We start from the raw sequence: 142,250 nt of genomic DNA on the forward strand, positions 1-142,250 counted from the left end.
GGACTGCTCACTGTAGACTGGGGCAACAGCTGTCCTGGAGGAATTGGAGAAAGTTCTATTCCTGTTGGTTCTTCCTCCCAACTGGCATACCCTGGCCTCTAAAGCGGAGGTGGGTTTTCCATCCCACCTTCTCATGTCTTCTCCATGATCACGGAGGTAGAACCACAGCTCACCCCGTGATCTGTACCGTCTCTCTTGTCTCTCTCGAGGAGGGTAACGCCTGGTTCTGACAGCTGAAATTCTAGAACGTTTGGGTGGTGGGAAATCTACTTTTTCTCTTAATTCTCGGACCTCTTCAGACAGCTTTTCCACAGCCGCAACACAGGTTCGTATAGAAGTGTTATCATCATATCGTCGGAGGTAGGTGACCAGATTACCTACAGATAGTGGTGCTTTATCGTCCCCGAAGTCCATTATTGCCAGTGAGGTGGAATATGCTGCTGGCGCACTCCGTATAATCTTCTGCCACATTGGTCGTGTGCACCGGACGTCATCTGGATCTTCGAGTCTTGGTCCGCTTCTTGAGTCAAGATAAATCAACTCTCGCACAGCCAGTTCTCTCAGATACTGAATAGCTTTTTCTATGTTGGTCCACTTGCTTACATTACATGGCACCTCGTCCTTGTAGGGGTACCTTTCCTTTATAGCTGCCAGGAGTTGTCTCCAGAGGCTGCGGACTTGTGTCTGCCTTCCAATTGCTTTATCAATGCCTCCATGCATGGCAAGGGCTCCCAGCTGCCTAGCTTCACTACCATCTAACTCTAGACTATTGGCTCCCATGTCCCAGCATCTGAGCAACCAAGAGACAATGGGCTCACCTTTAAGACGGCCATAATCTTTTCGAATATCTCACAGCTCGCTCATTTTTAGAGATCTGGTGGTTATCCTCTCATCTATGATGTCACTCCTCCTCCATTGAGATTTTCTCTGGGGCGAAACAGAACGCTCCTGCTTCATTTCTCGTGATGGCCCTGGTCGCTCTTCATCATCATCATCCTCTCCTCTGCGTTCTGACTTTCGCACACATTTCCTCAGTTGCTCTTCCTCCAATCGTTGTGATGACCCTGGTTGCTCTTCTTTGTCTGGTTGCTCTGATGGCCCTGGTTGCTCTTCCTCATTTAGTTGTTGTGATGGCCCTGATTCCTCTTCTTCATCTTCTAACTTCTGTATACATTTTCTTTTCCTTACGGGGGCAACTGATACCATTGTAGTCTGAGTAGCTATAGTGCTTGTCATGGGAGTTGAGATGGCAAGCACAATAACCCGAGAAATAAATTGATATATACCCCTAAATGGCCGATTGACTTTGAATATATAGATAATTAAACATATATTCAGGAGACCTTGCAGGACAATCAAACCGGTTAAATTATTCCAATGATGTTCAGCATTATCAAAATCAGCATAAGCTTTTGTGAATGAAAAGTCACCGGTATAATTGGCGATGATATCCGCCAGGTGACGCTCAAAATTAATAAACGAGCTCCACATCACCATCCCCCTCTGCACCACCAAATACAAAGACTGAGCCGGTCCCAGCACCGATGATCTTATCAGAGTTACACCGTACAGTATAGCAAAACCCTTAATTACCAATAACATACTTTTCATGCCGGTCCAACACCCAGAGCCAGAAAACCGCATAAACATTCCGCCTAACATCATATAGGTTAAATAAGGCAATAAATTATGAATGTCCGGTTACATGTATGCAAGGATAACAAACAGCATTCCAGCCAGCAACATTGTTATCTCAACCCCTTCGAGCCCCACGTTGGGCGCCAATTAAGACTGCCATGGGTTAGGTTGAAAACTTCCTCCCCGCCCCCCCACACACAGCCGGTCACTTCCCCTCCCCCACCCCCAGGAATGAGGGAGAGAATTAAGGGATAAACGGGAAACCCGTGGGTTGAGATAAGAATGATTTAATACAGATGATTTAATACAGTATAGATGCTCACCACCCCCTTGTATGCGAAGCCCGTCTCGTCCCGAAAACTGCAAATCCCGGACGAACGCGAGGCCCCGAAATAGAGAGGGGCAGAGAGAGAGAGAGAGAGAGAAAAGAAAGAAAAAAACAGCAGAGCAACAGCGCAGCAAGCGCAAAAGAGCCAAAGCGCAAAAGAGCCAAAGCGCAAAAGCCCTTCTTCCTGGCTGCCCCTCGCTTTTATACTGGGCATGACGCTGCATGATATGGAATACTAACTGGCCAGTTTGGCCCTCAGTCTTAAGTTCCACACAAATCACAAGGGGAATCGTGTCCCCCTTGTCCCAGCTATGCTCCCCCCTTATCCTGCCGTGCTTCTGCACTCCGGCACACTGAAAAGTCCTTGGCAGCTTGCTATCAGCGTTCTTCTCAGAGTGAGCCTCTGAGTCAAACCAAAATACGGAGCTCTTCTAGCTGTTAAAAAAAACCCTCTGTCCTAGCTAAAACTAGGACAGAGGGAAATGCCCCACTTCCAGGAGGAGGTGCCCCACCTTTAACCAGCCACAGGTCACATGGCTTCCGGCTTCCCAGCGTAACTCACAGCACCTGTTTTAACAAGCCACAGGTGCTTCTCATTTAGCCCATGGAGCAGCCAGAGAACTTCCCCACACTTCCCCCCTTTTTTGAAAAAAAAAACCACCTAATAGCCTTAGGGGTTTCTCCATTCTGACTCCGTGTTCAATCGTTCTTTGTCGAATACCTTTGAGACAGAATCATGGGGGAGTCTTTCTTATTTCTGATTGTACGTTGGCGGTGGATATATCCATTCCTCTGGTGGTGATGGATGCCTCCACCCCGGTCGTTCTGGCTGCTTTTCTTGATGATTTACTGCCAGATTGGTCTGTGGCTGCCACAATGCTCCCGCAAAGGGTTTGTCGGGACTGTGGGACATCTGCACATGCCTTCTCATTCTCTTTCTGTCATTTCCTGGTTTTGGCCAGCCGTTAATATAAACCTTTGATTTGCAGTGTTTGGCAAAATGCCCTATCTTTCCACATCTGTAACACCTCTTCTTCTTAATATGTGAGGTAGTCAGGGCAGTGGCCAGTGCAGTCATCTCATGTTCTACAGACCCGACTTTAGCGCACGCAATAACCATTTCTTCTAAAGAGGGGTCCCCCGGCAACGTTTCAATAATTCTCTGGCAATCAGGGTTGGCGTTATCCTTTGCCAGCTGTTTTGTTAACAGGGCCTGTAATCTGCTGTCCAGTACTTGTTTTTCTATCGCCCCTTGTAACCTATCCACAAACTAGGAAAGGTTCTCTGACCCCTTGTTTAATTGTAGAGTACTTTGCCTTAGGGTCCGCCATTTCCGCTGTGCGCATCAATGCCTGCATCCCTATTTGCTTAACTTGCTCAAGAATCTGGGGATGCCACTGCGCTTGAATTGCTGGGTTATTAAATACCTGACCCGTTCCCATTAATGCATCTGTACCTATGGCATAGCATGGGTCACCTTGGGGCAACTGCATGTTCTGCAGTGCCTGATGGTCAGCCAACTGCCTCCACATGTTCATAAAGACAGAGCGTTGCACTGGCTGGAACATAACTTGGGCTAAATGTTGAAAATCATATGGCACCAATATCTCTAAATTTAATAATCGTAGCAATTGTGCCACTGCTGGGGAACTTGGTCCCTAACGAGCCACCGCCTTCTGCATATCTTGTATTACTTTCCATGACCAGCCCAAATGTTGATTGGGCTGGTTAGAGCCCAGGAGGGCCAGTTCCACAGGGAATACACTCGGCCCTCCCCCCATTTCTGTTACAGATGGTTCTTTATTGACCGGTGTCCCCAGTGTTTCAGTTAAGTTCCAGTCCCTGGCCTCCATTGCCTTCATCCTAACCTCGTCCCAAAACCAAACTGGATTACACAGCTGAACCGTAGGTGGAGTAAATTTTTCTGCCGCTTTTAGCTGCGCTGTGGGGAGTACATACGCTCTCAGGGAGTCCGGCTCTATTAAATAAGCAGATTTCTGTAACGTTTTTCTCAGCTTAGATACCAGCAGCAACTTCCCAGCTGAACTATTATTCACTTTAGGGGTCTCTCCCATAACCTCTCTTACTGCAGAGGGGGTTATAGCCTGCTGCAATATTTGCATTACTACTGCCAGTTGCTGGGACACTCCTTGTAATATCGTCATAACCTGCTGTAACATTATGGGCTGCGCTGTTTGCACCTGTGCTGGTTAGCCAGACACTGCAGCATATGAAGTTGCCAGGAATGTTTGCTCGAGTGGCAGAGCCGTAGGCAAGATGGAGGAAGGGGGGGCTGTTGGGGCAAAGGGCAGGGGATGCTCCAACACTTCGCCCTTTGTGGTCTGCAGGGAGAGGCAGAGTCCCTGCACAGTCCCCATGACTTTCTCAATCTCTGAGCACAGCGAGGATACAACAGATACACTGTCCACGCTACCTGGGGTCAGTCCTCCTTCAGATAGCTCACTATCTCCTTCATAGCCTTCACCCACAGATAAATAGTCTGATAATTCATTTTCTTCTTCTTCTGCCACCCCTTTTTGTATTATATCATCTAGGGTCCCCCATGTACGCAGCAGGTCAGTCAGGTCTTTTTGTTCAAATACAGCCTCAAGGAGTAGCTTGTCCCCTAGCTTTTTCTAGAGCTCAAGGGTAAGGGTGGAACTAAGATCCGCAAGGCCTTCCTGCTCTGATACCCAATCCAGTAATTTATAAAGGTCCTCATCACTTATATTGACTCCCACAGCCATTATCACAGACTTAAGAGTAGCAAAGGTTTGATTCTCTTTTACAAGGTTTTGTCCCATTTCTTCAATCACGTTCCCAGCAGCTCACCTGTTCCAGGTGTCTAAGTCAAAGTCAATCTGGATCAATTCGCAGCTTCCACACCGCTCTCAAGCTACGCTGGGCTTTGTCTCTACCACACTTCACCCTGTGGTCCAGAAGTTCATGTCCCAACAAATCACATCAGGGTCACCAGATGTCACAAACTGAAGGTATCCTGTCACACGAGTTGCAATGAAGGGTCATTGCAATCACCATGTATCACACTCAGAAGGTCCTGAATATCTCAAGAGCACCTCAGATTGCTGCTCTGCAGGGGCTCACATCTCTCCAACATCCAGGAAGGAAACACTCCACTTCCAGGGTGAAGTGCCCCACCTTTAACCAGCCACAGGTCACGTGGCTTCCGACTTCCCAGGGTAACTCACAGCACCTGTTTTAACGAGCCACAGGTTCTTCTCATTTAGCCCACGCAGCAGCCAGAGAACTTCCCCACACTCTCCCCGCCCTTTAATATTTTAAAGGAGGACCCCGAGATGAATTCACCTCAGAAATTGACTCCTGAGGCATGACAAGCCCTGGAGGAGGTTCAACAGGCTGTTTCTGCTCATCAGGTTTATTGAGTGGATCCCTCCATTGATACCACTGTTTTCATTACCGCTCCAGATTTTCATCCTACAGGTATCATTGGCCAGTGGAATAAGCAGTGGCCCGACCCTTTGCATATTTTGGAATGGGTTTTTTTTGCCACATCAGCCAAAAAAGACAGCATCCACATTGTTTAAATTGATTGCTTGTCTGATAATCAAATGCCGCCAACGGTGTTTGCAATTAATGGCAGCGGATCCTGCAACAATTGTTCTTCCAGTACAGCAGGAACACTTTGAGTGGAGCCTTACTAACAGTGCTCCTTTGCAAAGTGCGCTGCAAAAACTTTTTGGGACAGATTGCTTATCATCTGCCCAGCCATAAATTACTGCAATTGGCAAAATCAACAAGCTTTACCTTGCGGTCAAAAAATAGTCGAGTGCCAGTGCAAGGACTCACTGTCTTCACCAATGGGTCTGGGAAAACCGGGAAAGCTATTGTTACCTGGAAGGAGGAATCTGAGTGGCAGGTGCTGGAAGGCCATGAGTCAGGCTCAGCCCATTTGGTTGCACTGAGGGCTGTTGCCATGACTTTTCAGCGGTTCTCTCAGGTACCTTTGAATTTGGTCACTGATTCTGCTTACGTAGCGGACATAACCCAACGCTTAGATTGTTCACTTTTGAAGGAAGTGAATAATGCGGGTCTGTTTTCACTATTGAAAGCTTTGTGGTGTGCAATTCAAGCTCGAGTTCACTCATGTTACATTTTGCATATTCGAAGTCACACCAACTTGCCAGGTTTCATAACAGAAGGTAATGCCAGGGCTGACATGCTAGCTAACCCTGCGTGGGTAGCGCCTCAGCCTGACAAAATTGCACAAACTAAGGCATCGCATAGTTTTTTCCATCAAAGTGTGCATACCCTGCAGAAACAGTTTCACTTAAGGCCAACTGAGGCTCAGGACATTGTCAGCGCTTGCGCTGACTGTCACGGACTTGCTGCACCTCTGCCATTGGGGGTAAACCCCAGAGGCCTAAAAGCCTTGCAGCTTTGGCAGATGGATGTAATGCATATTCCTGAATTTGGCAGGTTTGAGTATGTGCACGTGTCTATTGACACTTTCTCCTCAGCTATGTGGGCGTCTGCTCATACTGGGGAGAAAGGTCGCGATGTCATTGCCCATGGGAAACTCGCTTTCGCGATCTTGGGTGTGCCTTTTTCTGTGAAAACCGATAATGGCCCAGCCTACGTCTCATGTGGCAGTTTTTACACCTGTGGGGTGTGAATCATACTTTGGGTATTCCGCATTCTTCTACTGGCCAAGCCATTGTTGAACGCGGTCATGGCACTTTGAAGTGTGTTTTAGAGAAACAAAAAGGGGGAATGCATGGAGAAACCCCACAGAGTCGACTAGAAAAAGCATTATATACAATTAATCATCTTATAGTGCCACCAAATTCAAATAATGCTGTTATTTTGAATCATTTTCTTTTGTTGCAGTCTTCAGGCCAGACGCACCTGCCCGAGCGAAAGTCTGGGTACGGGACCTACTCACTAAGAAGTGGGAAGGCCCGTGTGAGCTTATTGCTTGGGGTCGTGGGTATGCTTGTGTTTCCACAGGTACTGGGGTACGATGGCTACCTGCAAGATGCGTTTGCCCTGACCTGTGCCAGCAGAAGCAGAACAGGCAACCTCCAAGGCAACCTTCAAATGATAACCAGAATGCAGATCATTCTACAAGCAGAGACTGAACTTTAAGTTTCTTATGTTATGGAGTCAGAATGTTACAGCCCTTAAGGTTATTCAGAATTGGTAACTGATGTAGAGCCCTTAAGGCTATTTAGAATTAATGACTGGACGTATAACTGGGTTTGCTAGATGTATCTCCCATGGCATTGCTGGAGAATCTCTCTGCCCACTTTAAATTAGTCTTAAACAAAAAGAGGGAATTGTGGATACTAAAAAGCTAGAAGCAGAGAAATTTTCCAGCTGCTGCAGCATCCTGTGAAAGTTCTTTTTCCCATGCAGGCTAGCTGAGAAACAGTTTGAGGTTTTTGTAAACTAAGACTTTATCTTGCACCTGTAGCTTGTTATGCAGTCTTGTTTATGGTACACTGGGAAAGTTCTTTTGAAATGGGTTTCATAGCATTGAGCCAATTGCTCTGGGAGGTGGATGGTCAAGCGACCGATAGCCTTGGCCCTTCTTGCGAACCACTTTATACAGATTTGTAATTAATTAAAGCGTGACATTTTCTCCTGGACTTGAATTCTATGTCGTTCTTCTCTCCGTCCTCGGTACAAACAGTGACACTCCTTCTACTCTATAAACAATGTATAAAACACAACATAAAGTGTGAAGTCAAATCTCATTGCTCAAGAACACTTCAGGAAAGCAGCCTGAAGCGGTTGTATCAAAATGTTTATGAAGCAGCATGCCCCTTCCTGCAGCTGCAGCACCATCAGGAGACTATGGAAACAGGGAGGGCTCTAACTGCATGTTTAAGGTTGAGTAGTGCTCATATAGTCATTACTGGAATTAATTTCTGGAAAGGATTAGCTTGACTGATCAGATGAATTCTTACTTTTCAAATATCGGACAGTTGTTTGGAGCATTTCAGCAAAATCGGGAGCACAATGAAATAAAGGAAATGTGGAAGGAGTTATGCATTTAAATTTCCAGTACTGTAGAAAAATGTGTAACGAAAGAGTGATATATGACTAAATTCTCTCAAGTGGAAAATGTCATGCTTCATGTGGGGAGAGGGAAAAATAAGTGTGGAAGCCAATAGAATTCTGAATTTTAATATAACTTGCCTTCCAAAGTATGTCATGTAATTTGTAATGTATTTAAAACTGATGTATTTCAATGCCTGGCCACTTACTATTAGTGTCAAGTAGAAAACAAGGACAGACATGCAGACTGCACTAAATGCCTGCATTTGGGTGTCTTTCAAGTCTACGTCTTAGGTCTCCGTTGGGATCTCATGTTTGCTGGCGATACCAGAAAAAAACGAACAGAACACAGGGTATAGTCAGGATCATAGATTCCGATTCACTCAGGCTTTGCTTTTATCTGAAAGGATTTACAATTTACCATGAGACAAGTCAACAAAAATTACTATTAAAAAAAAAAGATATAAAGAAGGAAAAAGGGAAGCAAGAGAGTGTGTGTTTGGGGTCAGGAATCCAATAGCCTGACAGAGGCGCAGCTGCTGCACCTCCAAGGCACCAGGCCCGCTACTGGAAGGAAGACTGAGGGCATGGGTGCACACACACACAGAGTATGGATGTGCTTGTGCACATGGCCAGCCACACAGGCCTTCGACACTCAGATTATCCAGTAGCTGGCCTCTGTAGCCCCTGGTGTCCCAGTTGCATCCAAACACACACATACGTGTGCATCTGTACAAACACTGACATACAGTATGCACATCACTGCAGTCCCTCCAGCTGCTGGCACCCCAGACACACAGCTGCTGTGAACCTTTGCCCCTTTTCCTGCAGCAGACGCTTGGCTCCACACACACATGCACAGAACAGCCCCCTCAGCCAGGAAGACGGTTAGAAATGGGAGTTTAATAGGGCAGGATAGACAGTGCTGATTGGGTGTGCAGGCCATGGTCAGACAAGCATACTGACCAGCCTCTTGACATGCTACTGGCCTTTCATCCCCTTTTCTCTCCATTTTCCCACACTTTCCTCTCTTATCCACCTTAATCCTTCCCTTTTCCCAGCGTTGGTCTGTTCTCTAAACATCCCGTGTGTCTTGTACAATCCCAAGACGCTCTTCCCAGCATCCCGTAAGGGGTCCCACATCCCTGCAGGCTGTAACCCCCATTCTGCAGGGTGATCCAGACAGCTGCTTCTGTAGACTGGTGGGTCGCATTTCTGAGCTGCAGAGCCGATGACTTGCTGTGACAGCCTGGGAAGGAGCAGGGGCACGGAACGCTTGGCACTGATCAGCTTATTGGGGTCCATCCTTGCTCTCCGCTCGTTTGTACCAGTGGAAAGGAGCCTTTCATCACACAACCGAAGAGGGTGACGACGCTTTTTGCCTGTACGGTCCTACAAGGCACAAAACACGACGGCCCTAAATCACACCAACGGGCACAGCTCGAACCCGTGCGCACGGTTGGGGCTTCCTCCGGCAAGACCCCAACTCGATCCAGCGTGTTGCTCCCCACGGCAGGGCCCTGCAGAGGCCCCGCCGCTCCGGGGCCCCGCAGCACCCGAGCTCCCGCAGGCCGGGAGGGCCCCAAAGGCAGCGGGACTGCGCCGCCCCAGGCCTGGAGCCCACAAAGCGGCCACGAAGCTCCACACAACCTCCACGCCCCGATGCCGGCCCTGCCGGCCCACCTCCCGGCACGGAAGCGCGGGGCTCTCGCGAGAGGCACGGCCCCGCTTCCCTCTTCCGGCGGCGTGCGGCCGAGCTCGGGCGGCCGCCATGGCGCTCTACAATTTCAAGAAGATCACGGTGGTGCCGTCCGCCAAGGTACGGGCGTCGCTCCTCGTTCCCCGTTCCCCGTCCCTCGGCGTGGGGCGGGCGCTTCCCGCCGCGTGTGAGGAGAGCGCCGCTCCTCTTCCCCTTCGCGCCGCCGGCGCGGCCTCCGCCTGCGCTCCCTCCTCTTCCTCCTCCTCCCGCGCGGCCCGTGGGTTCGCCCCGGGCTGGGGCTCTGGGCTCGGCGGCCGGTACCGTGCGGAGCGGGGCGAGGGGGGAGCGGTGGGTGCTGCCGGAGAGCGGCCCTGCGGCCTGAGGAGGGATCCTGGGGCCGTTTTCCTCCTCAGCCCCGCGGGGGTGCCGGGGTGGCCGCCACAGAAATCCCTCCTGTGTTCCAAACCCGGGTCGCGCTTCGCCTCATCGCCGCGCTCTCATTCAAAAGAAAGCGCTGTCCGAGCGCAGCGAAGGAGCTGTGGTGAAAAGCACGGAGCTCCGCGCGGGGTTTGGGCCCGCGGTGCTCACCGCTCCGCGCGGGGAGGCGGGCGGCAGGGGTCGGGAGGCCGGCCCTCGGTTAATCGAAACGAAAACCGGAGAGGGAACGTGCACACTGCGTGTTCTGACCCGGAGATGGGAACCTGCGGTTCAGGTACTTTATCCGAAAACGTACGTTGCAAACCAGATATGGTGTGGATGTGCTTAACTGGTCTGTACGCTTCTCCACTGGAAGAAAACTTACGGCTTTGTGAGAACTTGGCAATTTGTATAATTAATACTGTTTCCTTGGTTGCAGGACTTCATAGATTTGACATTGTCAAAGACTCAGCGGAAGACTCCAACTGTCATTCATAAACATTATCAAATCCATCGGATTCGACATTTTTACATGCGAAAAGTCAAGTACACTCAACAAAATTACCATGATAGGCTCACTCAGATCTTAACAGATTTCCCCAAATTAGATGTAAGTGTTTTGTCGTTTGATCATAAAGGAACTTTGCGTCCATGGCATCAGGAATACTTCCTCAACAGCATATTGGTTTTATGTGAGTTTATTTTGGCCTGAGCAACGTCTTGCTGATTCACTGTGTAGATGATTTTGACTGATTCCTGTTAGATTTTACTGGGAGTAATTTTAGGCAAACTTGTTCTGCAAAAACAGTATGTTCCTGCTAAGAAAGGAAGTCTAAATTGTGCCCGTGGATGGTAATTGAAAGATGGGTTTCACAGGGTTTTAGCTGATCAAATACATTTGCCAGAAGTTGCTGTCAAATGAAGAGGAAGAAAGTGTAGGTTTCTTTACGTATGTTGTGTCTGCTTATTTCTTCTTTGTGTATGTGTACATAAATTGTGCTTATGGTTAGTCTTCCTTAGAAAATATTTGCAGGAAGTAAGAAATGTCCAAATATATCACATTGCTTCCCATCTTCAGTTTTTCAGAACTTTCACAACATAAATGTTGATCTTGGCACCATAAAGGACAGTGTTGGAAACACATGGAGAAGACACACATAGTCTTCTCAACAACTGCAACTGGATTCACATGTCCAGTGGGGCTTTTTCGTAGGCAGTTTTCTGCTCATGCTTAAATTGTTGACTTGTAACCATATTTTTGCCTGATGTTTTCACATCCAGTGAGTATTACTGCAGAATTCCCAAAGATATCTCCTGTGTTTTGTTTATCATCACATGATGAAATTTCTGCAAATAAGTATGTAAGTGGATTGCATTTTAAAAAGATTTGAACTGAAGATGATACTTCCTTGGAAAGCTGGAGGATTTATTTGGGCATTGAAGAAATCCTTCTTATCCAGTCTTGCACAGAATTTCATGTAGTGCTTGGAAAAAGGGAAGAACTATTGTTACTGTGTTTCTGGTATAGTATGAATTTGCTGTTGGAAACTACTTCTGCAGGCTTCTATTTTTTTTTTTTCAAAAAGCCTCCAAAGTTGTAATGCAAAGTATTTTACAAAACAAAAGATCAAATGGAAACTCCATATGAATGAGTCCAAGATGTGTTTGCAGAAGAAATTCAAAGCGATTAAGATTTACGCGTTTACTGACCAAGCATGTTATTTTTCTTACATAAGTTAGCAATGAAAACTTTTCGGATTATGTTGTCATTTGTGTGAATTTGGGAGAAAAAAAAAAGAACTTACATAGTTATCAATAGTCATCTTGAAGAAGGAAAATGTTATGCTTAATTTATTTTATGATTTTGTTTTAGGATATTCATCCATTTTATGCAGATTTGATGAATGTTCTCTATGACAAAGATCATTACAAGCTGGCTTTGGGACAGATTAATATTGCCAAGAATCTGATTGACAAGTAAGGGATATTAATGTCTTCCATTTTTGTACCTGCCTGGTTGGTTGTTGGCTAAATTCTTACTGCTTGTCTCCACAGTGTTGCTAAAGACTATGTGCGGCTGATGAAATATGGTGATTCCCTCTACCGCTGCAAGCAGCTGAAACGTGCTGCTTTGGGGAGAATGTGCACAATCATCAAAAGACAGAAACAAAGCTTGGAATATTTGGAGCAAGGTTTGTGTTAGAAATAGGCTAAGATAAAGTGTATGAATTGGATGTAAAATTTCTTCTTACACTTAATAACGGAAGAATGCATTTAATACAGAATATAGACACACGAAACACAAAGAGTTTCAAAATCCCCAAATACTTAGAATTTATTTTTTAATTAAATAGTTTTCTCTTAGAAAAGTCTTTGAATTTTATGGTATTACTAACTGTTATAAAATGTTTTTCTTTGCTTAAAAGTCACAGCCATGTTATTTATCATTATTTTCACTAACATATACTTGAAAAATAGTGCTAAACATTTTCCAAACTTTATTGCTTACTTCAGGCTTCTTATTCCTTCACATTATGTTGCCTGATTTCATGGGATCATTCTAGCTAAAAGACAGTGGTCTTCATTTTTAAAATATCTATTAAGTTTCTTTTTTTGTCGTATGTAGATCCTTGTGGAGTTTACAAACTATTACGTATTTTCATAAATGATAATCATAATGTCAGAAAAGTTATTAATTTGTATATAAACAATTCAGCATACGAGTTTTTATTCCATTTCAGTAAAACTTAAATTTTATCGCAAATAGAAAAAAAAAAATATTGTTAACATTTCAGTGCGACAGCATTTGTCTCGTTTGCCAACCATTGATCCCAATACACGAACTCTTCTGTTGTGTGGCTACCCGAATGTTGGAAAATCTAGCTTCATTAATAAGGTATGCGAATATTTTTTTCAGATATAATACTGAGATGCTGTTTAATTAAAATAGGGTAACATTTAAACGGTTCGATATCATTATGGCACTGTCTGATGTGAGCGGTAGCAAATCCAAGTGTGGGTGGAGGTTGAAAGGGATTCCTGGAGGGATAAATGAAAAATCATGATAGATTTCACTCTTAAAAAATCATTATCTTTTCCAAAATAGCATATATCCCATTAATATATTTTCTGATAGATAAATGCTTTCAGAGAAGCCAGAATAACCATTTTTTAGTTTTTTTAGTAGCAAAGGAGGTGTGTTTTAATGCAACTTCAGGAAATTTTCAGTAAATGTGTATGATTAAATCTTGTTTTAAGGTTACGAGAGCAGATGTAGAGGTGCAGCCTTATGCATTTACCACAAAATCTCTCTTTGTGGGACATATGGATTATAGGTATCTACGTTGGCAGGTAAGGACTGTTATTCTTTTGCATTTTCTTTAAAGAATTAACTTGTTATAACCTGATTTGCCGTTTTGCAATGTGAATTGCATTTCTGTGCCTTGGTGAGACGCGCCATGTCTGAGAGCTGCTGTGCAAGGTACTGTGTGCCAAATGAGGGCAGCAGTCAAAATCTGTTCTAAAAATGTACATGTATGGGTGTGTTTTCAATTTGAGGGAAGAATGGAAATGGCATTACTGACTAAAGGCAGCTCACTTTTTATCACTGTCATATTCTGGGCCAGGGCTTTCCCTTCTTGTTCAATACTGGGAGTGTTGGTTATTCTGAAACCTTATTCTTCTCCCATTACTCCATTTTCACATTCTCAATTTGGCTGAGTTGACAGTCTTATTTATGACTGAAAGGAAAAAATATTGCTGTCTTAAAAAAGACAATATTGACCAGAAATCAAGCACATATCCTGAAATAGTGTATCAGTTCTCCTATAATAAGGCGACTTAATTATGTTAATTTTAGGTAGTAGACACCCCTGGTATTTTGGATCATCCTTTGGAGGATAGGAACACCATCGAGATGCAGGCTATAACTGCGCTTGCACATCTTCGTGCTGCTGTGCTTTACGTGATGGATGTGTCTGAGCAGTGTGGGCATAGCCTGGAGGAGCAAGTAGAGCTCTTCAGAAATATTAAGCCATTGTTTGCTAACAAGGTAGGTTTGGTTTACATTGTTAACGAACGCCATGTTTTTAATAACATGATAACTTGAATTAGGATTCTTTTTTTTCTTTTTATTAGCCACTTATAATTGTTGCAAACAAATGTGATGTGAAGAGGATTGCAGAACTTCCTGAAGAGAGTCAGGTTAGACTGCTTCTCTCACCTCTCTCTTCTGACGTTTATGAAAATATTATGCACAAGTGTCGTGGATGGGTATCATTTGTATCGGGCAACAACTTTTACATGATCATTTCTTTATCTAGCTATTTAAGTGTAATGGAAAGTAGCTTTCCCGGTCTCGACCCATATCTTTCTTAAGTACCATCTGATGTATACCCTTGCCTGAGTATCATAAATGCCAAACAAAGCAGGTCCTAAGCGGCTTCAGAAACCTCTGATGCTGTGAGAACTTTCAGTTACTGCTGTAGCTGGAAGTAAGACTGAATAGCCTTGTTCAGTAAACGTTTCAGTAAGAGTTAGAGACCGTGAGCAGTAGACTGAGAGGTGTTGCGGAACAGTTGCAGCAGAAGGTCCCACTGGGCAACATGTTGCGTGTATGCAGGGCTAATTCTTTTGTATCTACAAGTTCAAGGACACATAGAATTTGTGTTTCTCTCACTCTTTTTTGTCTTTTTTTTTTCTTATGAGTCATTTATAGGTGCCTTTTAGAAAGTAGTTATTTGCTTAAAAAAGAAGAAAGATTAAGTAGAACTGTAGTTGTAAAGTTCTTGTCATCTTTTTAGAAAAATGTTTTAATAAAATAGTAACAAGTTGCATGTATTGATTTTGGATGAAGATTTCTGTTCTTAATGTATTGGTATGTTAAGAAATGGGCAGAATGTCATTCTTTGGGTTTATGTTTCTATTTTAGAAAATATTTGAAAGTTTTGAAGCAGAAGGATTTTCTGTAATAGAGACAAGTACTCTAACAGAAGAAGGTGTAATCCAAGTTAAAACAGAGGTAGGTCTCTCTTCTCTCAATTTGATTCAAATGAACAGCTAACATGTTGCCTCATTTGTGTGAATTTAATCTTGGTTAAACTGTGCATTATAGTGATAAACTTTAAGTGTTTTATCCACTATGTATCCTGTTGAGCCTCAGTGCACTTGGGTGCAAATGGAAAATTATGTCTAATACAAGTCATAATTTATTCCCATGATACTTTTTACAGAAAATAATTCAATGCTTTCTTGAGACCTAGAGAGAGAAGAGATTAGACAGAAGATGAGATGTGAAGCTAGATATTTGGGATTGAAAGCCTACTGTGTCACTCGTGTGTCAGGAAGGCTTCATTCCTTACCTGTTGTTGCCATGTGCACTTTCAGGCCTGTGACAGACTGTTGGCCCATCGTGTTGATACTAAAATGAAAGGAAATAAAGTGAATGAAGTATTGAATAGATTACACCTGGCCATGCCAACCAAAAGAGATAACAAGGTAGGATACATATTTACACTTTTTAGTGTATTTCCCACTACTTGGTAAGTAGGATGAGATCTCTCTCGTCTTGACATGTGAACAGATTAATATGGTGAAAAATTTCTTATTTTTAATGTATAACTGCCTTTGCTGGTAGGAGAGTCAGCTTGGGATTTTGTATTCTCTAGAAATACCTTACTCTGCAATGATGATGTATAGCATTATTAAAAAATTGATTCAAACTTTTTTTCCCTTTTTTATTGGGGTGGATTGTTATATTAATTTCAGGAGCGGCTGCCTTTTATACCTGAGGGAGCAGTAGCACGTAGGAAACGCATGGAAGTAGATACACCCAGGAGGAAATTGGTAAGTGGCATCTCTTAAGTAGGAGATCAGCAGATGGATTTTAAATTTCCTATATTAGCCCATAGATTTAAAATCAGATGGTGTATAAAGGCATGTATGTCTTTCCAGGAGAGAGATCTTGAACTTGAAATGGGAGATGATTATGTTTTGGATCTTCAGAGTAAGTATTATATAAGAATCAGTATTATTATTAAGCAGTAAAGTTTGGCTATTTCAGTCTTAAGGGAGAATAACTAAACTTGACTCCTTTCAATTAAGTACTGATGCCACCATTTTAATTGCATACTGTCCTTTACTTCTATTTCAGAACTGGTAACCTTCAGAGACTGTTCCTTGTTTCGTAATGTCACTCAGGTGTTTCCCATTCTAGAGTCACAGACATACAATGACTGATCTGATGATCCAGTGTTTTTTCCCTTCCGTTTTATATTGTACTACCTCATTACTTCTCAATGCTCTCTTCGTTAAGAAAGTATCAATATGAGAGAGACTGCCTGTACTCTGTTTCAGCTGGACATCTGTTGCTTATTGGGGCTTGGCAGTGGATTATGTCATTATTGAACAATATTTGGTGGTAGGAAGGAGATCAGAAGTGTTTGTGAATGTGTCAGAGGTGCTACCAAATTCTTGCCACTTAGGGATGTGGCGCTTTTTTAAATTGTGATCCGAGTGTCATTTTCTGTCATTGAACATTGTTTGACGTAATTTTTGTCTCTTCATAAACTTTTGTTCTATTTTTAAGAATACTGGGACTTAATGAATTCATCTGAAAAATATGATAAGATACCAGAGATATGGGAAGGTCATAATATACTTGACTACATTGATCCGGATATAATGAGAGTGAGTTTTCCATTATTCTTTTTACGCTCTTCCTGCCTCTTTATCCCTTTATTTGTTTAGTGTAAATTAGTGTATTTGTAGATTAAAAACAGTATGTCATGAGAACAAGTTCTTTTACATTGTCTGCACTTGCCATGGGAAGAAGTACTGTTTTCTCAGTGATCAGGGACAGAATTTCAGAAGAATGGACAATTGCTTTACCTTGTCAGAATGATGATGATCTTATCTTTTCCATTCTAAAATATGAGGTTTGCAAGAGAAGTTATATTTCTTCAGTCTTTGACTACAGCCAGAAGGAATGTAGCTATCAAACTTTATGTGTTATTAATAATATGAAATTCACCCATCAGATTTATGTCTTCTAGAGTATGATGTTAAAGGAAATGGACTGAATTCTCAATTTATAACATTTTTATTTAATAGCAAGCACTGTTCATTTTTTGCTGGTTGTTAAGGAGAAGTAATGAGTGCAGACCGTGGAGCCTGTCGGCTATGCAGTTGGATTCATCCAAAGTGCTGGTGTTCCAGACTCATGCTAAACATAAAAAGAAAGTTTTTTTTTTTCAGAGTGTGTTTCCAGAAATGGCAGAACTAGCAGAATTTGTATAGTACATATGTATTCACACAGTGGGCAGCTCCGGGGCAGTCACACAAATGCAGCCAAACTATAACGTGAAGTGATGTGATCAAGTAAGTCCACAGTAATCTACACCACCCGCTGCTTTAATTGTGGCTGGAGAGGTCATTACCAAGTAACATAGTTCCTTCGTTGAAGGATATTGTCATGCCCGCAGGCCATGCAAAAATGTAATCTTGAGGACTATAAGTCAAGGATTTGATTGGCATCTTGATTTTCATTTCATCTCTTCAAAATCTAAGAAACTGGAAGAATTAGAGAAAGAGGAAGAGCTGAGAGAAGCCGCTGGAGAATATGACAGTGAACCAGAAAGCGAAGATGAAGAAATGATGGAAATCCGACAGTTGGCAAAACAGATCCGAGAAAAGAAGAAACTGAAAATCCTGCAGTCAAGGGAGAAAGATACTCGAGGTCCGAGGATGCCTAGAACAGCTAAAAAGGCAAGTATAGAACACATTCTGTAGTAAAATCTTGCTGATATATAATAGCTTTATGAAAACGTATTACAATATTGGGTAGTGGAACTGATCACTTTTTCTCATGTTTGGCCCTCTCCCATGCTGCTTGCGTCCTCCTGTGCTCCTAGGAGTTCTGGTCACTATGTAGTTGTGCAGGCCAAACCAAATGAGTGATACTAGCCCTCTCTATTTGTGTCACACAAGTGAGTCTTTTGTAAAATTCCATATATATTGCAGAAAAACTTTTGAAGAATACAATTCGGCTCGCTTAATTGGATTGCTGCATCGAATTTTTTAAAATTGCTATTGTTAATTTAAATGCAAAGAATTAGGAGAATTACATACTTCAAATAAAAATGATGTAAGATTTGTTATGGAGCCCTCCCTCTGCTGGAAAAGATTATATATATTTCTTTTTGGAAGCTAGGTATCACACTTTCTAATGTCGATATCTCTTGTGACCAGTCCAAGACGATTGCAGAATAACAGACTGATAACTAGACATTTAGAGAAAATGAATCTAGCTGATTTTGCACCCAGTATTTATTATCCTCGCCAAAGTGTGTGCCTTTTGGGAGAGAAGGAAACGTTTCTGACTGAAATACCTCTCTTTGTCACCTTCCCCCCAAAAGGCAAACTATTTGAAAGATCTTTAGAGAATGCTGGGACATTGCAATCCTGTGAAGGATTTATGGGTTAAGAGAATTAAGATGCAATAAATGAAATGTGAAGTTATGTCTGTTCATCATCTGCTTGTGGGGTGTGCCAAAGGAATAAATATGTAGTGAATATAACCGGCTTATGGTGGTGTATTAAGACAAAAAATAAGATAGAGCCTTACTTTTTGAAAGAAACATGTTTTCTTAACTGTCTTTTTCCAGGTCCAGCGGAAGGTGCTAGAGAAAGAGATGACTGATCTTGGACTTGACATGACTAATAAAGATGACGTAAGTTTTTCTGATTAAATGCAATGTTTATCTAAAAAAGATCAATTTCATTACCTGCTAAATTTCTTTGAGCACATTTGAAATGCATTTTACAGTTGGCACAAGAGAGAGGTGGGATCTATTAAGGAAAAAATAGGAAACCCAGATGAGGCAGTCAGTGCTGGAATTTTTGAATGACGTGATCAGAACGTGTTGGGTAGGCTGAAAAAATAATGTTTATCAAGACATATATATATATATGCACTGCTTTCTATTAGAACTCTTGGAATTTGTATAGGATTCAAGAATGGGGTTTGGCTAAACATAATTTTCAAGTCTGCTGTGTTGGATCAGATGCTATTATGTCAGAAATAGTGACAGATCAGGCTCTTTACAGTTCATTAATTCTGTGAGTTGTAATTGAAGTTTTTGAGGGCACTTGGCATCTTCAGATGTAAGGCAGCTGAGGTACTTGAAACGTAGATTTGCCTTGGGGAGGCATTTCATCTTATCAGAAATGAAAAAAAAAAAAAGCCATTTTGTACAGCAAGTCCAGCAGTATTATGGCTGTCTAGATCTTGAGACCTCAAATTCCTTAACTAAACAAGGAGTTAGGAAACAAGAAATGTCAGCACTACACATCTGAAGCAAACATTTATGCTTCTCGGAGCTGACATGCCGTGCTGATTTGGGAGTGATCTCAGTGAGGAGGAGTTTAATGCTTACACTGTAGGATGGTGAGTCTTCATGTCTGAAACTCTTCAGGGCTTTGTCCTGTAAAGGGGACAGTAATCGGGGCAGGTTGCTTCATTAATTTTTGCTGTTGCAAAATTGCTTCAGTATTGCTGTCTGTTAGTTGCTCTATGTCTTTTTATTCATTGCTTATGAATCTCTTCAGAAAAAAATCAGAAAACTAGAGTTAATAATTGTGAAAAGAATATGCTAGTATTCACCGGAATTTGAATATTACTGTAGGACAGAAAGGCAGTGACCTACAGTTGACAAAATCTTTATGTTCCTCTGGAATAACCAAAACAATGTATCACAGCAGTCCACTTCCTGTTTTGTCATACTAGTCTCATCAGAAATGGAGCATGTCTGAGCTGGTCGTTTCCGTTTTCAATAATTAAAGTGATGTTTTGAATTTAGGCACATTATGTGAGAAGGTCCCGTAGCGTTACAAGGAAACGTAAACGTGATGAGTCTGAAACCCCTAAATCTGCAGCACGCAGTCGCAGCTGCTCTCGCACACCACGGGATGTTTCTGGTCTTCGCGACGAAAAGGTTTGTTGAAGTTACTGACCTTTATGGCAGTTAAAACAGCGTGACTGTACTTAAACCAGCTTCTGGGAAACTTCATGCCAGGCTGGTTATTAGAGTTCATCTCTCTTCTGTTTGCAGCTTCATCTTCCAGTGCTTTGAAACTCCATTTCAAAAATGCCCAGTTCATTCTTAAAAATAAGTTGTAATAACACAGACTAAGAAATAACATCTTAAATTTTTGTTTCTAAATGCAAGTATGAAGGAAGAGTTCTAAAACTGTGGAATTCCACTTCTAGTAAGTTGGGAATTGCAGGAATAGTGTGATCATATTGTTAGTGTACTGGAAAAGAAGAGGTTGCTAAGGAAGACTAGCGTCACTTGCAGTGATACTGTTCTAGAGTTGCGGAGCGTGGCGTTGGGTGTTAGTTAACGTCCTCGTTAAAAGCATCTAGCTTAGTGGTTTTTTAAAAGGTAAAGCCAGTTACCTAAGCTATTGAGGAATTTACTCTGCATGTTTGTTTAATTAGATGGTGAAGAAGGTCAAGACTATGGCAAAGAAGGCTCAAAAGAAAATGAATCGCTTGGGCAGGAAAGGAGAGGCGGACAGACACATCTTTGACTTGAAGCCAAAGCATCTGCTGGCTGGAAAGAGAAAATCCGGTAAAACACAGAGAAGATAAGCAGTCTTCTGAATTAAAACTCATTAAAATAAGCTTTCTAAAACTAATTTCTAGTCCTGTTTTCCTTTTTAGTAATACAGAGTGTTTAAAAAGTATGTGGTTTCTGTTAATGGTTAAGATACTTGAAGCTCAGAGAGGGAAAGTGATACCTTGATCTTGCAGTTCTATGTAACACCATGAGAAATTTGTTGATACCAGTGGCAGAAACCATTCTAAATAGGCATAAAAAAAATCACTTTGTTCCATTTTCTTATTACTGACTTTGATGTTGTAGTAAAGCGTTTAAAGTTCTATGTAAAATTAGATTTAAAACAAGGTTAAATCTAGAACTGTGAAGTATTTTTTCATGAAGCTACCATCAGGACTGAAACCACGCAGCTTTGTAAGGTACTGCATCAGTAAGGGTGGGTTTTCTGAGTGCAAGTTAATTCTTTCATGTACAGTAAGTGATGAGTCTGTGTTGCAGGTAAAGACTGAGATAGGTGGGGAGGTTATGGGAGAGGGACAAACACCACGCAGAGCTGGTGTGCCTGCACCGAACCAGTTTTGCGTGAACGGGAGGAGCGTTTGCCACCTCTGAAAGCCAATGGTGACTGAAGCTGGAGGAGTAACTGCAGTTCTAGTTCTAACCTGCTATCTGTGATAACCTAAAACAGCACCAGCAGGGAGGGTTACCTCTTACAACTTTTAATGTTTCAGATATGTAGAAAATAATGAGCATCAGACTGAAATTTTGTCCTGAGTTCATGTCAGTTATGCTACTGTCATCCTTTGCTTAGGAAGCCATTTTCTCTTCAGAAGCTGATAGACAAAAATTTTGTACCTGTTCAAGGCAAAATATATTGTCAGATGTGAAATACTCCCTTTTTGTCCCTAGTTGGTCAAGGAACAAGGTAGGAATTACCTGGAGGTTAGTAAAATTACACGTTATAAATGTGTTGCCTGAACAATACACTTAAAATGCACAATTTTAAACTGGAATCCAATGAAATATGCATGTTAAAACCAAATGAAAACCCCAAAAGGTAAGGGGGAAGAATCCCTAATTATTTTTTTAAACTACTTTTAAATACAACAGGATAAGAAGAGTGTTCAGATGTCAACTTTAGCATATTGAAGCACTGTGTAAATCCATATTGTTTCATCCATTTTGTGTAATAAATTCAGTATTAAAAACATACCATAATGCTGCAAAGAAGGTCAATGTCAAGAAAAACCTTAATGTCAAAACTTCTAAGGGATTTTGAAGAACTGCTTAGCAAAACTTTGCTCTCAGCTTCCTTATGCACATTATTTCTACCTCAGGATATGCTGTGGCAGCTTTTTCTCCAAGCTGGTCATTTGAGCTAGAAAAGTAGAACTTTGTTTAAAAAAGAGTATGCCCTGCCCTGCCCTGCCCTGCCCACCCCCCCACCCCGCTTCAGTGGCGTTCATAGGCATGTTGTTGTTTAAGTGTAGTAATGACAGAGATTATTCTCCATGTGTCTTCAAGTCTGGAAAGAAAACAACAGTCCAAGGTTTTAGGTTAGGTTTTTAATCGTAATCTTCTCCTTAAGATAATCTTTTATTTAAAAAGTATTTTAAGTATTGCCAGAGTACTCTAATGTGTTACTTGGGTAATGTGGCTGATGGCGCTGAATTCAAGAGAGCTGTTCCATTGCGTCGCTGTTCCCTCACCCACTATTATTTGCCTCAAGACAATGCATCAGTTCAGGTCAACGTACAACAAACTTGGCTTCAAAACCTTTTAAGTGTTGAACCACCAGAGACGCTGGCACATAGAAGCCCTCAGTACTGCAATTGCAACTGGTGTGAGGAGAAACATGTTAACCACTGGAAAAATGTAGTCCTGCCTTGAAACCCGACACAGACTAGTTACAACCATGGTTTACATGCCAGGAGAAGTGGCATGAACAACATCCTATTTCATCAAGACACCTCTAGGAGAAGTTAATTTGAGAAATCTAGATTGAGTAGTCTGATAACAGAAGAAATCACAATTCAGCTTTTTTGGTGAAAAAAACAAAACACAAATCCCAAAATCTTTAATTCAAATTGAGATACCCTTGATTATTTGTCATATTAAAAAAGCTTTCCATTTTACTCTTTGTTACTAGCAATTGACTGTTAATTGCTCAGCAATTTAGCTGATCAGCTCTTGCACCCTGGTACAATTTCGATTCACTGAAATTAAGACTTGGTGTAAGCCTAATACATCGTCTAGAATTTTGGTGTCGAAAGGGTTTGAGTTTTCTGAGAATGACTACTACAGAGATGTTGCAGGAAAAAGCTTGTATCAAGATGCCTTTGTTTTCTGGAAGATGGAGAAGAGTCTGAACTGAACTGAATGCATATCCCTTCTCCAAAGATGGTCTACTTACCGTATCAGGTAAGTACCATTTACATTTGGTGTAATTAATCCTTTTTTATTTTTAAGAGATGTCCAGTACTCAGCCATCAACTAACCAGAAAAGGGTGACAGGAAAAAAAAAACCAAACCAAGTCCTCCATGCTTTTTATCTAAAGCTATGACATATATTGCAGCACTTAAAAGTGAAACTCAGTCCACATAGATTATCCAATTACTTAAGCTTTTATGTGTTTGGTTTATTATACAGTACAGTAGCTGAAGAGATTTGCTTTCTGCAGTTAAAGTCATCCTGATTACTTTGAATTACTTGTTCTTTTCTTCAGACAACTCGTCTTCTCAACATCAATGCAGAATTCAAATTGTTTTGTAATCACCACTTAGAAGGCATAGTCACATAAAATTGGGAAAGCACCAGTTCTACCAAACGAGCTGGACAGGAGATGCCTGAACTCCCACGCAGCCGACATAGTTACACAAGGGAGTAACAGTAAACTGGGCACACACAGGCTGAGGATCTTTCCCGTCACAGCAGGTAATGGAGAAAGATGAACCCAGGGAGGTTCTGATCTCACCATTAGCCAATTTACATGAGATTAAGCTCAATGCGCCCAAGAAGAGCAGGGCTGGAGGGAAGAGGAGGTGAAGAGAGAAGAAAAAACATTGGCTATAAGCATCTCTGTATGAAGTTAACTGTTACGCTTCAGGTGGATCGCCTTTCTGCACTCAAGTCACGAGTTACCACAGCATTAATGAGACAGCCCATCACTGCTAGCCTTCAGCACCCTTTACCCCAGCTATTTACATTCTGTATATTTTTTCATGATCAACAAATTTCTTCAAGTTAGATAAGTTATCCCACCACTTAAAAAGAAAGGTCTCCGCGATTAGCTTAAACCATGGAGTAATCTTCACTTCATTCTTGGAGGCTTTGTCCAAGAGCTGTTTCAGTTCTTTCTGTGTCACGTAGCAGTAGCTTTGGATCTCGTTAGGGTCCGGATTCAGCGTTACATCCTTCTGTACAAATAAGATATAGTCTATCTCATGTTCACCCCAGATCCCATCAGACTTGGCCTTGTAGTGAATTCGTGTCAGATAGGAGATTTCTTCTGGAGTTACCTACAACCAAAACACTGGTCAGAACCGATGCCAAACCAGAGTAACTGTACTGCTAGGTGTTACAGAGGAATTATCTGCTATTATCCTCTTCCTTAAAAATTATTTTTCCCCCAAGTGTATAATTGCAATGTACTTCTTCACAAAGAATTACTATAAAATAAAAATTTTATTGCACTTTGATAACATGAATGGCACAGCATTCCTCTAGTCAGACTCACCCTGTAATATTTTGAGTGGATTTCTTGTATAGATAAGTTTTAAAGAACGTTTACCAGCCCTTAATGCACACTTACCTGCACCTGCCCCTCACCTCCCAAAAGACCTGACAGCTGCTTAGAGCTCAGCACCGAACCGCATTCTGACAGACCACGAGTAACCCTGAACTACCAGGGATCTGTGCAAGTTGCAGACCAGGTAATTGGCTCTGGGGACAACTTCACCAGTGTGACATTTACTCTTTGGCTCGTATTTAGTTTGAGCAGTGGAATACTCTGAAACACCATTTAGTGATAACAGCTTTTGAGACTCTGGAACACAGATGAACACGTCTCACACTCACTAAGTTTTCTACATCTCTTAAGTTAAATTCATCTTTAGGTTTCAGGCTGACCCTGTCTGCCAGATGCAGTTAGCCTGTAAATGGACAAACACTGGCAAGAATTCCCGTTTCTCCTTCCTTCCTTTACCTGCTCCATGGGAATTCCTAACTCTGCTTTCAGTCGTCTCTGTGCTGCTCTCCGAACACCGATGGCATTACTTTCTTCCAGTTCTAGTGGATGGCTTAGAGGATGACTGCAACAAGTGTTGGTAAAACAATCTGCAAGAAGTTTGTATCAATACATTTTTGACACGTATAAAGAATTGTAAAAAAAAAAACCAAAAAAAATCATAAAAAACCCACCACTGAGAAACCCCAGAGAGGTAGGACAGTTATTCAACATATCACAGCTTTGTTTCCCTTATTAGAGGGAAAAAAGGGTCAAAAAGGAAGAAGTATATTTCCACTTCTTAATTTTCTTTCCATGTTTTGCACCAAGATTTACTAAGTACTCTGTTGCGCATTAGTGTTTGATGCACATGAACACGTGCATTCTCATATTCAAGACAGCATCTACTTAGGGAGCCAGCTTGAAAAAGAGCTTTTTTTATCCCACAAACACTAAGTAGAATTACTTTTGGGAGTTTATATCCAACAGAATATTGGAAATACACCCAGAGCTTCAAGATCACATAACAGTAAGTAGAAGTAAATAAGCAGTTTATGCTTGTGCTTAAAGAACAGACCCTCTATACTTTCTACTTCAAGCATGTTTAAAATTACTTATCAGTCATGTAGAATAACTCTGGCCAGCCTTTTATCACTAAGAGTCTAGCTCAAAAGCATCTAAAATAGAATGAGCTTACCTACAAACTACACTTGAGCATTTTGATGAGTTTGAGTGGTCAAGGAAAAAAAAAATCCCTAAAGATTCCCTTGGAAGTTAAAAAAGGTCTTTATTCCCTGAGTTGAAGAGGCTTAGAAACACTTGAATTTGTTTTCCATCTGAAATTCTGAAACAGACAGCTTTATGCGTCCTCCAACATGTCTCCTGTAAGCTGTTTTTCTTTCATTTCACTTCTTATTTTTATGTCTCTCCCATTTGCAATTGACAGTAATAGTAAAATCATGCACTAGATACTCTGGCCACAGTGTCTCACTTTCTCTATAGCTAAAAAAAGAGTTTGTTAAGACATCCTGGGCTGTATCAAAAGAAGCGTGGCCAGCAGGTCAAGGGAAGTGATTCTGCCCCTCTACTCAGCTCTCGTGAGACCCCACCTGGAATACTGTGTTCAGCTCTGGAGTCCCCAACACAAGAAGGACATGGAGCTACTGGAACGAGTCCAGAGGAGAGCCACGAAGATGATCTGAGGGCTGGAGCACCTCTGCTATGAAGATAGGCTGAGAGAGTTGGGGCTGTTCAGCCTGGAGAAGAGAAGGCTCCGGGGTGATCTTATAGCAGCTTTCCAGTACCTAAAGGGGGCCTACAGGAAAGCTGGAGAGGGACTTTTTACAAGGCCATGGAGTGATAGGACAAGGGACAATGGATTTAAACTGAAAGAGGGCAGATTTAGGATAGATATAAGAAAGAAATTCTTTACAATGAGGGTGGTGAGGTACTGGAACAGGTTGCCCAGAGAAGTTGTGGATGCCCCATCCCTGGAAGTGTTCAAGGCCAGGCTGGATGGGGCTTTGGGCAACCTGGTGTAGTGGAGGATTTCCCTGCCCATGGCAGGGGGGTTGGAACTAGATGATCTTTGAGGTCCCTTCCAACCCTAACCATTCTGTGATTCTATACACAGAAAAAGGTCCACAGATCTCACTGGAACACCATGCAACTACTTCCAGGCAATAGGGCTCCACAATACATCAACTACGTGTCTTTGCCAAGGGAATGAGAACACTCTCCACACCTGCCAGAGCAATCATTTCGACCCCACTATGTAGGTCTTGCAACAGAGAAAGTAAACAATGCACACTCTGCACTTGTACAAACAGGATCAAACAACTCAGGGAACAATCATTTCCCAAGAGAAAGCATAACAATTAGCCAGTGTTCCCATCATCTTACTTCATCCACAAATAACTACATCTCAAACTCTTAACAGTGTCTCCTCTCTGAAGAAGTAAATTCGAAAACCTCAGAATGAGTTACACTGCAAAATGAGACTGGCACATTTTAAAAATATTTGTTTAAATAAAGCATTTTTATAAATACAATGTATTTCAGTACTAACCTGGAAATGTAATTTTTGCATTTGACCTCTGCTGCAGCAACAGTTTATTTTCTGTATTAAATAAGAAAACACTGAAAGCTCGGTGCAGTAAACCTAAAAACAAAGCAGAACAAAAAACCACACAGAGGTCTTTAAGAGGAAAAAAAACCCCAACACATGAAGAAAGAGTTTAAGGGCTTAGAACGCCCTCATTTTTGGGTAACCTGAATTTAAAATTCCTACACATTAAAAAGCAAGGATTTGATGAAAACCTCACAGATACTATTTAGGTTTCTCTGCCAGCTTATACAAAACATTATGGAATTAGGAAAGTGCTAAGAAGAACCACGTAACAGAAGAGTTCTCCTACACTCGGCCAGTTCACCATTCTGCAGATGCACATTGCAGCAAGCTTCTAAGGAGGACTCAGCATCCATAAATTTACTATAAAAAAGAGAGAACTCGAAAGCCCCTAAAAAACTGGATGAAATTTCAAGAAGCTTCAGGAATTGTAAAAGTACAAACTTCCTCAAAAACAGTACAATTGCTACCTGCTGCAACTGTTGAGTTTGTTACTCCTCACTCTTCAGGAGCATGCTTCCCTCGAGTATGGAAAAGGAGGACACAAACTACTGTGAGAGATTCATGAATCTGATCAACCTCAAATAAAATCCACAATCAATTAGAATGACAACAATTAAAAAACCACTTTGCTATTAGCAGTATTTGAAGTAGAACTCTGTGTGAACTACTTAAAAATCAAGGTCTCTTCTACTTGACACAAACTCAGCAAAGAAGCAGGTGGCATTCTTTAGAAAAAGCTACATAGACTCAGGTATCTGTAATAGAAAAATAATACTATTTTATCATCAAAATGTGATTCAAAATTATTTATCAATACATACAGCTTATATCCACAATCACACATTTCTCTCCTTCACTTCTGCCTCCAATTGTGTGTTCCTCCATACTGCAGTATTTTTAAAATTAGCTGTTGTACGCTGGGGGAGGAGGGGGGTGTGGGGAAGTACTTGCTCTGGTTTGACCAACACCCACCTGAGCTTAAGGCTGTAATTTAATCATGACTAGATTTCTGAAAATATTTAATCAACTTAATGGTTCAATTAGAAGGTAAGCAAGCTGTACCTTTATCAATGTTTTCATTCAAGTGACAGTTTTTCTTGGTATCTGCTCCAATCTTATTATCGTTTTCATCGATAAGGATGCACATCTCTGCTAAGAGCTGCACCTGCTGCTCATCCAGGTGATCGGTGCTTACTTCAGGCATCGTGATGGTAGCACACGTTCTACTGAAAAAGACCACACAAAGAAGAGTCATTCAGTTACAGTAACATCTATAAGGTTCTGGGGAGAGCGTGAGAAATAATCAAATGGGTAGGTCTCCAACACAGTGTAAACTGTGCACCAATCATGTTTTGGGGATTTTGCACGCTCTTGGATTTCTGAAACTTCCTACCCACAATACCAAATATTGTGACGCAGTGTGTAGGTGCTTAAAAGAGTTTTTTTTGTTTCACTGAAACTCCATGCAGCAGCTGCTGCAGGACAGACATACCAAGTGTTAACATTTTGATGAGCTGGTAGTATAAGAAATCCAATTCCAAATCCACCCAGAACAAATTTCGCCTCCCCTAACGCCACGGTGTCTGCATGTTCCGCACACCAACGCTGGGTTACATTTACAATGCCGGACACCGTGTGCACGTCAATTCTCCCCCCTCCTCCCATCACTAAGTAACAAGGATCCCCGACCAGGACACGCAGTCCAAGGCACTTCCAAGTCAACACCCAAACCCCGCGGTGGGTATGCTCCAGTCAGCTCCCGCGCTCCCACAGCCCGCTCCCTCCGCAGCCCTCTCTCCCGCCGGGCCCGCTCCCTCAGCGGCCGCCCCCACTTCCCCTCTCCACAGCCCCGTCCCTCCGGAGTCCCCTTCCCCTCCGTTCCGCCCCGTCACCTCTGGGCTCGGGCCTTCCCCTCGCACAAGGCGGCTGCGGACTGCGGCTGGCGGCAGCCCCACGCGCGACGGCGGCAGCAGCAGCGACGCCCCTGAGGGTCGGCGGCTCCGCAGGGGCCCACGGCCACGGCCCGGCGCAGCACGCGCCACATCGCCCGTCACCGCGCGTCCGCCAATGGCAGCGCCCCCTAACACCTACGTCACCGCATCGCCCGATCGCTCCACCGCGGCGCGGACTGCCCAGGAGGAGGGACTAACAGTGACAGAGGGGAAAGGCGTCGGGTGCAGCCAACCGCAACACAGCTCTTTGAAGACACTGACCAATGCGAAGAGGGGGTAAAGGCCAGCTAGCCAATGGGAGCAGGGAAGGCGGGTCAGGCCGCGGCCGCGCCCAGCGGGGCGCAGCGGTTTCCGGCAGGGCGGGTGGCCGGCCGGTGTGCCGGTGCCGGGTAGCCGCGGGTGGGCTGTGGGCTGAGCGGCAGCTGGCGGCAGCGGCGCTAGCGGCGCTGGGGCGGGCCGGTCCCGAGCCGGGCTCCGACGGCGAGGCGCGGCTCCGGGACGCCGTCCGTCGCCAAGGCGGCGCTAGGGCCCGTTGGCTGCGGGGATGTGCCGGGGCACGCAGCCGCGCGGCGAAGCCTGGCGCAGGCAGACGGGCAGGTTCGCCGGGCTGGGCCGGGGCTGGGCGTTGATCGGCGCGGTACAGGCCGGGCAGGGCACAGCACCGCACCGCGGGAGAGCAGCCTCCAGGCCTTCCTCTGCGGAGCGAACTGCCGTGCAGCGTCCTGCTGCGGTGACCTGCAGAGACGAAAGGCGCCCGTATCTTCCCTTGGTAATCGGGAGGTTTGAGTATTTCCAACATGAAGCGCTGCTTCTTGTCTTTTCACTCATTCATGAAAACCGAGGGACTGCACTGAAGCGCCATCTCCTACAAATGCTGCCGTGTTTGTGGCAAGCAATTCCAGGATTGAATATCTGACCAGTTCTGGGAACGTTCTTTCAGGCAGATGCCATAACCACGAGACTGTAGAGTCGCAGGGCTTTTTGGCAGTCTCTGGCACATTTAATCTTGGACCTTTTTTTTTTGCTCCATACTAGCATCCCTTGAATGCTAGTGAAGCTAGGTGAAGCGTGTGCCGTGCAGATCACAGCCTGTGGCACTTGCAGAGGTGGGAATACTGGCCAGTTTTTTTGCCTCCTTCACTGATAGCTCCAGTTTGTATAATACAGTAACTGTGTTGGTCAAGCTCAAATCGCCTAACTCATTAACTGAAGTCTCGAACTGCTCAGTACTAGTTCTAGACACGTGCCCTTACCCAGTCCAAAGGCAGAGAAACTTTGATATCAGCCTCTGTAGAAACTTAACACCACCATAGCTGAGTACCTTCTGAACAAGACTTCTTTCACTGGTTTATTGCCTGTCCAGTTTTGGATTTATGGTTAGATTCCATAGAAGGCCTAGAAATTATGTTTCACATGTTACCTTGGAGGTGATGCTCTTTCTGGTTGCCTGGCAGCTCACATTCCAGGGTTTCAGTCTGGTTTGTTTTGATTTTTTCCTGTGGACAGGACAGATGGCCTTTTCATTGAGAGATATCATTAGCAGGACAAAACGTTCAAACTGACAGTTAATATCATACAAGGGGGTATCTTACAGGGGTTCCCCTGTGCGGAGCTTGATGAAGGGAGAGAAACGGCAGGAGGTGGTTTGAGCAGAAGCCGCTTGAAACCAGCAGAGAACATCAAAAGTAAATAAAAAATGTAAAAAATTGTTAAGAATATGCCAGCTGCTGCGTATCTCTTTAATGATAGAAAACACAACATAATATTGTATTATTAATTAATATATTACAAATGTAATATTCATTAACACAAGAACATTAATAATAATAAACCCCACACAGCCGCTTGCTTGCCTTGCCCCACCCCCAGGGGATGGGGAAGAGAATTAAAGGGAAAAAAGGAAAGAGACCTGAGGGTTGAGATAAGAACAATTTAATACTACTACTACTATATTAATATGTACATATGTATAATTATAATAATATCTACAAACAAGTGATGCACAGTGTAATTGCTCACCACACAATGACCAAGATTCGTCCCATCTCAGACTAACAATCCCAAAACATAAGTTCCGACACCGCAATCCTGGATGAGCGAAAGGCCAGGAAGAGAGTGAGAAAGAGCAGTCCAAGAGTCAGAGTGAGAGCCCCTGGAAGAGCCAAAAGCCCTTCTTTCCGGTCAACCTTCATTTTATACTGGGCATGACATTGCATGATATGGAATACTAATTGGCCAATCTGGCCCTCAATCCTATGTCTCAGTTCAAATCATCAGGGGAGTTGTGGACCCTCTGTCCCGGCCATGCTCCCCCCCAGCCTCTTGTGCTCCTGCACACTGGCAAAAACACGGCAGCTGGAAAGTCCTTGAGGTCTCAGTGCCAACTATAAACATCAGTGCACTGTCAACGTTCTTGTAACAAATCCCAGACTGAAAACAAAACACAGAGCTCTTCCAGTTGCTAAAAAGGAGAACTAACTGTCCCAGCTGAAACCAGGATAATTACTTTTTATCCTGAGTCACTGTTTAGCATGAAAACACAGCAACTGGAGATCAAGCTTTGCAGAAATACTGAGAACATCCTTCATGATATCGATCACTTGCTAATGTCATTATTCCAAATGAAAAAAATCCATCAAATTTTTCGTCTATCATTCTCCTAATGTAACCAAATACAAGCTGCGCAAATCTGTGAAAAATACTCCAACTACTGAGGCAGATGTACAAACCAGCATCACATAAAAAGACAACAGAATGAACAACCAACCCTCCTGAGAGTGAAGCTCTGTTAGATCAGAAGCTTCTTCCCTAAAAACCAGAGATGGGGTCTGTGCGTGGAGGATAGCTGACATATGACATACGCCAAGGAGCAGTGACATTCACGCAACACAGTGGAGGGATACTGGAAAAGTATCCCTATAGATTATGGGGGAAAAAAAAATATTTTTTTCCTGGTAGTAACTATTGAGAACTTCTATACAGGCACTTTAGAACCTGACTGTCAGAAACAACTACAGTTCCTGTCTTGGGGAGACAAACAAAGTGCTTCCCCTGGAGCAGTGTTTGTGAGCACCACGTCTGACAAGTCAGTGCATAATGAGAGGTAAAAAGGCAGCCAAAAAGGGTGAGAGAGCCAAAATAACCCTTCCTCACACAACAGACAAGGGGGAGACCTCCCAAGCCTTTAACCAAAGGCACTTTCAAGATAAGGTGTTTTATGTGACCTGTATCATCCTTCCTCTTGCTCCTCTCCATACTTGCCCTGTACCTTCAAACAAGCTCTCTGTGTTGAAAATAAAATATGTTTTGTATTGGTATGGATTTCAGTGAAACCTCAGAACTTTTACTCCACCCCACATAAACAGAAGCGTGCCTGACGTGACTTATACATTCTTTTGAGATCTAATTTATGCATATCTTGAAGTCTGCTGACTGTTTCCAAACACTCTGCTAACAAGGGAAAAGCAGTTTCTTGTCACCACTGGGAAGTCTCTCATTTCACCTCAAAGTCCAACCAGCTGCAAATCACTGACAGAATTTTGCTGTCTGCTAATACAAGCGGAAATGCAACCCTCACCAAACTGGAGGAAAATACCTTAATTCTCCAGTAAGTAAACTTATGTGAAGTTGAATGAAGGATGAAGTAAATGCTAAACAAACTTCAGGATGAAGTAAATGCTAAACAAACCTGGGATTTGACCCCACCCTAGAATGCATAAACTCTTGAGACCACCTTCTCCTCAGTTTTCAGCTTTGCCAAGGAAAATTAGTTTTTTCCCACCCTTCACATGCAACCTGCCCTTTTTAAGCTTCCTGTTCACTTGTTCTAATGTTTAAGACCTCCAGCTCACCCTTCTCACTATAGAGTTATTTTTATTTTTGGTCTCCCTGAAGAATCCTTCTTGGAAGTCTGTTCCTGCCCTGGAGTCACAGCTCTTCAGAAAACATTTGTCTAAGAGATACACTTATGTGCCGAGCAAACAACAACCTGGGTTTTATCTGAATTGGGAGGTAAATACCTCCCAGTCCTACCTAATCTGCTGTTGTTCGCTTGACTCCTCTTTCTTAAAAGGCCTATTTCAGGAACGTGGGTTGGTTTCAGCTCGCTTCAGAGAAGACAGATGGCTTTGTAGTAAAAATGTAATACATGTATGCTAAATATATAAGTAGGATGTTGTCTTTGCATTTAGTTTTGCTATCTCAAGTATGATGGAAAGAGTGTTATGATGGATGGCTTCCAAATGTTTTTGTACAGCATACAGTGATGATTAATGATATAGGAAACTGCTTTTTTCGGAAGGAGATATTAGGAGGTTTCCTATAAAAAGGAAGAAATAACCCTTGAGTGCTTTTCTCCTCCAGAGTTATTTTTCTTTTTTCTTTCTTTTGGTTTGAGATCTGGACAGGAGGCTCTGCCTTTTCCTGCTACTTTTACAGGTTTGGAAAATCTTGATTTGGGAGATTCAACTATTAAATCTGTTGTGTTGCTGGTTTCCTAAGCATTGTATCTTGTCTTCTCAAGTCCAGCCACAGGCACAGAAGTAGGTCTGGAAGGTCTTGTCTAGGACAACCTAACTTTTGTCACTGTTTACTGTAATGCCTATTAAAAAAGCTTCTTAGTTGTTGATAAGATGCTAACTAGTACTGCCCCTCTGTTTCCCTAGGCTCCTGTATTGCTATCTGTCTCTTGTTTTAAAACAAGTAGTTTGTGAAAAGCAGGTGCAGGCTTTTGTTCTGTATTCATTCCTATACATTACACAGTGCCTGCGACTCTTGTAGTGCCATGACAAAACCAAACCAGGAACAGGGCTAGAGTAACAACAGGCCACTTGCCTTTCTTTTCTCATGAAAAAGCAACTACATCCATACACAGTCTGTTAATTTTCAGGTCAGAGTCAGCCCATAACAAGAAAAAACTCTTTAAGCCCCTGTCTTTCCTTATTGCAGTATTTCATAATTATTCTTCAGGAAAAAAAGGGTCATCTCTGTGTTTCCGCTGTGGCTGGAGAGTGAGCTGCTCCAGTGGGTAAGAAAATTGCCAGTGTTTTCCCAGGGAACTCTCAAATGTGGATTCTTGTGCTCTTGCTTTTCCTTGATTCTTATGGCTAAAGCTTCTTATGGTACAGAAGAATTATATTAGGATAAAGTAATTTTGGTAGGAATAATGAGGTTTAAATGTTTAGTTAGGAATGGAATAGCTGAGGACTGGAGTTGTGACTTGACTAAGATGGCTGAGATAACTGCAACTGCACCAACTCTGAAGAGAATTTAAAGTGACAAACAGTGGTGTTTGGTCAGGTAGTGTTCAGGCTTCCTCCCAGGCAACTGTGTTCCACCTCCTGTCTATCTTCTTTTGCCTGTTCTGTCTCTTCTTTTCCTCCCCTTAAAGCCATTTAGCTATTCATTTGCTCCCTTCCTTTCTCCTTTTGGTGGCTTCGAAGAAGGGAAAAAGCTAAAATTATGGGGAGGTCTCAACCAATTAGGCTGGTTATCTTGTAGAATGACCTCGAGTGATAAAAAAAGATTCTAGTAAATAGGTAAAACACACTACTTTTAACTGTGTTAATACAGCTGCCATTAAGACACGACTGTACACAAGGAGGTAGAAAGGAAAACGAAGACAAAAGAGAACGGCAGGCATACTTGTAGCTGGAAGCACATGAAAAGAAAATGTAATATTTTCGGCTCTCACTCTGAGGCACATATTCTTGTGGCCTTTTCACAGACCTCTTCTGAGGCAGCTAGATAATCTGCAGGAAGAGAGAAAATAATTAGGCAAAGGCCTCTTTTGATTTTCACTATCTGCCACAATGAATTTGAGGTGAAGGTTTCTTCCAAGTGTTAGTCGGCAAAGGAATTAATCACATTTCAATTATGTGTTGTAAGCTTCAAAGCGAACAGCCTACTTGCAGAATGTAGTGGCTAGCTTTCATTCACTCTTTCTGTCCCATCGTCTGCAGATGCAGTAGAAAAAAAGTCCAGATTCGGTATTTTCCAGCCGTTCAGTATTAAAAAAATAAGGAATTCCAATGGTGTTTCAGGAAAGTTTCATCTCCCTTGTCAGTCCCCTGACAAGGGGCAATTCGTTAGAATGAAACAGAACTCAGCTGTTTAAATACCAGCGTTACGCGAACACCCGGAGATGCGGCGTTGGAAGGCAACCACCAAAGCACAGGGTGCGGGTAGTGCAGCCATTTCCCCCCGTTCTTCGCCGCCGGACGGGCCCGCTGCCGCACTGGTGATTTTGTTTATGTGGCGGGTCCGCAATCGTTACCACACCTCCGGTCAAACCGAGCACGGCCAAGGCTGCCCGCACACACCGGGAAGCTCAGGTACCGATCTACCAGGGCGTACGGTGCCCACCCCAGCCCTACTCCGACGGCGTTTCCGCGCTTCCGGGCAGCAGCCGCCGCAGGCAGCGGCCAGCGGGTGGGAGGCTCGGCTGGCGGCGGGGAGCTGCCGCCCGCTGCCCTGCCCGTCGCCATGGCGGCGAGCGGGGGCCGCGCACCGCTTCCGCCCGCTGCCGGATGTCGCCGCGAGGGCTCCTCACCGGAGAGGCGCGGCGCCGGGCTCGTCGCTGCCGCCGTTGTCCCTCCCGCCCTCGCCTTCCTCCTCCTCCTTCCCCCCGCCGTCTGCGGCCCTACCCCTTCCCGCCCGCCGCCTCGGCTGTGGCTGACAGGTGAGTGCGGGGGGCCGCGGCGCCCCGCTCCCCTCAGCGGGGCGCAGACCCTCCGCCATTTTCCCGCCTGGCGAGACCCCCGGCGGCGGCGGCTCCCTCGAGGGCGCGGCGTGGGGGGAGCCGCGGGGAAGGGCAGGGCCGGGCCGGGGGACCGGGCCGGGGGTGTCGGTGTCGGGGGAAGCGCGGGTCGCGCGGGCGGCGGGCTCTACCTGCGCGGTGCCGCCGCCCCGTCAGGCCTGTGGCGCACAGCAGGGCTCCTGCCTTGGCACCCCCGCCGAGCCCCTCCTATTCCAGATTATTTCCGCGAGAAATGACTTGCACATTCATTCTCAAATACCGAAATAACCGAAAACAAGCCCTTCTTCCTCTTCTCTTACGTGTTTTTGATTTTTTTTTCAAGATTTTTTTTTTTTTTTTAACACTTTCATTCCGAGGCTGTAGGGCTGGTTCCAGGTCTGCGGATGGTGCAGCCGAGGGTGCTTGCTGAGGAGACTGCTCGCTAACTTTGTGTGCTACTGCATTTCCTAAGGACAAGTCAAGAGTAGTACCTCATTAGTTTCTGGGTTGAGTTCAGATCTTCTGACACATGTGCCAGTGGAGTAAAAATGAAACACCCGAATTCCTTGAAGTGAGGCACAACTGCGTGAGGAAGGGAAGTGCTGTTTGTGGTGGGATGGGGTAGATGGGGCCTTCAGCAGCGGGAGGATGACTTGGAACCATCTGAAATGGGTAAAAGTTACGTCTCTAAAGAGCTATGTGCAATATTTCTCTCTTTTTGCTGAGCTAAGAATGGTGAAAACAAATTTGAGGGAAGAATTGATATGCTTACTGTATTCAGAGGTTGAGATTGTGCTTATGCAAAGATGAGGAAAACTTCTTCAAGTTAAGCCTTGAACTGTTGTTCAAGGACATCTCGGTGTTGACGATAAGAGAGAAACTCCTATATGTGTTTTTATCCCTCTTGTTACATCTTCCAGCTCATCAAAGTTTGTTTTGTTACAGCATTTTAAAGTATGCTTTCTATAACAGTAATTCATGGAAGATTTACGTAAAGAACTGGTGGAACAGCTTCTTTGAAGTGATTCAGTATCATTGAATACACCTTGAAATTATACAAACGTCTATTGTTCAGGCACTCATTTTGCAACATCACAAGCAGTATGATTCTCCTTAAGCAAATTCTGAAACTGTTTTCCAAGCCAGCCTGATGTTGGCATTTCTTATGTGTTATTTTTGAAAGCAAGCTGGTAACCTAAAGAATCCTCAAGTATGTTTTCTAATGAGTAGTTTACTTTAGATAAGATCTTGTGTTTGCGTTTGTCAGCCCTAACGTGTCTTCTTGTAATAGCTTTAAGTGTAGCTTTGTGTCTTGTGGACTTGGGTGATTATTTTAAGAAAAGGTGCCTGCACCAAACATTAGAATGTAATGCAGAGGCCATTGTGATGGTTTTTTGGTTTTTTTTTTTGTTTTTTTTTTTTTTGTTTTTTTTTTATGCCAGTTGTTATTGTGTGCATTTGTCCCTACACTAGGTTTGTCATGTTAAATCTAAAGGTAACTCTAAGAGGAGATTGTCTTTCTAGTGTGGACATGCCCTTCTACCATGTTTCTTAGGACTTGTTTAAAGGATGCAGTCTCTTGTATGGATTGAAACGCTTGAGAGTGTTGATACAGTCATGGGACAAATAGTGTGAGTGTGGTGGTAGTGACTTAAAAGAAGAGCTTACTTCTACAAAATCCAGAAGCTGCAAGCCGGACTAGTATGCATCAAGTAAGGAAAAGTTAAGCGGTATTGCATTTTATACGTTTGAGATGAGATCGGGATTGTTTTCTGTCATGAAGTTTTTAAGTCTTGGAGCTAAGACTAGTAGCTTGTCTTGTGAGGTGAGGTGTCCAGGATGAGGGACATGTTCCCAAGGCCACTGCTTCAAACCTCTGTGGGGAGGGTTTGTTAGAACTCCACAGGTGATCACGGAGCAATAGGCAGGAATCAGGATGGTCTCCTGGAAAGCCAGAGTGATTTGTTATTCACTCATCCTCGAGTAGTATCTGCTGACTATTTTGAGACTGTCTCAGTGTTTCAGGGTGGTAGGACTGGGTGCTTGCCATGGTGTTACGCCTGCTGTTGGAAGATTTGGTAGTTCTCTGTGGTAGGCCATATGAGGAAATGCTTCAAGAATGTGCGGTACAAAGATTATTTGTTGGTGCTTCAGAATTGCTAAATGTATTATAGTTAGTGTCAAAGTTACTTGCTTTTGTTGATGTCTTAAACAGTAAAAGATTCTAATTCATTAGCAATGATATGAGAGGTCACTGTGCCTACATAAAAGCGTAATAGCAATTTACCTAGTACATTGGTAATAAGTTTCCAAATGTTGTTTGTTTAGAGGCTAGCACAGTAAGGTTCTGGCCTCAACACAGTACAGTGCTTCCTTAAATAAATACCTGGTTAAACTGCCTTTGCTCTTGAACTTCCTTAGGATTCCTCACCCTCAGGTCTTGTATTTGCATACTTGTGCGTGCATGTAGACTTCCTCTAGGCTATTAGGGATTTGCTATTACAGGAATGGGAGCTAAAATGTCTGTGAAAGAGCAAAGGAAATAGAATAGCTTTCAAATATATTTTAAGATTTAATCAGAAGTAAATAATTTAGCAGGACCTGATGCTGTCTCTTGATTAACTGACTTTATTTAAGAGTTCAATACCTATTAATAAAACAAGGTACAATATATACTCGTAGGTAACTAGCTAGTGTTAAATGTAAGATTATATTATACCCCGTACCATTTAAACTAGTTGAAATAGTGAGCAGACTCAGCGAGCATAGATGGCACAGATCTCAAAGGAAAGGTGTGTGCTTTCAGGACATCAGCAATTTCACTTAACAGGTCTCGGTCTGATGATTATTAGTGGACCTAAGCAGATTTCTTCTATGTTCTAAATAAAAAAAAATCCAAGTTTGATAATTATCGTTGTTTAATATTACTTAAAATAGTTAAATAATATTAGTTAAAGTCTGTATGGTTGAGAGTATTACTTTTTGCTTTAGTAGACTGGCAGACTAGGTCCACTCTGCATTTGTGATGCTGCATTTGCTGGTGGAATTAGCAAGATCAAAGCTTGTTAGCAGCAAAACTGGGCTGGCTTATGCTTGGATGCTGGTGGTAGAAGCTTGCGCAGAGTAGGTACTTACTAACGTGTTAAAGCTTTTATCATTCATTTCCAGCTATATAACATACTTAAAATTCATTAGTGCAGCTTCTTTACTATGCTTTCTGTTGAAGGGAAGTTGTTGCCTTCTCAGTGGTGGATGCTTTCTCGTTTTACATTTCGAGGAACATCCAGTTTTGTTTGGAAGTATGCTGCACGAAGATTAGAAAAAAAAAATTAATGTTGTAATGCTTGAGTGGATTTCATAAGGTTTGAGCACACTTATCAGTGGTTCTAATATCATCTGTGATGATCTGGAATGGTTTTGTTTCCTAAATATTTATATTCAGCAAAACAACTAGTCTTACAAAGAAGTCAGTTTAGCCTCATCTTTCTCAGGTGTGCTGTATTCTTGGAGCTTGCACTGAGTTAGTGACACTTGAATGTATAGCATCCCTGAAACAAATTCTTCACTGAAGACCTCGAAATGGAAGTTTTACTCCTTTAAATTTGATTTCTTCGCATATTAATAAAGATTGTAGTGGTGTATGTTGATACTTAAATTCCCTTAACTCATGAGTAATGCTGTCAAACCAAGTTCCATGTAATTAAGAACTTAATAACTGTAATCATTCTCTTCTACTTCCTCTTTGCCTCCCTGCTTTGTGGAAAAAAAAACCAAAACATGTTAATTGGCATCTTTGTATCTTAAGGTTTTAATGTTGCACAGGACAATAATTACTATTGTAAAAAGCCTTTGTTTCTTATGTAGTAGACACTGAAATTTTGTTGTAAACCATGTTTGAAAAATGAGAGACCTGAGACTGTCTGAGAGATTTAAAAGCACACACATACATAGTCAAATTGTTTCTGTGGTTCTTTGTGTGGTTGGTTGGGGTTTTTTTTGGTTGGTTGGTTTTGTTTAGTTTTTGTGTTTGTTTTTTTTTTTTTTTGACACAGTCCTTTAATCGTAAGTATTACTATTGCTAAACTCTAAACAAAATGGAGCAGGGAGATCTTGAGTAAGATGTTGCTGAAACATCCTGATGCTTTCCCTTTATAAATTTGTGTGTTGTCTTGAATGAACAAAAAAGGAAATGCAGTACTGTAGCCATTTTGTCTGTGCTCTGACACTTCTTAAAACAGATTTGCTCCCTGTCTTCAGCAGCATGCATACGCCAGGAATTCTTTCCTTTCAGCAGTCTGCTTGTTCTGTGTTCAAGAGCAGAAGAAGTAGACAAGCAGAATGAGTTGATTGCTGCAGTAAATTTTTAAGTCTAGTAAGACCAGTGTGTGCACTTCTGTTTGGTGCCATTTCTCTGTTGTAGCTGAATAAAACAGTAATTGGTTACACATCTGCTCTTTACTGTTACTCCGATGAAATATTTCCTGTGACTGAATACTTGGTAACATCTGTTACAGAAAGGTAGGTGTCAGAACTTTAATTTAACACACTGTAAAATATGCTGTGAGTTTAATTAAACAGCAGAACTGAAATACCGAAGTACCTTTGCATTCAGAAAGCAGTAATCACCTATGGTCTAGATGTTTTCTAGGACATCTTTTCCTCCCTTACTTCTGCTGATTGACTTTGTCAAAAATTCATTTGGTACGGTTCTCTTGAGGCTTTGACAGATCATTGTATGAAGAACACTATGCAAACGTAGCATTTCCTGAAATGATTGAGCAGAATAGCTTGATATGTCTCAAACTGACTTTTTAATAATATGGTACTTGTGGACTGGCACTCTTTATGAATATAGTTTAGTGATACAACACTCTTCCCCCTCCTTTTTTTATTTCTTTTTATTGGAAGATACTTTTGTTCAGCTTTTCTTACTCGAGTGCTAATTTTTAGCTTTTGTGAATTCAGCTTCATTTGGTTCAGAAAATGAGTCTCAAACTTGGTGATTTTTCATCCTACTTGTAGTATTACTAAGTAGAAGGAAAGTGAATTTATGCTTTCAGAACCCATTTGTAACACTCGAAGTTATGATTAACTACATCTGACTAACAATATATAATAGGTTGTTTTGAAGCCTATTTTTCTTACTTCGTTGGACTGGAATTTGGTTCTTGGCCTTGACTCATGTTGATGTTTTCCTTCCCCCCCCCTTTCCTCTTGCTCGGTGTGTTCTAACGACAAAAGTTTCAAAAATATGAAAGACTTTGGTTTGTATACTACTGACTGTTTCACTAATCAATATTTAATATGGTTTTCATAGGATATGTAACATGACACTGATATTCTGGACAGGTAATTTTCATTGTTTGAAAACCTTACGTAATAAGGGGAATCAGGTAACTGCTAGAAATGAGCACCTTATTTATTTATTTTTTAGCATCATATTGCCAAGGATATGTTTTGTGAAACCTACTCTTGGAAAACCTATAGCTTCTTACTGTTGCAATTAGCGTCAAAATAGTTCTGAAATTGTCAAAGTGAAGTTAATATTTAAAGGGACACTGTCACTTTTAAAAACTGAGTTTCCATCCTGGTTCTGAAAACTTTAATTATTGCTCCCTTACTGAAAGTTTGTAAGGCTGTTTGGTGGAATTCGGAACAATATTAAAGGCAGTGAAGCTAGTACCCTTCGCGTCTCCTTCCTGTCCTCTGTATGCACATGCCTGCTTGTTGCCTCTTTGGTTTCAGCTTTGCTGTGGCTGTGTGCACCCTCTTGCAGAGCCTGGGGAAGAGTGTGCATGCTTGCTCTCTCCAGAGCAGTGCATGAGTGACGTGGTCATGCTGGTGCATGAGGAGAGTGCAAGTACTGGCAGTGACACTGGCTGCAGGTGAAGTGCTGCTACCCAATAAATATAATAGTGGAGATGTTTCTTACCTAATCTTTTCTGTTTGCTTATGAGCTGTGAAAGTAGAAACTTTTGTGTAGTTAATGTGAGAATTTGATGATGTGAAGATACAATCTCATGCATCTGACTGTGTCCCTTTAAATTCTATGTGCTAGAATGTATAACTGCCAAAATCTGTATGTACTGATATTGCAGTTGATTCACCTAAGGGCAGGGATACCATCCAGAGGGACTTTAAAAGGCTTGAGGAGTGGGTCCATGTGAACCTCATGAAGTTCAGCAAGGCCGAGTGCAAGGTCCTGCAACTTGGCTTGGGGCAATCTCCAGTATCAGTACAGACTGGAAGATGAACATATTGAGAACAGCCCTACAGAGAGGACTTAGAGATACTGATAGGTGAAAAAACGGACATGAGACAGCGATGTGCACTTGCAGCCCGGAAAGCCAGTTGGAGCCAGTAGTCCAAGAAAGACACGGACCTGTTAGAGCAGGTCCAGAGGAGGGCCACGAAAATGACCAGAGGGCTGGAGCACCTCTCCTATGAAGAAAGTCAGAGAGTTGGGGTTGTTTAGCCTGGAAAAGAGGAGTCTGTAGGGACACCTTATTGTGGCATTTCAGTGCTTAAAGGGGGCTTATAAGAAAGATGGAGAGACTTGTTACCAGGGCCTGTAGTGACAGAACAAGGAGTAACGGCTTTGAACTAAAAGAAGGTAGATTTAGACTAGATACAAGGAAGAAATTCTTCACTGTGAGGGTGATGAAGCACTGGAACTGGTTGCCCGGAGAGGTGGTAGATGCCCCATCGCAGGAAACATTCAAGGTCAAGCTGGATGGGGCTCTGAGCAACCTGATGTAGTGGAAGATGTCCATCCTCACTGCGGGGGACTTGGACTAGATGACATTTAAAGGCTCCTTCCAACCCAAACTGTCCTATGATTCTATGAAGCAATCCAGAAAGGATATTTCTTGGTAAAGTGCTCTTTAAAGCAAAGTTGCTTGGCAGCAGAGGGCAAACAGAAGTTAACATAGTTAAAACAATGCCTGGTAAGGCATATATCATATTAACGTCTCTGGGTGTAGCTACGGCTCAGGAGCCATATCTGGCAGGAATTAGAAATTAGATGTGTTTTTTTTTTTTCCACAAAGCTTAAGTGAAATGATGTTCAGTGATTTATGTGATTATATGTAACTGTGTATGTATAGCTATAAAACTTTAACACATCTGTGTGTGTGCACACAGAGTTTGGTTCTTTGGACCTTAAAAAGTAGTCCTGAACAGTGCAGAAGCTGGTAAACTGAAAGCCATTGAACGAGTGGTTCCTGAGGGAGATAGGAAGGAGAGTGGAAGAGAGGAGAATACATATATATGTGTCTGGGATCTGATCATGTTTTAAAAAGAAAAAGAAATATGATGAGCACTGAAAACCTGTTCCTGGCAGTAACTTGCTTATGGGATGGGCTGTCTTAAATTTCAGTCCTATCTTTCTATGGTAGAGGAATCTAGCCACAGTGAAAACAGAAATCTAGTCAGATAAGAGACTACCCAAAGGTAATTCTTTCTCTTTTTTCTTCTTTAATTTGTGAATATAGCTAATTAGTTACTACTGATTAATCACACATAAAAAGCTCTAATGGGATTAGGTGCAGGGTAGAACTGTGCAGAGTCCAGAGGAAATGAAAAAAAAAAAATCCTTTCAGTGCAGTACAAGATACTGGTGCAACCCGAATTTTATTTTAGATTCACTGTGGAATTGGTGTCAGGTTACTGGAACTCGAGTGTTCCAGAAGCTAATTAAAATGCCAAGGTTTTTAATGACAAAATGGGAGAATGGATGGGCATCAAAACCGTAGCTAAATCTAGTCTCATTTTGATATAAATTGATATATCTTTATGTATTTGTGATATAAAAAACAAAGCAAATTTAAAATTGTTTTTATTCATGGCTCATACTGTGTTTTCAGTAAGGTCTGCTTCTCCTTGGCTTTATGATGCGTTAAAAAGCTGAAAATACCATGTCAAAACCGCTTAACTGGTTAATGCCTGGTTTTGTTAATAAGGATGGTGCTCATTCCTAGCTTGAGATCCAGTGTGTTGATGGATCTTAAATTGGAAGTGGCCCTGGGTTTGGTTTAAATTTTGTCTGATCAGCTTATTTAAAAGGAAGCTCAGTTGCCTTGTTAGCTTTGCCAGCTCTGCTCTCCTATTTCTCTGCAGACTATTGCAGCTATTTTAAGTTGTAATTGTTGTTTCAGAAATCATTTATGCTGGAGAATGAATTTTTGTTTTCAATGTTCATGATTGAAAAATTTTAAGTAATCAATCCTAAAACGTTTGAAATGTTTAACAACTGGTACCTTATGAAACTAAAAATAATTTCTGTTGACTATCAGGTTTAAATTAAGAAAAATAATCCAGTAACTATAAGTTTGTAAAAAAATAATATTTTGATAGTAAAGAACATATTCTTCACGTTTATGCAAGAAATCAAACATAATTTGGTTTTTCTTAAACAGGGGAAAGCAGTAGATCATGCATGGTAATATTAATTGGTGATACTGTCAGGTGTTTTTAGGAATATTAAAATACATATTTGGCTTTTACAAACTGACTAATATTAACAACAACAACCTGATAAGCCAGGTGCACTTTCACTCTTCTTGTAAGTTCATGGGCACTTTTACTATAAAGAAAGGGGGACCGTGAGCTGTCAAAAATGGTGGAAAGCAGTTTTCAGAACTTCTGTCATTAAAATTAATTTCTGCTTATGTGTAAACAAGCACATTTATTAAATTTTGTATACTAACACTCAGTGTTGCATACTACATTTTTAACCTGACAGTGTCCCTGAATTATCATGTCTGTTTGCTTTCATTTTCCAGCTGGGTTTTAATTTTGCATGTGTTTCAGTGAAATATAGTATGCATAATAGTTATTTCTGGAAGCATTTTGGGGCTGTCTCTGCTAGTGTTCTCCAAAATGAGCAAGGCAGTGGAATTTATTTTCCTTTTGTGGCAGTTTGTTAGCTAATGAATAAGCAATGCAGAAGTGATTCCACTTTATTTACATATATGCATACGTGTTTTTAAACTTAATGGTGTTTGAAGAATAGCTCTAAGTAATAGGGATCCCTTCCTTTTAATGACAACCCAAACAACTCCAAAACTTAGTAGACCTAAGTATTTCTGTTTTGAGAAAAAACTTGTAAACTCTGGTTGGTTTGACAGAGCAATTTGTAATGTGTAACGCTTTTCCTTAGTTTACCATAGGAGCCTCTGTGAAGCTGGTTTTTTGAAGTAATGCCAATAGAAAGTGGAAGTTGTGCATCCGCTCGCCAAGCAAAGCAGAAGCGTAAATCGCACAGTCTTTCAATCCGGAGAACCAACAGTTCTGAGCAGGAGCGGGCAGGACTGCAGAGAGACATGTTGGAAGGGCAGGTAAGGTAATACACTGCTGCTTGGGTGACTTCTGTAACTTCTTTGAGGAGTGTTTGCTATGCAAAGAAACTAAATAAACTGAAGTAATGAAATGTGTCCAGTAAAGCTGCAGGAACAGCAGTCTTTCTTGCTTTCAAGTGCTGACTGTCTTTGGAGACTATTGACGTGGCTGTTGACAGTGTTTTGGGTTGAGTTCATAGAATCATAGAATGGCATAGGCTGGAAGGGACCTCAGAGATCATCTAATCCAACCTCCCTGTCATGAGCGGGGATGCCTCTCAACTAGATCAGGCTACTCAAGGCTCTGTCCAGCCTGGCCTTGAACACCTCCAGAGAGGGGGCATCCACCACTTCTCTGGGCAATTTATTCCAAAGTCTTACAACCGTCATACTGAAGAATTTCTTCCTAAGATCTAATCTAAATCTGTTCTCCTTCAACTTAAACCCATTTCCCCTTGTCCTATCAGTGGACACTCTTGTAAAAAGTCCCTCCCCAGCCTTCCTGTAGGTTCCCTTCAGGTATTGGAAGGCAGCTATTAGGTCCCCCCGAAGTCTTCTCTTTTCAAGGCTGAACAATCCCAGCTCCCGCAACCTGTCCTCATAGCAGAGGTGCTCCAGCCCCTGGATCATCTTTGTGGCCCTCCTCTGAACACGTTCCAACAAATCTGTCTCTCTTATGGTGGGGACACCAGAACTGGACACAGTATTCGAGGTGGGGTCTCACAAGAGCAGAGTAGAGGGGGAGAATCACCTCTCTTGACCTGCTGACCATGCTTCTCTTGATACATCCCAGGATGCGGTTGGCCTTCTGGGCCGCACGAGCGCACTGCCGGCTCATAGATGATTTCATAGATGATTTCATAGATGATTTCATAGATGATTTCATAGATGATTTCATAGATGATTTCATAGATGATTTCATAGATGATTTCATAGATGATTTCATAGATGATTTCATAGATGATTTCATAGATGATTTCATAGATGATTTCATAGATGATTTCATAGATGATTTCATAGATGATTTCATAGATGATTTCATAGATTTCTAGGTTGGAAGAGACCTTAGAGATCATTGAGTCCAACTGTCCCTAATCCCCATTAAACCATATCCCTAAGTAGATCATCCACCCTATTCTTAAACACATCCAGGGATGGGGACTCAACCACCTCCCTGGGCAGCCTATTCCAGCAGCCTATTCATGTTGAGCTTCTCATCTATAAACACCCCCAAATCCTTCTCTTCAGGGCTACTCTCAACCCACTCTGTGCCCAGTTTGTATTTGTGCCTAGGATTGGCCCGACCCAGGTGAAGGACCTTGCATTTTGACTTGTTGAAGCTCAGGCAGTTTGCACTGGCCCAATTCTCAAGCCTATCAAGATCCCTCTGGATGGCATCTCTTCCCTCAAGTGAGTCCACGGCACCACACAACTTGGTGTCATCGGCAAACTTACTGAGGGTGCACTGAATGCCGTCATCCATGTTGTTGACAAAGATGTTGAACAGCACTGGACCCAGAACAGACCCCTGAGGGACACCGCTTGACACTGGTCTCCACGTAGACATCGCACCATTGACCACAACTCTTTGAGTGCGACCATCCAGCCAGTTCTTTATCCACTGAGGGGTCCATCTGTCAAATCCATGTCTCACCATTTTAGAGACAAGGATGTCATGTGGGACAGTGTCAAATGCCTTGCACAAGTCCAGGAAAACGACATCCGTTGCTTTACCCACGTCAACCAGCGCTGTAGCTTTGGTAGAAGGCCACTAAATTAGTCAGGCACGACTTGCCCCTAATGAAGCCATGTTGGCTGTCACCAACCACTTGGTTATTTTTTCTGTGCCTTAGTACAGCTCCCAGGAGAATCTGTTCCATGATTTTACCTGGCACAGAGGTAAGGCTGACTGGTCTGTAGTTTCCTGGGTTGTCCTTGGTCCCTTTTTTAAAGATGGGGGTTATGTTCGCCCTTTTCCAATCTGTAGGAACCTCACCAGACTGCCAGGACCTCTCAAATATGATGGCTAGTGGCCTAGCAACTTCAGCTGCCAGTTCCTTCAGGACCCGTGGATGTATCTCATCAGGTCCCATGGACTTGTGCACCTTCAGGTTCTCTAGGTGTTCCCGGACCTGATCTACTCCTACCCTGGGTGGTTCTTCAGTCTCCCAGACCCAGCCAACATCCTCTGTGATTTGGGTGGTGTGGTTCAAGTGGTTGCCAGTGAAGACTGAGGCAAAAAAGTTGTTGAAAATTTCAACCTTCTCCATGTCCTCAGCAACCAGGTCACCCGTATCTTTCCGGAGAGGCCCCACATTCTCTCTCGTTTTTCTTTTTTCTCTCACATACCCGTAAAATCCTTTTCTGTTATTTCTAATATCGCTGGCCAGATTTGACTCTGTCAGGGCCTTAGCTTTTTTAACCTGGTCTCTGAGTATATGAGCAACTTCCTTGTACTCATCCCAGGCTACCAGTCCCTGCTTCCATGCTTTGTGTAATCCCCTTTTGTATTTGATTTTAGCCAGGAGTTCTTTGTTTATCCATATAGGTCTCCTGGTGTTTTTGCCTGATTTCTTCCTTTTAGGGATGCATTGCCTTTGAACTTGGAGGAGATGATCCTTGAAAGTCAACCAGCAATCTTGGGCTCCCAGTCCTTCCAGGGCTTTATCCCATGGCACACTACCAAGGAGGTTCCTGAAGCAGTGAAAGTCAGCTCTTCTGAAATCGAGGGTTTCAAGCTTGCAGAGCTTCCTCCTCTTAGCTGCCCTTAAGATCTCAAACTCCACCATCTCATGGTCACTGCAGCCAAGGCTACCCACAAATTCAACATTACCTACCAGCCCTTCCCTATTGACGAGAACGAGGTCTAACATGGCACCTCTCCTTGTTGGTTCCTCTGTCACTTGGATAAGGAAATTATCATTAATGCATTCCAGGAATGCCCTGTTCAGACCTGTGGAGCTTTTTGTTGGCCTTTGTGTATTCTTACATGAATGATAAAACCATGACGAAATACAAAGACAGCCTCTTCATTTTGCTGCACCTCCCTCCCTCCTGCTTCTTAAAGTTGAAGATTGATTCTTTGTTTCATGAATTTGAATTTGGAATAGTCCCAGGAATACTAATAAACCTAAGTATTTGTTGTTACGACTCTGATAGGGAAGGTATTAGTGGGGAGTCATTCTGCATTCCTTTCCATAAAGTAAACAATTATTGCCTGCCTGACAGAGGCTTGAGCTAACTTAAATTTTTGTTTGTTTTTTGTTTGTTTTTTTTTTTTTTAATTTACTCAAATGAAGATGTGATCCTCTGTGTATTAATCTTAAGGGAAAGAACAACAACCACAAACTGCTGCAGTTTTCTTAATCACGTCAGTCTATGTAGTGGACATAATCTGAAGCCACTTGGAGTGCTTCACCTAACAATTGTTGAGATTAACTGTAGGTAAGCTCCTGTAGGAAGTGTTTGAAGTAGTGCTGCCAGAGATAAGCAGATAGCAGTTTGAAAACTGTTTACTGTCAAATGGAATATGCCGTGTTAATGTGGGCCTGGCAAAGATGATGCAAAACTTGATTTTTATCAGAGAGGTGGTTTGAAATAATAGAAACTTCACTTTCTGGTCTCTGCAGGTACTCTGAAGGGAAAACCTTGTGTGTTTTCTAAGTGTTGTAATAGATTATTTTTTTTTTAAATTGAATCTATTATCAGTTAATTACAACATTAATCTTCTCGGAACTAGCAGAGCCCAAGTTGTTGCTTCTAGTCATGTGGAAGTTGGAGAACGTAAGTACTTGGAGAGAAAACTATTGATGCATTTGGACTATTACAGCCTTGTTCCACGAAAGGAGCGAAGGGCAGCTGAGAGGTCAAGGCATTCTGTCACTTCTATGTAGTAAACCAAAATTTTCAGCTGCTTTAATATTTCTTATCAAACTGTATAAGTGTATTATGCTGTAATATGTAAATGTTTTATGTATCGCCTTATTTAATTTTGTTAACCTTTAACCTTGAACAGCCAGCAGCAGATTCTAGTGAGTAGAGAGTTAATGCCCCTTCGCAGTGGAGCTGTAAACCGCATCAGACCTGGATAAATACTTTTGCAGATAAACAGATAACATTATTACACAGTATTTTAATACAATAATTCAAATAATGCCAACTTTAAAGAGAGTAAAGGAAGTGGATGTGTTTTACTATGCTGGTTACTTTAGGACAGGTTTAGATCTGCTTATGCTTTCAGGCTCTGAGAAGTGGATTGAAAACCTTTCCTACATCTTTTTCTGTTTGGAAAGTTGTAGGATAACTTTGTTTCTTTCATAACCTTGCTATATGGAATTATGGGGTGACTGAATCGTAAATAATTCTAACTACAGTGTTTCTCTTACTAGTGTTTCATTTGTATAGTATTCTTGTTTAATTCATTTTGTTTCAAGTTCTTTTTAATTGGGATCTGTTTCATGTTCAGGCTGACTGAATGCATGAACAAAAGTACTGTCTTGAGGGAGTTGCACATGAAGATGTAGAAAGGAATATCATAGGGTCACGTAAGGAGCATAGGACCACTTCTTTCAGCACAGTGCCTGTTTCAGCACAGTGTCACAGCTTAAAGTAGCTGTGAAACTGGTGTAAAACTGAATTATCCACAAAGCAGATGTGCTCTATGTGATGGCTATTAGTGTTTTCTTTTGCTCTTATCTGTAAAATTGATGTTCAGAAATAGCTTACAAAATCGAGATCATGATAGGCTTTTCTAATTATTGCCGAAGACAATAATTTTGATTGTATGAAGCAAAATGTGAGATTAAGTTCTGGTTCTTTAGATGCTGACTTGGTGGAAGGCGCATGCTGCCCTCCGGTGGCGAGTGTGCACACGTCGCTTCCTAATTCGGTCGCTTGGTAGGAGTGGAACCGATTTCTTTCGGTTTGGGTTTGCTGGAACGCTTAAGAACAAAACAAGCTGTAATCATCCTTAAACTTGCAGTGAATAATGAAGTTCGCTCGAATTTGGGTGGTGTCGTGTGCTAACATTTGTACTTGCATTCTAGTAATGCTGCTTCTGTACTTCGAGATCTGAAACAGTGGTTTGTACTGTGGCAGAAGCTGACTCAGTTTTCTTGTTTTGCTCATAGCTGATGATTTCGAGATCTTGAAATTACACACTTTTTCTTTGTTTATAAAAAGGAGATTTTGCTGATGGGCATGTTCCCTGTATAATGATAGATGAACGTTGATATATTGGCAATATGGTATACGTGATACTGTATTAAGTTCACTTTGAAATTTGGTAGCTTGTTTCCTTGCATAGGTACTTCTCAGTTTTTGAGTACAACTGCATAATTTACAAATTAGTCCAGGAATAAGATGTTGTCTTATTGAATTCTGAGGTGACAGGTTAGATATGCTTCAAAGGAGTAGTTGAGCGTTTCCATCATTAGGGTAATGTATTGCAGTCGGTTGTCTGCTGCTTTACTCGCTGTCTGCTCAAGTGTTTGATAACAGAATCATTAATATGTTGAGAACCTTAACTCCCAATAAAAACCAGTACTTACCTGTTTTGAGTATGGTATGCGTTTGTTCAGGGAAAACATGGTCCTGATCTCCGTTTTATAGGCAGATGAATAAAATTTAAGTAACTTGTCAACAGAAGCTTGTGGTCAAGCTGTGTATTGAGTTCAGATCATATAAATCTTGTCTTAGTGGTTTTATTACATACTTGTTTTTGTGCCTCAGAATTGCTTTGTTGATTATACTGAAGAAAAAAAATCCGCCCTACTCTGTGAATTTACTTCAAAATACTTTCTGTGAAGAAGAGATGTTTGAATAATACCCAGGGAGGGAAGAATTAGAAATTGCAGTTTCCTTCACAGTTAGTTGTGGTTAGTGACGAAAGTAAGTAGATGTTAAAAATGCATTTAAAAGGTTAGTATATCTGAAGCTTTGGTAACAAGGTGCTTTGTGATGACAACTTCCTAACCCAATGCAAAGTCAATTCTGAATTGCTTTGTCAACCAAAGGTATTCTTTCTTCTTGAACTGGAAGCACCTTGACATTATTACAATTTTTTTCAACCTTTTTTCTTTAGGGACTTGTACATGTATCTTGGTTTTATAATTTAACTCTAGTAAAAACAAAACAAAAAAAAAACCCCGCAGGTGATTTGAATTCTGTTCTGAGTAAGAGTATGTAAAATGAATAATTTTATGATGCACAGAGCTTTTTGTTTCATGTTTTACACTAGTAGTAGTTTTGATTTTCCTCTTTGCTGGGAGATGGAGCTCTTAATAATCAGTTAAAGATTAAAGGATAACTACATAAAATATATGTGAAGAAAAAGATAAACCCCAATATTTTGCCTTCCAGGATTCTAAGCTACCATCTTCTGTCCGGAATACACTCCTTGAACTTTTTGGACAAATAGAGCGGGAGTTTGAAAACCTGTATATTGAAAATTTGGAATGTGAGTATCTATTTTTTTCCCCCAGCAACTTATGAATTGTTTGGATTTAGGATATAGCAGTGCTCATTGAGATGCTTACCTTGGATATTCTAGGGTAATTACCCTAGCATTTCTTTGAGGAGTTTAAGAATTGTTTTGAACTTGTAGCCAAAGATGGGATTTGTGCCTTTTCAGAAAAATCACTTTCTTAGCTCTTTGACACAAGTAGTGGGACTGATGTTTGTCATCTTCCTTGACTCTTAGGCAAAGAAAATGAAGTGGCTGCCTCCTTGTCGTTGTAGGCTCTGGTATATACAGTATTAATCTAGAAGTAACTCTTTTCAGCCCTTCACATTTGTGGCTTAGTTGTATATTTACAGGCTTAATTTTAATGATGTAATATTAATAAATAAAATTGGAAAAGTGTCTTACTTGAAAAAGTGTAAAATGTGGTGGGTTTGGATCGTGCTACTTACTACATGGCATAACCAGCCACCTGCGACTGTTCATGAATTTTGAAGTTGAATATTCAGACAAAAATTCCAGGTATATCTGCAAAAAATGTTGCTTGTTCAATGACACAGCAGTCGAACAGTAATGTTAATGATCCAAGGTGGTGTAAGAGGATCCAAAATAAGTAACACAGGCAGTCATACAGTAAAGCCTCTGCTCAATTTTCCTTGCTGGATTTTGGAAGCTGTGCTGCATGCCTTGGCTTCTGAATTGTGGAATCTGTCTGGTTTGGCTTCAAGTCAGGTTTTTTTTTCTGCACCTAATCCGTTCCCACAGTTAAACCAAACACTTGTGTTAAAAAAACCAATTCTTGCATGCTTTTTGCAAATGTGCTGGATTTGTATTGTCCTAAAACTTGAGATAGCATTGGTCAAAGGCTATGTTAAAATGCATGTTTTTTAGTGACGATTTGCACAACTGAGTTCTCAGCCTCCTGCTGAGAAGTTGGCTTGTAGCAAGAAAAGTAGGGATTCCACCCCCGCCCTGCCTCAAGCTTCAAAAACTTTTTTCAGAAAACAAGTGATTAATTTGTAGGTACCCTCCCGTCTATGATTATTTTCCTTCCATTTCATTTCTGTTTCTTCTGCATCTTCCTTCTTTACCTCACAGTTCTAGTTCACTCCTGGCCTTTGTGATCTCTTTCCACTCCTCTAACAGTTAGTAAATTTTTCTCTTCTGATGGTCAGTCTGTTACTTTTTGATCTTGGTCTAATTCCTACGTTAGTATTGCAGTGACTGTATGTTAGAGAATCTCAAGTTTTTTCCTCCCTGGCTTTTCATACACTTCCTTATTATTCTAGTTTCTTCCCCCTTTCAGGCTTCAGCCTTAATGCTTTCAGGCAATTCTTGTATCCGCCTGACTTGTTTGTTTCAGTCATCTGTTACTACAAGCTTGTCTCTGTTTACTTCTCTTTCCTATTGTCTGTGTTTTACAAAAGTTCAGATTTATGTGACTGGGAACACAGGAAAAAGAATCTTGCTTTGCTTGTTTCAAGCACTTGGATGTGGTATGGAAGTGTAAACTGACTTTTCTAGTGCTTAGAACTGAGACTTCAGTGAATTTCTCAGAAGTGGCAAGAATCATACTCCTGATGGATCATGTTCTCCCACGTTTCAAAGTCTAGGAGTGAATGATGTATTTTTAAAGAAGTCCTAAGAATTTGTGGAAAGACAGACCTCGATTTAAGATCAGTGAGAAACTGCTTGGTTAAAGCCTCTCAATAAGATTTCACTTGAGGAGAACATTTAAAGAGGATCAGCCCAGATTTTGAGAAGAAACTATAAGCCACTGAAAATATTCTTTATAAAATGAAGTTGAGCAACTTTAGACCAGTTTACGAGTACTTGATTTGTGTTAGCTGTGCCATCACTCTGTCTTATGTTGAAATGGCACTGGCAAGAGTTATAAGTAATTGACAGAAAAATACATTCTTGTTACAAATACAGCCTTGACTGATGTGCAATGAAAATATTTCGATTGTATTTAGTGTTTCTAAAATACTTGAATGTGAAATGTGTGTCATTCTACATTTTTTTTAACGTATTTCTAAGTATAAAAATATACATTTGCTACACTAGCTTTCTTACTGAAACTCTTAACAGTAGACAGGCATTCAGGGGAGAATACTATTTTATGATTAATAAAGTCTTTATCAGGAAATGACATACTAATTCTGTGGCTAAAATACTTACGATGCTGCAAGTTTTCTGTCTTGTGTTGGATTTAATTCAATAGAGCTATGCCATGTATTTCACAGAAGCTGTTTTGTTAATCCTTAGCCACATCTATTAGTAAAAGTAACAGTAATTAGAAGCCACTAATGCTTTCCTTGGAATCTGTGTCAAGGTTGATCTCTGGAAAATTCAGCATGAGCCTTGGTTTATGTATTGGTGAGACCTGCTTTTATAAAATCGCAGTTGATCTCTTTTCCTGTCCTTAGCATAAAATAGATTACTTACTAACCATAACAATTCTTAAATAGTATGTTAATGATGTTGTTAATGATACTAAATTTTCTGTATGAATGTGAATTTTTGTTATTGCTAGTACGTAGAGAGATTGATACACTGAATGAGCGATTAGCAGCTGAAGGACAGACAATTGATGGAGCTGAACTGAGCAAAGGACAACTGAAAACAAAAGGTAAGAGAACCACAAAGGATCCTAAACTAGTATTTTTTAATTTACTTTTTGTGTACTTTGCTGTCCAAAACTTAGAATCTTATTGAAGGGAATTAATACCAGTTACTTGTACAAATAATCTAATGCTGTATTTGAAATATCTTCCTTTGAATTTATTTGTCTCAACAGCCAGTCATAGTACCAGTCAGCTTTCTCAGAAATTAAAGACAACTTACAAGGCATCTACTAGCAAGGTATGAGACAAATTAAACCTCTATTCATCACTGTGTACTAACATGGCTGTCTTTAAGTTGTAAATTGTGGTTTCTTTAAGCCGAGTAATGCTATTCTTTAAGTAAACCTGCCTCATGAGGAACAGTATCTTTATCTTGGATTCATCAATTACCCATTACTTCAACCACACTATATGAAATTTTTACACTAATTGCTCACTATTTTAAAGAATGAATGTTGGAGAGGGGAGAATATGTGCACACGTGTGTATGTGGGATTACTCCTGTAAAGAGAACTGAAAAAAAAAAAAAGTCAATTTCATGAGGGAAATAGAGAACTTAGTAAATTTCTGAATAAAGATTTGGGTATTGCAGTTGAAATCGGGATTTAAGTAGGCATCTATGTGTGCACTATTATAGGTTTTTGTGGGCTTTTAAAATTATTTTTATTTTTTAGCTATGAAACTAGTGTGGTTTGTTTCCTGTATGTCGCAAGCCTTGCAAATTAGTAGCTAGAGATCTTTTTTTGCCTGGTCTCAGCACAGTTACCCTTTCTGATGTTTTTCATTTTGCACATCTGCATCTGCCTTGTATTTTTGTTCTCCTCTTTCTCTATTCTTTTTCAGTTTTCATAGCGAGTTTACCTGCAGCTCTTTTTGCCCTATCTCAGAGTCATTTCACGATACTTTGTTAAGGTAAATGAAATGTGAGGAAACCACAGTGGGCTCTGGTATGTGAACCAACTGTATGAGCAGCTCTGTGGTGACCTGTATTGCAGGCTAATGTGTGGTTATGGAATGACTGTAGGTGTCTTGGAAATACCATCTGTTAAAGTAGTCTGAAAGTTTGAGAGTAAGAATAAAAGTAGTGTGGTGAAATAGATCTAAGTTACTGTGTTTTATTTGGTCTCCTTTTTATTTTATTGTTTCTCAAACTTTCTTTTTCATTCTCACCAATCTGATGCATAGAGCTGCCTGTTCCTTTTTCTTAAGAGTTAATAACTTACAGATTCTTTAATGAGGCCACTTAAATAGGGACAATGTGATATTAATAGGGACAATGTAGTATTAGTACACCTACTACGTACTTACGAATTAGTACTTTCTGCAGTGTAGTGTTGGGGGTTTTATTGGTTGGTTTGGTTGTGATATTTTTTAAGACTGATGTTAAATGCTTGTCTTTTTTCACTTGCTTGCAATGGTAGCGCTCATATTCTTTCCTGGGCAAGGCAGGCGGATCTCGCTACTTCAGCGTGGGAAGCTGGGATGTATGGGGTGGAGACTCCTGGGTAACTGCTTTGCTTCCCAATGTTTTGATATGCATGCGCAGCAAAGTAGTGATGAGTAGTGGAACATGAAGAATTTAATACCTTATTGTAGCCATCATACATATCTATTCGGACAGGCTGAGAGAGTTGGGGCTGTTCAGCCTGGAGAAGAGAAGGCTCCGGGGTGATCTTATAGCAGCTTTCCAGTACCTAAAGGGGGCCTACAGGAAAGCTGGAGAGAGACTTTTTACAAGGGTGTGTAGTGATAGGACAAGGGGCAATGGATTTAAACTGAAAGAGGGCAGATTTAGGTTAGATATAAGAAGGAAATCCTTTACATTGAGGGTGGTGAGGTACTGGAACAGGTTGCCCAGAGAAGTTGTGGATGCCCCATCCCTGGAGGTGTTCAAGGCCAGGTTGGATGAGGCTTTGGGCAACCTGGTGTAGTGGAGGATTTCCCTGCCCATGTCAGGGGGGTTGGAACTAGATGATCTTTGAGGTCCCTTCCGGCCCTAACCATTCTATGATTGTATCAATCGATAACCAACAGCTGTTTGAATGTGCTGATACTTTTCTTTCTGCAGCTTTGAGTCAGAATATACTGGTGGGTAGAGAGGAGAGTTGAGGGAAATGATAAAGTTGAGACTGTCTCTGTCCAGTGTGTTCTCTGAAACTTTTCTGCACTTCCTGGCAGTGGTTTTATTTTGACTGCTTCTTCCTTCCTATACAGAAGAGGGAAAGCTGTAACCTTTTGTCTCTTGACCCACAAAGAGACTATAGCCAAAAGTCAGGAAAGACTTTAAGTGAGTTTCTAACAAACTATGATCTTTCTGTCTGTATCCTGACTGGATGCAGTTAGAGTTCCCTAGTACTGTATCTGGGAAAATAACGTTTGAAGAGTTTTAAGAGTTCAACAGCTTTGAAATTCTTGTGTCTGTATTTTGTATGAAGATAGGATGAATGGTGCCATTCACCGAAAATGGATTGTGTTCCAAACTCAGTGGGGTAGTGGCTCACAACTTTCTCTTCAGCCTATGCTTTGTACTGTTACTATATGCCTAACTTAAGACTTGTCAGAACCCTTTTTTTATTTTATATTAATTTTTTGTCTTTAAACAAAGGTAATTAGAAGAGACTTTAAAGTTTTACAAATCAATTGTTTTGTGTAATTGCATATGATTACATTTTTCTGATTGCCAACCTTTAAAGAGTCCAGGTTTGTTCTGAAAAGAGCTTTCAGTGTTTGCTTGTTCTAATGACTGCTTCAATATTGGTGAAACGTGCTAAGACTAAAGCAATCTGTTCTTTTTCTTGGAGAAAATGCTGAGGTAAACATGCTTAATTGGAGTCCTTCATAGAAAATTCCTATACCTGGATATTTTTCATCCTTTAGCTGAGTTAGGAGTCTGAATACTAAGTTGGCAAGACTCGTATTAGAAAAAGATGTTTTTAGAAGCAGAGTTTATCCACCAGTGCCCAAATCCTGAGGAGAGAGAGTAGATTTAGTGCTTGGTACTCTAAAAATAATTTTTTGTATGTGTTAATGGACAAGATCCTGTAATTTAACTTCAGTTGTTTGTAGATGCAGAGATCGGTGTGTGAAATTCATGTTTTGATGTTAACAAGATGTTATTGCTGATGTTAACACTGGCTATGACAGTTGTTAAGACTTCAGGAAAACATTAACAGTGTATACGGAATCCTAAAATAAACTGAAATGATATAACTCACTCCATAATAAACTGACTTCTAGGATCTCTCATTCTTTTGGATCAGGAAGAGGACTCTTAAAGGAGGGTATTTCTTCACCCAGCAGTAGAAAGGAATATAACTTTTTGGAAGATGTAGTTTTTGACCTCACTGCTTCATGTTGCTCCACAGGAAATTCTGGTCCTCAGTCACTGTGTAATGGTGTTGGACTGGTCCTGAGTTGACCAAGTTTTCATTCTTATTTCTAATATGCCCTGTCTGCTTAAGAGACATTTTTACAGGGTGTTTCAATTTGTTTGCTGTGCAAATGTTTCAATTTGTATTCAGTTTTCAGTTGTTTACATGGTAAATGATTGTTTTCATGGTGTTTACAGTTTTTAGTCATTTACATGACAAACTGTTTCCTTATCAAGGAATTTCTGTATAGAAGGAAGTACATGAAGCCATGTGGATTTAAGAAGGAGAACAAAGCTGAAACACACTCGGGATATGATTGCCCACTTATTTGTGTTTGTATATGATAATCTGAGATCTGCTGAAGTTATTTTTAAAAACCTGCTGCAGTGCAGAGTCCTCTTTTTAGCAAGTTGCATGTTATTTAAATATTTCCTTTCCTTTCTTGGAAAACTTTATATATGGTTAAGGAAGTAGGAAGTAATCTAGACACTATGTTGTTTATTCAGTTACTGGTATGTGAAGTAAGGGACAGTGGGAAAAAAAAGAAGAGAGAAAAAAAAAATGTGTAGAAAAAGTGTGCATTAAATAAATATCTATTTCTGGATGTTTAGTGTTAGATAGTGTTCTTGAACTCTTATCTTCCATGTGTTCATTCAAGACTGCTAATATTCCAGAAGGAGTTTTACAGTCTTGCCATTAAATGATCAGTGAAACCACTGTCCAGCAGTTCTGGAAAATCTGCCCTTGTTGATGAGTAGGAGATTTTTTTTTCCATGAGGATTCGACTTGACGTTAGAAAGACAGAATGGAAGCATAGTTCAAGTGTGAGGTTGAGAGTTGAAAAAATTTAAGTTTGGAATTGGAGCTGGGTGCTGTATTGGTAGTTAACTGTTTACTTAGTTCTGCTGTTCCACTTCTCATACTTGACTCCATTTAGTTTAAGGACTGTATCCAATGTGAAAGTTGCACCTGTAGGGTTGTATCCAAGGCCTGTGAAAGTCTGCTATGGTTGAACCAATAATCTTGACCTTTAACCCATTTTCTTTTCAGTGCATCCCGAATGATTGTTCCTTCTTCTGCTGTGAAAATGAAATGCATATTAGCTGTTAATTTGGAATTCAAATAGGGCATTATCATTTCATCATTGGAAAGTTGACATGCTCAGGATTTGGAATGCTCTTGTAGATATTCTTTAATTTTTAAAAACCTTTTTGGAAGTAATTTGCTTTAATGACATATTTAAGACCTTTTTTGATACCAAAAACTAATGGAATTTTAACATTAGTTTATTGTATCTGAAATGTAGACTCAATTTTCTAACATGTACTAAGCTGTAGGTAAGTCTTAATGTGATTTGTGTTGAAGCATTTAAAGGTTTTGGCTTAACCGATCAGATGGATACCTGCCCATAATTGCTTGCAGAGGAAAACACACATATATTGAAGTCGTCGTCTTGTTTTAGTTTTAACAAAGCTTTTCAGATAGTCTTTCTCAAAGAACAGTTATGAGTTTCAAGACTTGTGGAGGATATTTTTAACGGTGTTGTTGCTTTTTGACGTCATCTTTCACCACTGTTGATTTCAGTTATGTCTGGAAGCGTTCCAGCAAGACGAGCTTTTTTTAAAAGAAAATACTGCACTCCCCTTTCATCTCAAAATGTAGAATTTCTGCAGTTCAGTTCCTTTCTGTAGATAATTAGTGTTTTCAGCCTTCCTGTGCTGTAAAGCCTTGTAGTTTTACCATTTTTGCTAAATTTTTTTCTTCCTTTCATTTGGTAATACTTACACATATACTAATTTGGATTTAATGAGTCTTCTCTGTTTTCCCCTAATAGCACTGACTTTGAGGGAACGTGCTTATCAAATGCTTAGATGAGTTTGACATATCTTTTAAAAAAAAGGCTTTATTACACAAATAATTTGACATAGGCTCTCAGGTTAATGTTTGATTTGATTAGCTTTGTGCAGTTCTGAAGAAAAACAGCAGTGAGTGTTTTAAATGGGAACGTTTCTAGATTTTACAAGAATTATGTAGTAAGTATGTTTTTTCAGAGACATTACTCTGGATAACATGGACTGTCTTTAAATTATCACATATACTGGTTTGAGAATAGGCAAGGAAAGTTTGGGGATTCTTTTGTTTTTATTTTTTTTTAATTATAAGCCTTTACGCAGACTGAATAGGAAGTGCACTCTGCATTTGTGCAACTCATTACTCCAGTGAGATTGTGTTTTTGTAGTATAGAATAGTTTATCTTGTGTTCTGTAAAAAACGGGGTGTTAAAAAAAAAAAAAAGAGAAGAGAAACAAAGAGGTATGTTTGTATGTAAACTCAATTTCCTATCGTCAAATTTTCAAATTTTTGATGACAATGAACTGTCAGAACACTGAAGAATTATTATTAAAAAGTTAGTATCTATTTGTATTTGTGAGATAATTACTTAATCTTGAGTCAATGTGGAAAAAAATATGTTGGTCTCTCTGCCGTTTCAGATTGTATCCAGTTTTAAAACTACAACATCAAGGGCAATCTGTCAACTGGTAAAGGAATATGTTGGCCACAGGGATGGTATTTGGGACGTCAGTGTCGCGAAAACTCAACCAGTGGTGTTGGGAACTGCATCTGCTGGTAAAGTTTTATGTTGCTTGAACCTTTAGAACACTCTGATTTACTCTCTAAGCTACAGCAAATGCAGATCAAAAGCATACTTGAATACTTAGCTCCACACTGAAACAGTTGATAAAGAAGTTCAGTAGCTGAAAAATTCTTAAATGAAAGTTTCCTTGAAATGCATTTAACCTTTAGAAGGTTCAGACGTCCTTGTGGATCTTTCTAAAGGATGTGCCAGTTAACTTCCATGCAGGTCACGTTCTTGGTGTCAAATCTAGCTTGTTGGATGGTGTAAATGGGTGGGTTGGGGAGCTGCTTGCTTGGAGAGGTGTCTTGCACACGATACAGAGATCTCCAAAGACTTTCTACCGTAGTGTTGTTTAGCCTTTATTTTATAGAAGCCATGGACTTAGTCATGGATTGCCTATTCTTGTATTCTTACATGCATCTGGCTTTTGCTTAAGGATCTAGGGGCATCTAAAAATCTTAATTTTCAGATCTTATGTAACTTACTAGGTTGCTTCCTCTCTACTTAAGAGAGGGAACAGGTACTACTGAATAAGTCATTAAATCTACTGTGATCCAAGAATCAGTCTGGAGTCTTGTATGGATTTGGAAAATTATTAGGGAAATAAATCATAACTAGTTAGAATTGGTCAGTTTGAAATGACAGTATTTTGAAACTGGAACAGAATCTGAAGATTCTTACTGGACATAAATATTATGGACCAGAAACCTCTGCTTTATAAACTAAAGTGTTATTGTTTTTATGTTCACTGAGGGGCATATTTTGTTTTCGTGTGGGAAGTCTTGTCTTTGTCCCGATTTAACTTGGAAACAGCCATTCTCTAATTCAGCATTAAGGTTCTCCCCACTTACAAATACTTGTATTAATTATTTATTTTGGGGTGTGGCAGGGTAAAAGAGTGGCATTTAGAGTGATTTCCTTTTTAAGTAAGTTTTCCTAGTGCTCTGCAGTGACCTGTATACATTTGGGACTTTTATGTAGCGCGTAAATAGTTTGTGCATAGAACTCTTGCTTGTACTGACTGCCTGACTTCTTTACCACTGAACACTTTCTGTGTTCTTCCTGAATCTCATAATATACAGTTGGAGCATTATATATAAATGTATAACCAAGTTATGAAAAATACCAGATGTAGAATTTGCCTTTCAATACTTACCTGCAAATTAATCTAGGGGAGAGCACCTTTACTTTTTTTGGGAGATGGGTATTAAGTGATAATGATAGGAAGCTTTTATATTTTATATATAAGGTAATAAGATGAGTTGGTCCATTCTACATTTGAAGTCTATTTCATATGATATGTTCTCTATTTGAAGATAACTTGTTTGTTGAATCGGTTAAAAGTGAAAACTGTGTATTTTGTAACAATATTTACAGCTATTTTTTAATCTTTGTAGATCACACTGCTTTGCTGTGGAGCATAGAAACAGGGAAGTGCCTTGTCAAGTATGTAGGGCATGTTGGATCAGGTAAGATAAGGGCATGTTGTGAAAACTGGAAACAGAGTGCATTTGGGAGGGGAAAATGTGTTTTGGGCATCTACAAATATGTTTAGTGTGGTTTCACTTGCAGGTTTGCCAGCACCGTTAACAAGTCAATTGTGAAGTTCCATTAATCTTCATAGAGAGAATGTTTCGTACTATGACTCTTTCTTAGAGAGGTGTATTAAGACAGTTCTGTAAATACGAAAAGAATAAACAAGTCCATACAAAGAAATTTACAGGCTCAGTTACAACACTCGGAAGTTAAATGTCAGGACTCATTGAGGTCTCATGCATATGCAGAACAAGAGAAGCTGTTTTGCAGGATCTGTGTTGTATTTGGGATACAAGATAGAGATGCTGGGTGACCATCTGTTTACACTTCTTTGTTTATTACATGATTCCATACATCATTTGTTGCATAGTATTAAAATCTTGTTTTGAAGACACTTAATTCAATGTAGGCATTTGTCTTCCTTTATACCAGTATGAATGTTTCAGAAACTGTGTTTTTTAAATCCCTCCTTGGGTGGAGAGGTGCAGCACAGTTAAGTGCTTTTGATGTTAATTTTTGGTGTCCAATTTGACCCCCTTCCTATCTCATAACAGGTTACAATGTAGGGTTTTATAGACCAAAGGTGGAGAAGTTTTCCGTAGCTTTAACTTGATGTTGAGAGTTGAGCACTTTGAGTGATCGTGCCCTGGCGCGTAGAGTCATGCACCCAGAAAATGAGGAACACAGTTATTGACCTGGTATGTTTGGTTAAGTAACTCAGCTAGCACGTCACAGGAACTTTGTGGCAAAGAGACAGGTAGAATTAAGTTCTCCAGAGAGTGGTCAGCTGCTTCAGCCGTGAGTTCTACTGTTTCTTCCTGCTACATGACTTCTCACTCCTGCAGCACAAAGATTCTAATAGATAGATGCGTAGAAACAACAGGTAACACTTTAATTCGTGCAGGTATCTCAGGTTGCTTGCTGTGTGGAGAGGTTACCTTTAGCCTTCATAAAGTCATGTTTAAACTCTCCAGTGGCTTACATTTTCATGCCAATAGTTTTTGTTTTGTTTCGTTTCTTTCTTAAATATTGCTATTTGGGTAACCATGAAAATTATAAAAGCTCTAACTAGTATTTCAACAGTTGTGTGTAAACTAAGTTAAAAAATATAAAATTTATATACAATATAATTTATAAAAATATATAAATTTATGTAAATGATATAAAAACACATGTATTTTTCATTTAGTAAAACTTTTCTTTGCTTGTTTACATTTGACAGTTGATTTGGCATGGAGCAAAGGTGTTGGGTGTCAGCAGTTGGTGCACCATTGACTTAGTTCAGTGTGAGCAATTTAATGAGTATCTTTTTAGACTCATTACACCACAGTCTCTTGACAGCATAGACATCTATTTTGCTTGTATGATGGATGGAAATGATTTCCAAGTTCTTTCTTCAAAAGGAGTACTAAAATAGTACCAATAGTACTCTATTGAAGAGTAGCTTATGGATTTTGCAAATTAAAGTGCTTAGTAATGAGAAATAATTGAATCTCATGCAATGAAATAGAAAATGAAGAAGAGCTTTGTAGCCTGAGAGAATTCTTGCAGGACTGCTTTCAAACAGTCATGTTTTGATTACATCTGGTTGCAGGACTGAAATCTAATTTGTATCATTTGCCTTAGATTTTTAGGCATTTGTTCTTGTAATCTTAAGCAATAATCAGAAAGTTGATGGTCATATATAGTAAGTTTTCATTATGTTAGAAATACTAACAAATACTTAAATTTTGTTTTATGGAAGTGCAGCACATTATCTCCTGTCAGCTTACACATAGGTGTTTGAATGTCGTGTGTTTATCCCTTATAACATGAAACACTTGTACTAGATTCAGGAAATAACTTGCTAGAAAATGTCTATTGTTGTATAATCAACTAAGATGGTTTCCTTGATACTGCAGTTTTATGTACTCAAAATATCATCGTGCTTTATCTCACCTATTGCTATACTACAAAAAAAATACTTAAAACTGAAGACTTCTTGATTTTTTTTCAATGCTTTTCATGATAAAACATAGTGAAATATTTTTTAGCATACTCACTTAAAATATTATTTTGTTTTACACAGTAAATTCCATAAAGTTTCATCCAGCTGAGCAAGTGGCTCTTACAGGTATGTAAAGTTTTTTCGTATGCGGAGTATGTTAATCATGATGGAAAAATAAGTGATAAATAAGTCATGACAAATAAGTGCCATTTGCTAGCATCTTTTTGGTTGTAGCCTCCTCTTCCTACTGCTTTGTCAGTGTCCTTGTGGATTAAATTATTTTTATGTTTTAAGGCAGAACAAATCAGAGCTAGATCTTTCAATTTGTGTTTGTTATATCATTGTCGTTTGTGCTTACCTGCTTTGAAACTTAGAATCATACAGCTTAACCCTTTTGAAATATTTCCAGAAGTAAAGGAAAAGAATGTTGTGATATTGAGTATGCAGAAAAAACACTCCAAAATATGACTCTTAGTGTAAAGATGTTTTCAGGACTGAGAATACCATCAGTGCAGCTTCAGGCTTGAGAACTGTCTAATGTGGTTAATACTATGGTTTGTATGGCCCAGCAATTAGGGCACTAGCTTTGGGATTAGAGAAATCTGGACTCAGTTTGCTGCTATTAGGTAAGTCATTGTAAAATGAGGATAATTATTATTGAGTTAGAAATTAAAACACTGCTTCTTTGTGCATCTACAGTGGCCACTTTAAAGGAGGGTAGGGAGTAGAATGCGTTCTAATTAGGCTAACAGTGATTTAAGTTTGGCCGTTTGGCTTTTCCTGTTTCCATATGCTAACTGTAGTCAGTGTTTCAGTACCATAAACAGTGGTGCTGTGACCTACCAAAACCAACCAACTAACCCAAGAAAAGCTGCCCAGAGCTAGATTTTTTGTCATTCTGTCATTTTTTCTGAGAGGTAATTCTGCCAAGTCAAAAGTTTTCAGGGGACCTGTTTTTCAGTGTCACTCGATTGATTTAGAGCTGATTAAAATAAAATATCTTCCTCCTTGATCTGCAATACTGACACTAGAAATAATATAAGGTTGACCTTTCTTCTAGCCTTCGTTCTTGGTCTGTTAGATCAGATATTTCTCCTAGTCCTTTCATGTACATTGCACTTGCTGGGTCTGCGCATACTCATAGCAAATTGTTTTTCTTCTCCATCTAGAACTCTCAACTCTGTACCCCTAGGTATTAGAGCATGTTTGTTCTGTCTGTAACAAGGAGAATCTTGAGTTTCTCGGTAGATAATAATGAGTAAGTCTATTTCAAAAACAAATGAGGTCTAAAATCAGATGGTACATACTGAGCTGTAAACTGATGCTAGTTAAGCTGAGTTGCTTAAGGCAGATGCAGAATAGCTTCACACTTACTGTTTTGGATTTCTTATTAAAACTCTGCTAAAATCATTTAATGAAAGAAATCATTGAATGAAGAGGAACTCCAGTATTTCGAAAAATAGCAAACGAAGGATGGCACCTGGTGATGTATTAAATGTCTTCTTCAAATGTTAGTTATTAGAACAGCAATGCTCATGTTCTGATGTGTAGTGTTTAAGTGGATGCTTTCACTGTAGGAACAATTAATTTGGTAGCTACTTACATTTTGCATAATGATTTATGTTCTTATTAGTATTGAAGCCAGGAAAGTAACTGTTGATGTTGAGACTTGCTTACTAAAAAGATTATAATAGCATCTGTTAGAAAAAGATGCAACTCAAGGCAGTATTGCCAAATGTAATGTTAAAGCTTGTTTTTATTATTCGTGGAAATGCTCTTATTTAGTCTCTTTCCCCCCCATCTTCCTCTTGTGCAGCATCTGGAGACCAGACAGCTCACATCTGGAGGTACATAGTACAGTTGCCTACACCTCAGCCAACTGCAGACTGCAATGTAAGCAATCACCTTACTGTGACTAAACTAATTGCACAGCAGTTCCATCAGATACAGGTTTTATGATAAGACAGAATGTGAAATTTATACACAAATAAAAAAATCACATGATTTCAGGATTGCAAAACGTGAGATTTTAAGGGTTTAGATTAACATATATTTCAGCCTTTCTTTCAAAAAAGACTCACTTCACGTTTTCAAAGATCTATGGTGCAGAATAGAATATGCAGCTGCAAGTACGTTAATTGTCGTTTTGTTCAAGATAATAAACATATAAGTTTATGAACTGTTGAGTAATTCTTTTTTGTAGTAACTACTGAGGCACCTGTATTAGAATCATAGAATGTTTAGAGTTGGAAGGGACCTCAACAATCATCTAGTTCCAACCCCCGCCATAGGCAGGGAAACCCTCCACTACACCAGTTTGCCCAAAGCCTCATCCAATGTGGCCTTGAACACCTCCAGGGATGGGGCATCCGCAACTTCTGTGGGCAACCTGTTCCAGTGCCTCACCACCTTCTGAGTGAAAAATTTCTTCCTTGTATCCAATCTAAATCTGCCCTCTTTCAGTTTAAATCCATTGCCCCTTGTCCTATCACTACATGCCCTTATTAGTTATAGTTGCTTTGAATTGAAAACTGACCAAGACTTGTATTTTTGGTATTTATTTAATTATATCTTTAAATTTGATTTCTGTTCGGCCCTTGCCAGCAATCATCACGCTATCTGGCATTGTCGTCCCCAAGCTTTTATTTAGTCAGTATTTACTGTAGACTGTCAAGTGCTGTATTTGGCTTAAAAACACGCTTGCTAAATTGTGAAGACAAACACAGTTTATATAGCATGAGCTTCTGACTAAGCTGAGTAGAGGCAAGAGATGGCTGTATAAAATGAGATAGGTTTCTGAATGGAAAATGCTTGATTCAGTTTATTTGATTTGGCATTTCCATTTTGAAAGAGCAGTACAAATGTTACTTTTTCACATCCAAATACGACAAAAGAAAAGCATATTTGTCTTTACGTAAGTGAAATAGGGTTCAGAGATCAATGCTTCATGGTTAGCAAAAGAATTTATTTTGTATCCAGTTTGTATCAGCACTGCATGATGACTATGTATCAGCCAGCAGACAAATACTGAGGTCATGATTTTGATTCTAATGGATAAAATATGGCTGTAAATTATTGTCTTCCCAATGATTATAATAGTTAGTGTCCTGCTAGATGCTTCCTACCCTTAAAAATTTACAGGAAAAAAAGTCCCTTGATACATGTGCTGCAATGAAACTGAAGGGTAATAGAGCAAGGGGAATACAAAAAGACTTAGCAGATAGCAAAGGGGACAGACACCCAGAGGTAAACAGTTCAGAAGCAATTTTAAAATGAAGTAGTTGTTAAAACTGCATTTAACTTGCCAGTATTATTCCTTCAGCTGAGTGTTTGATAGTGAATACCTGAATAGATTCCGCAGCATTAAGTTACCTACATGCAATTTAAGGAGGTTGGGAAGTATTTACAGTGTAAAGTGTAATTTAGAGACATTGCTGCCCGTTTATTCTAAGTCTTTTTTCTCTTGCGTTTTGTAGCAAACGTCTGGAGAAGATGAAGTTGAGTTCTCGGATAAGGATGAACCTGATGGAGATGGAGATGGTTCTAGCGATTGTCCCACTGTCAGAGCCCCATTAACTTCACTCAAAAGCCATCAAGGAGTGGTCATAGCAGCTGACTGGCTTGTTGGGGGGAAGCAAGCTGTGACGGCATCGTGGGATAGAACAGCAAATCTATACGATGTAGAGACTTCCGAACTTGTCCATTCTCTTACAGGTACTTGTTCACTCACAAAAAGATAAATTATTATTTTATTTTTATATGTGGGATTATCTGTGGGTATCAAAACATTGGGAAAAGTAAGTTGTTTCTCTGGAGTATGATTTGAGTGTGTGCAAGATTTGAGCTGCTGCTCAATATTGTAATAGTTTCTAAAATTCCCGCCTTGTTAATCCTCTCAACGTGAATTTGTGTTCTTTTAAGCTTGTGATATATCCTGTGAAGTAATTGTTTTTAAACTGAACGTAGCCAAATTTTAGTTCTTGCAAAATGCTTTACTGTGTTCATGGCATGTTAAGTAGCAATAACTTATCGCTACTTAATAATCGTGAAGTGAGTAGTAGGTTTTTTGCTTTTAAATATCATTCTAAACCTTTACAGCAGTCGTAGTTCAGAGTTGTTCTTATTATTTTGTTTACTGTTTGGGGAAAAAAGAAAAAACCATCAGCATTTCATTCCAAGCGTATGTGGAAATGAAAAGTGTTATTTTCATTGCCTTACATGGTCTCATCTGTGATTGTAGGGCATGACCAAGAGCTAACACATTGCTGTACACATCCCACCCAGCGTCTCGTGGTGACATCATCACGTGATACAACCTTCCGCCTGTGGGATTTCAGAGATCCTTCTATCCATTCTGTGAATGTCTTTCAGGGCCACACAGAGTAAGTGACAGTTCCTTCACAGGTTTTTACAAGTTCCAAAAGTGTAAATGTATTCAGTTGCTAATCTGAACAGAACTGTTCCTGTGCTCTTTTTGAGGTACTAAGTTCATTCCCCTGTTTTATGAGACTAATTTTCACAGAAACCCCTAACTGTCCTCCTTCAAATGTAACACAGCAGTACTTAATTTCTAAAACAGCAGCCAGGGCTCTTGGTGTGATATTGCTTATATGGTAAGTCTGGATAAAACTCCTTACAATTAAAGGTGATTTAAAGTATGAGGATTGGTATTTTGGCATTGATTATGCCTGTATTTTAGGGGTATTGCTGTAATTCAGTTGATTAAACAGATTACCTCTGCTTGTCGTGATATTTAAGGTGAAATAAAGGTTACTTCTTTGGAACCAGTGGGGAAAAAAAGCAGGATTGATTTTTGCTCTTTAAGCGAAAGCTTCTAATTTGTACATGAAATAAGAAATTGAAGTAAGGGCATTGATCATGACTACCACGTTCTGTCAAACGTGGTTTTGGTGTAACATTTTTAGTTACCGATTTAGACTTCAGTGTTTTTACTGGTTGCTGTTGAATGCAGGCAAATGTAGTCCTGAGAATCTGTGTTATGGTGTCAACTTACCTTTCTGTTAATCAGAGCTTTGGTATATGAAAAATGCAGGAGCAACTTTTAAATACTTTACCCAAGGAAGCGATTTTTTTGTTTGTTTTAAAAAAGATTTTGGAATGTTTTAACTTGACTGTTGAAGAAACAAATTCACCTCACGTTTTCAGAATAAAATATGATTGTTAATTCTAGCTCAAAACAAAACCCACAAATATTTATTTACATTTCTATTATTTGTTAATTCCAATGCTTAGTTTGCATTATGACTGAGTTTCAGTATCCACTTTCTCATTTTCGCATCTGTTGGCTAACCTATAAAAACGTAAAACCTCTTTTAAACCCTCCACCACCAGCAGCCTCCCTCCCTGCCCCCAACTCATTAGCTTGATAAATTCTTGTTGCACGACAGTTGTCCCGTATAGGTAGCCATCTTCTCCTGATAGAAGAGGCTTAAGTTTTGTGGTCTGTGTCCCAGGATTGTTTCCTGCTGTCACCTTTCTGCACTTCTGTTGGAAGTTTTTGTGTCCATTGGTGCTTGTGGTTTTTTTCTGAGCTAATTAATTGTTTCATCCCAGGACATTTTTTCAGAAAAAAAAAAAAGATGTTGATCAGGGGTGGCAGTGCATGCTGTAAAAGATGTTAACTGGTACTTTGGTCTCTTGTCACTGAGACCTATAAACTATCAGGGAGTTTGTTTTTCATAAAAGGAACACCCCTTGAGCAACCTCTTAGGTTACTCTTATTCCAGCTTTTAATTGTCTTCGTTTTTGTGTTTGTCTGTTGTATTGTCTGTCTCTGTTTTGTTCTTTGTAGTAGTGACATAGAGTGTATTTGGTGAAAAGCCTCATTTTTTTAAGAGTCTCAAAATTGACCTTATTGTTTAATGACTAAGGTTGTTCATCTCTCTGTTTTGTTGAGGGAATGATTCTGTTAGGGAAGATGAGTATTTCACTGAGGAACACAGTCAGAGGGGACATGGGAGCTCGGTATTTTGCAGTTGAGACCTACTTTGAGGGATTTTTTTTTTTTTGTCCATTATTGTACTGCCTATGGGCAAAATATTTTTTAATTACTCTCAAATCAACGCTGTACCAATCTTCTCACATTAAGCAGTGTAGAAGAAACTTGTATCTGTTGTCTGGGAAATACAGACACATAAGACATGTTTTGGTTTTCCTGAATGTCTAGTTAAATAATTTGCCGAGTTTTTAATATCTTGATAGGCTCTTGGAATCAGTCCTGTAAATTGGATGTTACAGTTGTTAACGCTGATGATTTAAAACCCTTAACCGTAAGCTTTAACAGCATTTTGCTAAACAGAACTGTTGAGTAGCTGTCCAGAGCTCATAGAGCAGCTGTTTTTTTTCTGTATATTTCACCAGGTCAACTCCTAATGCATTTGACCAACATAACCAGATGCCAAACATCTCAATCCTGAAGCCAACATACGCTATTTTGTGGTGGCCCCTAAAATCTTGTTCCATCCCAATGTTGCTTCTCACAAGGGATCCAGACCGTCACCGAATCCTCCGTGTGGCTCACAGTTAAAGTTTCGCGCCCTGTGTGACGCTGCCTCACTCGCTTCTCCCTGGAGCGAGGTCCAGCTCCTCCCGGGCTGAGCGCTCCTCCGCGCCGCGGACGGCGCCGGGGACCGGCGGGCGAGGGGGCGCTGAGCGCGGGGCCGCCCCTTGGCACCTCCGCGCCAGCAGGTGGCGCCACCGCCCTGCCGGCCGCGCGCGGCCCGTTCCGCGCACCTCCCACCCCCCCCACCCGCCCCCGGCGGGAACCCGCGCGATCTTCAAAGCGATTTTTAGTTTGGGGAATGCAAGGGAGGGGATTGAGACTTAAAACCCGCTGGGAAGCGCAGGTTTTTGTTCCCTGCAGTATTGGGCTTTGTGTCTGCGTGCTAATGACATGGGTGGATAGTGCAATTTCGACTTCCTTTCAGTAGCCTTAATGAGTTAGGTTTAAGATTTAGTCAAAATGACACTTTAGCTTTTAAAAAAACGTAACACAATGAGGCCGGTGTGTTGAGAGAATCCTGTTCGATGTAGAGCATTGTGTTAAAAGGGAAAGCAATTGCTGTGCGTGTCCTTGTACTATAATGTGGTGTACTGTCAAAATAGGTGTATATCTACCTGCTGTAAGAGATTATTTGTATTTTAAGTAAATGGACTAAGAAATCACCTGTTATTTTGGTGTTCTGAGCATATCACTGCTCGCTTTATTAGAAGTGGAATATTTCTTGTAGTCCACTACTGTGACAGTCCAAGAAAGTAAATCATCCTCCAGTAAGGCCAGAAGGAATCTGTTGTGGTCAGGCTATCTGTCTTGAGCTTCTTGAGTTGATGCCTGTTTTGAATTAGTTGGTAATTTTAGTAGAATTGCCAGTTGTATGTTAGGTTCTTCCAATTACAAAGATTACAATTTAGCTCTTGGCAAATGCTGTAAACTGCTAATCTCCCTGTTTGGTTAACTTCCCTTATAAACTTTTTGTGCCTCCCTAGTCTGAGTTTGTCTAGCTTCAGTTTCTAGCTGCTGGGTTTTATCTTGAGGAGCTTCATTCCTCTATTAGTAGATACTTAGATGATGATAAAAGTTTCCTTTATTTTCCTGTCTACACATTACCAGTTCTTTTTTTACAAGTTACCTGTTTTGCCTCGAAGTTTCTTTTCCAGCGTGTTTTGACATTTATATATCCAAAGACCAAGTTTAGTACATTAGTAGTACTTTTGCATTTTAAGTCTGCATTCAGCTGAGTCTTCGAAGTGCATTCAGGTCTTTTTCAAAGTTGCATCTTCCTAGGGAAGTTTACAAATCAGTAAATGTTGCTTGTTTGCTTTTTTCTTATATATGATTGCTTAAGTTCAGTATGTGTGTCATTTGCCTGTGCCCTGCTTGCATAGTGATAAAAATGTCTTGTCACGTTTTCTTTTAGGTTTGTCATGCCCCCAGTTTGTCTCACTACTTATTGTCTACTGATTAAAAAATAATGAAATAAGACTGATTTTTGCTTAAATATAAATCTTTGTTATTGTCTGATTTTTGCGTGTGCACCACAAGGAATTTATATTCCTGGTGCTGTTAATGCCCAGTCACATCACTCTGCGAGATGTTTAACAGAGCTCTAGCAAGAGGTTGTGTTTATATTCTCATTCAGACAGTTACTTGTTGCATATTAATGAAATTGACTTCCTGAGTTAAAGCCTCCAAAAATTATACTGAGGACTCAAATTCTAATACCTTTTTCCCAGTAGATACTCCCTTAAAATACATGTTTGATAATACATAGCACCAGCTGTTCTCCTCTTGAGAAATTATTCTATTTAAAGGGTATTGGTTAGAACTCTCACAGTTGAAGTGAGGTGGCAGTCTGAAGAGTGAAACGTTTCAGGCATCTACGTGGCAATTTTCATTCCAGCTTCACTTCTGCTCTTGTTTGCCTATCCCTGCACTGTGATGTCTTGTTGGGGCTCTGAAGGCAGTTCTTTTTCCAACCTGGTGAGCAACTCTAGCATTTACATTCTCTTAGATACGTGCTTGATAAGTTTTTCTGTCTCTTAAAGCACTCTGCATGTGCTGAGGTCTATCTTAATGTGTGGAACCATCTAAAACATTAATATTGGAAGTCTTTAGTGTTTGTAGCTGAAAAAAATCTTAGTCTGTACAGGTCTAGTCAAGTACTTTACCTATTTTATACATTTGTTCTGACAATTCACTAACATTGTGGAAATCAGTTAATACCTTATTGGCAACAGAATGCTTATTAGCGTGTGCATTTGTGTGTATCTTTTAAACCATGCACTGCTTTTGCTTTGTATTTGTAGTATATAGATGATTTTCTGGAGCTGAAGAGTTAGTTGGTAAATGTTCAAGTGTGGGGGGGTTTGGTGTGGGGGGGTTTTTTTGGTTTGTGTGTTTTTTGGGGTTTTTTTTTTGAAGGTCAAAGGTACACACTGATTGGGCATATATCTCTTGAAATGCTTGAATAAAAATGTGGAGGACTTCCACATCTGAACTTGGAAGTACCATCATTCAAAGAGTAAAATGTTGTCTTCAGAAGCAGCTTTGAGTTGCCATGCTTAAGTGAATATCCTTTGTTAATGCTTCTTGATTTTTTTGGTATATAGTTAGGCACCAACTTGTCAATGGCAATAAACACATTTTTTGGCTTTAAAAAAAAAAATAATAATTTGAGCAAATACTTTTGACTCAGCCAGAAAAAATTACAAAGTTAGTTTATGACTTCTCAAACTTACTGATCTTTGTAGCTGCATTGAGCCAGTGCATCAAGCGTGAACGTGCGTTAGTAGTTCAGTCTTTATCTCTGTGTTACTTTCTGGGAAAACTTGGTGAGAAAATTGCTGAAAGTGGATCTTGCATTATTTCTGACAAAAAGCTGAACAAGGAGGCTTATAACACTTCAAGAATACAGCATATTCCTTCTCCTTTCACTCTTGTTGTGTGGCTGTAGGAGATCAGAAGGGAAAATTCCTGTTCATTTGCTGTTTGGGTGTCTCTGAATATGCAACTGGATGGCGAGTTGTGCTTCATCCTGTGAACTTTGAAACTAGAGAATTGCAAATACATCTTAATTCTTCAACTTTTCATCTCCTATGCTTGCTGGAAATTCTGAATTAAAAAATGTAAAAATACTTAAGCAGCAGCTGATTAGGATGCTGGACTGAATTCTGACATTTAGTGAATTGGGAATTAATCTCAAAATGACATTCTGTATCAAGAGAGTAATAATTGCTTTAGTTTCGTGGACACTCAGGCTTGCCAAGGTCATCTGGCTTTCCCAGATCCTTTATTCTGCAAGATTTAATTCTTACACCCTGATACTTGCTGCCTTATTCTTGGAAGACCAAGTCATGGGGAGGGCAGAAATGCCTTCTCTTCAGGCAGCGATGTCATTAGACATGCCTGTTGCAAAGTAGTCTTTTTCTAGGTATCTGCGATATTATTGATTCAGCCGCGTTTTCGTGGTGAAGCTACAGCATGTCTGGATGTAGTTCTAAACGTGTAAGCTTTGTACCTTTGACTAAAAGCTGCTAGGAAAGGGAGCCTTTTCTGCCAAACAAAATGTCACAAGCTGGATACTGCCAGTAGTGTTTGACCAATTTAAAGCATCTGTTTTTTTTCAAGATATTCCTGTTCTTGCTTCAGCTGTTAATGCCATCAGTGATGCTTTGTCTACCATTTTCCTGTTGTTTCTAATCAAATAATGCCTTAGGCGTTCACCATGTGTGGATCTCTCTATCCAGCATCTGTAAGAAGTGCAAAATTTTTCTGTTGAAACTTTCAGTTTTCTGCCCAAGCCTTACTGATTAACTAGATTATTTCGATATTACTGTTAGTATTCCTACCTTCTTCTATCTGCTGTGTTTTTTATTTTCTCTTGCATTTCATTGAAAAATGACCCTAAACTTGCATTTCAGACACTGTTCTGATGCCACGTTTGCGTGTGCGTATTCTTTACACACTTTTAAAGATTATGGCCTGGACTTTAAGCTATAGGGTTAGCTTTTCTTTTTTTAATTTTATGCTTCTTGTACATATTAAAAAACTTTTCATTTACATTTATTACATACGTGTAATGGAGCATGTTAAAGTTTCAACAGTTTTCTTAGAGTTGTTAGCAGCCTTATTAGCTGGTAGCTGAAGCACACTGCTTGGAATTTGTCTGACTTCTCACGTTGGTAACTTCTTTGTGAATCTCTTCTGAGATGAGTGGGGCCAGCATGTTTTATATGCCTTCAGCTTATCCAAGTTACCTGTCTGCTTTCTTGCTCAGGTAAATCCCCCATTTTCTATTTTAACCTCCCCTGTCCCAACTTTTTATGCAAAAATGTTGTTTACAGTTGTAAACTTGTTAGGGCAACTTTAAGTTGATAATTCTTGACCTAATGAGGACCAAGGAAAGTAAATGCTATGATGTTTTCTACTTTTTGGCAAATATTCTTTTGTTTATATATATATGTGTATGTGTATACATATACACAAACTTGATGAATATATATTTATCCCATTTTTCTTTAGACATCTGGGTATACAATTTTCTGTAACATTTTGTTGCAGTGACAAAGGAAAGGAAATGCTAACAGTTGAAGCTGTTACTGGCTATTAAGCTTCACAAGTAGGTTGTCTTCTAACCATCTTTGTACCAGTTTTAACAAATACTTTTAAGTAGGCTTGCTTTGCCATTTGATAGAATCTTAATTTGGTTCACAGAGGTACGGTCGTAAGGAGTTTATTATTCTTTGGATGTTTCTGATGGGTGTTTTATTTTTTCAGTAGATGCATGCATCTCTTCTTTTCACCTGCTGAAATTAACTCTGAAGAAAGTAGAAAAAAATAAGGTTTTTATTAGGCTGTTGCTGCCATGTGCACATAAATGTACCATGACTGGGTTTGTAAGCCACAATAACTAGTATTCAACTTTAAAGTGCTTGCAGGGGGAAAAAAAATCTATCATCAAGCTAGGAGGGAAAGCATTAAAATGTGATGTAATGGAATTGCTATTAGAGAGATTCTATAACTACTCCAGATTTTTTTTGAAGTGATGACAATTTGACTTTACTGTTTTGAAATATTTTTTGCCGTCTTTTTTTTAAGAGAATAATCAAAACTCTCTGAAGTTTAATTCCTGCTTCCTGTAAAAGGAATGTACAGAGATATAGTGAAAATCAGTTGCAAGGAGGCTTTGCTGTAGGAAATGCTCCTTGGAACTCTAAGTAATCTTAGTAAGTTCTGTACTTTATAACCAATACTGTGCACTCTGAAATGGAAGGACACGTGCTGCAACCACCGTCTTGAAATTCTGGAAAGTGAGTCATTCTGTAACTCTTGGTTGTATGTCAGTATTTGAATACCTTAGCAAGTAAAGAAGGTTACAGCACTGTTGGGGAGTTGTTGGGAGTTGTTGAAGTGACAAAAGAGCAATTTGAAAGATAGAATTCTTTGACAGTTTTTTCTTTTATGTTTTTGAACCTTTTCTGTTGTCGTTGGCTAACTTCACCATGATAAAAAATACTTCCTAATTAATAAAGAAATACAATTGAGTAAATGGCTCCTTCTACTGTAAGAGTAAATACTTAAAATTAAAAGCCCTGTAGCTAAAAGGAAAAAAAAAAATCCTTTAGGTGTTTTATTTTGGGGAATGGGGTATATAATATGCAAAGTTCAGCTCTACTTGGTGTTAGCCATTAGGGGTTTGTCAATCCTTTTAAAGAAGATATAGGCAATAAATCTGTATCCAGTTGCTTAGGAATGCTTTAATGTTCACTACAGTAGATGGAGGGAGTCTTAATTCCATTCTTGAGTGCATGCACTAAAAAGTGCTGTGATTTTTTTTTTTTTCAAATGACCCACAAAACAGCATAGCCAAAGGCCTTTTCTTTGTATCCTGTTGAGTAGAGCGTAATGCTTCATAGTGTGTCATCATTCTAAAGCTTACATAACATATGCAGCAGTACTGCAGGGATAAATGGACCTTTTTTATTCCGCCATAAATCTAATGGAATTGAATTTAAAGATATCTACACCTTAACTAATTTACTGACTTACCATTGAGTAATTCTCATAAAAGCTAGTGATTGTTTTCAATCCTGTATCATTTTGTTATTTTAAGAAAGAGAGAAAAGGAGATATTGGCAATCTTCTCAAAACGTTGTGAAACGCGAATCTCTGGAATAGACATTGTTGATTTAAACGCTAAAAAAATGACACTTCAGTGCTAACAACTGGCTCTGAATCCTCCCCCCCCCCCTTTTGTGTTAATTCCTTCATGGTTTGTTCTTACCATTTCTTAAGTTGGAGGAAAAGCTCTGTTGATATTTGGAGATAAATCCACAAATGGACTTTGGGAATTGTATGTGTAGCTCTCCTGGAATCAAGTGCCTTTAGCACTTCTAAAACCTGAATGCACAATCAGACATGGAGGTATTGGTGTGCTCCTTCCCTGGTACTACCATGGCCAGAGCCATCACCCTTAAAATGAGCAAACTGTTGTCCATATCTAGAGGTTTAAACCCACGTCCTGGCTTTCCCCCATGCTGCAGACTGCTCTGTGTGGGGATGCACTTAGTTCCCCTAAAAGAAAGCACTGTCCCAAATACAGCTTCCTGTAGGTTTCATTTGTGAATTTTGCTACTTAAAATGAGAGATGTATTTAAGCAGCCGTATTTTTCTGTCTAACTACAATTTGGTGTACAGTGAATAAATGTATCTGAAAGCTGTGCTTTACTCCATTTTTTCCAGAACTTCATCCCACACACAGATTAAAGCTTACGAGTAGATACCTTTTCACAGGCACAAAAACACGTTGTCTCTGAGTGTTCAACACTAAATCCCAGAGTAGGTTGCAAATCAAAATGGAAAGAGTAGTGTTAACTTTTTGTTTATGGTGCATTGCCAGTGAGGGTTCTGCATCAGCATTTCATGGCCCAACATTTTCAACTTTTTCTTTTCTTTTCCTCCCCTATGTGTGAAATTTCAGCAGATTGTTATGCAAAACAGTTTTGTGTCTCAGTGTGACTGGGGAGACAGCTGTTTGGCCTAATGAGGAGTGCTAGCACTACAGCATTTCTGTTGATTGAGACCCACGGAGGGAGCAGGATGTTCGAGGCCAGGCAGCGGTGTGTGGTGAGGAAGTGCCACGCTGTCAGCTGGAAGTACACACTCGGCTGCTCCCGATGACAAGATAAATGAGTTTTGCTGGGGTTTGGCAGAGGCTGAAGCTTTTCTGGAGAATAGTTGTTGCACACCACACTCCCTGTGGGACCCCTGGTTTGAAGTGTCATAAGACTGCTTTCTCTTTGCCAGTTTTGTGTTGTGGGGTTTGGGTTTTTTTTTTAATGTTCTACAATACCTGTCATCTCTTTGAGTTATTAAAAACCTAATGTCTTCTAGCATTCCATTAACACAGGGTCTGATGATCTTTTATTGACGCTTTTTATTAATTTAGCCAAGAGGATGTTAACTACAGTTTTAGCTGGATTAGAACAAACTGAAGACTAGTATCAACAGAAAGTAAAAACAGACCCATAAAAATACAGGAAAAAGTCTTAATTTTTGTGATATGGGTGAGGTTAGGGAGGCAATACTTTTAAAAGGTTATTTGGGTATTGGCTGCTCTGCCAATTTCTTTCTTCCCACACAGACTTTGCTTCCCTTTCTTCTCACCTTCCCTGTTTAGTTGGGCTGAAATCCTGCTTTAGTTTATAAGTAGGAAGTGGCCTTTCTTCTTGTTGCTGTTTTGTCTTAATTAAAAAGAAAAAAACATTGAAAAAATGAGAAGAGATGCGTCTGTGTTACCTTAAGAGATGCCCCAGTTTAGAGCAGCAGAGGAGACAAAGCGTGATTTGTAATGCATAAGAAAAGCTATGAGCACAGCACTTGCTCATGTTTTCTTAAGTCAGTAATGTTGTACAGGATCTTGAATTTAAATGTACGTGTTTTTTTTAATATTAAGTCAGTATGTTCCACTTTAAAAAAAAAAAAAAAAAAAAAAGGCAAAAAACTGACCTGATCTTTATTCAGATGACAATCAAGTGCTGATAACCTTCCCCAGAGTTGTGAGAATGATACTGCTTTTGGCCTTTCTAGACTTGGTGTTCAGCTACTTCTAGTCTTGTAATCTTATTTTGAAAATGAGATATCTTTTTGTAACATATCTCATTTTGAAAATGAGAATTGAATTGAGTGTATCTATAGGCTCCCCTAGAAGAGTAACGCTTCTTTATTTTTAAGGCATAATATCTAGGACTGTTCTGCAGTACATCCATGCAGTGTTTGCTTTGAAACTGTGACCAAAATTCTTGATCATAGACAGTGGGTTCAGTAAAAAGTGCTTTTATATCTAGCCTTTGAGTTCAAAGTGAAAAAGGCTGTTTCTGTAGTCACGTGGGCATGCAAATAATGCTTATTCCGGCCTGCAGTGCCTTGCAAGAATGAACTGTTGGGAGGGTGGGCAGAGGACTAAGACCACTGAACACCTTTAAAGATGTCACTGAAAACGGCTTGGCAGCCTTCCCTTTGCCTTTCTATTGGTTCCCAGTCACCAGAGAGAGCTACAGCAGAACTTCATTGCGTTTTCATTTTGCAGACTTTTTCTTAGTGTACTCAGTGATATCCGAATGAATAGTTAAACTGAAAACAGTGCAGAAGAGGATCTAGTCTTTTTGTTTTTACAGGAGCGGTAAGGACCGAGCTAATCTAGAGTCAGCATTCTGTTTGCCTGGCCATAGTTCTGGATGTTCTCATTTGAAAAATGAAAATCTGAGAATGAGAGAACTTTGTGGTCAAAGAATCTTGACTGTGTTGACAGTGAGAAGTGATAAAGGAGAACCAAGATGAGATCAACGAAGCTGGAAAGCTGTTTAAAATTGTGAAAAAAAGCATCCAAAATTGGAGGATTGTTTTAAGACAGTTTCTTAACATATTCCAACTGTAATTGGAATAAAATGTATGATGGGAAAATAGATCAGATTTGTGTGTTGGCAGCAGAATACTAAAACACTGTGTATTCACTCACCTGGAGCTTTTCTGTGACTTGAATTCCTTATACTGTTGTGTACAGGGAAGTCTCCCAATGTGTGTGCAAAGTATGGAGACTTAATAGTGAATTTTAAATGTATGAGCATGGTTTCAAATGTGTTACAGCAGTATAGAGTTCAGTGTAAGCCTGAAACATTTTACTGAGGAATTTTGCAGCTTGCGTAAAGAACTAGTGAGGAGAGTAATGTAGGTGTTGGTAAGTTTAATGGAGGCCAGGCTGGTGCAAGACAAGTTCAGTGCTATGAACATACCAGCCCTATTCTGCAGTACTACGTGAACGAGTTTTCTTCCCAAATGCAAAGGTGCCTGATGAGACTCATTGACTGTGGCCTTCATGTATGTTTTAACTTTTTGACTTTTGGTTCATGAAGTCCAGAAGATTAGGTGAAGACCTCTTGGTTCTTATTGTAATCATTTCCCTGGTAGCTTAGCTGCACTCTAATAATGCATCAGGAATCTTGATATCATGAATAAAGTGGGCCTTTGTCCTAATTAAAACTTAATTTGGTGTCAGTTTAAATTAAGAGGCTTGCATAAACCGGTCCATTGTGACCTGGCTAGTGCTCATCTCAATCAGCAGCTTGGGTAGGACATGAATTCAAATTTCTGCAGAACAACCAAAGTGACAGTAACAACTGACAACTTAAATGAAAATTACTAAATTCTAAGAAATTGATATACATGACCCAGGTTACAAGATAGGTCATTAAATCAAATCTGTAGGAACAGAGTTGAGAAGCATTCCCTAATGATTTTAGAGAGAGTCAAAAATGCTTTGTTAGTACATTGTGTGGGCAGAAAATAACTGGTTTTGAGTTGGGAATTCATGCGGTATGAAAATGAAAATAGTAGTACAAAAACTGTAATTGGTTAACGTGAAATAATAGGTAAAAGATTTTTAAAAAATCAGCTCATCATCATGAGAACTATTCATCTGAGTTCAGCAATGTATTGTTCTCTGAAGTATAAAATACAAAGACAATAAAATTCTGAAGTAAAATTCTATGTTATTTCTTCTGAAGGTAATATGTTGCACTTCCAATTGCTAGAAGTATTCTTGGGAGTCTTTCTCTGGCTGCCCATGTGCATTTATAAACATAATGGGTAAAATTGGAAAAACTATCTGGTGATGCTTCTTACTACTACTACTACTTGCCGTTTTTTTATCTGACTCTCAAACTTTAGCTACCTGTAAAATAGGAATAGAAATCACCATTAGAAATCACTGGATTGCTGTAGCTGTTGCTAGTGGAGTTATACTGGAAGCTCTGTGTATGTGTTACAGCATGTTTAGGTGTGTGTACAAAACAGGTTTAGCTATATCTGAGAGAAGTATTTTGGATCTCCACAGTGTCTGTGCTGTGAATGACAAATGCCTGAGGTAGTTCTCCAGAAGTCTTTTGGATGGAAGGTGAAAGAACTTGACTACTAGTCTCAAAACACTTGAGAGGAAGAATTGTACTGTATACTGCGAGTTCAGTTTTGGTTGTTTGATAAGCCTCCTAGACATTAATAGAGAACTTGAAAAGTGAATTAAGGTTTCAAGATGGGATGTGTTTTGCTCATATTAGGATCAGTGAAATACGATAGATGCCTCCAAGTGACTCTCCAATGTTGGGCTTCTTTTCTTAGCACGTGGGCCAGTTGACCCCTGTATACCTTAAGTGACACAGCTTCTTGTAGGAGTATTTTTTTTATTCTAAAATACCCATTTGAAGCTTAAATATTTAAGGTTACTTCAGTTTAAAAAAAAAAGAAAAAGGCAAGTTACGTATTTTAAAGGAAACACAGGAACAGAAAATAGAACTTAAAATCGCACACTAGTTTATTGCAGAACTTAGAGCTTGATGTCTTTCTTTTTACTCCCGATTATTAGCACTGTGACATCTGCAGTTTTCACTGTGGGAGACAACGTCGTTTCTGGTAGTGATGACCGTACTGTAAAAGTTTGGGATTTGAAAAACATGAGGTCTCCTATTGCAACAATCCGTACAGATTCTGCAGTCAACAGGTAAATGATCTCTGAGATAATATTTTTCTTAATTCACGTTTTCTTAATTAATTCTTTATTTTTTTCATGCGTGGGAAGGGTTCAGAGCTGCGCCAGGGGAGGTTTAGACTCGACATTAGGAAGCGTTTCTCTACCGAGTAGGTGATCAAACACTGGAACAGGCTTCCTAGAAAGGTGGTTGATGCCCCAAGCCTGTCAGTGTTTAAGAGACATTTGGACAAGGCCCTTTATGACATGCTTTAACTTGATCAGCCCTAAATTGCTCAGGCAGTTGGACTAGTTGACCGTGGTAGGTCTCTTCCAACTGAAATAGTCTATTCTATTAATTCACTGAATATACATTTAATTTTAAAGACTAAAACTGAAGTTGAGATTTATGAGATTTTGAAAAACGTCTAAAGTGGTTTTATAAAATGCAGATGTTGTCAAAATTAATTTTCAGTAAATACATCGTATTACTTTTCTGAGATTTTTTTTTTTATCTGAGATGCAGATGTTAAGGCTGTTTGAGCATCTAGTAATGGTTTAACACATTTTCTTTTTTCACTTGTGAAGTCTAATCAGAGAAAAATTCAGCTGTATCACTTGTCGTGAGCTTAAACTTGTACTGTCAAGTTCTATTTGTCAGGCTCAGTTTTGTGCATAACCTACTTTTGTCTCTCCTGTGCAGGATTAACGTATGTGTTGGCCAAAGAATCATCGCCCTTCCACATGACAACCGACAGGTTAGATTATTTGACATGTCAGGAGTACGATTAGCACGCCTCCCTCGCAGCAATAGACAGGTAACTGAATATTTGCAGCCTTGAAGTATGTCTGTTCTTCGGTCATACAAGGTTAAAACTAGGATTTGGTCTCTAGCTTAAAAGCTGAACAAATGCTGAAAGACACGTGTCTATACAAATGTGCTGTTAGTTATTGAAGATGGCCAACGTGCAAATAAGTAACATATTTTGAATTTTTTTTATTGGAATTGGAAATGATGTTTCAACTGGATTTCATCAGAATTTTTCTCCTTACTAAAGTGAAATTAATGTCAGCCTTCTTTGTGAAATGGGAAAAACACGTAAGAGCATTTCAAATATGTTTTAGCGTCTTGATGTGAATCGTGTCAGAAAAGTGACTCACTATGAGGTTTAACGTTGGTTTTTTTTCCAAGTTACCCTGTGTTTAATTTGTTATATAAGAAACATAGAAGGAAAAAGTGGGAGTCAGTTTGTGATCTTACCTTGTTATGATTTCATGATAAAATCTATTTTTTTTCCTTCTGTGCTTATGCACATAAATTCTTGATATTTGGTACCGAGTACTAAACCATCCTTGCTGCAGCCATCGAGTTCTGTGCATTTGTAGTGCTATTTGGCATGGTAAGCTATCACTAATGGAACAAATTAGACTAAGTTAAATTAATTGAATTATGCCACTTTGATAGACTTTTTAGGGTGGATTCAGCAGTTCTTAACAGAAATTAGGAAGGGATTTTAAGACTTTTTAGTCTTTTTTAGTCTCTTTCTGGTTTAGTTTTTTTTAGTCTATTGTTTAGTATTGATTTTTTTTTTTTTTTTAATATTTCCATTCAGGTTGACACTATTGAAATCATGGCAATTTTTTTTTTTCTTTTAATTGAAATGTTGGTCAGAATCCTCCTTGGGGTGTTTTTGTTATTATTGGACTTGAACAATAGATAAGGCATTGCTTTTCCTCAGTATGACATTCCTCCTGCTGTAGTATTATGCTTTGTGAGTTACGAATGTGATGGAAGCTTAATCTTGCAGGTTTATAACAAAGTAGTTGCCAGCAAGCAGTTCTGTATTTTAAGATTGCTTTTATAAATAAAAATGCTAAAATCGAAATTTGATTTGCTTTTGTAAATAAAATGTAATTCAATAGCAAACATACCTTGGAAAACTCAAAGAGTTTTGATTCACCTGTTTTTCTGCTTCTGTCATTATGGACCCAGTGGTGAATTAAGGAGTCTCATCGTTCCAAAGATACTTTCCTCGCAGATGAAAGTGACAATGACCTTTAGGATTCGCCAGTACCGTTTGAAAAGACTAGTATGAGCATTAGCAAGTTTGCATTTTGAGTCATGCTAACTTGTTGACATAGAAGCTTTCAAAATATATTGTAAGTAATAACTGTTATCTCCCGATCTGTCGCAGGGCCACAGAAGAATGGTGTGCTGCTCAGCGTGGAGTGAGGACCATCCAATATGTAACCTCTTCACATGTGGATTTGATCGTCAGGCTATTGGCTGGAACATCAACATCCCTGCTTTGTTACAAGAAAAATGAAATGCTGGAAGAATTTTTGCATTTTATGTTGCCATGGACTTCTACGCTTTGGCAGACTTTCCTGAATACTGGTCTGCTATCGCTGTAAAAGCTCTTCCTTAAGTGGAGACTTTAGCAAATGTTGTTCTTGTTACCACATTGTGCACAGTTTGCATGAATTGTACAGAAAATGTGATTTTTTTAAAAATTGGTTTGTCTTGTGTATGAACTTTTATATTTTGGCGTCCACTGGTCAATATGTTCACTGTTGCGTAGAGCACATAAATGTTCATAAGTTATTTAGCATTTAATGGATACACAGTAGGGCATTACATTTGTGACATAAATGTGAAACTTATGTAATTAATGTAGAGAATGTATAGCAGTCTCTTACGTTTTTCCATGACTTTACATATCTGCCTTGTGTCAAAAAGAATCTGCAGGGCTAAAACTTTGAAATGAAGTGTGAATTTCACTAGTTGTATGATTGTAAACATTTTCCTGTTTGCATCTGATTTGGAATACTTTTTTTAGTGCAGCAGTATAGTGCAACTTCAACTCCATTTTTATTCCAGTTACTGGAGAAGTAGATTTGAGAAGGAAAATGCAAGCAACTTGCAGTGAATAGAGACTGCTGGGTTTATTCAGAATGCTTTTTGTACTTTTTATTTTGAAAAAGAAAAATATTCATTCTCCCCTTCTTATATAAAGTGATTCTAAAATCTCATGGCATTTCATACTAGCAAAAATCCAGAATATTATGATTCTAATCACTGAAATCTAGTCAAGCAAATTTTGAAGCACTTTAGTTTATAGCTATTGTTATAAACCATTTATGAAAGTTTGACTTTACCAGTGAATGTGAGCTGACCTTTGTAAGGATTGCTTCTTCTTGATGATCTGCCCAGAAAGGAAATAAGTTTTTTTTTGGGTTGTTGTTGGGTTTTTTTAATACACCTATAGTGAGCATACTTTTATCGTGTTCACTTCCCATATTTTTATGTTGAGCCAGCAATACAAAGTAAATGAGTACTACCTCAAAAATGAATGTTGGTCAAGATGCATCGAATCTCTCTGTAGTCTAGAAAAAAGAACTTCTGGTCTCTGGCTGAAGTACTATCTGACATGAGAGGAAAGACAATCATACTTAATGTGATCCTTAAGATAATTAACACTTAAAGCAAATGGAGCAATATGATAAGTAAACATCTGCCACCTTTCTCTTCTCAGCCGTGGCAAGGGCTGCCGCAGTCCCTATTCTGTTGCAAAAGGGGATGAGTAACACAGGTCTCCCTGCTTTCTCCCAAATGATCTTACTCTGGTTTTGCTCCTCACAGTGTTTCACCTGTTTTGCACTGGCAGTGGGGTGTTACACCTCGGCTGCTGATTTTGTAAGTAAACGCAGGTGGTGGCTGACACCTTGGAAAGAACAAGATGGCTGCTTCAGACAGACGCTTCTTTTTAGCTAAAGGGAGATGCTGCCCCTGTCTGACATATCGCAGTGGAAGGTGAAGGGTGAGCGTCCGCGAAGGGTGCGCTCTTACAAGGGGAATCGTGGAGTCTGTGATGGGTTGGCCTAAGAGAAGTACTAGGAACTGTTTATCTCATGATTATGCGACGCTATAGCTGTGCTCATGTCCTCTACAGCACTGTTTATAATGACATTCAGGCGGATGTGTTAATCAGTTGTCCTGTTATCGAGCACATAATGGTATTGGAGTGCAATAGATGGGATGGTGAATGCGTCTTTGAGTAATTATAGGGAAACTGGGATCCTACGAGTGGTTTTGCAGCATAACATTGAAGAAGCTCAAAGTATTTAAAGGAGAATGTATGTAGTATCTTTATAGTACAGGTCACTGTAGCAGCTTGATACTTTTTTTTCTGGTTGTTCGGGGTTTTATTTGGGTTTTTGTTTGTTGTTTTGTGTGTGTGTGTGTTTTTTGTTGTTTTTTTGGGGGGTGGGGGAGGTGTGGGTTTTTTTTAAGATACAAGATATATATAGAATTGTACTGAAGTAATCTTAAAATTCCAAAACTAGTGAGGTTGGAGAAAGCAGCTGCAGAGTTTAAAGTCTTCTGATAACAAGGGTTCAAGGATGGTGTCGAAGTTTATTTTCACTATAATTTTTCCCCCGGGGTTTTTAACTCTTGGGTAAAGCCATTTGATGTTGGGTTGCAGGTTTCATTCTTTAAGAAAAGACAACTCATTTTTTCTTTCAGTTGGCAATGGAGAGAATTCGACACAAGGTCGATGCTGCTTAGAAAAAGAAAAAATACCTCTCCAGCCAGTAGAAGCAGTTTCTTTAGCATGGCCTGCATGTAGTATCTTGAGCAATGACTATCTTTTTATTACCTGAGGTGCGGGGGAGAGTCACTGATTTTGGTCCCGCTAAAGTAAATTGTCTGAATCGGCTCGTGTAATAGATATGTCATACAGGGCCACTAGACTCTATGCAGTTTAATCATCATTGCTGCAAACTTTTTATATCACCAGAGGGACCGTCCTCTGGCACCAGGAGTGGGATGATGACACACTTCTACTTTGAAAAAAATTAACCAAACAAGGTGCTAGAGCCACGTTCTTATGAGCAGGCTAATAATTAAATCAGCTAAACACTTAACTATCACTTAGCCTAATTTTATATGCTGTACTGAAGATTAAGTTGAGGCTGCCATTCCCCTTGAAGCAGGTAACACATGAGCAGTGCTACTGACTGATACTACAGTGGCTAAATATGTGGAAAACATTTCATGGCTTTGGATGCTCTAAAGAATGTTCTTCAGCACTGAACAATGTCCAGCATTTCATAAAATGGAGGAGAGTTGCAGTTTCAGTATTGTGCAGAATTTCACAGATAATTCATCACTGGGCAAAATCAAGCTTTTATGTCTTTCTCTCAAGCAATGCACGTCAGTTTTCACAAAGTTTGTGTATGCTTTACAACCAGAAAGATCTGCAATGAAATGTGTTGCCTAAATCTGTGAAAACCACCTTTTTGGAAAAACTTTATAAGTTATGTGGAACCACTTTTTATTATTCTGCTAATTTGTATTTAGATGTAAAATGTTTTTCTTCATTATGATTCAAAATCCATTAAAACATTCAACAATTTTTTTTTTTTTTGCGAATTGCTCTTCTTCTGTGTTGCATTAAAGTTGCTATTAATCTTAGTATTTCACTTGTTAAAGAATCTTCCTTTTTCTACTCAAAAAGTTTGTTTCCAAGGCAGTGCTGGGCACAGTTCTCCTGGAAGAAGACCAAATCCATCCCTGAAAGTAGGACTTGTGTAGTGCTATCAGTCATGCTGCCAGTAAGGTACATTGAAAGGTGCTCAGACCTGCATTTACACTGTCTTCTCCAGTTTTGCATGAAAAATTCTGTAATTACATTTTGTTATGCAGATTATGCATGTGTCCATGTGGCTTTTCAGTGCTCTATAAATTGATCTTTTAAATGAAGTCTAAACCAGATTTAATATGTTTAGAATACAGCTGCAGAACTTCCCTGGTGGGAGAACCCCACTGTCAGTTTTCCCGTAGGTTAAAATAAAGGTTGTTTGCTTGTTGCACACGTCTTGTTCTAAACATAGAGCTTTGCAAAGTTGAAGTCAATCCTAAAAAGCTCGGTGTTGTGGTAAGCCACGCCGTCGGGCTTGCGTTGCTGAGGCGGAGCGCTGCCTGGCCGGAACCTGAGTGAGGAACGTCACGTTGTGCATGCCGGGGTTTTCCTTCCCTTTTTGCCACGTTTCGAATCGTCCAGAGCTGGTGCTCTGGAAAATATTATTAGTCGGTGTTCTTGTGATATGGACCAGAAATAAAAGACTGAAGTTACCAGGTGGCACAACTGACATGAGGGCTGGATTGAGAGGGAACACCAAACCCTAGTTTCTAGTTGATTTTAACTGAGGGATTTAGATCAAGTTGGTGCTTATTGTAACGATTTAAAGCTGTGCTGCTTGCAACCGCAAATCTTCCAATGACCCAAGTTCTATACCCTTTACAGAGGCCATTTCTGTTCCTATTTTGGGGGAAGGGGATTTAAAGATGAGTATGTGTTGAAGCCCAAGTTTGTTTTTTTTTTTTTTCCACACCTGTGAGTAAATAGCGTGCACAAGTAAGTGGTTTCAGTAGGACGTCTGTGTTCTAACCTGAAGATGAGCTGCAGGAGAACCACTCTGTCACGCATCACGGTGTGCTCTGTAGACTGGCATAGGAATTTTATTTAATGCTCCATTGAGACCAAAGTATGTCACTGAAAAATTACTCAGCCTTGTGATATATTTTTAAGTAGTGTTGTTACCTTTTCCAATTCCCACAGGTCATAGTTTCCAGAACATAAGTAATTTACAGGAGCTTACAGAGGAAATCCCATTTAATTCAGGCTGTAAATCTTGGTCAAATGTACCAGTGACTGGGAGAGGCGTCCCACTGGAGAACTGTGTTTTTTTTGCCGATGTGCTGTGGATGCTGCTTGTCAGTGTCCTCTGAGTGAGAACATTCATGTGTATCAGGATGTGCCATTTCTCAGTAGTGAAGAGGTGAGGCTGGTGAGCACTTGGCAGTGTCCAACCCAAGTGCCTGAATTAGCCACTTAAGCTCCTTGTATAATTTTTGGGAGCTTCCGAAGGGTGGTTCGGTGTTCGATGTAGAATTTAATCATTCAGACTTTCTGCGAAATGGAAATTGTGCAAAGTGTCTGTGATGGCATGTACAATAGAAGGGAGATAAAAGTAGAAAAAAAGTTCTGGCTTGAACTGTTCTAAAAATGGAAACTGTTTTTTCGGTCTGGCTGGTGCCTGCTCCGTGCTGGAGTGGCGGCGCTGCTGCTTACCTGTGCTGCACGACGCCGTGTTTCCCACTGCTGCTAACGGCACAGTTCCACCTGCTTCCACCAGAACTTGTCACGCTTGCTATTTGCCTTAGAGTTTAATACTAGTTTTGTGTGGTTCCCCTCTCCCACTTATATTTGTCATCTTTCTCCTCTCTCCAGGTAGAACAAATTTAGTTACGAGTTCAGAGCACAATGCCAACGGAAAGAAACCCTTGTGTGCAGCTGTATGAAATGAGGCCATCCTGTGCTGGGAGCAGAGGCTTCTTGTTTGGAGCCATCTTTGATGTGAAGGTGCATTTTGTCATCTTCCTGATTTTATTTTTTTTTTAGTTGGTCAGCTGTAAATTTTTAATAATGAAGTTTCCTGAAGGCTTTATGCTCTAACGGTCTGGGGTTACTGAAGGCCAAATCAAGTCTGTGCACCTTGACTGACGAGAGAAACTAAATTTGTAGTGATGCAGTGGGTGACTTGAGACATCAGAAAGTAGATGATGATGATTTCAAATACTAGAAGAGTTACAGAGAAGGGGTCCAAACTAAGGGTAAGGAGGCTGTGCTATAAGCAGGAATGGTGACTCAACATTTGAAATACCATTTGAGAAGGAAATAAGTTCCTTTGAGAATCCTAGAGAGGCAAATTTGTGATGAAAGTATTTGGACTGCAGATGAGGCATACAAAGGAAGAAAAAGAAAGGGGAATGAAAAACTGGAATAACAATGGGAGAGCTTAGGGAGCCAGGTAGAGGAAGAGAGCAGAGTGGTTGGGAAGAGATGCATGTCCAAAAGACAAAACTTACTGGTCAACTGGGGATAAACTGTGCTGGGAAGACGAAGTTTAGTGGATGCCCTGACTTGAGGAAAAGAGAAAAGAGAGAAGGGAATGGGACAGGGACAGCTTGCGGAGGGAGGAGCAGCAGAGGCTGCACTTGCTGGGAAGTGCGGGTATTGGGACGTGCTTACATCCAGATTCTGGTATGGAAACAGCTGAAGGTTCAACATCTCCTTTGTGTCTTTTAAAGGATAAGCTGTTGGTTTCAATACTCTTGATTGGGGGGAAAACTTGCTTGCTTCTGTAGACCTGGTTTTAATCGTATATATTCAATTCTCTGTTTTAAGTGTTGTAATGGTGCTGAGATGGCTCAAGCAGCTGATGCCTTCGCTCCTAGAGTTTGGAATCCTAGTAGAGAATTGCAAATGTTACATACAGACAAGCTCCATCATATGAACTCAAGGTATGACAGCAGGGCATGTGGCTTACTAGCAGTCACTCCTGGACTGGAAATCTCTTCCTATTTTGAATGAACCATTTGATTTGGAAGAAAGAGATGCTGTTTTACGTGGTCCCTTCAAGCATATGTGGCCAGTCTACAAAGAAAGGTTCAGCATTTTAAGCCTGAGCATGACTTCAGAGCAAAATCGTCTCAACACTTGCCTTAATTATGTTAATTTCAATTTAGTCTGAATTGACTAGGGCATCTCTTTAGCTAAACCAAAACAAAGGCATCCAAATGTATAGATTACGTCAGGGAGATACTGCTGTATTTTCAGTAGGATCTTAGCTCCGGAAAAACAAAACTGGCCTTTACTTCAAATTTTCACTTTGTCGAGGTGTTGAAATTTGACACTGTCCCTCACAAATCCAAGTAAGTAAATAAATAATTTTTGGCTTCTGTGATCAAACCTCTGCATCCCGTGGGCCCCAATGACTTTTGGTCTAAATATACATCTAAGAATATTACAAAGTATCAGTCTTAAACAAAGGAGGCATTTGGTGCCATCATCCAAACCATTACCTGATGGAAAGGTGAACAAATAACTGTCTAACTTCATCAAGTTAATGGTCTAAACATAGGTGGGTTTATCATTTAATACTTTTAATGAATTTTTTTTTCCTCTAAGTGCTGAATTTGCATAAAGGCAGAAATCTGATTTTAATTTTCTTGTTAGCTTTTTAAACCTTGTCTACATCTTTACTATGTCACCGAGATCAGCCTTATACAGACGCAAAACTGAACCTGAGTGTTGCTGTATGTCGCTGTTGATACAGACATGACATACACAGGTTCAAGTAGTATTCATTTATTATATAATTAATTCCTTCTAACTCTTGCAGGTTCCAGCACACTTTTATACTAATTCTAACAGTGCACGCGACACAAGCAATCAGGTGGTTGGTTAACTACAGCTGTTCACGCGCCTTAGCCTAATACACAATTGGTGATCACGCGCTCTATATAATCCAAGTCAAATTCATTGCATCACACAATTAGTGCAAAAACACAGTCCAGTTTCTTATCTTACAGTTCCTCCTTGTCTTACGGTTCCCTGGCTCTCCCAGCACCTGCAAGTTGTTTTCCATTTCTTCTGTTCAGGGAGTTTTCAGCTCTGCAGGGGTACACAGCAATCTCTCCAAGGTCAGTTTCTTCGTCTTCTGTCCTGGGATCTGCAGACCAGTCGTAGTTCTCACATAAACTGAGCAAAGCGGTATCAGAGGAGCTAAATATTCAAAAAGAACTGGAGGTGCTGCATATGCAGGATGAGTGGCAGTGGGAGGACATGAGTGGGTGGTTGGTGATACGCAAAACCTAGGAGCTAGAGAGTGAACAAGCCACAAATAGTGCCAATAGTTTCAGATGCCAGCATCATTTTGGTAAGCACTGTTCTTCGCTTGCCTCTGGATGTGCCAAGCAGGATCTCGCCCTTCCTGTTGATGTAGGTCCCCCCATGGCCTTTGCAACCACCCATTTAGGGGTAAAGGAAATAATTTACTACTGTAGAAATAAATGATCTCTACCAGTGAGGTAGAGGAGATTAGCTCTCTGAGAAGTACTTCAGAAAAAATCCCAGCCCAAGCAATGTTCCTCCTTACTTCAATAAGGCCATGTGTTCATCCTCCACCTGTGAAGACAGTGACCATTCCCACACCCAGATATCTCTCCAGGCAACGCTGCTCCAGTGGAAGCAGTCTGTGCAGAAGTCTGCCAGACCTGAGGGCTACCCTGTGGTGGGAGCTGCACTTCCTTACACGTGTGAAACCCTCCCTGTGCCCAATGGAGCGCAGCGGCTTGTACACGCACATGCAGAAACTCTCCAGAGCAACAAGATGTCTTTCTAGACGTGAATTAAGGGAGCGAGCACAGGAAAGGCCAGCACAGCTAGAGGCCTTCAGAGAGAGAGTAAACCAGTGTGTGCTCCCTCTCTCCAGATCAGGGATCTCGCACAGCACGCACAGTCTAGGTAAGTACCACCACGCAGCCCTCTCTGTGTGCCTGTGCAGACAGCAAAGATGCTGATGGCATACGAGCAGGCATCCATTAGTCTTTTCTTCCACGCATGAGAGTTCTCCTACCTGTCACACACCAGGAGAGATGTGTGTGAAACAGAAGCTCACGCTGCAGAGAAAACGCTGGGGCGCTTCACAGAGAGATCATGGCCTCTGTCTGGCTTTGTTGCAGAATCACAAAGTTAGGATGGGACTTCTGGAGGTCTGTTGTCCAAAATCCTCCTGTGAGCTGGGCCACCCGAGTTTCAAGTATCTACAGGGATGGAGATCCCACAGCCTCCCTGATGACCTGTCCTGGTGTTTCACCACACTCACAGCGAGTTTTCTTTTCCATATAGTGAGTAACAATTTCCTATGGCTATTGCCTCTTATTCCTCTGAGGAAAGTTGTCTGCTTCACCTTTACACCTTCTCACTAGATCCCCTTGAGATGCCTCTTGTTGAGGCTGATCAAACCCAGTTCTCAGTGTCTTCTCATACACCAGGTGCTCTAGCCCCAGGCATTTTGGTAGCCCTCTGCTACCGCACCCCAGTGCATCAGTGAAGAACCAGCTGTGGAGCACAGCTCAGTGCCAAGGAGCTGGGTAAGCTGGTGTAGTGACTCATATTTGGCACAAGAGACTTGGTGTAGCCCAATGCTTCTTTTAATTTTAAAGGCACTTGCTGCACAGATTTAGTCTCAGAAGAGGAGAAAGAAAATGTCAGGATGGGAAGGCAGAAAATGATGGGTTATTGAGACTATGCACAATGTCTCCGGATTATTTCTATATCCCTCAACAGGGTAGATAAAGTAATGACTGGACAGACACATATCTCTGTAGGCAACTCTAGTTACTTCACCAGTAAAAAATCAGTATCTTCTTTGCAATTGCTGTCAGCTTCTGCTCCAGCACGTAGGCATTAGCCATTTGTCCCCTTTAATTCTGCTGGTGTCAGATACCACATCTCCAAAAGCTGGAGAATTAAACTGGGCTGCAAACAAGTGTCTGCAAGCAAGACTCTGCAGGTGGGCTTGGCTCCCAGTTCAAGTGGAAAGGCACTGCAAGAGCAGCTCAGCCCGTGGGTGTGCCTGCCTGCTGCAAACACCCTGCCTATGCCTGAAACCAGCCCTGCTCTAGCCCATTTTTCCTGTGCAAAACCACAAAGACTGTTTACTAATGACTGTGGGCACTTCTCATTTAAATGTTTTGGGGACAACTAGGTTTTGAACTTTCAGAATAAGAAGATATTTTAAAAGGGAGAGCCCACGTTTCCAACTAGCACAGAAAAAAATCTTTGAGAAATGACTACAAAATAAGAGGCCCAAACTTCACGGCCCACAACACAAATGGCACTCTGGCAATGAGATATTAGCAGAAAATTTCAATGTGCTCACATCAGCCACCCATGGGGGAGTTTGTTATAGTTACCATTACATCATATGAAACTTCTTGGGCAAGGACTGTCTTACACCTCAGGACACCTTAATTTCATGCTTAGTTTTGCAAGGCTTCTTTTAAACAGAGGCTATAAAAGCTACTGCTGTCAGTGAAAGGTGGACATGTAGGCTGGGATTCCAACCACTTTGCTGTAAGCATCAGGAGTGGAAGTAGTTATACAGCATCGGCATCTGCCGCTGAGTAACGTGCCCATGCTCAGCATGAAGCACCATCAACACAGTCAGCAGAGTCTGAAAAGCAGTCTGTCTTGTCTTAAAGCAGATTTGGCCTGACCTGCATTCAGTCAGATGCACTGCTCTTCATTGGCTGTATTGACTACATCTCCCACTAATAGAGGATATAAACATCTGTATTGGAGACAGCTGATGGTCATTGAACTGATTCCCTTCTTTGCAATCAATGGCGGTTCCTGTAACAAGATTGCAACACTGTGACCAAGGGGTCGTTGCAGTTTAGTTATCACTGACCTTTGCTTTCAATCCCAGCTTTAGCAGCCTGGTTTGGCTGTGTTGTCACACCCCTGGGCTTCTGCACAGCATATCACACTCAATTTCCTTCATTTCCTACAGCAAGAGCAAGTAACAGATACTTACAAGCTCCTTACCTCAACCAGGAAGCAAAGCTAATGCAGTAAGATCTGCAACCCTCTAGGATCCTTGGTTCCTGCAAACAGTAATCTGTGCAGAGGCTTGACCACCACATCCCAAGGAAGTACAGGGGAACCAACGGGTGCCCCGAGTTATTGGATGTGCAGACCAGCAAGCCCAGAGGTCACACACCTGCACGCCAGACTCTCTTTGGGTGCAGCCTCCGAGTTAACAAGCCTTGGCTCCAACTTGACTATCGCACACCCAAGGCAGGAGCAGTCACGAGATGCCTTGGTGCATGAAGAAGTGTGTTGATACAGATTCTCTTCTTATCATGCTGCATATATCCTTAGACTGGATCAACGCATTCCTGAGGACGAGCAACATCCAGTTCCTACCCATTACACCTGACAAAGCAGACCATTCTCTCAGTGTGGGATAAAACCTTTCCATCTGCTATAAATTAAGGACAGACTCTTGCTTACTTAGCAAGTTACAATTTACACATGAAAACGCATACACACACCCACACTTGTATCTATCCATTGAATCGTATTTGTTTGTGCAAAAAGGAGGTCAGAAAACCTCTGGGTTTGGTTGGGGGATTGGGCTTTGGGGTTTTGAGCTGTGGTGAGCTATCTTTGCATCTTATTTTAACATCATGATCAACTTTTTTCCTGTTTGAGAATCACACTGACACTTAACATAAATCTTCTCCCAGCTGGGTTACAGTTTGAGGAACTAATAAAACCTGAATCAAATTTTTCTCTGCAGGTTCATAACTATATTTCATATTCTATTCATAAATAGAATGAGCAAGATACATATTTAGCCAAACTGCTTGCAGTGAGACATGTGGACACCAGTATCTTTTTTAGGCACCACTGTGAATCCCTGTCGTTGAAATATCACATCACAGTCCCAAAATGGTAGGATTTATGTTTCGTCATTTTTAAAGTGAGCACGCCTGCTTTCTTTGCATTGACCTCTTAGGGTTTTCAGCTTGTACAAAAATCTTAGAAATGCAGCCAGTCAAAGCATCACACTGAGCTGGGAAATCACCGAGCGGTGAGCTGCAGTTTTCAGCACTGGCATCCGAAGGGGTTGCTAGCCATGTATTTCCTTTGGATTTAGAATTTGCTAGGAGTGGATCTGAAGCCCTGGTTCAGAGTAGTCTGAAGTTTTACGGCTATATTTCACAGGGAAACTATTTACAAATGCACTAGTTATGCGTCAGGTTCAGTCATTTCTATTTTGTCTCAATCACCTCTACGAGGTCCCTCGCTGAGATCTCACAGGTAGCACAAAACCCTTGTCCTAGCAGGACACCCTATTGCCAACAAGGGGACAAGTCCCATCCATGCAAGTCCCAAACACAGGAGAGTTTTCCAAAGGAAAACTCAGTTACCAGCCTTATGCTTGTCCAAATAAAATTCTAGAAGCTGTAGTATCTCTGCCCACCCTTGCTTTTGCAGCTCCTAGCTGGTTACAGTTTTCTTCTGCAGTTATTGTCCATGCACAGTGCTGTTTTGCCTAAGGCCGTTCACATACCACAATGGCCACGTTTTAATCGTGAATGAAGTATTTTCTCTCTTAAGGACTGTGGGAAAATAACTGAAATTGGAGGGGAATGGGAGAACATTGTCTCCCAAAATTCAGCAACATCTTAACATAAGCTGTAATATCTGAGCAGCTCTGAGATGAGACACAGCTGCTGCTCCCAGGAAAGGCCTACATAATATCCTTGAAATGGGGAGTAGAGTGATACGGAGGTATCACGCTCATCCTCGTTAACAGGGAAAAGGAATAACAAACAAGGCCTACGTAATACCCTTGAAATGGGGAGTAGAGTGGTACGGAGGTATCACGGCTCATCCCTGTTATCAGGTATAAGGGACGCCTGGTGAAGCAAGGAATATGAATCACAACCGCTGCCTCAGCAGTGATGGTGAAATCGTGTCCTTTAGCTACCAAATCACACCTCCACCCGCCTCCGAGCTGCGACCACCCCTCACGAGAGAAATTTACACCAATCTTAATAAAGTTATGTATGACTAGAGTCACTCGAGCTCCACCTAAAAGAAATGAAAAAGGTATAAAATGACAAAAGACAAAGGGGATGTTAGGGAGAAGCCCCTCCATTGAAACAGGGGCTTGTGATAGTTTGATAGGTGGGGGGGGTGTTCTGGTGACAGGAGAGGGGATTTGCTCCCTGTGCCACCAGATCTGAGTCCCATCCCCCCCGGGGGGGGTTGAGCCAAATTGGCACCTCTGCGAATTGCCCTATTTAAGTTGGGACAAAGGGGCGGGAAAGGGTTCTGGCTTTTTGCTCAGGAGCGAGGAGAGAGCAGGAGGGCGCTGCCCTCGCTCCCGGCCGGGCGACTGCCCGGGCCCGGGCCAGCGCCATGTGCTCAAGATGGTGCCGGGGGAGCCACATGGGGGGCTCAGGAAGCGCCTCGCTCCTGGGGCGCCCGCCGGGCCGAGCTCCTCTAGAGGGGATTAAGATCTAAGAGAAAACAACCACAACGACCAGGTCAGTCAAGATGGAGCAGGAGGAGGTGTGCTGGAGCTGAGGTTTTCCCTTGCAAATCGGTGTGAAGATGGCAGGCGGCCCCCCTGCAGCCAGGGTGTACTCGGCGGAGCAGAGACCCACTCGTGGCCCGTGGAGAAACCCACGTCGGGAAGGAGATGCCTGAGCCCAGGAGAGGTCATGGAGCAGGGGATGCGTGACCAGGTACTGTTAATAATGGGGCATGGAATGCACGACGAGGTCGTGGAGGCATCTGGAATCCGTGGGACGACCCACGCCGACGCGAGTGGCAGCAGCTCCCTAAGAGGCCGAGACTGGTAAAGCCCGAACTGGTACAATCCATGGGGAAGGATTGCAATCCTGCGGGCAGGACTCACGTTGGAAAAGTTTGGGGACTTTTTTCTTCATGAGTAGGGGATCCACCGAAGCAAGGGAAAAATGGTGTAAAGACTCCTCCTCCTTTAAGAAAGGAGCGGCAGTAACAACATGGATGAACTGACCTGCACTCCCCATTCCCTGTCCCCCTGCACCGCCGGGGGGGAGGTTGTGTCAGGAACGAAAGGAAACAGGGTGGGGAGGTGTTGTTTTAAGATCTGGCCTTGTTTTCTCTTTTCTCCTCTCAAGTAACCGGGTTCGTTCCCTTATGTCTCCTGTTAAGTAACTGTTAATAAATTGTTTTGTTTTATGAAGAAAGCCTGAGTCATGTTTTGCCCAGGACCATGGTTGGTGGGTGCTCCCTCTCGGTTCTTGTCTCGACCCTCAGTCCAAAAACCACGACAGGGCTGAACCTCTCTTCTCCCCCCATAGGGACGCCTATTGGGTAAGAACTCTGTGTTATGTGCACTTATTTATTAACGTCTTGCTAGCTATTTAGTATTATCACTGCAGTATTTTAATTAAAGTTGTTCTCGTAGTCAGTCACTATCACCGGCTATCTACGAATCTATATCCTGTCACCAATAAAATCTTATATATATATACAAAAGTTCTGGAGACTTTTGCCCTTATATAAGGAGGTTGGGCTATAGCACTACTGACCAGGTGTACTCACCAAAGTTATATATTCAAAAGTTCTAGGAACTTTTGCCCTTATATAAGGAGGTTGGGCTATAGTATTACCAAACTGGTACACTCACCAAAGATATATACAAAAGCCCCAGCAACTTTTGACCTTATTATACAGACCAGTTGTTTTGACTTCAAAACGTGACAAAGGGCTTACCCAGTCCTGCTCAAAGCTTTACTGTTTGCACTTCAGTTTATTAAGTCTGTAAGACACCCGGCATTCTAATGAAAACCTGTGACTTTCAGAGTTATTATTTCAAAATTCAAATCTGGTAATTGAAGCTGAACTTGAGAACGATTCACACCTATTAAAGGACGGCTTCTGATGCTTGTCACATACACACAGCTTCTGTTGAAGTCAGTAATAATTCTGCTGCCATTGTTGATAAGAACTTCCTAATTTACTTGATAACTATGGTAAGAGTCTGGTTTTCGACATGTACACACCGAAACCTCAAGACCTGGGTTTTGCAGTGTTAGTGTTAACACATTGTTTTCAACACAGAAAACAATATCCACCAACTTCTCCTGTACAATTTTGTTTGTTGCACTAATATTCAATACACAATCATCAATAGTTAATATATTGTACTTGTCATTCCTCTCCCTAAAGAAATACTGTAAAATAGCTCCCATTGGACAAAGGAAAGGTGGTTTGCTTGTAAAAAACAGTTTGCATTTACCAAATTTCCAGCTGTGGTCCTTCAATCCGCAGGAAGCAGCACATTAACTTTATGTCGCTGAAGGCAGAGGTTAGTGAATGGGACAGAGAATGCAAGCAAGGACTCTGAACACAGCCTTTTCACTATGTCATTATCCAGCAAACTGCAGCTGTAACTGGAGCAGCTTGTTTTCCACCCCACCCAGATTTTAAGTTGTCAGTAAGTTATATACATTTGTCACTGCTCCATATTCAGCTGCAGCCCAGCTGGACTCAGCTGCATATAGATCCGTATGTCTGGATATGCAGGTAACAGAAAGAAGCTGCATTTTCCCCAAAAGAAGTTTGCATTTAGCCCATAAGGGCCACACTTGCCACATCAAAATTAAAACCAGCAGCACCATGACACAAAGAGCGAGCAGCACAGTTTGCAATGGCCATGATTTGCAGGGCACGTTAGAGGACACTGACAAAACCGATGAAGCAGAGCAGTAGATGCCTCCATGCATCTGCTGACAAGACAGTTCCCTCTAGTGCCAGACACGTGCTGCTATTTCTATGTGCAATTTCCTATGCCAGTGACTTTAGCAACACAGTTCCTTACACATAAGAACTGCTTGAAATCCTGAGCTGCAGCTTCTACTACTTTTCAGAGCTCCAACCAGGTAAGAGCAAACTTGAAGGAAATAGTACGTCTAAGAGGCACCTGCAGCAGGTTGTTACACCACCCTTGTCCACAGCCCTTTGCCATACAGGGGCACATGGACATGGGGAGCATTTCACTTTGGAAGGGCCTCAAGCAATATTGCTAATGGCCTGAAAAAAACTCAGGGATGGGGAACTGAGTAAGTGCACACAGGAATCGCTTTTTCCACACTTCCTAGGGACATCTCGCTAGATCCCCTGGTACAGGTGAAGGACCTTCACCAGCACGTTTTCTTTGCCCTTCAAGGAAGGTGTCTGAGGAGGCTTAAAGCTAGGTTTGTCTGTTTTGTAAATAGCAGTATTAAAGCTGCCTAAAATTTGACCAGGTCGTAACCCCTGAGTGGCTTTAGAGCCCCTCTCCAGTGAGTTTTTGCTTTATTGCAGCCCGTTTCCCCCTTGGGGTCCTATCTTAGGAAATAGGTATCCTTGTACTGCTGTCAGCTGTTTTTTTTTTCCTAAGGAAACCCTCATTTGAATCATTAAGGCTCAAATTCACCATCACTTGGTCTCTTGTTCAGTTCATTCTTCTTTGTCCCATCGCTGGTCCCTGCTCTCCAGATCCTCCTGGTAGCTCAGGTTTCAGGGGGCTACAGTGCAAGCAAAGGACAAAATACAAGCTATCATCGAGACAATACTGAATGAAGAGGCCAGAGTCTACCAATCAAGTCAGATTTGGAAAAGGCAGCTGTAGGCAGTGGCATATGTCTTTTTACACAAGAGTAACAGCACCTGGAGCTAAGTATTTCCAGTCAACATAACCTCTCTCTATCCCTGTAATCAACTTTGCTCATGCAGGGCCCTCTGTCCTAAGCTCGGTCCATCATTTCTTCTGGCCATCTTTAGTGTCAATGCTTTCCTTGCATTTCCACCAGAAGGTAGTATTATTAAACTCTATTGGACTTAAATATCATTCATGATAAAGGAGGACAGCCCAGTCTAGCAACTGGAGTCACTGACGAACAAAAAATACAAAAAATATACTTACGAAAAGCAAGAAAAAAGTTAATCACTACACCCTGCTGCTGGAATAAACATCGATTTCTTTTTTTAATTATTTGCTGCTTATTATTGAGCAAGTGAGAGCCTATGGATGTTAAATTAACTACAAATGGTTTCACCAACAATTCACAAAACACATCAGAGTATCTTGTGAATCACGAAGACCAGAAAGATGTTCCAATGAAAACATTTACTGTTGCTATCACAGATTTATTTCAGCGCCCTGAGTGGTTTCCCCTGCTGCTAAAAGCCAACTGAATATGATGTAAGTTGGCTGTACAGATTGTCTTGAAGACCACTTGCAGCGAAACAGCTTTTACCATGTGACGGCAGTAATTGATGTAATTGAACCAAGAGCAAGTATTGGTTCTGTCTCAGTCTTGACCCTCTGCAAATACTTTGGGTTTTCTATCTTCCTTTACATTACAACTTCCATGTGAGGAACATGGCAGGAGAGACCGCAAAGATATTTGTGTGCTTAGCCCAGTCTTTTAATAAGCTTTTGAAGCTACTTACTGCCAGCTACTCCAGTGTTCAAGACATGGGGGCACTAGCACAAAGCAAACAGAAGCCACAGCCGTTATGCCAGAACGCCATCATTTCTCTGTATCTAAACTCACTGCAAAAAACATCAAACTGGCCTGAGGAAACCTCTGTTATTCACCGCTGCCTTGTCTTTTTTTCTTTGGAGAGACCAGCCTTTAATGGGGACATCATAGTGATGGTTAGGTGATGGTTGGGAATTCAAAAAAGAAAAATGGTATCTCAGGTATCGACTGCCCCTCAGAGTAGAAACAGCTTGGGAACATTTGATAGATCACTGAACAAGACAAAGAAAACTCCTCACAGTGTCATATCACATTTAAGAACAACACAACTCATGGTTTTTTCATCAGTGACTTTTATTTTAAGTAAAGTTCAGCATACAAAACCACTGTTTGTGTCATGTTTGACGTTTGAAGTTTCAGTTCTTTTTTTATGAGGTGTTCTGAATTTAGCAGCTTTGCAAGCACACCATGTGAAAAGAAAGCAAATTAAGCTGAGGAATACAATGGACAACACCATTCACAGAATTGCCAGTGGATACAAACAGCAGAATGTATAGGACTGGACCACTCAAAGAAAAAAAAAAAGGGAACTGCAACTTAACAGTGTTGAGTAAGGAAAAGATCTTGTGTGCTTAAATATTTTGCTTGCCAGTGCAAGCAGCTGTCTTAGGCAAAGACAATTCATATGCTCAAACAGATTGAGGCAAATTAGGAATGAATCATCTGGGACAATGGCATAAACAGTGGTTCCCTCTAAAACTAGGAAATTAATTCATTTTCCTTTTTTTAGTTCTCTGTCAGATTGCTGAAGTTCTAGTTGTGCAAGGGAATTTGGAATAAACTGAAAATTAAAAGAAAAGGAATCGCACAATAAGTAAGTGGCACAAACACTTTGCTAACGAGCAAGGATTGGAACCACAGATGTGAAAACTTTGATTCAAATTCACTTCAACTGCAAAAGAACAACTTTAAAACGCCTGACCATGCAAGAAGGGGTTGGCCACCAGATGGAGAGGATGGTTTGCTGAGAAGGTAATCAATCATTCCTCAAGCTGTGACTTTGGCAGCCTAGATCCTGCACTGATCCAGACAATCAGTCAAAATATTTATTTTTGCAATAGTTGGCTATCATTAGTTACTGTCATCTGCCACCGATCCAGAAGAGACTGCCTCAGGAGAAGACTTCTCTAATAAAGACTTCTGAATCATATATCCATGGTCAACACTGATATCAGAGGAAATAGGTGGTGCAGGGTATATCAGAAGTGAGTATCCACAGCCCAGCTGGTGAGCTAAATGAGCATGTATCCCCAGTCCTTCCTTGGACATGCCGTAAAACAGCAAGTTAATGATAAGATTTTTTCATAAAAAGAGAGAGTGGATGAAATCATAGTTTGGTAAGAAGCAAAGTTTTTGTGGTGTGGGTTGTTCCGCCCTGCTTACAGGAAGGATGAGCTGCTGCCGGACACAGCGGGCTCCACAGCTAGTGACATACGCCCTGAATAAAGGCCTGTCATGCCAATCAGATCACCAAAAGGAAGAGAGTCACCAGGGCAGGAGGAGAAACAGCCCTTCCCTCCTTAGAGGTAAGACATGGGGTCTCTAGGCTGCATGAAGGCCAGAGAGGCCTCAACACGCCAAGGGGCTTCACGGGTGGCCAAGGGGCAAATGCCGTGACACGCCCCGACTCCGGGGGGTCACGCTGGCCAGGCCGCCAGCAGGCGGGAAGCCGCCGGGGCCGGGGAAACGGCCCTCCCCTGCCTACAGGGTGGGCTTGGGGTCCAGAGAGCTCCGTTTCCCCCTCGGGTGCGGAGACGGCGGCGCTTACCCTCCCCTTACAGGGTTGCCACTCTCTCCGGGCAGCCAAAGGAGCAAGACGGCAAAAGGCCAACAACAGCAAAAGCAAAGACCGAGCCCTGGTTACAGGGAGGTCGCCCAGCCCGCCAGGGCACCCCAAAGGTGCCCGCGATGCTCTTACGTGACCGTGCCCTGTTAACGACAGGGAAGCCCCTTTGCCCAGAGCGCCTTTTTCTCTGCAGCCCGGCGCCGCTCCTCTCCTGGCTCGCTCTTGCCTCGCCGTTCCACACCATGCCTCTTCTCTTCGTTCCACACGATGCCTCTTCTTCGTTCTTCTCCGCCGGCTGCCGCCAAGGAAGGAGGACACAGTTAGGCCTGAGAACACCACGTCCTAACCGCCTGAAGGAGACGGGGACTCCTACGCCCCAGAGGCAGCTCCCCAAGGCACCGCCCACCCGCCGAGCCCCCACCGCCACAAAACCCTCCTGACTTCAGCTTGTCTCACCAAAGCGACGCGCAGCAGGGTTCCAGCCGGTGCTGGAGCCGGGCTCGGAGGCGGGCACCCTGGGCAAATCGAGCTGGGCAAGCAAAGCAGCGGCCAAAGAGGCTGCGCCCCTGCTTTACGGGGGGCTCGAGCCGCTGCCTGGACTGCAAAGCGCCCGGGACGCCAGGGCACTGGCCGGGCCCTGACTTACAGGGCAGCCCTGGTCCCAAAGGCCCTCGGAGGCTCCTTCTCTCCGATTCAGGGGCACTCTGACCCGCACCCCGCTAACGGGGCGGTCACCCCACACAGGCTGCCAGCAGAGCACAAAGGCTCCCAGACCCGGACCCTGACTACAGGCGGGTCGACACCCAGGGAGCCCCAGAGCTCGGCCTTCCCCCGCAGCCACAGGAACGAGGCTCAGCAGCCAGGCAGTGGAGCTTCACGGCCAAAGGCCGGGGGCCGGGGCCCCAGCCTCGAGGCCAGGGAGGGCACACGCCCGGCCCCACGCATCCTGGCCCCGCGCCTCTGAAAGGCCGGGGCCAGACATACCCGCCTGATTACAGGGGGTCCCTCCAAGCACCTCCCGCCGAGCGCAGGGGGCACGCACAGCCCTACTTACAGGGCGGCCCCCCTCGGCTCGGCCCTCCCAACAAGCTCCACGGAGCCCGAGGCTCCGACCCGCGCCCGAGTTACGGGCTGGCCGTCCTGGCTGCAGCACACCACCACGTCTTCGGGAGCCCAGGGAGCGACCTCCACCCCAGCTGCGGGGGGGTCACCCCAGCCAAAAGCAGCGCCAAAGGCGGGCCTGCGCCCCCCGGCACAGCGCTTCCTCAACCTGCAGCCTCTCGAGGGCGAGGGAGGGCTCGTTCCTGTCGGCTGGCTAAAGCAGCCTGCCCAGCCCTGCTTACAGGGAGCTCGGGCTGCTCCTGGGCACAGAGGGCTCCACGGCTCGTGACACGCGCCCCGACTACAGGGCTGCCACGCTGGCAGGTCGCCAGCAGGACAGGCAGCCGCACAGGCAGACACCCAGGCCCTGCTACAGGCGGGTCGCCTTGCCCACACTACGGCTAAGCGGCTTCGCTCCGTCCTTCGAGAGAAGGGGCAAGCCCGGGCTCTGTCTCCGCTCGCGGTCTCAGAGGGGACCCCCCCGTCGCCGCCCAGAGCCCTTCTCGCCCTCCTGGGAAGTTTAAGCTAAGCACGCTGCAGTAATTTTAACAGGGGCCTAAACAAGAAGCTCATTCGCTTGCTCACTCACACGGATGCAAAGACACAGACACAGACACAGGCGCACACAAACAGAACTTTCCAGAAGAGAAAGAGAGCTCTGTTCAGCCAACGTCTGGGGAGCCATCCCTACCCCGCAAGCAGGAGAGGGGAGCCGCAGACCAGCCCCCCAGGCTGCATGGAAGCCAGAGAGGCCTCAACACGCCAAGGGGCTTCACGGGTGGCCAGGGGGCAAATGCCGTGACACGCCCCGACTCCGGGGGGTCACGCTGGCCAGGCCGCCAGCAGGCGGGAAGCCGCCGGGGCCGGGGAAACGGCCCTCCCCTGCCTACAGGGTGGGCTTGGGGTCCAGAGAGCTCCGTTTCCCCCTCGGGTGCGGAGACGGCGGCGCTTACCCTCCCCTTACAGGGTTGCCACTCTCTCCGGGCAGCCAAAGGAGCAAGACGGCAAAAGGCCAACAACAGCAAAAGCAAAGACCGAGCCCTGGTTACAGGGAGGTCGCCCAGCCCGCCAGGGCACCCCAAAGGTGCCCGCGATGCTCTTACGTGACCGTGCCCTGTTAACGACAGGGAAGCCCCTTTGCCCAGAGCGCCTTTCTCCTGCCCCCTCTGCAGCCCGGCGCCGCTCCTCTCCTGGCTCGCTCTTGCCTCGCCGTTCCACACCATGCCTCTTCTCTTCGTTCCACACGATGCCTCTTCTTCGTTCTTCGTTCTTCTCCGCCGGCTGCCGCCAAGGAAGGAGGACACAGTTAGGCCTGAGAACACCACGTCCTAACCGCCTGAAGGAGACGGGGACTCCTACGCCCCAGAGGCAGCTCCCCAAGGCACCGCCCACCCGCCGAGCCCCCACCGCCACAAAACCCTCCTGACTTCAGCTTGTCTCACCAAAGCGACGCGCAGCAGGGTTCCAGCCGGTGCTGGAGCCGGGCTCGGAGGCGGGCACCCTGGGCAAATCGAGCTGGGCAAGCAAAGCAGCGGCCAAAGAGGCTGCGCCCCTGCTTTACGGGGGGCTCGAGCCGCTGCCTGGACTGCAAAGCGCCCGGGACGCCAGGGCACTGGCCGGGCCCTGACTTACAGGGCAGCCCTGGTCCCAAAGGCCCTCGGAGGCTCCTTCTCTCCGATTCAGGGGCACTCTGACCCGCACCCCGCTAACGGGGCGGTCACCCCACACAGGCTGCCAGCAGAGCACAAAGGCTCCCAGACCCGGACCCTGACTACAGGCGGGTCGACACCCAGGGAGCCCCAGAGCTCGGCCTTCCCCCGCAGCCACAGGAACGAGGCTCAGCAGCCAGGCAGTGGAGCTTCACGGCCAAAGGCCGGGGGGCCGGGGCCCCAGCCTCGAGGCCAGGGAGGGCACACGCCCGGCCCCACGCATCCTGGCCCCGCGCCTCTGAAAGGCCGGGGCCAGACATACCCGCCTGATTACAGGGGGTCCCTCCAAGCACCTCCCGCCGAGCGCAGGGGGCACGCACAGCCCTACTTACAGGGCGGCCCCCCTCGGCTCGGCCCTCCCAACAAGCTCCACGGAGCCCGAGGCTCCGACCCGCGCCCGAGTTACGGGCTGGCCGTCCTGGCTGCAGCACACCACCACGTCTTCGGGAGCCCAGGGAGCGACCTCCACCCCAGCTGCGGGGGGGTCACCCCAGCCAAAAGCAGCGCCAAAGGCGGGCCTGCGCCCCCCGGCACAGCGCTTCCTCAACCTGCAGCCTCTCGAGGGCGAGGGAGGGCTCGTTCCTGTCGGCTGGCTAAAGCAGCCTGCCCAGCCCTGCTTACAGGGAGCTCGGGCTGCTCCTGGGCACAGAGGGCTCCACGGCTCGTGACACACGCCCCGACTACAGGGCTGCCACGCTGGCAGGTCGCCAGCAGGACAGGCAGCCGCACAGGCAGACACCCAGGCCCTGGACTACAGGCGGGTCGCCTTGCCCACACTACGGCTAAGCGGCTTCGCTCCGTCCTTCGAGAGAAGGGGCAAGCCCGGGCTCTGTCTCCGCTCGCGGTCTCAGAGGGGACCCCCCCGTCGCCGCCCAGAGCCCTTCTCGCCCTCCTGGGAAGTTTAAGCTAAGCACGCTGCAGTAATTTTAACAGGGGCCTAAACAAGAAGCTCATTCGCTTGCTCACTCACACGGATGCAAAGACACAGACACAGACACAGGCGCACACAAACAGAACTTTCCAGAAGAGAAAGAGAGCTCTGTTCAGCCAACGTCTGGGGAGCCATCCCTACCCGCAAGCAGGAGAGGGGAGCCGCAGACCAGCCCCCCAGGCTGCATGGAAGCCAGAGAGGCCTCAACACGCCAAGGGGCTTCACGGGTGGCCAAGGGGCAAATGCCGTGACACGCCCCGACTCCAGGGGGTCACGCTGGCCAGGCCGCCAGCAGGCGGGAAGCCGCCGGGGCCGGGGAAACGGCCCTCCCCTGCCTACAGGGTGGGCTTGGGGTCCAGAGAGCTCCGTTTCCCCCTCGGGTGCGGAGACGGCGGCGCTTACCCTCCCCTTACAGGGTTGCCACTCTCTCCGGGCAGCCAAAGGAGCAAGACGGCAAAAGGCCAACAACAGCAAAAGCAAAGACCGAGCCCTGGTTACAGGGAGGTCGCCCAGCCCGCCAGGGCACCCCAAAGGTGCCCGCGATGCTCTTACGTGACCGTGCCCTGTTAACGACAGGGAAGCCCCTTTGCCCAGAGCGCCTTTCTCCTGCCCCCTCTGCAGCCCGGCGCCGCTCCTCTCCTGGCTCGCTCTTGCCTCGCCGTTCCACACCATGCCTCTTCTCTTCGTTCCACACGATGCCTCTTCTTCGTTCTTCTTCTCCGCCGGCTGCCGCCAAGGAAGGAGGACACAGTTAGGCCTGAGAACACCACGTCCTAACCGCCTGAAGGAGACGGGGACTCCTACGCCCCAGAGGCAGCTCCCCAAGGCACCGCCCACCCGCCGAGCCCCCACCGCCACAAAACCCTCCTGACTTCAGCTTGTCTCACCAAAGCGACGCGCAGCAGGGTTCCAGCCGGTGCTGGAGCCGGGCTCGGAGGCGGGCACCCTGGGCAAATCGAGCTGGGCAAGCAAAGCAGCGGCCAAAGAGGCTGCGCCCCTGCTTTACGGGGGGCTCGAGCCGCTGCCTGGACTGCAAAGCGCCCGGGACGCCAGGGCACTGGCCGGGCCCTGACTTACAGGGCAGCCCTGGTCCCAAAGGCCCTCGGAGGCTCCTTCTCTCCGATTCAGGGGCACTCTGACCCGCACCCCGCTAACGGGGCGGTCACCCCACACAGGCTGCCAGCAGAGCACAAAGGCTCCCAGACCCGGACCCTGACTACAGGCGGGTCGACACCCAGGGAGCCCCAGAGCTCGGCCTTCCCCCGCAGCCACAGGAACGAGGCTCAGCAGCCAGGCAGTGGAGCTTCACGGCCAAAGGCCGGGGGGCCGGGGCCCCAGCCTCGAGGCCAGGGAGGGCACACGCCCGGCCCCACGCATCCTGGCCCCGCGCCTCTGAAAGGCCGGGGCCAGACATACCCGCCTGATTACAGGGGGTCCCTCCAAGCACCTCCCGCCGAGCGCAGGGGGCACGCACAGCCCTACTTACAGGGCGGCCCCCCTCGGCTCGGCCCTCCCAACAAGCTCCACGGAGCCCGAGGCTCCGACCCGCGCCCGAGTTACGGGCTGGCCGTCCTGGCTGCAGCACACCACCACGTCTTCGGGAGCCCAGGGAGCGACCTCCACCCCAGCTGCGGGGGGGTCACCCCAGCCAAAAGCAGCGCCAAAGGCGGGCCTGCGCCCCCCGGCACAGCGCTTCCTCAACCTGCAGCCTCTCGAGGGCGAGGGAGGGCTCGTTCCTGTCGGCTGGCTAAAGCAGCCTGCCCAGCCCTGCTTACAGGGAGCTCGGGCTGCTCCTGGGCACAGAGGGCTCCACGGCTCGTGACACACGCCCCGACTACAGGGCTGCCACGCTGGCAGGTCGCCAGCAGGACAGGCAGCCGCACAGGCAGACACCCAGGCCCTGGCTACAGGCGGGTCGCCTTGCCCACACTACAGGCTAAGCGGCTTCGCTCCGTCCTTCGAGAGAAGGGGCAAGCCCGGGCTCTGTCTCCGCTCGCGGTCTCAGAGGGGACCCCCCCGTCGCCGCCCAGAGCCCTTCTCGCCCTCCTGGGAAGTTTAAGCTAAGCACGCTGCAGTAATTTTAACAGGGGCCTAAACAAGAAGCTCATTCGCTTGCTCACTCACACGGATGCAAAGACACAGACACAGACACAGGCGCACACAAACAGAACTTTCCAGAAGAGAAAGAGAGCTCTGTTCAGCCAACGTCTGGGGAGCCATCCCTACCCCGCAAGCAGGAGAGGGGAGCCGCAGACCAGCCCCCCAGGCTGCATGGAAGCCAGAGAGGCCTCAACACGCCAAGGGGCTTCACGGGTGGCCAAGGGGCAAATGCCGTGACACGCCCCGACTCCGGGGGGTCACGCTGGCCAGGCCGCCAGCAGGCGGGAAGCCGCCGGGGCCGGGGAAACGGCCCTCCCCTGCCTACAGGGTGGGCTTGGGGTCCAGAGAGCTCCGTTTCCCCCTCGGGTGCGGAGACGGCGGCGCTTACCCTCCCCTTACAGGGTTGCCACTCTCTCCGGGCAGCCAAAGGAGCAAGACGGCAAAAGGCCAACAACAGCAAAAGCAAAGACCAAGCCCTGGTTACAGGGAGGTCGCCCAGCCCGCCAGGGCACCCCAAAGGTGCCCGCGATGCTCTTACGTGACCGTGCCCTGTTAACGACAGGGAAGCCCCTTTGCCCAGAGCGCCTTTCTCCTGCCCCCTCTGCAGCCCGGCGCCGCTCCTCTCCTGGCTCGCTCTTGCCTCGCCGTTCCACACCATGCCTCTTCTCTTCGTTCCACACGATGCCTCTTCTTCGTTCTTCGTTCTTCTCCGCCGGCTGCCGCCAAGGAAGGAGGACACAGTTAGGCCTGAGAACACCACGTCCTAACCGCCTGAAGGAGACGGGGACTCCTACGCCCCAGAGGCAGCTCCCCAAGGCACCGCCCACCCGCCGAGCCCCCACCGCCACAAAACCCTCCTGACTTCAGCTTGTCTCACCAAAGCGACGCGCAGCAGGGTTCCAGCCGGTGCTGGAGCCGGGCTCGGAGGCGGGCACCCTGGGCAAATCGAGCTGGGCAAGCAAAGCAGCGGCCAAAGAGGCTGCGCCCCTGCTTTACGGGGGGCTCGAGCCGCTGCCTGGACTGCAAAGCGCCCGGGACGCCAGGGCACTGGCCGGGCCCTGACTTACAGGGCAGCCCTGGTCCCAAAGGCCCTCGGAGGCTCCTTCTCTCCGATTCAGGGGCACTCTGACCCGCACCCCGCTAACGGGGCGGTCACCCCACACAGGCTGCCAGCAGAGCACAAAGGCTCCCAGACCCGGACCCTGACTACAGGCGGGTCGACACCCAGGGAGCCCCAGAGCTCGGCCTTCCCCCGCAGCCACAGGAACGAGGCTCAGCAGCCAGGCAGTGGAGCTTCACGGCCAAAGGCCGGGGGGCCGGGGCCCCAGCCTCGAGGCCAGGGAGGGCACACGCCCGGCCCCACGCATCCTGGCCCCGCGCCTCTGAAAGGCCGGGGCCAGACATACCCGCCTGATTACAGGGGGTCCCTCCAAGCACCTCCCGCCGAGCGCAGGGGGCACGCACAGCCCTACTTACAGGGCGGCCCCCCTCGGCTCGGCCCTCCCAACAAGCTCCACGGAGCCCGAGGCTCCGACCCGCGCCCGAGTTACGGGCTGGCCGTCCTGGCTGCAGCACACCACCACGTCTTCGGGAGCCCAGGGAGCGACCTCCACCCCAGCTGCGGGGGGGTCACCCCAGCCAAAAGCAGCGCCAAAGGCGGGCCTGCGCCCCCCGGCACAGCGCTTCCTCAACCTGCAGCCTCTCGAGGGCGAGGGAGGGCTCGTTCCTGTCGGCTGGCTAAAGCAGCCTGCCCAGCCCTGCTTACAGGGAGCTCGGGCTGCTCCTGGGCACAGAGGGCTCCACGGCTCGTGACACACGCCCCGACTACAGGGCTGCCACGCTGGCAGGTCGCCAGCAGGACAGGCAGCCGCACAGGCAGACACCCAGGCCCTGGCTACAGGCGGGTCGCCTTGCCCACACTACGGCTAAGCGGCTTCGCTCCGTCCTTCGAGAGAAGGGGCAAGCCCGGGCTCTGTCTCCGCTCGCGGTCTCAGAGGGGACCCCCCCGTCGCCGCCCAGAGCCCTTCTCGCCCTCCTGGGAAGTTTAAGCTAAGCACGCTGCAGTAATTTTAACAGGGGCCTAAACAAGAAGCTCATTCGCTTGCTCACTCACACGGATGCAAAGACACAGACACAGACACAGGCGCACACAAACAGAACTTTCCAGAAGAGAAAGAGAGCTCTGTTCAGCCAACGTCTGGGGAGCCATCCCTACCCGCCGCAAGCAGGAGAGGGGAGCCGCAGACCAGCCCCCCAGGCTGCATGGAAGCCAGAGAGGCCTCAACACGCCAAGGGGCTTCACGGGTGGCCAAGGGGCAAATGCCGTGACACGCCCCGACTCCGGGGGGTCACGCTGGCCAGGCCGCCGGCAGGCGGGAAGCCGCCGGGGCCGGGGAAACGGCCCTCCCCTGCCTACAGGGTGGGCTTGGGGTCCAGAGAGCTCCGTTTCCCCCTCAGGTGCGGAGACGGCGGCGCTTACCCTCCCCTTACAGGGTTGCCACTCTCTCCGGGCAGCCAAAGGAGCAAGACGGCAAAAGGCCAACAACAGCAAAAGCAAAGACCGAGCCCTGGTTACAGGGAGGTCGCCCAGCCCGCCAGGGCACCCCAAAGGTGCCCGCGATGCTCTTACGTGACCGTGCCCTGTTAACGACAGGGAAGCCCCTTTGCCCAGAGCGCCTTTCTCCTGCCCCCTCTGCAGCCCGGCGCCGCTCCTCTCCTGGCTCGCTCTTGCCTCGCCGTTCCACACCATGCCTCTTCTCTTCGTTCCACACGATGCCTCTTCTTCGTTCTTCTCCGCCGGCTGCCGCCAAGGAAGGAGGACACAGTTAGGCCTGAGAACACCACGTCCTAACCGCCTGAAGGAGACGGGGACTCCTACGCCCCAGAGGCAGCTCCCCAAGGCACCGCCCACCCGCCGAGCCCCCACCGCCACAAAACCCTCCTGACTTCAGCTTGTCTCACCAAAGCGACGCGCAGCAGGGTTCCAGCCGGTGCTGGAGCCGGGCTCGGAGGCGGGCACCCTGGGCAAATCGAGCTGGGCAAGCAAAGCAGCGGCCAAAGAGGCTGCGCCCCTGCTTTACGGGGGGCTCGAGCCGCTGCCTGGACTGCAAAGCGCCCGGGACGCCAGGGCACTGGCCGGGCCCTGACTTACAGGGCAGCCCTGGTCCCAAAGGCCCTCGGAGGCTCCTTCTCTCCGATTCAGGGGCACTCTGACCCGCACCCCGCTAACGGGGCGGTCACCCCACACAGGCTGCCAGCAGAGCACAAAGGCTCCCAGACCCGGACCCTGACTACAGGCGGGTCGACACCCAGGGAGCCCCAGAGCTCGGCCTTCCCCCGCAGCCACAGGAACGAGGCTCAGCAGCCAGGCAGTGGAGCTTCACGGCCAAAGGCCGGGGGGCCGGGGCCCCAGCCTCGAGGCCAGGGAGGGCACACGCCCGGCCCCACGCATCCTGGCCCCGCGCCTCTGAAAGGCCGGGGCCAGACATACCCGCCTGATTACAGGGGGTCCCTCCAAGCACCTCCCGCCGAGCGCAGGGGGCACGCACAGCCCTACTTACAGGGCGGCCCCCCTCGGCTCGGCCCTCCCAACAAGCTCCACGGAGCCCGAGGCTCCGACCCGCGCCCGAGTTACGGGCTGGCCGTCCTGGCTGCAGCACACCACCACGTCTTCGGGAGCCCAGGGAGCGACCTCCACCCCAGCTGCGGGGGGGTCACCCCAGCCAAAAGCAGCGCCAAAGGCGGGCCTGCGCCCCCCGGCACAGCGCTTCCTCAACCTGCAGCCTCTCGAGGGCGAGGGAGGGCTCGTTCCTGTCGGCTGGCTAAAGCAGCCTGCCCAGCCCTGCTTACAGGGAGCTCGGGCTGCTCCTGGGCACAGAGGGCTCCACGGCTCGTGACACACGCCCCGACTACAGGGCTGCCACGCTGGCAGGTCGCCAGCAGGACAGGCAGCCGCACAGGCAGACACCCAGGCCCTGACTACAGGCGGGTCGCCTTGCCCACACTACGGCTAAGCGGCTTCGCTCCGTCCTTCGAGAGAAGGGGCAAGCCCGGGCTCTGTCTCCGCTCGCGGTCTCAGAGGGGACCCCCCCGTCGCCGCCCAGAGCCCTTCTCGCCCTCCTGGGAAGTTTAAGCTAAGCACGCTGCAGTAATTTTAACAGGGGCCTAAACAAGAAGCTCATTCGCTTGCTCACTCACACGGATGCAAAGACACAGACACAGACACAGGCGCACACAAACAGAACTTTCCAGAAGAGAAAGAGAGCTCTGTTCAGCCAACGTCTGGGGAGCCATCCCTACCCGCAAGCAGGAGAGGGGAGCCGCAGACCAGCCCCCCAGGCTGCATGGAAGCCAGAGAGGCCTCAACACGCCAAGGGGCTTCACGGGTGGCCAAGGGGCAAATGCCGTGACACGCCCCGACTCCGGGGGGTCACGCTGGCCAGGCCGCCAGCAGGCGGGAAGCCGCCGGGGCCGGGGAAACGGCCCTCCCCTGCCTACAGGGTGGGCTTGGGGTCCAGAGAGCTCCGTTTCCCCCTCGGGTGCGGAGACGGCGGCGCTTACCCTCCCCTTACAGGGTTGCCACTCTCTCCGGGCAGCCAAAGGAGCAAGACGGCAAAAGGCCAACAACAGCAAAAGCAAAGACCGAGCCCTGGTTACAGGGAGGTCGCCCAGCCCGCCAGGGCACCCCAAAGGTGCCCGCGATGCTCTTACGTGACCGTGCCCTGTTAACGACAGGGAAGCCCCTTTGCCCAGAGCGCCTTTCTCCTGCCCCCTCTGCAGCCCGGCGCCGCTCCTCTCCTGGCTCGCTCTTGCCTCGCCGTTCCACACCATGCCTCTTCTCTTCGTTCCACACGATGCCTCTTCTTCGTTCTTCTCCGCCGGCTGCCGCCAAGGAAGGAGGACACAGTTAGGCCTGAGAACACCACGTCCTAACCGCCTGAAGGAGACGGGGACTCCTACGCCCCAGAGGCAGCTCCCCAAGGCACCGCCCACCCGCCGAGCCCCCACCGCCACAAAACCCTCCTGACTTCAGCTTGTCTCACCAAAGCGACGCGCAGCAGGGTTCCAGCCGGTGCTGGAGCCGGGCTCGGAGGCGGGCACCCTGGGCAAATCGAGCTGGGCAAGCAAAGCAGCGGCCAAAGAGGCTGCGCCCCTGCTTTACGGGGGGCTCGAGCCGCTGCCTGGACTGCAAAGCGCCCGGGACGCCAGGGCACTGGCCGGGCCCTGACTTACAGGGCAGCCCTGGTCCCAAAGGCCCTCGGAGGCTCCTTCTCTCCGATTCAGGGGCACTCTGACCCGCACCCCGCTAACGGGGCGGTCACCCCACACAGGCTGCCAGCAGAGCACAAAGGCTCCCAGACCCGGACCCTGACTACAGGCGGGTCGACACCCAGGGAGCCCCAGAGCTCGGCCTTCCCCCGCAGCCACAGGAACGAGGCTCAGCAGCCAGGCAGTGGAGCTTCACGGCCAAAGGCCGGGGGGCCGGGGCCCCAGCCTCGAGGCCAGGGAGGGCACACGCCCGGCCCCACGCATCCTGGCCCCGCGCCTCTGAAAGGCCGGGGCCAGACATACCCGCCTGATTACAGGGGGTCCCTCCAAGCACCTCCCGCCGAGCGCAGGGGGCACGCACAGCCCTACTTACAGGGCGGCCCCCCTCGGCTCGGCCCTCCCAACAAGCTCCACGGAGCCCGAGGCTCCGACCCGCGCCCGAGTTACGGGCTGGCCGTCCTGGCTGCAGCACAACACCACGTCTTCGGGAGCCCAGGGAGCGACCTCCACCCCAGCTGCGGGGAGGTCACCCCAGCCAAAAGCAGCGCCAAAGGCGGGCCTGCGCCCCCCGGCACAGCGCTTCCTCAACCTGCAGCCTCTCGAGGGCGAGGGAGGGCTCGTTCCTGTCGGCTGGCTAAAGCAGCCTGCCCAGCCCTGCTTACAGGGAGCTCGGGCTGCTCCTGGGCACAGAGGGCTCCACGGCTCGTGACACACGCCCCGACTACAGGGCTGCCACGCTGGCAGGTCGCCAGCAGGACAGGCAGCCGCACAGGCAGACACCCAGGCCCTGGCTACAGGCGGGTCGCCTTGCCCACACTACGGCTAAGCGGCTTCGCTCCGTCCTTCGAGAGAAGGGGCAAGCCCGGGCTCTGTCTCCGCTCGCGGTCTCAGAGGGGACCCCCCCGTCGCCGCCCAGAGCCCTTCTCGCCCTCCTGGGAAGTTTAAGCTAAGCACGCTGCAGTAATTTTAACAGGGGCCTAAACAAGAAGCTCATTCGCTTGCTCACTCACACGGATGCAAAGACACAGACACAGACACAGGCGCACACAAACAGAACTTTCCAGAAGAGAAAGAGAGCTCTGTTCAGCCAACGTCTGGGGAGCCATCCCTACCCGCAAGCAGGAGAGGGGAGCCGCAGACCAGCCCCCCAGGCTGCATGGAAGCCAGAGAGGCCTCAACACGCCAAGGGGCTTCACGGGTGGCCAAGGGGCAAATGCCGTGACACGCCCCGACTCCGGGGGGTCACGCTGGCCAGGCCGCCAGCAGGCGGGAAGCCGCCGGGGCCGGGGAAACGGCCCTCCCCTGCCTACAGGGTGGGCTTGGGGTCCAGAGAGCTCCGTTTCCCCCTCGGGTGCGGAGACGGCGGCGCTTACCCTCCCCTTACAGGGTTGCCACTCTCTCCGGGCAGCCAAAGGAGCAAGACGGCAAAAGGCCAACAACAGCAAAAGCAAAGACCGAGCCCTGGTTACAGGGAGGTCGCCCAGCCCGCCAGGGCACCCCAAAGGTGCCCGCGATGCTCTTACGTGACCGTGCCCTGTTAACGACAGGGAAGCCCCTTTGCCCAGAGCGCCTTTCTCCTGCCCCCTCTGCAGCCCGGCGCCGCTCCTCTCCTGGCTCGCTCTTGCCTCGCCGTTCCACACCATGCCTCTTCTCTTCGTTCCACACGATGCCTCTTCTTCGTTCTTCGTTCTTCTCCGCCGGCTGCCGCCAAGGAAGGAGGACACAGTTAGGCCTGAGAACACCACGTCCTAACCGCCTGAAGGAGACGGGGACTCCTACGCCCCAGAGGCAGCTCCCCAAGGCACCGCCCACCCGCCGAGCCCCCACCGCCACAAAACCCTCCTGACTTCAGCTTGTCTCACCAAAGCGACGCGCAGCAGGGTTCCAGCCGGTGCTGGAGCCGGGCTCGGAGGCGGGCACCCTGGGCAAATCGAGCTGGGCAAGCAAAGCAGCGGCCAAAGAGGCTGCGCCCCTGCTTTACGGGGGGCTCGAGCCGCTGCCTGGACTGCAAAGCGCCCGGGACGCCAGGGCACTGGCCGGGCCCTGACTTACAGGGCAGCCCTGGTCCCAAAGGCCCTCGGAGGCTCCTTCTCTCCGATTCAGGGGCACTCTGACCCGCACCCCGCTAACGGGGCGGTCACCCCACACAGGCTGCCAGCAGAGCACAAAGGCTCCCAGACCCGGACCCTGACTACAGGCGGGTCGACACCCAGGGAGCCCCAGAGCTCGGCCTTCCCCCGCAGCCACAGGAACGAGGCTCAGCAGCCAGGCAGTGGAGCTTCACGGCCAAAGGCCGGGGGCCGGGGCCCCAGCCTCGAGGCCAGGGAGGGCACACGCCCGGCCCCACGCATCCTGGCCCCGCGCCTCTGAAAGGCCGGGGCCAGACATACCCGCCTGATTACAGGGGGTCCCTCCAAGCACCTCCCGCCGAGCGCAGGGGGCACGCACAGCCCTACTTACAGGGCGGCCCCCCTCGGCTCGGCCCTCCCAACAAGCTCCACGGAGCCCGAGGCTCCGACCCGCGCCCGAGTTACGGGCTGGCCGTCCTGGCTGCAGCACACCACCACGTCTTCGGGAGCCCAGGGAGCGACCTCCACCCCAGCTGCGGGGGGTCACCCCAGCCAAAAGCAGCGCCAAAGGCGGGCCTGCGCCCCCCGGCACAGCGCTTCCTCAACCTGCAGCCTCTCGAGGGCGAGGGAGGGCTCGTTCCTGTCGGCTGGCTAAAGCAGCCTGCCCAGCCCTGCTTACAGGGAGCTCGGGCTGCTCCTGGGCACAGAGGGCTCCACGGCTCGTGACACACGCCCCGACTACAGGGCTGCCACGCTGGCAGGTCGCCAGCAGGACAGGCAGCCGCACAGGCAGACACCCAGGCCCTGACTACAGGCGGGTCGCCTTGCCCACACTACGGCTAAGCGGCTTCGCTCCGTCCTTCGAGAGAAGGGGCAAGCCCGGGCTCTGTCTCCGCTCGCGGTCTCAGAGGGGACCCCCCCGTCGCCGCCCAGAGCCCTTCTCGCCCTCCTGGGAAGTTTAAGCTAAGCACGCTGCAGTAATTTTAACAGGGGCCTAAACAAGAAGCTCATTCGCTTGCTCACTCACACGGATGCAAAGACACAGACACAGACACAGGCGCACACAAACAGAACTTTCCAGAAGAGAAAGAGAGCTCTGTTCAGCCAACGTCTGGGGAGCCATCCCTACCCGCAAGCAGGAGAGGGGAGCCGCAGACCAGCCCCCCAGGCTGCATGGAAGCCAGAGAGGCCTCAACACGCCAAGGGGCTTCACGGGTGGCCAGGGGCAAATGCCGTGACACGCCCCGACTCCGGGGGGTCACGCTGGCCAGGCCGCCAGCAGGCGGGAAGCCGCCGGGGCCGGGGAAACAGGCCCTCCCCTGCCTACAGGGTGGGCTTGGGGTCCAGAGAGCTCCGTTTCCCCCTCGGGTGCGGAGACGGCGGCGCTTACCCTCCCCTTACAGGGTTGCCACTCTCTCCGGGCAGCCAAAGGAGCAAGACGGCAAAAGGCCAACAACAGCAAAAGCAAAGACCGAGCCCTGGTTACAGGGAGGTCGCCCAGCCCGCCAGGGCACCCCAAAGGTGCCCGCGATGCTCTTACGTGACCGTGCCCTGTTAACGACAGGGAAGCCCCTTTGCCCAGAGCGCCTTTCTCCTGCCCCCTCTGCAGCCCGGCGCCGCTCCTCTCCTGGCTCGCTCTTGCCTCGCCGTTCCACACCATGCCTCTTCTCTTCGTTCCACACGATGCCTCTTCTTCGTTCTTCTCCGCCGGCTGCCGCCAAGGAAGGAGGACACAGTTAGGCCTGAGAACACCACGTCCTAACCGCCTGAAGGAGACGGGGACTCCTACGCCCCAGAGGCAGCTCCCCAAGGCACCGCCCACCCGCCGAGCCCCCACCGCCACAAAACCCTCCTGACTTCAGCTTGTCTCACCAAAGCGACGCGCAGCAGGGTTCCAGCCGGTGCTGGAGCCGGGCTCGGAGGCGGGCACCCTGGGCAAATCGAGCTGGGCAAGCAAAGCAGCGGCCAAAGAGGCTGCGCCCCTGCTTTACGGGGGGCTCGAGCCGCTGCCTGGACTGCAAAGCTGCCCGGGACTCCAGGGCACTGGCCGGGCCCTGACTTACAGGGCAGCCCTGGTCCCAAAGGCCCTCGGAGGCTCCTTCTCTCCGATTCAGGGGCACTCTGACCCGCACCCCGCTAACGGGGCGGTCACCCCACACAGGCTGCCAGCAGAGCACAAAGGCTCCCAGACCCGGACCCTGACTACAGGCGGGTCGACACCCAGGGAGCCCCAGAGCTCGGCCTTCCCCCGCAGCCACAGGAACGAGGCTCAGCAGCCAGGCAGTGGAGCTTCACGGCCAAAGGCCGGGGGGCCGGGGCCCCAGCCTCGAGGCCAGGGAGGGCACACGCCCGGCCCCACGCATCCTGGCCCCGCGCCTCTGAAAGGCCGGGGCCAGACATACCCGCCTGATTACAGGGGGTCCCTCCAAGCACCTCCCGCCGAGCGCAGGGGGCACGCACAGCCCTACTTACAGGGCGGCCCCCCTCGGCTCGGCCCTCCCAACAAGCTCCACGGAGCCCGAGGCTCCGACCCGCGCCCGAGTTACGGGCTGGCCGTCCTGGCTGCAGCACACCACCACGTCTTCGGGAGCCCAGGGAGCGACCTCCACCCCAGCTGCGGGGGGGTCACCCCAGCCAAAAGCAGCGCCAAAGGCGGGCCTGCGCCCCCCGGCACAGCGCTTCCTCAACCTGCAGCCTCTCGAGGGCGAGGGAGGGCTCGTTCCTGTCGGCTGGCTAAAGCAGCCTGCCCAGCCCTGCTTACAGGGAGCTCGGGCTGCTCCTGGGCACAGAGGGCTCCACGGCTCGTGACACACGCCCCGACTACAGGGCTGCCACGCTGGCAGGTCGCCAGCAGGACAGGCAGCCGCACAGGCAGACACCCAGGCCCTGACTACAGGCGGGTCGCCTTGCCCACACTACGGCTAAGCGGCTTCGCTCCGTCCTTCGAGAGAAGGGGCAAGCCCGGGCTCTGTCTCCGCTCGCGGTCTCAGAGGGGACCCCCCCGTCGCCGCCCAGAGCCCTTCTCGCCCTCCTGGGAAGTTTAAGCTAAGCACGCTGCAGTAATTTTAACAGGGGCCTAAACAAGAAGCTCATTCGCTTGCTCACTCACACGGATGCAAAGACACAGACACAGACACAGGCGCACACAAACAGAACTTTCCAGAAGAGAAAGAGAGCTCTGTTCAGCCAACGTCTGGGGAGCCATCCCTACCCGCAAGCAGGAGAGGGGAGCCGCAGACCAGCCCCCCAGGCTGCATGGAAGCCAGAGAGGCCTCAACACGCCAAGGGGCTTCACGGGTGGCCAAGGGGCAAATGCCGTGACACGCCCCGACTCCGGGGGGTCACGCTGGCCAGGCCGCCAGCAGGCGGGAAGCCGCCGGGGCCGGGGAAACGGCCCTCCCCTGCCTACAGGGTGGGCTTGGGGTCCAGAGAGCTCCGTTTCCCCCTCGGGTGCGGAGACGGCGGCGCTTACCCTCCCCTTACAGGGTTGCCACTCTCTCCGGGCAGCCAAAGGAGCAAGACGGCAAAAGGCCAACAACAGCAAAAGCAAAGACCGAGCCCTGGTTACAGGGAGGTCGCCCAGCCCGCCAGGGCACCCCAAAGGTGCCCGCGATGCTCTTACGTGACCGTGCCCTGTTAACGACAGGGAAGCCCCTTTGCCCAGAGCGCCTTTCTCCTGCCCCCTCTGCAGCCCGGCGCCGCTCCTCTCCTGGCTCGCTCTTGCCTCGCCGTTCCACACCATGCCTCTTCTCTTCGTTCCACACGATGCCTCTTCTTCGTTCTTCTCCGCCGGCTGCCGCCAAGGAAGGAGGACACAGTTAGGCCTGAGAACACCACGTCCTAACCGCCTGAAGGAGACGGGGACTCCTACGCCCCAGAGGCAGCTCCCCAAGGCACCGCCCACCCGCCGAGCCCCCACCGCCACAAAACCCTCCTGACTTCAGCTTGTCTCACCAAAGCGACGCGCAGCAGGGTTCCAGCCGGTGCTGGAGCCGGGCTCGGAGGCGGGCACCCTGGGCAAATCGAGCTGGGCAAGCAAAGCAGCGGCCAAAGAGGCTGCGCCCCTGCTTACAGGGGGCTCGAGCCGCTGCCTGGACTGCAAAGCGCCCGGGACTCCAGGGCACTGGCCGGGCCCTGACTTACAGGGCAGCCCTGGTCCCAAAGGCCCTCGGAGGCTCCTTCTCTCCGATTCAGGGGCACTCTGACCCGCACCCCGCTAACGGGGCGGTCACCCCACACAGGCTGCCAGCAGAGCACAAAGGCTCCCAGACCCGGACCCTGACTACAGGCGGGTCGACACCCAGGGAGCCCCAGAGCTCGGCCTTCCCCCGCAGCCACAGGAACGAGGCTCAGCAGCCAGGCAGTGGAGCTTCACGGCCAAAGGCCGGGGGGCCGGGGCCCCAGCCTCGAGGCCAGGGAGGGCACACGCCCGGCCCCACGCATCCTGGCCCCGCGCCTCTGAAAGGCCGGGGCCAGACATACCCGCCTGATTACAGGGGGTCCCTCCAAGCACCTCCCGCCGAGCGCAGGGGGCACGCACAGCCCTACTTACAGGGCGGCCCCCCTCGGCTCGGCCCTCCCAACAAGCTCCACGGAGCCCGAGGCTCCGACCCGCGCCCGAGTTACGGGCTGGCCGTCCTGGCTGCAGCACACCACCACGTCTTCGGGAGCCCAGGGAGCGACCTCCACCCCAGCTGCGGGGGGGTCACCCCAGCCAAAAGCAGCGCCAAAGGCGGGCCTGCGCCCCCCGGCACAGCGCTTCCTCAACCTGCAGCCTCTCGAGGGCGAGGGAGGGCTCGTTCCTGTCGGCTGGCTAAAGCAGCCTGCCCAGCCCTGCTTACAGGGAGCTCGGGCTGCTCCTGGGCACAGAGGGCTCCACGGCTCGTGACACACGCCCCGACTACAGGGCTGCCACGCTGGCAGGTCGCCAGCAGGACAGGCAGCCGCACAGGCAGACACCCAGGCCCTGACTACAGGCGGGTCGCCTTGCCCACACTACGGCTAAGCGGCTTCGCTCCGTCCTTCGAGAGAAGGGGCAAGCCCGGGCTCTGTCTCCGCTCGCGGTCTCAGAGGGGACCCCCCCGTCGCCGCCCAGAGCCCTTCTCGCCCTCCTGGGAAGTTTAAGCTAAGCACGCTGCAGTAATTTTAACAGGGGCCTAAACAAGAAGCTCATTCGCTTGCTCACTCACACGGATGCAAAGACACAGACACAGACACAGGCGCACACAAACAGAACTTTCCAGAAGAGAAAGAGAGCTCTGTTCAGCCAACGTCTGGGGAGCCATCCCTACCCGCAAGCAGGAGAGGGGAGCCGCAGACCAGCCCCCCAGGCTGCATGGAAGCCAGAGAGGCCTCAACACGCCAAGGGGCTTCACGGGTGGCCAAGGGGCAAATGCCGTGACACGCCCCGACTCCGGGGGGTCACGCTGGCCAGGCCGCCAGCAGGCGGGAAGCCGCCGGGGCCGGGGAAACGGCCCTCCCCTGCCTACAGGGTGGGCTTGGGGTCCAGAGAGCTCCGTTTCCCCCTCGGGTGCGGAGACGGCGGCGCTTACCCTCCCCTTACAGGGTTGCCACTCTCTCCGGGCAGCCAAAGGAGCAAGACGGCAAAAGGCCAACAACAGCAAAAGCAAAGACCGAGCCCTGGTTACAGGGAGGTCGCCCAGCCCGCCAGGGCACCCCAAAGGTGCCCGCGATGCTCTTACGTGACCGTGCCCTGTTAACGACAGGGAAGCCCCTTTGCCCAGAGCGCCTTTCTCCTGCCCCCTCTGCAGCCCGGCGCCGCTCCTCTCCTGGCTCGCTCTTGCCTCGCCGTTCCACACCATGCCTCTTCTCTTCGTTCCACACGATGCCTCTTCTTCGTTCTTCTCCGCCGGCTGCCGCCAAGGAAGGAGGACACAGTTAGGCCTGAGAACACCACGTCCTAACCGCCTGAAGGAGACGGGGACTCCTACGCCCCAGAGGCAGCTCCCCAAGGCACCGCCCACCCGCCGAGCCCCCACCGCCACAAAACCCTCCCGACTTCAGCTTCTCTCACCAAAGCGACGCGCAGCAAAGTGCCAGCCGGTGCTGGAGCCGGGCTCGGAGGCGGGCACCCTGGGCAAATCGAGCTGGGCATGCAAAGCAGCGGCCAAAGAGGCTGCGCCCCTGCTTACAGGGGGCTCGAGCCGCTGCCTGGACTGCAAAGCGCCCGGGACTCCAGGGCACTGGCCGGGCCCTGACTTACAGGGCAGCCCTGGTCCCAAAGGCCCTCGGAGGCTCCTTCTCTCCGATTCAGGGGCACTCTGACCCGCACCCCGCTAACGGGGCGGTCACCCCACACAGGCTGCCAGCAGAGCACAAAGGCTCCCAGACCCGGACCCTGACTACAGGCGGGTCGACACCCAGGGAGCCCCAGAGCTCGGCCTTCCCCCGCAGCCACAGGAACGAGGCTCAGCAGCCAGGCAGTGGAGCTTCACGGCCAAAGGCCGGGGGGCCGGGGCCCCAGCCTCGAGGCCAGGGAGGGCACACGCCCGGCCCCACGCATCCTGGCCCCGCGCCTCTGAAAGGCCGGGGCCAGACATACCCGCCTGATTACAGGGGGTCCCTCCAAGCACCTCCCGCCGAGCGCAGGGGGCACGCACAGCCCTACTTACAGGGCGGCCCCCCTCGGCTCGGCCCTCCCAACAAGCTCCACGGAGCCCGAGGCTCCGACCCGCGCCCGAGTTACGGGCTGGCCGTCCTGGCTGCAGCACAACACCACGTCTTCGGGAGCCCAGGGAGCGACCTCCACCCCAGCTGCGGGGAGGTCACCCCAGCCAAAAGCAGCGCCAAAGGCGGGCCTGCGCCCCCCGGCACAGCGCTTCCTCAACCTGCAGCCTCTCGAGGGCGAGGGAGGGCTCGTTCCTGTCGGCTGGCTAAAGCAGCCTGCCCAGCCCTGCTTACAGGGAGCTCGGGCTGCTCCTGGGCACAGAGGGCTCCACGGCTCGTGACACACGCCCCGAGTACAGGGCTGTCCACGCTGGCAGGTCGCCAGCAGGACAGGCAGCCGCACAGGCAGACACCCAGGCCCTGACTACAGGCGGGTCGCCTTGCCCACACTACGGCTAAGCGGCTTCGCTCCGTCCTTCGAGAGAAGGGGCAAGCCCGGCTCTGTCTCCGCTCGCGGTCTCAGAGGGGACCCCCCCTGTTCGCTGCCCAGAGCCCTTCTCGCCTCCTGGGAAGTTTAAGCTAAGACGCTGCAGCTATTTTAACAGGGGCCTAAGACAAGCTCAGCCCACTTCGCTCGCTCACTCACACGGATGCAAAGACACAGACACAGGGACACCACAACAGAACTTTCCAGAAGAGAAAGCAGAGCTCTGTTCAGCCAACGTCTGGGGAGCCATCCCTACCCGCAAGCAGGAGAGGGGAGCCGCAGACCAGCCCCCCAGGCTGCATGGAAGGCCAGAGAGGCCTCAACACGCCAAGGGGCTTCACGGGTGGCCAAGGGGCAAATGCCGTGACACGCCCCGACTCGGGGGGTCACGCTGGCCAGGCCGCCAGCAGGCGGAAAGCCGCCGGGGCCGGGGAAACGGCCCTCCCCTGCCTACAGGGTGGGCTTGGGGTCCAGAGAGCTCCGTTTCCCCCTCGGGTGCGGAGACGGTGGCGCTTACCCTCCTTACAGGGTTGCCACTCTCTCCGGGCAGCCAAAGGAGCAAGACGGCAAAAGGCCAACAACAGCAAAAGCAAAGACCGAGCCCTGCTTACAGGGAGGTCGCCCAGCCCGCCAGGGCACCCCAAAGGTGCCCGCGATGCTCTTACGTGACCGCGCCCTGTTACGACAGGGAAGGTCCCTTTGCCCAGAGCGCCTTTCTCCTGCCCCCTCTGCAGCCCGGCGCCGCTCCTCTCCTGCTCGCTCTTGCCTCGCCGTTCCACATGATGCCTGTTCCTTCCACACGATGCCTCTTCCTCGTTCTTCTCCGCCGGCTGCTGCCAAGGAAGGAGGACACAGTTAGGCCCGAGAACGCCACGTCCTAACCGCCTGAAGGAGACGGGGACCCCGACACCCCAGAGGGAGCTCCCCAAGGCACCGCCCGCCCACCCACCCGCCGAGCCCCCACCGCCACAAAACCCTCCCGACTTCAGCTTCTCTCACCAAAGCGACGCGCAGCAAAGTGCCAGCCGGTGCTGGAGCCGGGCTCGGAGGCGGGCACCCTGGGCAAATCGAGCTGGGCATGCAAAGCAGCGGCCAAAGAGGCTGCGCCCCTGCTTACAGGGGGCTCCAGCCGCTGCCTGGACTGCAAAGTGCCCGGGACTCCAGGGCACTGGCCGGGCCCTGACTTACAGGGCAGCCCTGGTCCCAAAGGCCCACGGAGGCTCCTTCTCTCCGTTTCAGGGGCACTCTGACCCGCACCCCGCTAACGGGGCGGTCACCCCACACAGGCTGCCAGCAGAGCACAAAGGCTCCCAGACCCGGACCCTGACTACAGGCGGGTCGACACCCAGGGAGCCCCAGAGCTCGGCCTTCCCCCGCAGCCACAGGAACGAGGCTCAGCAGCCAGGCAGTGGAGCTTCACGGCCAAAGGCCGGGGGGCCGGGGCCCCAGCCTCGAGGCCAGGGAGGGCACACGCCCGGCCCCACGCATCCTGGCCCCGCGCCTCTGAAAGGCCGGGGCCAGACATACCCGCCTGATTACAGGGGGTCCCTCCAAGCACCTCCCGCCGAGCGCAGGGGGCACGCACAGCCCTACTTACAGGGCGGCCCCCCTCGGCTCGGCCCTCCCAACAAGCTCCACGGAGCCCGAGGCTCCGACCCGCGCCCGAGTTACGGGCTGGCCGTCCTGGCTGCAGCACACCACCACGTCTTCGGGAGCCCAGGGAGCGACCTCCACCCCAGCTGCGGGGAGGTCACCCCAGCCAAAAGCAGCGCCAAAGGCGGGCCTGCGCCCCCCGGCACAGCGCTTCCTCAACCTGCAGCCTCTCGAGGGCGAGGGAGGGCTCGTTCCTGTCGGCTGGCTAAAGCAGCCTGCCCAGCCCTGCTTACAGGGAGCTCGGGCTGCTCCTGGGCACAGAGGGCTCCACGGCTCGTGACACACGCCCCGACTACAGGGCTGCCACGCTGGCAGGTCGCCAGCAGGACAGGCAGCCGCACAGGCAGACACCCAGGCCCTGACTACAGGCGGGTCGCCTTGCCCACACTACGGCTAAGCGGCTTCGCTCTGTCCTTCGAGAGAAGGGGCAAGCCCGGGCTCTGTCTCCGCTCGCGGTCTCAGAGGGGACCCCCCCGTCGCCGCCCAGAGCCCTTCTCGCCCTCCTGGGAAGTTTAAGCTAAGCACGCTGCAGTAATTTTAACAGGGGCCTAAACAAGAAGCTCATTCGCTTGCTCACTCACACGGATGCAAAGACACAGACACAGGCGCACACAAACAGAACTTTCCAGAAGAGAAAGAGAGCTCTGTTCAGCCAACGTCTGGGGAGCCATCCCTACCCGCAAGCAGGAGAGGGGAGCCGCAGACCAGCCCCCCAGGCTGCATGGAAGCCAGAGAGGCCTCAACACGCCAAGGGGCTTCACGGGTGGCCAAGGGGCAAATGCCGTGACACGCCCCGACTCCGGGGGGTCACGCTGGCCAGGCCGCCAGCAGGCGGGAAGCCGCCGGGGCCGGGGAAACGGCCCTCCCCTGCCTACAGGGTGGGCTTGGGGTCCAGAGAGCTCCGTTTCCCCCTCGGGTGCGGAGACGGCGGCGCTTACCCTCCCCTTACAGGGTTGCCACTCTCTCCGGGCAGCCAAAGGAGCAAGACGGCAAAAGGCCAACAACAGCAAAAGCAAAGACCGAGCCCTGGTTACAGGGAGGTCGCCCAGCCCGCCAGGGCACCCCAAAGGTGCCCGCGATGCTCTTACGTGACCGTGCCCTGTTAACGACAGGGAAGCCCCTTTGCCCAGAGCGCCTTTCTCCTGCCCCCTCTGCAGCCCGGCGCCGCTCCTCTCCTGGCTCGCTCTTGCCTCGCCGTTCCACACCATGCCTCTTCTCTTCGTTCCACACGATGCCTCTTCTTCGTTCTTCGTTCTTCTCCGCCGGCTGCCGCCAAGGAAGGAGGACACAGTTAGGCCTGAGAACACCACGTCCTAACCGCCTGAAGGAGACGGGGACTCCTACGCCCCAGAGGCAGCTCCCCAAGGCACCGCCCACCCGCCGAGCCCCCACCGCCACAAAACCCTCCTGACTTCAGCTTGTCTCACCAAAGCGACGCGCAGCAGGGTTCCAGCCGGTGCTGGAGCCGGGCTCGGAGGCGGGCACCCTGGGCAAATCGAGCTGGGCAAGCAAAGCAGCGGCCAAAGAGGCTGCGCCCCTGCTTTACGGGGGGCTCGAGCCGCTGCCTGGACTGCAAAGCGCCCGGGACGCCAGGGCACTGGCCGGGCCCTGACTTACAGGGCAGCCCTGGTCCCAAAGGCCCTCGGAGGCTCCTTCTCTCCGATTCAGGGGCACTCTGACCCGCACCCCGCTAACGGGGCGGTCACCCCACACAGGCTGCCAGCAGAGCACAAAGGCTCCCAGACCCGGACCCTGACTACAGGCGGGTCGACACCCAGGGAGCCCCAGAGCTCGGCCTTCCCCCGCAGCCACAGGAACGAGGCTCAGCAGCCAGGCAGTGGAGCTTCACGGCCAAAGGCCGGGGGGCCGGGGCCCCAGCCTCGAGGCCAGGGAGGGCACACGCCCGGCCCCACGCATCCTGGCCCCGCGCCTCTGAAAGGCCGGGGCCAGACATACCCGCCTGATTACAGGGGGTCCCTCCAAGCACCTCCCGCCGAGCGCAGGGGGCACGCACAGCCCTACTTACAGGGCGGCCCCCCTCGGCTCGGCCCTCCCAACAAGCTCCACGGAGCCCGAGGCTCCGACCCGCGCCCGAGTTACGGGCTGGCCGTCCTGGCTGCAGCACACCACCACGTCTTCGGGAGCCCAGGGAGCGACCTCCACCCCAGCTGCGGGGAGGTCACCCCAGCCAAAAGCAGCGCCAAAGGCGGGCCTGCGCCCCCCGGCACAGCGCTTCCTCAACCTGCAGCCTCTCGAGGGCGAGGGAGGGCTCGTTCCTGTCGGCTGGCTAAAGCAGCCTGCCCAGCCCTGCTTACAGGGAGCTCGGGCTGCTCCTGGGCACAGAGGGCTCCACGGCTCGTGACACGCGCCCCGACTACAGGGCTGCCACGCTGGCAGGTCGCCAGCAGGACAGGCAGCCGCACAGGCAGACACCCAGGCCCTGACTACAGGCGGGTCGCCTTGCCCACACTACGGCTAAGCGGCTTCGCTCCGTCCTTCGAGAGAAGGGGCAAGCCCGGGCTCTGTCTCCGCTCGCGGTCTCAGAGGGGACCCCCCCGTCGCCACCCAGAGCCCTTCTCGCCCTCCTGGGAAGTTTAAGCTAAGCACGCTGCAGTAATTTTAACAGGGGCCTAAACAAGAAGCTCATTCGCTTGCTCACTCACACGGATGCAAAGACACAGACACAGACACAGGCGCACACAAACAGAACTTTCCAGAAGGGAAAGAGAGCTCTGTTCAGCCAACGTCTGGGGAGCCATCCCTACCCGCAAGCAGGAGAGGGGAGCCGCAGACCAGCCCCCCAGGCTGCATGGAAGCCAGAGAGGCCTCAACACGCCAAGGGGCTTCACGGGTGGCCAAGGGGCAAATGCCGTGACACGCCCCGACTCCGGGGGGTCACGCTGGCCAGGCCGCCAGCAGGCGGGAAGCCGCCGGGGCCGGGGAAACGGCCCTCCCCTGCCTACAGGGTGGGCTTGGGGTCCAGAGAGCTCCGTTTCCCCCTCGGGTGCGGAGACGGCGGCGCTTACCCTCCCCTTACAGGGTTGCCACTCTCTCCGGGCAGCCAAAGGAGCAAGACGGCAAAAGGCCAACAACAGCAAAAGCAAAGACCGAGCCCTGGTTACAGGGAGGTCGCCCAGCCCGCCAGGGCACCCCAAAGGTGCCCGCGATGCTCTTACGTGACCGTGCCCTGTTAACGACAGGGAAGCCCCTTTGCCCAGAGCGCCTTTCTCCTGCCCCCTCTGCAGCCCGGCGCCGCTCCTCTCCTGGCTCGCTCTTGCCTCGCCGTTCCACACCATGCCTCTTCTCTTCGTTCCACACGATGCCTCTTCTTCGTTCTTCTCCGCCGGCTGCCGCCAAGGAAGGAGGACACAGTTAGGCCTGAGAACACCACGTCCTAACCGCCTGAAGGAGACGGGGACTCCTACGCCCCAGAGGCAGCTCCCCAAGGCACCGCCCACCCGCCGAGCCCCCACCGCCACAAAACCCTCCTGACTTCAGCTTGTCTCACCAAAGCGACGCGCAGCAGGGTTCCAGCCGGTGCTGGAGCCGGGCTCGGAGGCGGGCACCCTGGGCAAATCGAGCTGGGCAAGCAAAGCAGCGGCCAAAGAGGCTGCGCCCCTGCTTTACGGGGGGCTCGAGCCGCTGCCTGGACTGCAAAGCGCCCGGGACGCCAGGGCACTGGCCGGGCCCTGACTTACAGGGCAGCCCTGGTCCCAAAGGCCCTCGGAGGCTCCTTCTCTCCGATTCAGGGGCACTCTGACCCGCACCCCGCTAACGGGGCGGTCACCCCACACAGGCTGCCAGCAGAGCACAAAGGCTCCCAGACCCGGACCCTGACTACAGGCGGGTCGACACCCAGGGAGCCCCAGAGCTCGGCCTTCCCCCGCAGCCACAGGAACGAGGCTCAGCAGCCAGGCAGTGGAGCTTCACGGCCAAAGGCCGGGGGGCCGGGGCCCCAGCCTCGAGGCCAGGGAGGGCACACGCCCGGCCCCACGCATCCTGGCCCCGCGCCTCTGAAAGGCCGGGGCCAGACATACCCGCCTGATTACAGGGGGTCCCTCCAAGCACCTCCCGCCGAGCGCAGGGGGCACGCACAGCCCTACTTACAGGGCGGCCCCCCTCGGCTCGGCCCTCCCAACAAGCTCCACGGAGCCCGAGGCTCCGACCCGCGCCCGAGTTACGGGCTGGCCGTCCTGGCTGCAGCACACCACCACGTCTTCGGGAGCCCAGGGAGCGACCTCCACCCCAGCTGCGGGGGGGTCATCCCAGCCAAAAGCAGCGCCAAAGGCGGGCCTGCGCCCCCCGGCACAGCGCTTCCTCAACCTGCAGCCTCTCGAGGGCGAGGGAGGGCTCGTTCCTGTCGGCTGGCTAAAGCAGCCTGCCCAGCCCTGCTTACAGGGAGCTCGGGCTGCTCCTGGGCACAGAGGGCTCCACAGGCTCGTGACACACGCCCCGACTACAGGGCTGCCACGCTGGCAGGTCGCCAGCAGGACAGGCAGCCGCACAGGCAGACACCCAGGCCCTGGACTACAGGCGGGTCGCCTTGCCCACACTACGGCTAAGCGGCTTCGCTCTGTCCTTCGAGAGAAGGGGCAAGCCCGGGCTCTGTCTCCGCTCGCGGTCTCAGAGGGGACCCCCCCGTCGCCGCCCAGAGCCCTTCTCGCCCTCCTGGGAAGTTTAAGCTAAGCACGCTGCAGTAATTTTAACAGGGGCCTAAACAAGAAGCTCATTCGCTTGCTCACTCACACGGATGCAAAGACACAGACACAGGCACACACAAACAGAACTTTCCAGAAGAGAAAGAGAGCTCTGTTCAGCCAACGTCTGGGGAGCCATCCCTACCCGCAAGCAGGAGAGGGGAGCCGCAGACCAGCCCCCCAGGCTGCATGGAAGCCAGAGAGGCCTCAACACGCCAAGGGGCTTCACGGGTGGCCAAGGGGCAAATGCCGTGACACGCCCCGACTCCGGGGGGTCACGCTGGCCAGGCCGCCAGCAGGCGGGAAGCCGCCGGGGCCGGGGAAACGGCCCTCCCCTGCCTACAGGGTGGGCTTGGGGTCCAGAGAGCTCCGTTTCCCCCTCGGGTGCGGAGACGGCGGCGCTTACCCTCCCCTTACAGGGTTGCCACTCTCTCCGGGCAGCCAAAGGAGCAAGACGGCAAAAGGCCAACAACAGCAAAAGCAAAGACCAAGCCCTGGTTACAGGGAGGTCGCCCAGCCCGCCAGGGCACCCCAAAGGTGCCCGCGATGCTCTTACGTGACCGTGCCCTGTTAACGACAGGGAAGCCCCTTTGCCCAGAGCGCCTTTCTCCTGCCCCCTCTGCAGCCCGGCGCCGCTCCTCTCCAGGCTCGCTCTTGCCTCGCCGTTCCACACCATGCCTCTTCTCTTCGTTCCACACGATGCCTCTTCTTCGTTCTTCGTTCTTCTCCGCCGGCTGCCGCCAAGGAAGGAGGACACAGTTAGGCCTGAGAACACCACGTCCTAACCGCCTGAAGGAGACGGGGACTCCTACGCCCCAGAGGCAGCTCCCCAAGGCACCGCCCACCCGCCGAGCCCCCACCGCCACAAAACCCTCCTGACTTCAGCTTGTCTCACCAAAGCGACGCGCAGCAGGGTTCCAGCCGGTGCTGGAGCCGGGCTCGGAGGCGGGCACCCTGGGCAAATCGAGCTGGGCAAGCAAAGCAGCGGCCAAAGAGGCTGCGCCCCTGCTTTACGGGGGGCTCGAGCCGCTGCCTGGACTGCAAAGCGCCCGGGACGCCAGGGCACTGGCCGGGCCCTGACTTACAGGGCAGCCCTGGTCCCAAAGGCCCTCGGAGGCTCCTTCTCTCCGATTCAGGGGCACTCTGACCCGCACCCCGCTAACGGGGCGGTCACCCCACACAGGCTGCCAGCAGAGCACAAAGGCTCCCAGACCCGGACCCTGACTACAGGCGGGTCGACACCCAGGGAGCCCCAGAGCTCGGCCTTCCCCCGCAGCCACAGGAACGAGGCTCAGCAGCCAGGCAGTGGAGCTTCACGGCCAAAGGCCGGGGGGCCGGGGCCCCAGCCTCGAGGCCAGGGAGGGCACACGCCCGGCCCCACGCATCCTGGCCCCGCGCCTCTGAAAGGCCGGGGCCAGACATACCCGCCTGATTACAGGGGGTCCCTCCAAGCACCTCCCGCCGAGCGCAGGGGGCACGCACAGCCCTACTTACAGGGCGGCCCCCCTCGGCTCGGCCCTCCCAACAAGCTCCACGGAGCCCGAGGCTCCGACCCGCGCCCGAGTTACGGGCTGGCCGTCCTGGCTGCAGCACACCACCACGTCTTCGGGAGCCCAGGGAGCGACCTCCACCCCAGCTGCGGGGGGGTCACCCCAGCCAAAAGCAGCGCCAAAGGCGGGCCTGCGCCCCCCGGCACAGCGCTTCCTCAACCTGCAGCCTCTCGAGGGCGAGGGAGGGCTCGTTCCTGTCGGCTGGCTAAAGCAGCCTGCCCAGCCCTGCTTACAGGGAGCTCGGGCTGCTCCTGGGCACAGAGGGCTCCACGGCTCGTGACACACGCCCCGACTACAGGGCTGCCACGCTGGCAGGTCGCCAGCAGGACAGGCAGCCGCACAGGCAGACACCCAGGCCCTGACTACAGGCGGGTCGCCTTGCCCACACTACGGCTAAGCGGCTTCGCTCCGTCCTTCGAGAGAAGGGGCAAGCCCGGGCTCTGTCTCCGCTCGCGGTCTCAGAGGGGACCCCCCCGTCGCCACCCAGAGCCCTTCTCGCCCTCCTGGGAAGTTTAAGCTAAGCACGCTGCAGTAATTTTAACAGGGGCCTAAACAAGAAGCTCATTCGCTTGCTCACTCACACGGATGCAAAGACACAGACACAGACACAGGCGCACACAAACAGAACTTTCCAGAAGGGAAAGAGAGCTCTGTTCAGCCAACGTCTGGGGAGCCATCCCTACCCGCAAGCAGGAGAGGGGAGCCGCAGACCAGCCCCCCAGGCTGCATGGAAGCCAGAGAGGCCTCAACACGCCAAGGGGCTTCACGGGTGGCCAAGGGGCAAATGCCGTGACACGCCCCGACTCCGGGGGGTCACGCTGGCCAGGCCGCCAGCAGGCGGGAAGCCGCCGGGGCCGGGGAAACGGCCCTCCCCTGCCTACAGGGTGGGCTTGGGGTCCAGAGAGCTCCGTTTCCCCCTCGGGTGCGGAGACGGCGGCGCTTACCCTCCCCTTACAGGGTTGCCACTCTCTCCGGGCAGCCAAAGGAGCAAGACGGCAAAAGGCCAACAACAGCAAAAGCAAAGACCGAGCCCTGGTTACAGGGAGGTCGCCCAGCCCGCCAGGGCACCCCAAAGGTGCCCGCGATGCTCTTACGTGACCGTGCCCTGTTAACGACAGGGAAGCCCCTTTGCCCAGAGCGCCTTTCTCCTGCCCCCTCTGCAGCCCGGCGCCGCTCCTCTCCTGGCTCGCTCTTGCCTCGCCGTTCCACACCATGCCTCTTCTCTTCGTTCCACACGATGCCTCTTCTTCGTTCTTCTCCGCCGGCTGCCGCCAAGGAAGGAGGACACAGTTAGGCCTGAGAACACCACGTCCTAACCGCCTGAAGGAGACGGGGACTCCTACGCCCCAGAGGCAGCTCCCCAAGGCACCGCCCACCCGCCGAGCCCCCACCGCCACAAAACCCTCCTGACTTCAGCTTGTCTCACCAAAGCGACGCGCAGCAGGGTTCCAGCCGGTGCTGGAGCCGGGCTCGGAGGCGGGCACCCTGGGCAAATCGAGCTGGGCAAGCAAAGCAGCGGCCAAAGAGGCTGCGCCCCTGCTTTACGGGGGGCTCGAGCCGCTGCCTGGACTGCAAAGCGCCCGGGACGCCAGGGCACTGGCCGGGCCCTGACTTACAGGGCAGCCCTGGTCCCAAAGGCCCTCGGAGGCTCCTTCTCTCCGATTCAGGGGCACTCTGACCCGCACCCCGCTAACGGGGCGGTCACCCCACACAGGCTGCCAGCAGAGCACAAAGGCTCCCAGACCCGGACCCTGACTACAGGCGGGTCGACACCCAGGGAGCCCCAGAGCTCGGCCTTCCCCCGCAGCCACAGGAACGAGGCTCAGCAGCCAGGCAGTGGAGCTTCACGGCCAAAGGCCGGGGGGCCGGGGCCCCAGCCTCGAGGCCAGGGAGGGCACACGCCCGGCCCCACGCATCCTGGCCCCGCGCCTCTGAAAGGCCGGGGCCAGACATACCCGCCTGATTACAGGGGGTCCCTCCAAGCACCTCCCGCCGAGCGCAGGGGGCACGCACAGCCCTACTTACAGGGCGGCCCCCCTCGGCTCGGCCCTCCCAACAAGCTCCACGGAGCCCGAGGCTCCGACCCGCGCCCGAGTTACGGGCTGGCCGTCCTGGCTGCAGCACACCACCACGTCTTCGGGAGCCCAGGGAGCGACCTCCACCCCAGCTGCGGGGGGGTCATCCCAGCCAAAAGCAGCGCCAAAGGCGGGCCTGCGCCCCCCGGCACAGCGCTTCCTCAACCTGCAGCCTCTCGAGGGCGAGGGAGGGCTCGTTCCTGTCGGCTGGCTAAAGCAGCCTGCCCAGCCCTGCTTACAGGGAGCTCGGGCTGCTCCTGGGCACAGAGGGCTCCACGGCTCGTGACACACGCCCCGACTACAGGGCTGCCACGCTGGCAGGTCGCCAGCAGGACAGGCAGCCGCACAGGCAGACACCCAGGCCCTGGCTACAGGCGGGTCGCCTTGCCCACACTACGGCTAAGCGGCTTCGCTCTGTCCTTCGAGAGAAGGGGCAAGCCCGGGCTCTGTCTCCGCTCGCGGTCTCAGAGGGGACCCCCCCGTCGCCGCCCAGAGCCCTTCTCGCCCTCCTGGGAAGTTTAAGCTAAGCACGCTGCAGTAATTTTAACAGGGGCCTAAACAAGAAGCTCATTCGCTTGCTCACTCACACGGATGCAAAGACACAGACACAGGCGCACACAAACAGAACTTTCCAGAAGAGAAAGAGAGCTCTGTTCAGCCAACGTCTGGGGAGCCATCCCTACCCGCAAGCAGGAGAGGGGAGCCGCAGACCAGCCCCCCAGGCTGCATGGAAGCCAGAGAGGCCTCAACACGCCAAGGGGCTTCACGGGTGGCCAAGGGGCAAATGCCGTGACACGCCCCGACTCCGGGGGGTCACGCTGGCCAGGCCGCCAGCAGGCGGGAAGCCGCCGGGGCCGGGGAAACGGCCCTCCCCTGCCTACAGGGTGGGCTTGGGGTCCAGAGAGCTCCGTTTCCCCCTCGGGTGCGGAGACGGCGGCGCTTACCCTCCCCTTACAGGGTTGCCACTCTCTCCGGGCAGCCAAAGGAGCAAGACGGCAAAAGGCCAACAACAGCAAAAGCAAAGACCGAGCCCTGGTTACAGGGAGGTCGCCCAGCCCGCCAGGGCACCCCAAAGGTGCCCGCGATGCTCTTACGTGACCGTGCCCTGTTAACGACAGGGAAGCCCCTTTGCCCAGAGCGCCTTTCTCCTGCCCCCTCTGCAGCCCGGCGCCGCTCCTCTCCTGGCTCGCTCTTGCCTCGCCGTTCCACACCATGCCTCTTCTCTTCGTTCCACACGATGCCTCTTCTTCGTTCTTCTCCGCCGGCTGCCGCCAAGGAAGGAGGACACAGTTAGGCCTGAGAACACCACGTCCTAACCGCCTGAAGGAGACGGGGACTCCTACGCCCCAGAGGCAGCTCCCCAAGGCACCGCCCACCCGCCGAGCCCCCACCGCCACAAAACCCTCCTGACTTCAGCTTGTCTCACCAAAGCGACGCGCAGCAGGGTTCCAGCCGGTGCTGGAGCCGGGCTCGGAGGCGGGCACCCTGGGCAAATCGAGCTGGGCAAGCAAAGCAGCGGCCAAAGAGGCTGCGCCCCTGCTTTACGGGGGGCTCGAGCCGCTGCCTGGACTGCAAAGCGCCCGGGACGCCAGGGCACTGGCCGGGCCCTGACTTACAGGGCAGCCCTGGTCCCAAAGGCCCTCGGAGGCTCCTTCTCTCCGATTCAGGGGCACTCTGACCCGCACCCCGCTAACGGGGCGGTCACCCCACACAGGCTGCCAGCAGAGCACAAAGGCTCCCAGACCCGGACCCTGACTACAGGCGGGTCGACACCCAGGGAGCCCCAGAGCTCGGCCTTCCCCCGCAGCCACAGGAACGAGGCTCAGCAGCCAGGCAGTGGAGCTTCACGGCCAAAGGCCGGGGGGCCGGGGCCCCAGCCTCGAGGCCAGGGAGGGCACACGCCCGGCCCCACGCATCCTGGCCCCGCGCCTCTGAAAGGCCGGGGCCAGACATACCCGCCTGATTACAGGGGGTCCCTCCAAGCACCTCCCGCCGAGCGCAGGGGGCACGCACAGCCCTACTTACAGGGCGGCCCCCCTCGGCTCGGCCCTCCCAACAAGCTCCACGGAGCCCGAGGCTCCGACCCGCGCCCGAGTTACGGGCTGGCCGTCCTGGCTGCAGCACACCACCACGTCTTCGGGAGCCCAGGGAGCGACCTCCACCCCAGCTGCGGGGGGGGTCACCCCAGCCAAAAGCAGCGCCAAAGGCGGGCCTGCGCCCCCCGGCACAGCGCTTCCTCAACCTGCAGCCTCTCGAGGGCGAGGGAGGGCTCGTTCCTGTCGGCTGGCTAAAGCAGCCTGCCCAGCCCTGCTTACAGGGAGCTCGGGCTGCTCCTGGGCACAGAGGGCTCCACGGCTCGTGACACACGCCCCGACTACAGGGCTGCCACGCTGGCAGGTCGCCAGCAGGACAGGCAGCCGCACAGGCAGACACCCAGGCCCTGGCTACAGGCGGGTCGCCTTGCCCACACTACGGCTAAGCGGCTTCGCTCCGTCCTTCGAGAGAAGGGGCAAGCCCGGGCTCTGTCTCCGCTCGCGGTCTCAGAGGGGACCCCCCCGTCGCCGCCCAGAGCCCTTCTCGCCCTCCTGGGAAGTTTAAGCTAAGCACGCTGCAGTAATTTTAACAGGGGCCTAAACAAGAAGCTCATTCGCTTGCTCACTCACACGGATGCAAAGACACAGACACAGGCGCACACAAACAGAACTTTCCAGAAGAGAAAGAGAGCTCTGTTCAGCCAACGTCTGGGGAGCCATCCCTACCCGCAAGCAGGAGAGGGGAGCCGCAGACCAGCCCCCCAGGCTGCATGGAAGCCAGAGAGGCCTCAACACGCCAAGGGGCTTCACGGGTGGCCAAGGGGCAAATGCCGTGACACGCCCCGACTCCGGGGGGTCACGCTGGCCAGGCCGCCAGCAGGCGGGAAGCCGCCGGGGCCGGGGAAACGGCCCTCCCCTGCCTACAGGGTGGGCTTGGGGTCCAGAGAGCTCCGTTTCCCCCTCGGGTGCGGAGACGGCGGCGCTTACCCTCCCCTTACAGGGTTGCCACTCTCTCCGGGCAGCCAAAGGAGCAAGACGGCAAAAGGCCAACAACAGCAAAAGCAAAGACCGAGCCCTGGTTACAGGGAGGTCGCCCAGCCCGCCAGGGCACCCCAAAGGTGCCCGCGATGCTCTTACAGTGACCGTGCCCTGTTAACGACAGGGAAGCCCCTTTGCCCAGAGCGCCTTTCTCCTGCCCCCTCTGCAGCCCGGCGCCGCTCCTCTCCTGGCTCGCTCTTGCCTCGCCGTTCCACACCATGCCTCTTCTCTTCGTTCCACACGATGCCTCTTCTTCGTTCTTCTCCGCCGGCTGCCGCCAAGGAAGGAGGACACAGTTAGGCCTGAGAACACCACGTCCTAACCGCCTGAAGGAGACGGGGACTCCTACGCCCCAGAGGCAGCTCCCCAAGGCACCGCCCACCCGCCGAGCCCCCACCGCCACAAAACCCTCCTGACTTCAGCTTGTCTCACCAAAGCGACGCGCAGCAGGGTTCCAGCCGGTGCTGGAGCCGGGCTCGGAGGCGGGCACCCTGGGCAAATCGAGCTGGGCAAGCAAAGCAGCGGCCAAAGAGGCTGCGCCCCTGCTTTACGGGGGGCTCGAGCCGCTGCCTGGACTGCAAAGCGCCCGGGACGCCAGGGCACTGGCCGGGCCCTGACTTACAGGGCAGCCCTGGTCCCAAAGGCCCTCGGAGGCTCCTTCTCTCCGATTCAGGGGCACTCTGACCCGCACCCCGCTAACGGGGCGGTCACCCCACACAGGCTGCCAGCAGAGCACAAAGGCTCCCAGACCCGGACCCTGACTACAGGCGGGTCGACACCCAGGGAGCCCCAGAGCTCGGCCTTCCCCCGCAGCCACAGGAACGAGGCTCAGCAGCCAGGCAGTGGAGCTTCACGGCCAAAGGCCGGGGGGCCGGGGCCCCAGCCTCGAGGCCAGGGAGGGCACACGCCCGGCCCCACGCATCCTGGCCCCGCGCCTCTGAAAGGCCGGGGCCAGACATACCCGCCTGATTACAGGGGGTCCCTCCAAGCACCTCCCGCCGAGCGCAGGGGGCACGCACAGCCCTACTTACAGGGCGGCCCCCCTCGGCTCGGCCCTCCCAACAAGCTCCACGGAGCCCGAGGCTCCGACCCGCGCCCGAGTTACGGGCTGGCCGTCCTGGCTGCAGCACACCACCACGTCTTCGGGAGCCCAGGGAGCGACCTCCACCCCAGCTGCGGGGGGGTCACCCCAGCCAAAAGCAGCGCCAAAGGCGGGCCTGCGCCCCCCGGCACAGCGCTTCCTCAACCTGCAGCCTCTCGAGGGCGAGGGAGGGCTCGTTCCTGTCGGCTGGCTAAAGCAGCCTGCCCAGCCCTGCTTACAGGGAGCTCGGGCTGCTCCTGGGCACAGAGGGCTCCACGGCTCGTGACACACGCCCCGACTACAGGGCTGCCACGCTGGCAGGTCGCCAGCAGGACAGGCAGCCGCACAGGCAGACACCCAGGCCCTGACTACAGGCGGGTCGCCTTGCCCACACTACGGCTAAGCGGCTTCGCTCCGTCCTTCGAGAGAAGGGGCAAGCCCGGGCTCTGTCTCCGCTCACGGTCTCAGAGGGGACCCCCCCGTCGCCGCCCAGAGCCCTTCTCGCCCTCCTGGGAAGTTTAAGCTAAGCACGCTGCAGTAATTTTAACAGGGGCCTAAACAAGAAGCTCATTCGCTTGCTCACTCACATGGATGCAAAGACACAGACACAGACACAGGCGCACACAAACAGAACTTTCCAGAAGAGAAAGAGAGCTCTGTTCAGCCAACGTCTGGGGAGCCATCCCTACCCGCAAGCAGGAGAGGGGAGCCGCAGACCAGCCCCCCAGGCTGCATGGAAGCCAGAGAGGCCTCAACACGCCAAGGGGCTTCACGGGTGGCCAAGGGGCAAATGCCGTGACACGCCCCGACTCCGGGGGGTCACGCTGGCCAGGCCGCCAGCAGGCGGGAAGCCGCCGGGGCCGGGGAAACGGCCCTCCCCTGCCTACAGGGTGGGCTTGGGGTCCAGAGAGCTCCGTTTCCCCCTCGGGTGCGGAGACGGCGGCGCTTACCCTCCCCTTACAGGGTTGCCACTCTCTCCGGGCAGCCAAAGGAGCAAGACGGCAAAAGGCCAACAACAGCAAAAGCAAAGACCGAGCCCTGGTTACAGGGAGGTCGCCCAGCCTGCCAGGGCACCCCAAAGGTGCCCGCGATGCTCTTACGTGACCGTGCCCTGTTAACGACAGGGAAGCCCCTTTGCCCAGAGCGCCTTTCTCCTGCCCCCTCTGCAGCCCGGCGCCGCTCCTCTCCTCGCCGTTCCACACGATGCCTCTTCTTCATTCTTTTCCGCTGGCTGCTGCCAAGGAACGAAAACATAGTTAGTCCTGAGAATGCCACATCCTAACACTATACCTGGAGAAGCAGTTCTTCCCAGACCAGCACTGCTTTCTTTCTGTGTTCCCTCTTCCATACATATCAATTCTAAATTTTGCTTCATGCATCCTTTTCTCCTTTCTTTCTCAGTGTCACTGTCTCTCTCCACCCCTCTAACTCATTCAATGCAGAATACATTTTGAACTCACTATCAGCTACTTGTTGATATTCTTCTCCCTTCTATCAGAAAGATTACGTTCATAAATTTCTCTTCAATCTGAGCTTTTGAACTCTCAGTAATGGAAAATACCATTTCTAAATTATTATTTTGAGTCAATCCCTATGAGGATGACTTTTTTCATTAAAATCCCTTTTCATGGCCCTGTTTTTGTTCCTCCTGTACCTTAGTTCCTATATGCAAAGTAACTACTCAAATGGACAATGGTTATTCAGCATGCCCTGCTAAAAACGTTCATCCTTTCTGCTACTTGCAGCACAGTTGAACATCATAGCTTTTCCCACAAAAACGTTGCCACTGTCTTCCCTGAAGTAACTCAGATGTTGCCCTTAAACATGTTCACCCCGTCCCATCTATCCTCAATATTACTCTTATAAATGATGGATCCCCTTTCTGAAGCTTTCTCTATCCCGTCAGTTACCTCAAATTTGCACTTTAAAAATATTGTTTCTGTCCCCCTTTAGAAACATAAGCCTTTCTCTTGATAAAATGTTTACCCTGTCCTTTCTCAAATGCCTCAGATTTTCCATAAAAATTGTGTCATTGGTGCCTTCTAAATTACCTCAGTTATTCCTTCCAAAATTGACACTTCTGTCCCCTCTACTTTACCTCAGATTTTACTACAAAAATGCTTATTTTGTTCTCTCTAAATTACCCCAGTTTTTCAGCTAAAAACGTCACCTCTATCTCCTCTAAGTTATCCTAGATTTTCTGGCAAAAATGCTGCTTCTGTTTTCTCTGAATTATGCCAGACTTTCCTTCAGAAATGCTCATTTCCCCCTCTAAATTACCCCGGATTCACCCATCTGAAAAAGGTTATTTTGTTTCATCTAAATAACCTCAGCTTTTCCCCAAAAAATGTTCATTCTGCCCTCCCTAACTTACCTCAGCTTTTCCCCAAAAAATGTTCATTCTGCCCTCCCTAACTTACCTCAGCTTTTCTCTCCAAAACGTTCATTGTGCCCTCCCTAACTTACCTCAGCTTTTCCCCAAAAAACGTTCATTCTGCCCTCCCTAACTTACCTGAGCTTTTCCCTCCAAAAAATGTTCATTCTGCCCTCCCTAACTTACCTCAGCCTTTCCCCCCAAAATGTTCATTCTGTTCATTCTGCCTTGTATAAATTACCTCAGATTTTACCTCCGAAACGTCCCCTCTCTGTCCCTTCTAAGTTACTTCTTTGTCTCCTATAAAACTCACTTTGTTCCCTCTGAATTACCTCAGCTTTTCCCTCAGAAATGTCACCGAAACACTGTACTGTCCTCTGAGGCAGCTGCCCAAAGCTCCCTCCCTCTGCCCCCTGTCTAACAGCCCCAGAGTGACTCCAAGACCCGTTATCGAACCCCTCAAAGCGCACCGCGGCCGCAGGCGCGCGTTTCAGCTCGCGTGGCTGCCGTCCCTCTCGCCGAACGGCGGAGCAGGTCGGCTATTCGCCAGGGCGATTTTAAACCTGGCGCCTCCAACGGCTGACGCGCCCGAGGAGGCGGGAAAGCGGCGCGCCCCGCCCCGCCGCCGAGGGAGGGCGGGCACGCGCCCGGCTGAGGGCGAGAGGCGCCGCCCCGCGGCTGCCCGTCGGACGGGGCACCCGCCGCCCCTTTTGGGACCCTGCGGGCTCTCAGCCGCCTCGGCGACACGCGGGGCACCCCACCAGCGCTCCTGCCATAACCGCTCTGCACGCGTACCGCAGCTTCTTGCCAGAAGCCCACCCTGCATCCTGGCACATTGTCTGTCCCTGCTCGGCCCCGCACTGCTGTCATGCCTGAGCACTCTTTTCCCACCCACCATCTCAGCCCCAGCACCCCTCATCTCCTTTCCACCTGCTCTTCCTAGCTATGTGCTGATGAAGTCCCTCTGTTTTCTCCAGCCAGCCCATGGCCACTCCAGAGCTTGGCTTAACACAAGAGGCCCTCTCATTTCCTTTATTTAATTTAAAAAAAAAATACTTCAAATAAGCACCCTGTGATCTGATATAATTTCCCCAAGTTTTTAACCACATGCACCCACTTAAGATGATTTTTACATAAACACATCCAGTTTAATCTTTTCCATGTTTGTGCTGCTGTTTTCCCAGAACAAAGGCTTCAGCAGTATCATTCCTCTGCCAGTAATAACTCCAAAAGGAGCATGCTGCTTTGCACTGGAATGTGTGGTCAGAAGGAGCTATAAAAGTTGGAGAAATAAGGCCGGTTTGCTATGCGTTTTTAAGCATTTCTTTTGTAGATCTCTCTGATCTTTCCACCTGCACAGAGGTTCTCATGGTTAGCAGAAAAATATCTATTTTCTCCTAAACAAAGTCCTAGGTCAGACTGCAGCCCTGTGGATAATCCCCCAAGGGTCCTGCCTGACTGGGCAGCTACTGCAGTCATTTTAAGGGGCAGGGAAAACAGCCAGCAACAAATGCCAGCAACCTTGAGTCACCTGAGACACCAGGGCTCAGCCACCTCTGCTTATAAAACTTACTCAAGACTCTCTAACACAAGGCTAGCTGCCACCTGTACCCTTCAGCTTTCTCAGGTAGCTACAGAAGGAAAAGCTTGAAGCATTGAGTCAGTGTACTTTGAACATCAGGGTGGCATTTGAGTCTCCCTGCTCCATCATGTCTCCTGGCACAGGTGGTGGGAAAAGGGATTGCACAGAAGCTTTCCAGACCACACTGACAACAGTATGCAAAAGGCAGGCCGGGATTATATTGCAGCCTGTTGGGTTAGGTGGTGAGCTACCTAGTGATGTCTGATCCAGGGGACTTGTGACTTCAGTTCACAATACCCAAGAGCGTCAAGTGGAACTTCTGAGCAAGGCAAAGCAGCACCCTCATAGCCAATTCATGAATTGCCTTCTCTACAGAGTCTCGGCACTCTTAAGAGTTTGATCTGATGTTTAGTTTAACTGGAAGCTCATATCCAGGCCTCGGGTGCCTGCTACCACATTGGAAATACTGTGCCAGCATGAAATGCTGTATCAGTATAAGTCCACTCTGCCGATTCAGGTGTGTTCCAGTATTATTCTTTTTTTGAGGGAGAAAACTTTGTTCCAGCAGGTTTATGCCAGATGGGCTATCATCTGTGCTCCTGCAGCTGACACGGCCAGCACATACAGCTCTGCATGTGCCAGCAAACAGAATTAAATCTGTTCGCACATTGGTCTGGGCAATGCCTTCATTGCTAGGGGATCCACTAACATGTGGACCCAGTACTAACCAGTGCAAAACATCAGTCTGCTACAGCTCTACTCTGAAAAGGTAGAAATTTACTAGAAATTTTGTTGAAAGCGAACAGTCTCAAGGCAGGAGACAGCTTTATAGCAGGCAATACACAGGTACCAGCAATAACATGCAATGCCAAGTCTGGCAGAGCAGCTCTCTCCAGTTTTTCTTTTTCTAGGCTTTTCATGGTGTTATTTTATGCCCAGTGTGCCTCAAAAGAGACACTTGTGCCTGCAGCAGCTGAAGAGGCTTCTGACCAGGCAGGCTGCCCACATTCCGAGGCAGACTGGAATCAACCTCCCACCCACTGCTTGGCACTGAGAGCCCTTTAGGGCTCCATGGCCCTTTAGGGCTTCCTCTCTGACCCCAGGAAGAGGCAGCAGAGGCAATGCAGCCCTGACACCCAGCAGACAGGCAGCTTGGCTCCAATTCACCCACTCAGTCCTCCAGAGCAGAACCACTTGGAGAAGTTACACAAGTGTTCATCCCAGAGTAAGCACACCAGCAATCAGCCTAAATAAAGCCAAAGCAAGCTACTAACACAGGCTTAACCGCCCAAGGGGCATCTCAGCACTGCGAAGTGCCTCCCCCCAGGAGGAGGAACATTTATATTACTTAACAAATCTGGTCCAGAGAGCAAGCCACCAGCATAACGTGAAAACTCGGAGCAGCTGCTTCTCCAATCTTACCAAACAAGGGGAAAATTTATCATTGTGATCTGTTGCTATGTCAAATTATAGGGCAGACCAGCCTCCCTTCAGCAGTTTCCCAGCCTTCCCCAAAGGTCTCCCAAGCTAGAAAGAGGAGACTGGACTCCACGAAGATGTACCAAAGCTATTGTTGAACAGTGATCCTCTACTGCCTTCTAAGTCACCCACATTTGCCCAGGCACTAAGCCATCTGTTTTTCAACAGCCGGAGCGATGTGGTGCCTGTTAAGTGGAACTCAAAGCACCATCTCCTTGTACCCCTTCCATGAGCTACCTCACTTTCCTGCTCAGGCATTATAGTACTTCCAGGATCACCCAGCCTCAGTAGCTCTCCCTCAGCATTGTAATTA

At 47.7% G+C, this 142,250-nt stretch overlaps 3 protein-coding genes across 5 annotated transcripts; 2 read left to right on the forward strand and 1 right to left on the reverse strand.

Annotated features, from left to right (window-relative positions):
- The first annotated feature begins 9,738 nt into the window (after nucleotides 1-9,738).
- Nucleotides 9,739-20,822, forward strand: GTPBP4 (GTP binding protein 4). The gene is made up of 17 exons (XM_086614884.1): nucleotides 9,739-9,827; nucleotides 10,564-10,734; nucleotides 11,998-12,101; nucleotides 12,180-12,316; nucleotides 12,920-13,020; nucleotides 13,383-13,475; nucleotides 13,984-14,175; nucleotides 14,262-14,327; nucleotides 15,055-15,144; nucleotides 15,510-15,620; nucleotides 15,891-15,968; nucleotides 16,077-16,128; nucleotides 16,711-16,811; nucleotides 17,691-17,888; nucleotides 18,788-18,853; nucleotides 19,982-20,116; nucleotides 20,623-20,822. The coding sequence occupies exons 1-17, from the start codon at nucleotides 9,780-9,782 to the stop codon at nucleotides 20,773-20,775; spliced, it is 1,896 nt and encodes a 631-aa protein (XP_086471010.1). The 5' UTR covers nucleotides 9,739-9,779; the 3' UTR covers nucleotides 20,776-20,822.
- Nucleotides 20,823-22,930: 2,108 nt separating this feature from the next.
- Nucleotides 22,931-29,144, reverse strand: IDI1 (isopentenyl-diphosphate delta isomerase 1). Its single transcript, XM_086614610.1, has 5 exons — nucleotides 28,993-29,144; nucleotides 28,163-28,326; nucleotides 27,038-27,130; nucleotides 24,949-25,079; nucleotides 22,931-24,262 (listed from the first exon to the last, which is right to left on the reverse strand). Exons 1-5 carry the CDS (start codon nucleotides 29,142-29,144, stop codon nucleotides 23,945-23,947), a joined length of 858 nt encoding a protein of 285 aa, XP_086470736.1. The 3' UTR covers nucleotides 22,931-23,944.
- Nucleotides 29,145-35,631: 6,487 nt separating this feature from the next.
- On the forward strand, nucleotides 35,632-85,538 carry WDR37 (WD repeat domain 37). Of its 3 annotated transcripts, XM_086614770.1 has the most exons (14): nucleotides 35,632-35,731; nucleotides 44,949-45,126; nucleotides 51,487-51,583; nucleotides 54,123-54,218; nucleotides 54,387-54,451; nucleotides 60,077-60,212; nucleotides 61,620-61,691; nucleotides 63,827-63,871; nucleotides 65,562-65,638; nucleotides 67,222-67,459; nucleotides 67,986-68,127; nucleotides 81,181-81,315; nucleotides 81,986-82,100; nucleotides 83,478-83,658. In XM_086614770.1, the coding sequence occupies exons 2-14, from the start codon at nucleotides 44,989-44,991 to the stop codon at nucleotides 83,607-83,609; spliced, it is 1,488 nt and encodes a 495-aa protein (XP_086470896.1). In that variant the 5' UTR covers nucleotides 35,632-35,731; nucleotides 44,949-44,988; the 3' UTR covers nucleotides 83,610-83,658. The 3 variants fall into 3 exon arrangements, with proteins under 3 accessions (XP_086470896.1, XP_086470897.1, XP_086470898.1); XM_086614771.1 differs by lacking the exon at nucleotides 81,181-81,315; XM_086614772.1 differs by lacking the exons at nucleotides 81,181-81,315; nucleotides 81,986-82,100 and having other exon boundaries at nucleotides 83,478-85,538.
- Nucleotides 85,539-142,250: the final 56,712 nt, after the last annotated feature.

The sequence above is a fragment of the Tauraco erythrolophus genome, chromosome 7 (genome assembly GCF_009769465.1).
Source record: "Tauraco erythrolophus isolate bTauEry1 chromosome 7, bTauEry1.pri, whole genome shotgun sequence".
Lineage (NCBI taxonomy): Eukaryota > Metazoa > Chordata > Aves > Musophagiformes > Musophagidae > Tauraco > Tauraco erythrolophus.

Bases quoted from the DNA above. Each gene is read 5' to 3' on its own strand.
- GTPBP4 (XM_086614884.1), top strand. From the start codon at position 9,780: ATGGCGCTCTACAATTTCAAGAAGATCACGGTGGTGCCGTCCGCCAAG. The intron at 12,102-12,179 runs GTAAGGGATATT...TTGTCTCCACAG, and splicing joins GCCAAGAATCTGATTGACAA to TGTTGCTAAAGACTATGTGC. The intron at 18,854-19,981 runs GTAAGTTTTTCT...TTTTGAATTTAG, and splicing joins ACATGACTAATAAAGATGAC to GCACATTATGTGAGAAGGTC.
- IDI1 (XM_086614610.1), bottom strand. From the start codon at position 29,144: ATGTGGCGCGTGCTGCGCCGGGCCGTGGCCGTGGGCCCCTGCGGAGCC. The intron at 28,327-28,992 runs GTGACGGGGCGG...GGTCTTTTTCAG, and splicing joins GGGAAGGCCCGAGCCCAGAG to TAGAACGTGTGCTACCATCA. The intron at 25,080-27,037 runs GTTAGTACTGAA...AACTTCTTGCAG, and splicing joins TGCAAAAATTACATTTCCAG to ATTGTTTTACCAACACTTGT.
- WDR37 (XM_086614770.1), top strand. From the start codon at position 44,989: ATGCCAATAGAAAGTGGAAGTTGTGCATCCGCTCGCCAAGCAAAGCAG. The intron at 67,460-67,985 runs GTACTTGTTCAC...CTGTGATTGTAG, and splicing joins ACTTGTCCATTCTCTTACAG to GGCATGACCAAGAGCTAACA. The intron at 81,316-81,985 runs GTAAATGATCTC...TCTCCTGTGCAG, and splicing joins ACAGATTCTGCAGTCAACAG to GATTAACGTATGTGTTGGCC.